The 132,193-nt window shown below is 38.7% G+C and overlaps 6 protein-coding genes and 1 pseudogene across 6 annotated transcripts; 2 read left to right on the top strand and 5 right to left on the bottom strand.

The window, feature by feature from the left end:
• The first annotated feature begins 1,339 nt into the window (after positions 1 to 1,339).
• Positions 1,340 to 23,984, top strand: LOC127455586 (cysteine-rich protein 2-like). The gene is made up of 7 exons (XM_051723608.1): positions 1,340 to 1,580; positions 11,503 to 11,597; positions 16,668 to 16,725; positions 20,334 to 20,474; positions 22,812 to 22,886; positions 23,416 to 23,510; positions 23,767 to 23,984. Exons 1-7 carry the CDS (start codon positions 1,538 to 1,540, stop codon positions 23,899 to 23,901), a joined length of 642 nt encoding a protein of 213 aa, XP_051579568.1. The 5' UTR covers positions 1,340 to 1,537; the 3' UTR covers positions 23,902 to 23,984.
• Positions 23,985 to 28,132: 4,148 nt separating this feature from the next.
• LOC127454968 (solute carrier family 22 member 7-like) lies at positions 28,133 to 30,426 on the bottom strand (annotated as a pseudogene).
• Positions 30,427 to 35,022: 4,596 nt separating this feature from the next.
• On the bottom strand, positions 35,023 to 44,585 carry LOC127455582 (solute carrier family 22 member 7-like). The gene is made up of 10 exons (XM_051723597.1): positions 44,205 to 44,585; positions 43,711 to 43,814; positions 43,177 to 43,331; positions 42,299 to 42,467; positions 41,954 to 42,077; positions 41,687 to 41,796; positions 41,301 to 41,515; positions 41,057 to 41,165; positions 40,654 to 40,860; positions 35,023 to 40,472 (listed from the first exon to the last, which is right to left on the bottom strand). Exons 1-10 carry the CDS (start codon positions 44,583 to 44,585, stop codon positions 40,409 to 40,411), a joined length of 1,638 nt encoding a protein of 545 aa, XP_051579557.1. The 3' UTR covers positions 35,023 to 40,408.
• A 640-nt stretch (positions 44,586 to 45,225) lies between these two features.
• LOC127455583 (solute carrier family 22 member 7-like) lies at positions 45,226 to 51,003 on the bottom strand. Its single transcript, XM_051723598.1, has 10 exons — positions 50,611 to 51,003; positions 49,859 to 49,962; positions 49,489 to 49,643; positions 48,591 to 48,759; positions 48,386 to 48,509; positions 47,766 to 47,878; positions 47,375 to 47,589; positions 46,705 to 46,813; positions 45,920 to 46,126; positions 45,226 to 45,340 (listed from the first exon to the last, which is right to left on the bottom strand). Exons 1-10 carry the CDS (start codon positions 50,989 to 50,991, stop codon positions 45,310 to 45,312), a joined length of 1,608 nt encoding a protein of 535 aa, XP_051579558.1. The 5' UTR covers positions 50,992 to 51,003; the 3' UTR covers positions 45,226 to 45,309.
• Positions 51,004 to 64,320: 13,317 nt separating this feature from the next.
• Positions 64,321 to 74,051, bottom strand: LOC127455581 (solute carrier family 22 member 7-like). Its single transcript, XM_051723596.1, has 11 exons — positions 73,965 to 74,051; positions 69,394 to 69,780; positions 69,212 to 69,315; positions 67,226 to 67,380; positions 66,811 to 66,979; positions 66,173 to 66,296; positions 65,921 to 66,030; positions 65,549 to 65,763; positions 65,109 to 65,217; positions 64,799 to 65,005; positions 64,321 to 64,706 (listed from the first exon to the last, which is right to left on the bottom strand). The coding sequence occupies exons 2-11, from the start codon at positions 69,772 to 69,774 to the stop codon at positions 64,625 to 64,627; spliced, it is 1,656 nt and encodes a 551-aa protein (XP_051579556.1). The 5' UTR covers positions 69,775 to 69,780; positions 73,965 to 74,051; the 3' UTR covers positions 64,321 to 64,624.
• A 1,847-nt stretch (positions 74,052 to 75,898) lies between these two features.
• LOC127455576 (tau-tubulin kinase 1-like) lies at positions 75,899 to 124,852 on the bottom strand. The gene is made up of 15 exons (XM_051723587.1): positions 124,715 to 124,852; positions 121,275 to 121,418; positions 119,428 to 119,575; positions 113,177 to 113,250; positions 112,955 to 113,095; positions 112,656 to 112,760; positions 110,595 to 110,660; positions 110,259 to 110,351; positions 109,973 to 110,098; positions 109,621 to 109,775; positions 104,879 to 105,086; positions 104,443 to 104,618; positions 101,706 to 102,222; positions 78,681 to 80,050; positions 75,899 to 78,373 (listed from the first exon to the last, which is right to left on the bottom strand). The coding sequence occupies exons 2-15, from the start codon at positions 121,380 to 121,382 to the stop codon at positions 77,950 to 77,952; spliced, it is 3,711 nt and encodes a 1,236-aa protein (XP_051579547.1). The 5' UTR covers positions 121,383 to 121,418; positions 124,715 to 124,852; the 3' UTR covers positions 75,899 to 77,949.
• A 3,885-nt stretch (positions 124,853 to 128,737) lies between these two features.
• On the top strand, positions 128,738 to 129,533 carry LOC127455590 (mitoregulin-like). The gene is made up of 2 exons (XM_051723611.1): positions 128,738 to 128,976; positions 129,233 to 129,533. Exon 1 carries the CDS (start codon positions 128,779 to 128,781, stop codon positions 128,947 to 128,949), a length of 171 nt encoding a protein of 56 aa, XP_051579571.1. The 5' UTR covers positions 128,738 to 128,778; the 3' UTR covers positions 128,950 to 128,976; positions 129,233 to 129,533.
• The last annotated feature ends 2,660 nt before the right edge of the window (positions 129,534 to 132,193 follow it).

The raw sequence follows: 132,193 nt of genomic DNA, 5'->3' as shown, positions 1-132,193 counted from the left end.
GTATACATTTATTTTAAATGTATACATATATATATATACATACATACATATATATATATGTATACATTTATATATATATATATATATATATATATATATATATATATATACATACATATATATGTATACATTTAAAATAAATGCATACATCCTGTATATCTTGGAAGTATAAATCCTTCTGTTTAACCTTTAAGGGGGGTGCTGTGGTTGCCGTGTTTGTGGTCTAGCTGTCTCTGCAAAAAGATCTTTTTTTATGACAACAGATTTCCACACCAGCAGGTGGCAGTATTTGAGCATGAGTCCCGAAAGAATAAAAGACAAGATCAAAATCATATTCCTCCACAATAACAGTTTGCATATTTTGTATTTAGATAGATAGATAGATAGATAGATAGATTGATTGACTCGCCTCTCCTTTTCTTTAAAAAAAAATAGAAAAAGTTCGAAGCTACAGTGAGGCACTACAATGGTAGTGAATGGGGCCAATTTTTGGAGGGTTTAAAGGCAGAAATGTGAAGCTTATAATTTTATAAAAGCACTTACATTAATTCTTCTGTTAAAGCTTGTGTATTATTTGAGCTAAAATGGTCGTTTTTACAGTCATTTTAGGGTTTGTTGACATTACATCCAACAAAGTGATAAAATTGGCTATAACTTTACACAGAAAAAGGTTAGTAACCGATTTTATTACACTAAAATCATGTTTAACACATATTGTTTACGTCTTGTGGCTATACATTTGAAACGTTGGGTAGGCTATTTAACGTTTATGCTATGGCACCATTCACTTAAAGTGTAAGTGCCTCGCGGTAACCATTATTTCTGCTTTTTTAAAGAAAACGATGGACGAGTCAAAATATTTTTGTTGTAATCAACATTATACCACAAATGCTGTCTATTAAGCTTAACTTGTATTGAATCCGGAATATTCCTTTAAGGTGCAGAGGTACAATTGCAGACACGTGAACTCTTAAATCTTGCGTTTTAATAAGAATCTATCTACATTTGAAAAGGCTGGCCAGACAGTATTACAGAACATTTTTAAGTAGTATCTTTGGGAGCTGTTGTTTTTGATTGACGTATAAAGTAACATTCCTCATTGGTCAAGCCAAAAAGTCGTGGTGCAACTGTGCCACGCAGCTCAAAAGAAGGCGGGATGCTAAATTACGAATCCAACTATGGCGAAGGCGATGAATATTAAATAGTTCAATTTGGTGTTGCTTGGTACTTCTTGTGCATTCACGTTACCTGATTAATATTCACGAGCGAAGCCTTCATCATAGAAGGAAATTTCGCCAGCTTTCCACTCTAGCTCCTACTTAATAATGTATATCTTGTTTCAGCCAATCAGCTAGATTTACTGTTCGAACGTCTCGTAACGTATTTAATATACATGAGACAAGCACGGGCGCTCTTTAAAGTTAAATAAACGCTGTGGCGCGACTTGTGTTGCAAACAGTATGCAGCATCGTTGAGGGACCGGCAGAGAACTTGAGAGACGAACCGAACCTGCGTACGAGCGAGACTGTTCTAGAGAATGACGTCCATTTGTCCAAGATGCGACAAGACGGTGTATTTCGGTGAGACTTTTTCCACTAGAAATGATACTCATCTACTCAACAAATATGCACACCGAGTTCATTTAATTATTATTGTATAATTGGAAATAGACTCAACTTGCAGGGCATGTACAATACATAACGAAAGTTCGAAGGTAATTTGGGAATAAAGTACTGCAAAGCTTTACAGAGTGTGTTACATAATAAGTGTTTGAAAGGCATATTTGTTTAATTTATTTAGTTTTTTAATCTATATTTACATTAGATTATATATCGTTTGAATTGAACCCATATGTTTTCCTTGGGGTCTTAGAGACCCCAAATTAGTAAAAAAAAAAAAATATTTGTTTACTTTGCAGTATCAGGTTAACACTTAAAAATGTTTATAATTGTATGTAAAGTGTTTATATTCCTTGATCAAACCCCAGATATCACATTAATAAATGCATTAATTTTTACATGCTAAGATTCTGATTGCTATACACGCTGTATTCGTTTATCTGGATTAGATTTAAATGTACTTTTCAACTATGTGAACTTGCTATGGTCAAATTGAAGTACTGGATAGGCTGGATAATATGGTCTAATTACTTTTAACCTTGTCAGAGGGAAACAAATTAGGTACAAATAAGAGGGTATTATAAGAATTACTATTAATTATTACACGTACAGTATAGGGGTTTCAACGACCCCAAACTGTACATAACAACATTAGGTTTAGGTTGCAGCCTGTGCAGAACTAGGCATTGTTATTAATAGGTCAAGCAAAACCGACCCTGATGCTCCCACAACCGCATTAGAGGATGTTCTCCAGTCTGACCCTTTATTGTTGAATACTCATTAGTAGTTCTGCCCCGGCATCCACTAGTCGCAGGGTTAGTAAATGCTATAGCCTGTGAAAAGAGGACGTCTCGGTTACATATGTAACTTCGGTTCCCTGAGACGAAGGGAACGAGACATTGAGTTTATTAAAGCATATGGGGAGTGCCTTCTTACACAACCTAGTTGAAACCTCTCTACAATAATGCCAATATTCTAATATTGGTTATGGTGTTTGAGCCCCGCCTGTTTTGGCGCGAAACTGTCCGCTATAAGAACAGGTGCACAAACACAATTTCCTCAGAATTTTTGACTGAGAACAAGGAGCGCATTGCTCGTACCTCAGGAACTCTGAGTCTTGTAGTGCAGCTAGCGTTCGCAATGTCTCGTTCCCTTCGTCTCAGGGAACCGAGGTTATTTTCATAACCAAGATGCTCCCTTATGACTCAGTACACTTGACATTGCGTTTATTAATGCATATGGGGAACAGAATCCCATCACGCTGCACTACACGACATAACCTCCCAGAAAGGAAGCATGACGCCGCAGTCTTGTGGGACAGCGACCGACAAGAGTATGCCGCAGTGAGTGACCCTCGTGTTGGGCCAGGATGGGAGCACTCAGGACGAATATATGAACTATAGTCATATAGTATGAATTAACTCCTTCACGAACCCAGTTGGGAAGGGAGGTTTTTATAATGTAAGTGCTTGTGACTTACAGTAAATTACAACGGCTTAATGCAAGCGGTTGTGTAAACGATGTGGAGCTCATCCTAAAAGGGAGGAGCATAATTATATATATTTGGCCAATGGATAGCAAGCGCTCTAAACAGAGAGGACGTATGAAGAGAGGATGTATGAAGAGAGAATGAGAAGGTTACATCTAGGTTGTAAAACCTTACAAATGTGTTTTGAGAGGACCATCCTGCTGCAAAACATATGTCCTGTAAGGACACACCATTCGTCCATGCCCATGAGGAGGCCATACCTTTAGTTGAGTTTGCTTTAACACCAATTGGGCAAGTCTTACCCTGCGATTCATAAGCCAGGGCAATTGCATTGACAATCCAGTGAGAAAGTCTTTGCTTGGAGATGGACATTCCTTTTGTGCGTCCTCCAAAGCATAGAAAGAGCTGATCAGACAGTCTGAACTGGCGTGTACGCTCAATGCACACGTGTAGTGCCCACACAGGACATAACAAATGCAATTATTGTTCCTCATCCGAATTAATGGAGGAGGAAAGAAGGCCTTAAGGTGATCCACCTGCACTCTGAAGGACGTGGTTAGGACCTTAGGCACATAGCCTTTTCTTGATTTGACAGTGGCTTTTGAAAGACCGGGGCCAAATTCCAGACATGAATTGTCGATTGATAGTGCATGTAAGTCACCGACCCGTGTTACTGAGTCTAGAGCCAGCAGTAGTGTGGTCTTAACGGAGAGCATGCGCAAATCAACAGAGTCCAAAGGTTTGAAGGGGCGCCCTGCGAGAGCTTTTAAGACTAAAGTTAAGTCCCAAGTCGGGACTGTAGCCGGCCGAGGTGGGTTTAATTGTCTTGCTCCTTTAAGGAACTTTATGATTAAATCATGCTTGCCTATAGAGGTGCCAGCTTCATGTGCGTGATACGCAGATATAGTTGCCACATATACTTTGAGTGTCGACGGGGTGAGTCCTGCATCTAATCGCTCTTGAAGAAATATGAGAATTTCATGTATGGGGCAGTTTACTGGGTCTTTGCCATGTTAGAGACACCTATCAGTGAACACCTTCCATTTTAGCACATATAGGCATCTCGTGGAAGGTGCTCTGGCCTGTAAAATGGTGTTCATGACTGAACACGTCAGTTCTGGTGCGTCTAGCTTAAGGTCAGAAATACAGCGGTTGCCACTGCCATAAATCCCAATGCTTTCTGAAACAGCTTCAGTGGAAGTGTTCTCCCCAGTTTGAACTGAGACAGACACTGTAGAATGGCCTGAATGCGCTCGCTTGTTAAGTGGGTGCGCCCGCTCATGGAGTCGAAGCGAACTCCCAAAAAGGAGATTTTTTTGGCAGGGGGAGAGTGTGCTCTTCACCCAGTTCACACTGAGGCCCAAGCTGTTTAGATGCTGAAGCAGTAAGTCTCTGTGCTGGCATAACAGAGCCTCTGATTGCGCCAGTAACAGCCAAATGTCGAGGTAGTTCAAGATGAGAACGCCGCTCAGTTTCAGAGGGGCGAGAACCACATCGATGCACTTTGTGAATGTGCGAGGAGCCAGAGACAGTCCGAAGGGCAGGACTTTGAATTGATACGCTGTTTCCTCTAACGCAAATCTCAAAAATATCCTGTGATGTCATAAATTTTGGATACGAAAGTATGCATCCTTCAGATCTATCGACGCAAACCAATCATGTGGGCATACATGTGATAAGATCCATTTCTGAGTAATCATTTTGAATGGGCGCTTTGTGAGTGCACGATTTAAATGTCTCAGATCCAGGATCGGCCAAAGTCCACCGTCTTTCTTTGGAACAAGAAAATAATGGCTGTAAAACCCTTCTTGTGCTAGACATTTTGTTTTTCACGATGAGATTGTGTATTTCAGCTCGTAACACTGGCGTCTCTTTGGGTGAAACTGTGGAAGACAGAACGTCATTGAAATGGGGTGGCCGGCGTGCAAAATGGATCATATAACCAGGTTCAATCGTTTTTTTGCACCCATTCTGAAATACCCGTTAGGGCTCGCCACACGTCCACGTAACGGGACAGAGGGCAATTCGGTTTGTTACCGTATGATATAATGCGTCACTCATGATAGGGAATTGGTTGCGCATAATGTGTGTGCTTTGAAGAGAAAAAAGGGCTCTTTATTGAGAATTTGTGAGCATCTCATGAATTTGCAACAAATGCTGTATTCTTTTTTGCACTTATTGCATTTTTTATTGCATTTATTTGAGTGCAATACACAGAAACAACATTTTGAACAACAATATTTCTTTCCCGGCAAACAGTAGTGGGAAGATGGGGAACAATGTTTTGTGTCTCCAGCCGAGCCTTTTTTGGAGCAGACCCAGAGGGAACCGCGGACCGCTTCAAAGGGTTGAGCCCATCAGGAGCGCTTTTGCTGCGTGTGCTGATATGCAGGTGCCGGTGAGGCAGCGGGTATGGGGCTTTTAGTCGGGTGCTGTCTCGAAACAGAGCAAGGGTGATCCGGCTGTGATATACTCTGTTTGGGCATAAAGTGTCTCATAGCCTGTGACTGTTGCTGAATTGTGACATAACGCTCAGCAACTTTATTCACAGAGCTGCTAAAGAGGCCGGCTGGAGACACTGGAGCATCGAACAGAGTGGCTTTTTCCTTATCGCTCATTTCTGTGAGAGTCAGCCATATATGTCGATCCAGAACTGCCAGGTTGCCCTTGGACTTGCCGATGACCTGAACAGTGACTTTCGTGGTATGCAGCGCTAAGTCTGTAGCGGTGCAGAGCTGTTTGAATGCCTCTGGATCGAAACCATGCTCATCCATTTGCTTGAGGAGCTTGACTTGAAATACCTGGAGCGGCTTGAAATACCCGGAGCACCGCCATTGCATGGAGAGCTGATCCAGCTTGTCCTGCCGCTGAGTAAGCTTTTCCCACCAGTGTGGATGTTCGTTGACAAGGTTTGGAAGGATGTATGGGGCGTGATTTCCACGGCCTGTTACTCGCTGGGCAGAGGTGTGCCGCTACCGCCTCCTTCACAGGGGGTAATTGGGCATAACCGTTTTCTTCCCTGTAATCCACATTAAAGAGATGGCGTCACTCCACGAGCGTGCAGAGAAGGGTGCGCGCCAGGACTTAGTTCGTTATGAACTTTGGGGAAGAATGGGGCAGATTTGCGGGATGCTGCCGTTTGATGGCATCCGGACTGCCAGGAACCATTCATCGAGGCGAGACTGTTCAGGTTCCTCTGGGGGAGACCATTCAAAGTGAAGCTCTTCTTCACTTTCCTCTCCCTCGCTGGGGGGATGGGCCGCAGCATCATCAACTGACCACTTGCCTGATGCAGCGAGAGACATGACTTCGTCATTATCATCCCCAGCATCAGAACTGCTGCACGAGACGAGGCCGCCCGCTCTTTCAGAAGGTCGGAGCTCGTCTCGCACATAGCATATCGGAAAACATGTGCTTTGGGGAGACTGAGTGGCTCGCGGGGATGTGCCGCCACGAGGACCACCTCAAAGTCATCCTGTTCGACCTCGCGGCCCCGCTGTGCCTCCTCGTGTGAATCCTCGGGTATCACAGAAGTGGCGGTTGGGAGGGCACGTGAGGCTGAATCGTCCCTCAGAACGAGGGTCATTCACGAGCGAAGCGTCTTGAGACTCATACCCACACAGTGAGGACAGTCTGTCTCCATGAGAGCTGTCTCTGTGTGGGCAAAGCCCAGACAGTAAATGCAGCTCTCATGCTGATCTGACGGTGGAATGTGCCTCTCGCACAAGGAACACTTATGGAACAACATCTTTAAAAAGACGCAAATGCATAAGTGACTCTTTTAGATATATAAATGTATAAATTAATATATATTTATAGCACACAATATACAATACACAGTATACAATTGCTTTGTAAGGATACACAAACCCTGCCGAAGCGCTGCAGGGAATCAAGATACTGAGGCCAATTCACCAGTGACGCGTCAATCGGCGAGACGGTATGATGTTCGCCGGAGCACTTCAGGGGAGCGGAAAGTCTTCCCGTGAAGATTCCTCCCGCTGACTCGTGTATATTGATGGCGAAGGTAGAAGGCTTCTACACAAGGGATGATTGCTGTCTTGAAGGAAGAAATTCTGAGGAAATGGTGTTTGTGCACCTGTTTTTATAGGGGACAGTCAAGTGTCACACAATGTCAAGTGTACTTAGTCGTAAGGGAACTGGGCGATTGTGTTACGTAAGAATTTGGCAAGGGATACTTGGACAAAGTGAGAGGCACTGTTGTGCTACTGTTGCAGGTTAGCGGATGGAGTATCTGGCTGTGCTGAAGAGGAGATGTGTCAGCTTGATGATTTGATATCCCCGCTGAGCTTGCACTTCTGAATATGACCTGACTATTTGTGTGTGTGTGTGTGTGTGTGTGTGTGTGTGTGAGATGGAGAGTCAGACAGACCCTAGGAATATCGGTTGGTTAGTGTGTAAGGCATTTAGGGGAGGTGGGTTTAATCCCCCACATGCCCAAAGCACAATGTCAGTGTTTACACACCAATCTGCCTTTTATGTGTATCATATCTTAGCACATTTGTTGGGTATTTCAACATACACTCAGCATTCATATACAGAGAATATGCGGAAGGTTTTGATGGAGCTCCAAGCACACATTTTTTATGGGACTTCCAAAAAACTGAACCATTCATTTTTGTCTGAATTATACACATATTTCACTTGGTGTTCCAAAGTCCATGACTGTTTACTGTGTGTTTGCTTTGAACAATTGGAACTATTGATTTAGGAGCTGATAGAGCATGAGTGACAGAACACATACAAGCAAGTTTTTATGCAATGGAAGCTGTGCAACATAACCAAATATTTATATTATTATGCATTATAATGACTGAAGATTAACATATGTACAGGTGTGCTCAAAAGTTTGTATACCCTGGCAGAAATTGTGAAATTTTGGCATTGATTTTGAAAATATGACTGATCATGCAAAAAAAAAAATGTCTTTTATTTAAGGATAGTGATCAAATGAAGCCATTTATCATCGCATAGTTGTCTGGCTCCTTTTTAAATCATAATGATAACAAAAATCACCCAAATGGCCCTGATTAAAAGTTTAAATACCCTTGAATGTTTGGCCTTGTTACAGACACACAAGGTGACACACACAGGTTTAAATGGCAATTAAAGGTTAATTTCCCACACCTGTGGCTTTTTAAATTGCAATTAGTGTCTGTATAAATAGTCAATGAGTTTGTTAGCTCTCACATGGATGCACTGAGCAGGCTAGATACTGAGCCATGGGGAGCAGAAAAGAACTGTCAAAAGACCTGTGTAAGAAGGTAATGGAACTTTATAAAGATGGAAAAGGATATAAAAAGATATCCAAAGCCTTGAAAATGCCAGTCAGTACTGTTCAATCACTTATTAAGAAGTGGAAAATTCAGGGATCTCTTGATACCATGCCAAGGTCAGGTAGACCAAGAAAGATTTCAGCCACAACTGCCAGAAGAATTGTTCGGATACAAAGAAAAACCCACAGATAACCTCAGGAGAAATACAGGCTGCTGAAAAAGACAGTGTGGATGTTTCAAGGAGCACAATATGACGATACTTGAACAAATATGAGCTGCATGGTCGAGTTGCCAGAAAGAAGCCTTTACTGCGCCAATGCCACAAAAAAGCCCGGTTAAAATATGCCCGACAACACCTTGACACGCCTCACAGCAGTGACGATACCAAAATAGAGCTTTATGGTCACAACCATAAGCGCTATGTTTTGGGAGGGGTCAACAAGGCCTATAGTGAAAAGAATACCATCCCCACTGTTAAGCATGGTGGTGGCTCACTGATGTTTTGGGGGTGTGTGAGCTCTAAAGGCACAGGGAATCTTGTGAAAATTTATGGCAAGATGAATGCAGCATGTTATCAGAAAATACTGGCAGACAATATGCATTCTCCTGCACGAAAGCTGCGCATGGGATGCTCTTGGACTTTCCAGCATGACAGTGACCCTAAGCACAAGGCCAAGTTTACCCTCCAGTGGTTACAGCAGAAAAAGGTGAAGGTTCTGGAGTGGCCATCACAGTCTCCTGACCTTAATATCATCGAGCCACTCTGGGGAGATTTCAAACGTGCGATTCATACAAGACGACCAAAGACTTTGCATGACCTACAGGCATTTTGCTAAGACGAATGGGCAGCTATACTACCTGCAAGAATTTGGGGCCTCATAGACAACTATTACAAAAGACTGCACGCTGTCATCGATGCTAAAGGGGGCAATACACAGTTTTAAGAACTAAGGGTATGCAGACTTTTGAATAGGGGTCATTTCATTTTATTCTTTGTTGCCATGTTTTGTTTTATGATTGTGTCATTCTGTTATAACGTACAGTTGAATATGAATCCCCTAAGAAATAAAATAAATGTGTTTTGCCTGCTCACTCATGTTTTCTTTAAAAATGGTACATTTTTCTCCAAGGGTATGCAAACTTTTGAGCACAACTGTACTTTTTTATTGATTTAATTTCTGTTGAATATTAGTGAAGCTCTTTGTTTTATTTCACCCAAAAACTGCTTGTGAAAATCAGTGAAGGTCAGAGATAAGATGCTCATGTCAGCACCTGCTTGATAAGAGCAAATCTGACTGCAAAGATGAAATCATTTTTGATTCAGCAGGGTTTGCAGGGAAACAAGATGCAGAATTTGGAGCGTTTCTTCAGATACAGTCGTGTTTGATTTCCTCTGCTTTGAAGCTGCATTTCTTTTTAGCTCCAAACACACACAGTATTCTCCCTAAAGAATCAGTGTTTCATATGGATAGACTTTCACAAAGCTATTGTGACTCTTGCGAGTACTGTTTTCAAAAACATCTCTATTGGCATACACACAAAATTGTACTAAAGGGATAGTCCACCCAAAAATGAAAATTCTCTCATCATTTGCTCATCCTCATGCCATCCCAGATGTTGATGACTTTCTTTCTGCAACACAAACAAAGATTTTTAGAAGAATATCTCAGCTCTGTAGGTCTAAACAATGCAAGTGAATGGTGACCAAAACTTTCAAGCTCAAAAAAGCAGATAAAGGCATTATAAAAGTAATCCATACAACTTCAACATGGTTAAATCCATGTCTTCAGAAACAATATGATAGGTGTGGGTGAGAAACAGATCAATATTTAAGTCTTTTTTTTTTTTTTTACTATCAATCTCCACTGTCACTTTCTCATTCTTCTTCTTTTGTTTTTTTGGTGATTCACATTCTTTGTGCATATAGCCATCTACTGGGCAGGGAGGAGAATTTATAGTAAAAAAGGACTTAAATATTGATCTGTTTTTCACCCACACCTATCATTACGCTTCTGAAGATATGAATTTAACCACTGGATTCTTATGGATTACTTTTATGTTGCCTTTATGTGCTTTTTGGAGCTTCAAAGTTCTTGCCACCATTCACTGAGATATTCTGAGATATTCTTTTAAACATCTTTGTTTGTGTTCTGCGTTAGAAAGAAAGTCATACACATCTGGGATGGCATTAGGGTGAGTACATGATGAGATAATTTGTATTTTTGGGTGAACTATCCCTTTAAGCTACATTTTAACATTTGCTGAGTTGGACACCTGTAATGATCTCCAAATTTCCAGCAACAATAATTATAAAGGGACAAACCACAGTTTACGAGACATTATGGGCGGGTAAATCTGAAATTGATGATGCAGCTCTGACTGACGTGAGAGTGGTAGCTCACTTAAATAATAGCGTAACAGTTTCCAAGAAAAGTTTATAGACAGCACTGTTTGTAGACTTTTTGGATTGGATCCAGAATTAATTAGTCTGAATATCTCTCAATGTTTCAAAGCTATTAATCTTGCAGACATTAGCAAAATCAGCAACTATCTTCTGAAGTAATCATTTAGCAGCCTGGTAACATAAACATTAATTTGTTTCCTGAGGGACTGATTACAAATGATGAAAAACTATGAGAAGACAGCCAGTTAGATTGGCTCTGGCAATTTTTTTAGCCAGTTCTTGCCATTTTTGTGTTCAGTATGCATCCATTAACATGTTGATGCTCATTGACCCCACCCATGGGTTTGACTTTACTTTGCTTAAATTAGTTCACATTTACCATATAGTGTGCTGTTCAAAATTGTTCATAATGTTGACAAATTATACATCAATTATTCATTGCACATCAACAGGTTAATGGTCCCTGGGGGTGCCGTCTAAGGCTGAGAATAGTTCTGAGATCTCTCCATTCAGAAAATACTGTGTTGTAATGTTATTGTACTAACAAAGAAGGTTATTGCTATAGGAAATTTTGTTGTGTCTAATTTAGATATGCATTTCTTCAGCGAAAAATGTTAGCCTTAGCTTGACATATTCATCATTGGTCAGGGAATACATTACTTTCTCATCTCTCTGTCTTTCTTCCTGATTTAGCGGAGAAAGTAACCTCTCTGGGGAAAAATTGGCACCGTTTCTGTCTGAAATGTGAACGCTGTAGTAAGATTCTGTCTCCCGGAGGCCATGCAGAGGTAAGCAGGACTAAAATTGATATTGGATTCTGAGATAACATAAAAGAAAACTGTCATGTTTTCTGATTATTACAGTAATATTTCAAAATATGTATTGATGCCTCCAGTTATTCCAATGTTTATATATATATATATATATATATATATATATATATATATATACACTATATTGCCAAAAGTATTCGCTCACCCATCCAAATAATTGAATTCAGGTGTTCCAATCACTTCCATGGCCACAGGTGTATAAAATGAAGCACCTAGGCATGCAGACTGCTTCTACAAACATTTGTGAAAGAATGGGCGGCTCTCAGGAGCTCAGTGAATTCCAGCGTGGTACTGTGATAGGATGCCATCTGTGCAAAAAGTCCAGTCGTGAAATTTTCTCGCTACTAAATATTCCACAGTCAACTGTCAGTGGTATTATAACAAAGTGGATGCGATTGGGAATGACAGCAACTCAGCCACGAAGCGGTAGGCCACGTAAAATGACAGAGCGGGGTCAGCGGATGCTGAGGCGCATAGTGCGCAGAGGTCGCCAACTTTCTGCAGAGTCAATCGCTACAGACCTCCAAAGTTCATGTGGCCTTCAGATTAGCTCAAGAACAGTGCGTAGAGAGCTTCATGAAATGGGTTTCCATGGTCGAGCAGCTGCATCCAAGCCATACATCACCAAGTGCAATGCAAAGCGTCGGATGCAGTGGTGTAAAGCACGCCGCCACTGGACTCTAGAGCAGTGGAGACGCGTTCTCTGGAGTGACGAATCACACTTCTCCATCTGGCAATCTGATGGATGAGTCTGGGTTTGGCGGTTGCCAGGAGAATGGTACTTGTCTGACTGCATTGTGCCAGCTGTGAAGTTTGGTGGAGGGGGGATTATGGTGTGGGGTTGTTTTTCAGGAGCTGGGCTTGGCCCCTTAGTTCCAGTGAAAGGAACTCTGAATGCTGCAGCATACCAAGAGATTTTGGACAATTCCATGCTCCCAACTTTGTGGGAACAGTTTGGGGATGGCCCCTTCCTGTTCCAACATGACTGCGCACCAGTGCACAAAGCAAGGTCCATAAAGACATGGATGAGCGAGTTTGGTGTGGAAGAACTTGACTGGCCTGCACAGAGTCCTGACCTCAACCCGATAGAGCACCTTTGGGATGAATTAGAGCGAAGACTGCGAGCCAGGCCTTCTCGTCCAACATCAGTGTCTGACCTCACAAATGCGCTTCTGGAAGAATGGTCAAAAATTCCCATAAACACACTCCTAAACCTTGTGGAAAGCCTTCCCAGAAGAGTTGAAGCTGTTATAGCTGCAAAGGGTGGGCCGACGTCATATTAAACCCTATGGATTAAGAATGGGATGTCACTTAAGTTCATATGCGTCTAAAGGCAGATGAGCGAATACTTTTGGCAAAAAGTGTATATACACACTGATGAGCCAAAACATTATGACCACCTGCCTAATATGATGTTGGTCCTCCGCATGCCGCCAAAACAGCACCGACCCACCGAGGCATGGACTCTACAACACCCTTGAAGTTGTCATGTGGTATCTGGCACCAAGACATTAGCAGCAGATCCTTCAAATCCTGTAAGTTGCGAGGTGGACTTGTTAGTCCAGAACATCTGACAGATGCTCAATTGGACTTAGATCTGGGGAATTTGGAGGCTAGGGCAACACCATGAACTCTTCATCATGTCCTTCAAACCATTCCTGAACAATGTGTGCAGTGTGGCAGGACGCATTATACTGCTGAAAGAGGCCACTGCCATCAGGGAATACCATTGCCATGAAGAGGTGTACCTGGTGTGCAATGATGATTAGGTAGATGGCACGTGTCAAATTGACATCCACATGAATGGCCGGACCCAGAGGCTCATGGGCACTCTGATCGGTCTGTGGCTACACAACCCCATATGCAGCAGGGTGCGATGTACTGTGTGTTGTGACATATTCCTCCCATAACCATCATTACAATTTTCTGACATGTGCAACAATAGAACTTCTGTCAGTTCGAACCAGAAAGGATAGCTTTTGCACAGCAATGATCCTTGGGTGCCCAACACCCTGTCGCCGGTTTGTGGTTTGTCCCTCCTCAGACCAGGTACTGGGACTGGGTAGGTATTCACCACTGCTGACCGGGAGCACCCCACAAGCCTTGCTGTTTCAGAGATGCTCTGACCCAGTTGATTGATGGTACATAAAAATATGGCCCTTGTCAAAGTCGCTCATTGCCCATTTCTCCTGCATTCAACACGTTGACTACGAATCATCTAGTCTACCCAGACCTTGACATGTGGCCTTGTTAGGAGATGATCAACATTATTCGCTTCACCTGTGAGTGGTCATAATGTTTTGGCTCATCGGTGTATATATCAACATTACAGATTGTCTTTTTCTCGTGTACTTCACTGATCAATTGATTAGTTCTCAATTCAGTTTCTCAAAGCTGTTAGTTCATCGGCCAGTTTGACTATATATTTTATCAGTATGTGTGTTCCCTGGGAGTCAAACCCATGACCTTTCAGTTGTAAAGCACCTTGCTCTACCAGTTGAGATACAGAATTAAACCACACTGACATGATCACTAATGTCAGAGAAATTACAAATTGGGATTCTGGATGACCTACTTTTTGGTCTGTATGTACTATAACAGCAGAGTTTCTCAAAGTGAGGGCCAAACATCCTGAATGTTATGGTTTAGCACAAGATCGCACACCCTAAGTTGACACTGATTCTAGGTCATCAATGCTAAACGAGTGTCCACTCCTGTTTCTGCTTCCCTCATTGTGTTTTCTTCCTGCCTTGTTTTTTCTCTCTTGCACATTGTCTTGATATGTATGACGGTCCTGCCTAATATGTTAGGAGATGTTTTCTAGTTCAGTGCTCTGAGTTGTCTTGTGTCCCTCTTAATGTCTGGGGTAAATGATTATTCATGCATCCCTTTGAATGTCTACAGAGTGGAAGGGTAAAAGTTTATGGAAGAATTGAAAGGTGCAGACGCACCATAAACACAGATGCTAAGTATTTATAGCAACCTGATTGGTGCTGTCTGGAATGCTCTCTGACTGACAGGGAGAAATTGAAATTATGAAATTCTTTATTGGATGGGAAAATTTAGACTTGCTTATTTTCTTCAAATTGTTACATAAGAAGACATTCCCTTACTCCCATACATTGTATCACAAAAGCCAAAATGGCAAAAAATGAAGGACGGAGAATAAACATCCTTTTATTTACTCTAAGATTACTTTTTCAAAGTAATGTTTTAAAAATGTATACAAGAGATTGACAGACAACAATAGCCATGTACAGACTGACTGGGTGAAACCAGACAAGAAACAGTTATTTCTAGTGCTGGGTCTTACTACAACTCGCCTCTTACAGGAAATGTAAATCATATTTTTAACCGCAGTGAAATTCCTGGAGAAATAGCACAATCTGTCATTTTCAGACACATGTTCAGGCCAGTACAGCTGCTACAGTTGAAATCATTTTGCAGAACAAGTAGGTATCTATAAGCATATACACTTTCTCTCACATCCACACACACACATTCACTGTTCATTACCAGAATGATTACAAGGACAATGACGTGACAAAGATAGTGTTCATTCAAACCAGAAAACAATCCTCTGGCTTTCTGCCTCCCTCTCAGTCTTAATTTCTTTCTTCTCTCTTTCACAGTCCCTCACAAACACACTCACGCTTGAACAGTTAAACACAGAACACAAAAAGCTTTAGTTTAATTACAAGGTGAGATCTATCTTATAACAAGTTTCTTTTAAAGAGGGTCTATCTTTTCTATTGCTTTTTGATTGATGTAAACAAAATGGACTAACACAGCTTTTCATTATATCACTGAAGGATATTTTTAATCTTGTTACTCTTTTATTTCTGTCATTGTATTCCCTTTATTTTGAGAAGCCTCTGAACTCTTTTTCTCTTATTGTGTTCAAAACAGCAGGAGGTTGTTATGTTGTTGGTGTTGGCTCTTTGCAGGTGCCTTTTCAGACTAGAGTTCAGGGTGCCTGAACTATTCTTTGGGAGACGGCTCTTGGTGGGAACACAAACTGTATTTTTAGCTTGTGTCACAGCACAGTGAGGGCGTTTTCTGTAAGATAGTTTTTAATTGGTGTTAAAGGGCGAGTTCACCCAAAAATAGCAATTCTGTCATAATTTACCCTCAACTCTTGGCTTTCCTTTGAAATTTTTAAACATGTTCGCACAACAGATTTTTCTATACAATTGAAATTGAATGGTGACTGAGGCTGCCAATGCGCCTAACATAATACCTAACTTCTCCTTTTATGTTCCACGAAAGAAAGTTAATCAGTTTGGAACAACATGAGGGTGAGTAAATACATTTTTGGGTGAACTATCCCTGCACTATACTGTTCAGTCCCATTCAGTCAAATTAATATTTGATTATTTTAATATAACACTTGGTCTCACAATTTATGGCTTGATATTTGGCTTTAAATCTTACAGATAACTCTCTTGTGCGCATACATACACAAAAACACATACACAAACCGGTGTGTCTGTGTGTGTGTGTGTGTGTGTGTGTGTGTGTGTGTGTGTGTGTGTAAGGCTTGAATTTCAGTCTGAGTTGGGCCTGACTGGGTCTTTTTATGCACCCTGGGAGGGGCAGGAAGGAACAGAAGGATAAACAATGACTCCTGACAAATCCAGCCTGACACAGCTCTCTTTCTCTCATTTTGTCTCCCACATACATACACAGCTAAAAATCTTACCTTGATTGAAAAGTAGGAGTTGAGTGGCAGCCAATTTTTTTATATTTAAGAATGTACAGGATCTTATTGAAAGATAATTATTATTTGTAAGCTTTGAATATTTTGAGAGCATTTCTATTGGTTAAGTATCAGTGCTTCAAAATGAGTCAACCCACATGGAATCTGCATGTGCATAAAACTTTGTATTCCACAGAATTGGAATACATGTCATTCATAAAGATTTACACATCCCCCCACCCCATGCATGTTTAATTAAATATTTTAGCTAATTTGATTATTTATTTAGCTGCCAATAAGTTTGTTGTGCTCTCTATCTCAAACAGCATGATGGATTGCCATACTGTCATAAACCATGCTACGGGACCCTCTTTGGACCAAAAGGTATGTACAATAAATAATAATGGTTTATATAGCATGTTTGTGTTTGTAAGTGTATGAATGTGCATGCATGAGAGAGATACTTTGCATAGAAATATAGTGTATTTCCTACTTCAGAACTTGCCGAGTGATGCTGTTGGGGCTGACAGGCTTTCATGTGTGTCGCTAATGTGTATTTGGGTCTTTTGTGCAAGTGGATCAGTGTGCTTCGTGTGACCATATACAGGAAATGAGGGTTTGAATCGGGGCTCATTTAAAGACATCTGACTCTCAGTGACTTTTAGAACAACACTACAACTAAGGACAGTGCACTCGCCTCTGGAAACCCTATCCAGTGAGAGAGACAGGAAAAAATACAGAAAAGGGCTCTTAATTGTCAGTTTGTTAGCCGCAGACAGAAAGAACTTTGTAGTTCATCAGTTAAAACATGAAGTGTATAAAGAACTTAGGCTAGTTCTTTACTGTGTGCTTGTGTGCATGATTAAAAAAAAAAAAAAAAAAAAAAAGGTAAACTGTAACAAACTAAAAAATAAAATAAAAAAAATAAAAAGTTCTTTCACTCCCAATAACTGTCCAAGTTTTAAAGGGTTGGTTTACCCCAAAATGAAAATTCTGTCATCTGATACTCACCCTGTTAGCAGAGGGGAGGATTATCAGTTAAAAACAAATTAAATCTCAGTCAGTTCCTAATATTGACCACTTTTATATTATGTTTTCATAGCCTGGTCGCAATATGCTACTGTTGTGTAAAAAAGAGCATTCCAGAGATCCTTCAAAATATCATAAAGTTATATATTGAAGTTTGAAACATGAAGATGAGTAAATAATGACAGAACAGTCATTTTGGGTGAACTCTTCCTTTAATATCTGCTAGAATCTTGTTACAGTACTGTAAGTACTACAGGTTGAATCAGTCCAGATTAAGAGGTGTTTTCGACAGATCTTAAATGATATTTCATTCAGTACCTTATTTTAAAACTCTAATGGGATCTTTTTTCAGTTAAAGCAAATGACTAGGGTTCAGTGAAGTGGAGATGTATCTCACTTAACAGATTAAGCAAAGACAGGAGAGAAAAAGAATATGAAGTACACACATGCCAAACTGATGTGTATAGATGACAACACAGCCTTATGTCCACTTCGCAAGAACATAAACTTGCAACACCACAAATTCATGAAAATTTCAACATTCTTGTCTATTCAAATGAGAGAAGGTAAACATCATTACAGTGCAGTGCAATTAATGCCTTTCATCTGTGAAGATGCTGTCATTTTTCAAGGACCCGACATATAATTTAAAGAAGCATTTAAAGGTAAGACCCACACAAAGCTAGGTTGATTAACGGTGCACTCAGTAATTTTTTTCTCATCAAAGTTTAACTCCTAAAGACAAGAATTGTAATTTTGCAATATATGTAGAAAATCATGACCACGCACATTAAAATGAAAACTGCAGTCATATCAGTATCCTTATAAAAGCTGTTTTATTCTACATGTAGAGGGTCCACACATGGGTGCTGCCATGTTAGAATCACATGACCAGCCAAATACTACTCACTTAATCTCAGTAACCATCCTGTTATTTGACACTTTCACTAACTGATTAAAATAATCATGGCTGACTGTGAATACTAAATTTCTACAGTGGCATCTGAGACTGAAAACTATTGCTTTTAAATGATGCTGCATCCAAGCCGCTAGGTGTCAGTGTAAGTCCAAGATGACACAAAGACAAAAGTTACTGAGTGCACCTTTACATTTTTTATAAGTGTTCCATGATAGTTTCGCCATTTGAGTGTCTGTCAATCATTTCGCGGGAGCAGGAATATCTGTTAGTACTGTGGCATGAATTGCGTATCATTGATAGTACAGCAGAAAGGAACATGTTCCATATTGAAGCGAATAAATGATCACTCCTCCCATACATGGTATGCCTACTAGCGAAACTTCACTGTCACTTCACTTCTCATTTCCATCATAACTTAAGTTGTTCTCTGAAATGCTTTCATGATATAATGACAACAGCAGTAGAGACCGCATTTCTTTTTTTTTTTTCATTATTAAAAAATCCAAATTGTACACACAAATACCAAATTAATTCAAAATGTTATTAAGTTCTTATGGAAAAATTGCAATGGATAATTTATCTGATTTTGATACTTGTTGATTACAGTCTGGGTGAAGGAGAAATTCTGGCAAATTTAACATTTCAAAACTTGTAGAAAGTAGAAATAAGTAAAGACACACTAAAAAGGTTTAAATCTATTTCAATCTATTCTTTAAAACTAGAATTGTCAGTTACTGTTTTTTTGTTTTTTTATGTTTGTCATTAAAATCCTCTTTAAATGTTAACATTGAATCACCCATAAAAATTAGCTGGTGATGTTGGACTGTGGATCATGAGCAAGCAGAGGAAAGACACTGGACATATTGCATTAATAATAATGATGATGATTAAGATGATAAGCCTATGATCTACCTATTGCAGTCGTAAGTTAATGAATGGTGGCAGTTAGTCTACACCCTAACTGCATTCTATGCCAGAATTAAACTTGCAGTGTTTCTGGGGTATATCCTGTCCGATTTTGTTTAATGTTAACCAAGACAATTCAGTGCATCTGTTCTTACTATATTTGCTTGATGAGAAAATAAACCATTTTATATAGCAGATAGAGGACTTACCTGTTTTGTTTAAAAATGCAGAGTTCTACATTTAAACATATTCTGTTTTTCAATTAAGGAGGCAGTGTCCCTGTTTTTCATGTTTATATACAGTATGTGTGTGTGTGTGTGTGTGTGTGTGTGTGTGTGTGTGTGTGATATATATATATATATACACATTTTATATAATATATATATTTATATAGTATATAAAGTGTATATATAATTACATGACTCATAATATTATTCAAACATGTTTTCGAGATCATATTGCTTTTCTTTTGACTTTATCCACATATGTGAACTTAAGGTAATCCAAAAGTAAATGGAAGTAATTTCATTACATTACTTTCTTATTATAGTAATTGGATTGTTGCTAATTAAATTTTTTACTAAGTAGTCATACCAAGTATTTGTAATGGATTACATTTAAAAAGTAACCCTCACAACCCTGATTTAAACTGTAGTCCCAACAATGTTCCCCATTATTCCAAATGCATACACATGATCACATGCACCCACACATACAGTGTATTTATATTTTTAAAAGTCCCTCTGTCTTCCTAAACACTGCAGACACTAGAAGAGTTTAAGCAGACCCTATGATGACATAAGAGAGAGTGAGACAGACATGCATGGTTGGTAATTGAGGGGTGTGTGTGTGTTTAGCAGTAGGAAAATGTAATGTTTGATAAGATGCTTCAGTGTTTAGGTTATGTTAAACCACACTCAGAGGAGTGCTTATTTGAGCATATGTGATACTATCCAAGTGTGTGTCATTCTGCAGTAATACAATTTTATCAGGATCACAAGGAACAATTTATTTTTGGCTTTTACATAATGCTATCTACATTAAGAGAGTCTGACCATTTAGATATGAGCTTTATCGACCCCAAACACTCACATAAAGTAATGGAAGGGTACTCACTGTTCTGATCTCTCACTGGTAGGTGTAAATATTGGAGGGGCGGGGTCTTACATATATGACACGCCACCTCAAACACCTGTCGACAAATCATTTAGCAGTCCTTCAGAAGGATCACCCACTACACCTTGGACCAACACACAGATTACCTATCATCAACCTAAAGGTAATTTTAAGCACACTCTCACACACAGATTTGTATGAGATTTTCAGCACTTTTTAACTTTGGGTGTATTATATGAAAGAGGATATTAAACCCATAACTACATTTCCTGTTTAAGAACAACAAATTGCCTATGGGGTGCTCACACACATGTGCAGACAAACACTCAGCAACAGATACTCATTTTGCATTCTCTCAAACAATGTGAAAAGGACAAACACATCACACAAATATATATATATATATATATTTATATATATATATTTTTTTTTTTTTTTTTTTTTCAATATAAAAATATATACTACTGGTCAAAAATTTTGAAACACTCATTCTTTATTATAATTTTTTTCACATTTTAAAATAATAGGAAAGTCATCAAAACTATGGAATAACATAAATGGAAATATGGGAATTATGTTGTGACTAAACAAAATCCAAAATAAATCAAAACTGTGTTGTATTTTAGCATCTTCAAAGTGGCCACACTTTGCCTGGAATTTGCAGAAATGTACTCTTGGCATTTTCTCAACCAACTTCTTGAGGTATCACCCTGGGATGCTTTTTACACAGTATTGAAGGAGTTCCCATCTATGTTTGGCACTTATTGACTTATTTTTTTTATTTTTTATTAAATTTTAGTTTTATAATGAAATAAATTAATATGGTGGCACAATTATATTTTGGTCAACAAAACTCATTTCAAACATTTAAGCATACACCTTCAGATCAAAAGATTTTTAAGATCATGAGAAACATTTCAGTCAAGTGTTTCAAAACTTTTGACTGGTAGTGTATATAGACCCACTCTTCCAAGCTACATTGTTCCACACATTCCATAATACACAACACTTTCTGAGCACTTTTTAAAACACACACACACTGAGTGGGAGGGAGGCATGAAATGTGTGTGTAGTGATGGAGGGGTAGGGGGATGTTTTATTTTAAGTGTCCCCCTTGGGATTTTACACAGTGGAATTTTAATGGCCTTCGTTGATTGGCTCCCTTCCTGAAATATTTCCCCTTAATAGGTGTTTTCCGACAGGCGGGAATGTTAGAGGAATGTTAGGGGAGGGTTTTAAGGACATATTAAAAGACCATTGTGGAATCGTCTGGAGAAATTTCTCTGAACGTAATCTGTTTCCTAAACACGTGAATCTAGTGCCATGGGTTTGACTGAACCTCTGCAGAGGTCACGTAGATAAAATGAACCCAGGAGAAACAATTATGATCTAAAACTGTTAACGGCTAAAATTGCTGAGATGTGAGACAAAACTATTTTTTTATTCTGTAGTTACAAGAACGGAAGTGCCACACAGATCATTATCAGTGCTGGATTATACACAGCACAACTTCACTTTAATCACACCAGCCTGAGATTGACCTTCAATAAATTCCAAACATGAAGATATTTAGACAGTTTTGTCATAAATGTAGGGTACAGTCCACTTTGCATCAGAATCCTGATCAGTGTTTGAACGATGTATCGCAATGGCCGATAAATTAACCCATGCTGATTATTTAAAAATTCTGAATATCGGCCGATTTATTGTCCTCTATGATATAACGTTCAACCACTAATCAAGATCCTGATAAATTTTCCTGTTTGGCCGATTAGTTTCATTCTTCCTCTCACTCTCTCCTCAACAGTTCCCTATAACTTTTAACTGTCTTGTCTAATGATATAAAGGCAAATAGCAATAAAACTAACATTTTATACCGTTTGCAAATATGTGGTTGCCTCATTTAAACAGATGTAATTCAAGAACCTCACAAAGCAAATGTTGCATGACGGTCAGTCCGTGAAACTCCAAGCAGGCGATACGGGCCATGTAAACTGAAGACTGTCAGGAGATTGCTGCTCAAGAGATTGCTTTTTTCAATTGTTTTTACAAAGTTAAAGTTTTGTGTAAAATTGAGCAATTATAGTGCTAAATAAAAGTTAATAATCTTTTATAGAAAGTGCATGCATATGTTTTTTGCTATATTAAATTTTATGACATACTTGCATTATATCGGCCACCCTGCTCTCTGGATATCAGCATCGGCCATTAAAAAACCCATATCGGTCAAACACTAATCCTGATCACCCTGTTGGGATTTATTTTTTTTCGATAGTAACCACCTGACTGTACATTATCCTGCTAATTACATGGCTACTTACCAAAGCAATAAATAAATGTAATAATGATATTAAACTGACACATCTACTGATTTCTATCTACAGATATCGTAGACATACAATATTAGGAGTCACAAGTCAGAAATCTTTATAACAATTTATGAGATGGTTCAGATGCAAAGCTGAAACAGAAAGCTTAAAGGTTTTGTGTTTGTTTGTAGCTCTTACTGCTCCTACACGTATGTTTGCTGGAGAGACTTATCTGTGTCCTGGCTGTGGAAAAGCAGTTTATTTTGGTGAGTCCGAATAATCATAAATGTGATTTTGTTTTTTTTTTTGTTTTTTTTTTTGAGAACTTGAGAACTTTCAGGAATTTCTGTGGTGTGTGTGTGTGTGGATTTGTGCTGCTGTGGTCGATATATGCAGCATTCTGTCTGACCACTGTGAAACTGTTAGTTCATTTTTAAAAAGAACAAAGAATTCCAGTAAAAAAAAAAAAAAAAAAAATGCAAGGTTTTAAAATAGGTTTCAGGTGCAAGTCAGAGGTATATGACATTTACTTTAAATTTGTGCTTGAGTGCAAAATTAAAAATGTACATGTATTTGTGTGCTTCTAGCCATATTTTTGCCCCAAACACTGATTGACAGTTTAGATCCAAAATTCTATTTTACATTTTAAAATCTACCATTTAAAATAAAAAAAAAGTAACATTTATATTTTCATTTGTAATACTTTACCACCAAAAACAGCACTTTCACTATCAACAGTACTGATGTGATGTAATTTGTGATGTAATGTGATGATATCATGGTCTAATGCTGCAGCTGAGAAGGTGATGTCTTTGGGGCGCAACTGGCACAGGCCTTGCCTTCGCTGTGTGAGGTGCAAAAAAACACTGACCCCTGGTGGCCATGCAGAGGTACTCAACTATCAACGCTTAACATCTTTTTAATATCTCTGATAGATAGCTTAATTTTGCATTTTCATTTTCCATAATTGTAAAAAGTCTAAATATTATTTAAATTACACTATTTCAACTTAGGTTGGAACTTAAATTGAGGTTATGTAAGCAATACTGGATTAAATTATTGTAATGCAATATTGTGTAACATTTACCATAATGGTCACTTAATCAGTAATTCAGTCTCCCTAATAATGCTTTTTGTTTACTGCAGCACGAGGGCAAGCCCTACTGCCATGTGCCCTGCTATGGGTACCTTTTTGGACCAAAGGGTGTGAACATTGGAAAGGTGGGATGTTACATTTATGAGAAAGAAAATACAGAGAATGAAATGCCAAGTGAACATTAGGTCAAAAAGGAAAAGCTCTTTTTTATTTTTTACAGAAATGTTTTTTTTTTCTTTCTTTCTTTCTTTTTTTTTTTTTTTTTTTTACAGCACAGATCAAATATATGTAACTTTAATTGCATATTCATGTTTTCTAATTGATAATTAGAAATATTCACACAAAACCACAATCCCCACTTATACATACATACATACATACATACATATACAAAAAACACACTGACACATAGGCTCTCTCTCTCTTTCTTTCTTTCTTTCTGTTTACCCTCATACACACTTACAATTTCCATCTATGCATTCACACACCTCCATTTAGAATCTTATTATTAAAATGTTTGTAATTATTACATGACACTGTAGAGAGTTGTAAATCCTTTAGTTGTGTAACAAATAAAAATATTTTAAAAGAACTCCGGAATTACTGCCTTAAGTTGGAACAACATGGGTTGCATGTACACACAGTCTTTGAAATTCTCAGCAGACAATTCTTTCGTTTTCAATTTCTCCGCTTCCTCCAGCGTTTCAAGATGTTTTATGACATTTTGCCTATTCATTTAATACATACACAAGACTCAGTTAAATAACATACCACATCAACTTCTACTTTGGTTTCCTTCTGTCAAATATTGTTACTAATAGTTTAGCCCAGTATTTCTATATTCAAGCAAATGTTCTCATCATAATCTCGAAAAACACGTGGGATCATACTAAATAAACTTTGTGATTTGTACGTTACACCACTGATTTTCTTACTGGTTATCCTGCCTTTAACCTCCTGAGACCCGAGCGTGGCTGTTGTGTGAATTTTCCATTCCCCTTTTTGATTTGTAACTAGCCCCTAAGAAACATACAGAAAAAAATTAAAATGAATGTCTACATACTGTATGTGGACAGTGGGACTTTAAATAATACCAAGCTATAGAAAGTCAGAGTTTTTTTTTTAATCAAATTGTTTATTATGTTTCCATGAGAGTTGGTTATTCATGTTTTTGAGATGTTACAGACATTACATTACAAATTAGCATAAACAGTTCTGATTCAAAGTAATGGCCAGCATCATCCAATCACTGCTAACCATGTTAAAATAAAATTTTGCAGAAAACATTGTGAATATATATACTGATTACAATTGTCCAATGTCTCTCAAACATGTTGAGTGGTCCAAACATCATCTGCAGCCTGAAACTGAACTTTTTACCAGATGTTTGGAGTGAATGCACTTGGCTGCATAGGAAAGTTATAGGATTCTCCCTTGCTCCCTAATTAGGGAATGACTTAACGTCCAGTGTGTTGTCTGTCTGCACTGGTCTCATAATAGTTTGAAATGCACTTATTTTCAACCAAACTCCATATACAGCCTCTGAAAGCAACATTTTCCAGCTTTTGGATGCATCCATTGATTCTCAGTGTGATAATGCACAGTGAATATAGGCAATTTTAAGTAAAATTAGCTTATAGTCCACGTATGTAGTCATTGTGTTTAACAGCATACCGTTTCGTGATAAATATTTTAAATGGCATTTATCCGATGAAACTAGAAACTCTACTCTTGTTGTTTTGTCACATGACTCGGTGAATCGAAAGTTGATGAAAGTTAAAAACAGCCTAGAGCAGGAGTCGGCAACCTTTTTGACATGGAGTGCCATTTTTTTTTTTTTTTTTTTTCTGGTCAATGGCTGTGCTGTGCAAAACCCACATGTGAAAAATCTTGCATCTTTTGAAAGTGCTTTAATAAAAAGAAAACCTGTCCTTTTGTATAAAATGAGTTGACAGTTAATGTCACAGATTTTATTATTTGATTACTGATCACAAAATTGTGTGGAATCTTAAATATTTCTTATTTTATGTCATACATTTTTCAAAATCATGCAGAGGGGTAATCATAGCACACAAGCAACAGCGAGAGAGGAGCAGTTTATTTTATATGACATTTTTTGCACCTGCATTCCAAATCTACATCTTGATGTAATCCTTCCTCATGATCACGCAGCGTGTTTTCATCAGCTGAATGGGAGTCTAAACACTCTTAAAGCGTGACGAGACTCATTTGCGCATTACAAGCCTATCAACTATTTAGCCCTTTTCGGTGAATCACACCTGCAAAATCCTAAAACTTTATTTCCAGGTTTAATTTATATTTTGAATAGACAGGTTTTTGAACCCCAAGATGTGGGTTTATGTTTTCTTTTTAAAGCGTTTAATGTAATTTTGAGTGTCTAGCAGAGTCCCTACTGCTATGGTTTAAGGACAGTGTACCTGTATGCTGGGTTGGAAATCTCAAGGATTAATAGTGGTGTTTTCCTTAATACATGACACGTTGTTCTGAAAGCAAAAAGAAACAAATGAAACACAGAATGTAGGCTGTCATTTGTGCAGCCTGGCCGAAGCAAAGCGGGCACGTTTACTCGTGATGCGCTGCCGGCTCGCGATGCACGAATGGCTTGCACATACTGCATGAGTCTGTTGGGTATACTGCAGTCTCGTCACATTTTAACTTATTGTTTAACCTCTCATTCAGCTGATGAAAACAAGCTGTGTGATCACGAGGAAGAATTACATCAAGATGTAGACTGGAATGCATGTGCAGAATTTCATATGAATAAAATAGTCTACTCCTCTCTCGCAGTTGCTGGTGTGCCAGTGATTACCCCTCCGCAGGGCCGTGCACAGACATTTTGGAGGGCACGTGCTCAAGCTAAAAAAAAAAGGGCACCCCTCTCATAATTATTTATAAAAAAATAAAGTTACATACAGTAGCACATCTTTTACTTACATATTTTTTTATTTCAATACCCATACACTCATGCAAATGTTTACTCAGCAGATTTCTACAAAATTCTCAATTTACACAGAGACGATGGTCTTTAGCGCTCATTATTCTCTACATTTATCACAAGAACAGGCAACAACAAAGAAAACAATGCCACATTGTGCATGCTTTAGTGGTCTACAAAATAAATAACCATTCAAAATCAACTAATCTTTACACAAAATTGAAAAAAGCTGTTCTCTGAATAAATAAAATAATATACCATCCAATCTACCCTCCAAACTACAAAGTAGGCCTATGTTCAGTTGCAGCAATTAGACTAAGTGCGTTCTGTGTTCTGAGGTGAAGGGAGCAGGATCATTCTCCTGCTTTTAAAATTAAAATTAGATGAACAGTTAAACTTTCAAATCTGAGCTTTTAAAGGCCCTGGACTATTGTATTGAAATGACAGTCAGTTGGCTTGCCTAAAATTACAAGTACATTTTATGTCATAGGATTAAGAATCGATAATTTACTAGGCTATATCTTAAAGCTTTTGCTAATCAGTATGAACATGTAAACAGTGGACAAATCATATATTTGCATATTTTCTTGTGACGGGTGACAAGCCAGCTAACATTTCTGATATCCAAATATGATTGATTATTAACCATGCAATGCATATTTATTTGTTTCAGTTGCCTGACAAAGGAACTAGCCTACCGGAGTTCACTCGGTTTTTATTGACGACGTTGTCACGACGCTATTTTACGCCAACGCCAGACTAGCTTGCTTGTTGTTAAGCTTAATGGAGGGCAATTGCCTGTAGTCTGGCTGTATTGAGATGTTTTAATAGTGGTTTAATTTCACAACAGTGACAAACAATGCCGAAGCTTAGGGCAAACACTGTCGTTACCTGGCTGTGACCAATGAAAACAGGTCAGGGAGAGATGGATGCTGCTCCGCAGGGCACTCAATTTGCGTGTGTTAACTGTGGTGGCTGTGACAAGGGAAGTCGGAGGGGCAGGGGCTTGTGCGGTCTCGCAGAATTAGAACTCATGCAGTTGTCGGGCATTACAACACGCTTTTAATTGAGAACTGATGCCACTGGCCAAATGTAAAAACTAAAATATAAAATTAGAAAAAGAAATAGAAAAAAACAAATTCTTGCAAAAAGGGCACTTATCTAGTCAGAGGCCAAAATGGCAGGTGCTTGAGCACCACCTGGGGTCTATCTGTGTGTGCCCCTCTATTGGCACACGTGCCATAGGTTGCCGACCCCTGGCCTAGAGTCTCCTGAACTGAAATTATGCATAGCCTATAGCAAAGCCAAAACGTAATGTCTATGCATGTGGACGCGGGGTCTCAGGAGGTTAAAGAACACCTCCATTCCATAATCTCCCCTAAACTGTTTGAATGCAATGAGCCCAATTATGCTGTTGTCAAATAATTTCCTTATAGGTTATGACTTACCTAATGCCCACGATATCCTCTATCATCTCAGGTAGTCACCTGTCTCGGGTAACTGACTGACCACCAGACTAGTGAGTAAGGCAACAGATCACAGGGTGACCTGAGAGAGGTAACCTCAGATACTGTCAGATAGTAGGATTTGAGGATCCACAGCCACACCCAAATGGCCTAGAAAGGAGTTATAGCCCATCCCATTTTGCCTATAGGACCCACACCAATGCATTACATGTTTATATATTGCACATTAATATACTTGTATATAATGATCAGGCATATCAAGCTTCAGTATAACTCTATCAAATAATCTAAATCCAACAACATTACAGTCCATGATAAATAAGATATTTAATCTGATATATATATATATATATATATATATATATATATATATATATATATATATATAATTTTTTTATTTTTTTTATTTGAGGATATAGTATAATGTTGGCAGTTATGTTACCTGAGAACAGTGGAGAAAAGCTCAGAGCTGTATAATATAATTGTTGCAAAAGAAGCAAAAGAGAGACCTTTACCCAGTATTGCTACCACAGTAGCACCAACCCACTGATCTGAATGAGAGAGAGAGTGAGAGCATACTGAACAAACCCTGTGCATGACTGAATAAAGAAATTAAAGGCACCCTCTAGTGGCTAATCTGGTGTTTAGAAAAGCAGTTTCCCTCATGACTTTGAAGGTGCAAAAAGTTTTACTCCTAAATAAATTAATAGTAATTTTAAAACATAGGTATAAAATCATGAGCAATTACATGAGATGAAGACTCCAGTCATGTCAGTGACCTTATAAAAGCTGGTTTATTCTACATGGAGAGGGTCCACACATGGGGGCTGCCATGTTAGAATCACATGACCAGCCAAAAACTACTGGCTTAATCTCAGTAACTGCCTTGATATTGGACACTTTCACTATTGGATTAAATTAATCATGGCTGACTGTGTATACTGAATTTGTACAATGGCATCTGTAACTAAAAACTTTTGATTTTGAATGATGCTGCGTCCACGCCACTAGGTGTCAATGTAGGTCCAAGATGACACAAACGCAAAAGTTATTGAGTGCACCTTTAAGTTTTGCAGTGCTTAACCCATTCTCTGTAATGTCCCTGGGCTCACCTCTGGGTATGAATGTGTTAATCATGAGACTGATTCCAGCCAATAGCAGAGCTCCAGCCTCAGTTCTGCGTCTGCCAATCTTATCCAGCAGGTAATAGATGCTCAGTTTAGCTGGAACCTCAGTGGCCCCATACACAAACTGAGTGAGGTACAGATTTAATCCGAAGTCAGTGATGTTAACGCAAAACCTGTTAGAGGTGAAAAGCCATATCCATACAATAAAGTTGGTATTCCACATTCTTTAATGTGGTAACACTTAAGACTAATAAAGTTAGCACATGCCAGTTAGGCAGCTCAGTTACACACCAAGTGGTTCTTGTGAGCAAAGCCAGTCACTTCTTTTTAGGAGTTCTGACCAGATACAGGTAAGAATACTTTCTCTTTTCTCTATTAGTAACAATGATGCTAGAGAGTCTAGGAGAAAGAAAAATATAAAGGTAGCCTACTGAGAGAGGTTGATAAAAATGTGACCATCTGTCAACCCTGCTTTTAAGTGAGAATATATGTCTCACTTCACCTCAGTTGAGATGCTGGTGGTGACCTCCTACCTGCGGTTCATAACAGCACATTTATGAAGATAATAACAAGCTTTTTCCATGTTTCCATTGGCTATTAGCCACCGAGCTGTCTCTGGAACCCACCTATAACAAACATTTGCTCTGTGAAACATTCCTATAGTCTGAGATACAACAAGAGCAATAAATAGGACCCTTGAAAGAGTTTGAGAATATTTGCGCAAAATGAATTTTTTATTATGCTGGGCTTTTAATTTGACAGGATTTGCTTGCTCCATTACCATCAGAGAATTGTGAAAGTAAAGGTGAAGTGACAGCCACTGTCAGCCATCTCCAGTCTCTCACACAGAATGCAATCAGAGACAATTAGTTACTGCCACAAGCCCATGCCAGACTGTCAATCACACACACTAGTCTCCTGTGCTGAATGTCCACCCACTCCACATCTGAAAAATGCCAACATCATGCAAACATTGGAGCGAGAAGAGTAATAGATCGAGTTAAAAACAACTGAGGGCTTCTCACTAAGTACAGTAGAGATAATGATGATGCCAGTGATGGTGAATCCAGTGCAGAATCTCAGCACTGCAAACATGATGGAGGAGGAAAAACTGCTGGCCACTGCAAAACCCATTCCTGATACGTATGACACCAGCAACATAGTTATTTTCAGTTATACAGAAACTTTTGTCTTCAGGGCTGTCTTCACATGTTAAGTAAACACCGTCAAAAGCATGTTAAAGCTGAAGTGTGCCATTCTGCACCATTAGCACCACCAAACAGAATCACAAAAATAAATGCTGTTTTCAAACACATTCCACTCATCACATCTCTATTGGTTGTACAAACAGATAGCCCCGCCCCAAACTCACGTCATTGGTTGAGCCAGTGTTGCTGTGTCTGGCTTGTCAGCACTTATTCAGCATTCTATTATCACATCCCACTTTGAAAAAGAGAGAGTTATAAAAGCAGCTTTTGCAAGCAGGTGTGATTATGTGGTTAAGAGAATTTGTTAAGAGTGTTTTTTAGAGAACAGAGTGAAATGAATGGTGATCTTTTGAAGTACATAATCATATTTTTCACAGGGACATCATAGAAACATAGGGTCAACAGCTTACAAGTAATATCCCAGGTATATAACAGGAATTGTTCCCATAACTTTGGCTGAAATAAGTATAAAGGTTAAGAACGTATGTTATTACAATAACGTTACTTGAACATCCTTAACATTAGTATTCAATAAAATTTCTCAATGTTAGGTACACTCTTGGAAAAAAAGGTTCTTTGGGGTTCTAAATAGAACTCTAGGGTTCTTTACTCAGTTCCAAAGAACCATTTATGCCAAAAGGTTCTATCTACACAGTGCATTATAGCCGCGCACTCGCAGATACTGTCCTTTTCTGCATATGGTGGCCCCCTTCATCATATGGCGGTGCCGTTTTGCGGCCCATTCGGCATAACGCAGCAGCCCGTTTCAGCTTATCGTCGCCTGTTTGGCCCCGTTTCGCGGCCGGCCCACTGGGAAAAGTCTTGGTTCTCCCTATGGCCAGTCCGCCCCTGATGGAAGTGTTTAAATTTTTCAGCTTGTGAGTATTTGGTGTTTGTAGTTTTATTGTAATGTAGCCTACAAAAATATGATAATTATGTATTTATTTTTATTGAAGATGCCATATTAATTTAACATAGGTTTAGGTTTTCTTTGTTTTTAATAACTCTGCATACTGACAGCAGGTCTATTAAATGTTTCACATACTTTTTAGGGATTAGCACACCCATCCTCAACCTAATCTTTCACAGGGTGTCAAGACCCCTCAGTGCAGAGAGCAGGGTTGGGAAGGTTACTTTTTTAAAAGTGTTCCACTACAGATTACAGAATACATGCTGTAAAATGTAATCTGTAATGTATTCCATTAGATTACTCAAAGTCAGTAACATAATCTAAATACTTTGGATTACTTCTTCAGTACTGGCAAATTTTTCACTTGTTTTGACTATAAACAAGTAAATAAAGTACAAAAATGCACTTAAATTTATCTTGCTTCAAGGATTTTTTAATATTTTTACAGAAAAACAATATTTAAATTCTCATTAAGAATAAGATTTTTGCAGTACATCTTTGCTCTAATATCATGTCTTATTAGAGAAAAAAAGTTATGCTCCAACGTGCATTTTCATCATAGATATATTGGTTGTAGCTTTCTATACAATGTTAAAGGCTACATTGGTTAGCATTTCTTGTAAAAATACCCTAACCTCATAAAAAACATTGACATGGCGTGTAATCGTGTATTTATTGGATTTATGTTTCATCTGTCAAAGCATTTCTAACTGTTTTATTGTTAAGCTGTAGAAACATGATGTAGCTCCTCTATGAAGCTCCCAAGGGAAAATTCCTCAATGACATCATATCCACCTTTTCACTCACAACAGTATGAACTTGTATGAATGTAACACATCTTAAGAAAATGTTTCACTGCTGTTTGAAAGCTCTTCAGATTGCATCATTTATATGGATAAATGTTTTCCAACTGAATAGTCTAAATATTAAATGAAACAAATGACAATAAAATGCAAAATAATCTCTTCAGTAATCAAAATACTTTTTAAATGTAACTGTATTCTGATTACCAATAATTTAAACTGTAACTGTAGTGAAATACAGTTACTAATATTTTGTATTTTAAATGCGTAATCCCGTTACATGTATTCTGTTACTCCCCAACCCTGGCAGAGAGTTGGCATCAAATTGATGACATTGAGATGGCTGAAGTTGAAGTGAAGTTTTGTTTAATTTGTTGTATCTAAAAGACCTCACTCAGTTTGTCAGACCAGTGGCAACAAAATTATTCTGTATCTGCCCCAGTGCTAAAATTGTTTAACAGCTTTTCATAGGTCATTTGTTTTAATTTATTTTTACTTAGTTTTTTACTTGTTTATTAATCTTACTTATGGTTATAATGTTAACTTATAATTAATGTTAAATGATTTAATGTTTATGATTTTTATATAAATAATATTACTACTAATGAACTTTTAGCTTATTATTACAAACCTGTGGATTTATTAAGTCTATTCTCATAACTATTGCATTAAGAATTTAATTTTAACATTAATTGTGTTAATTATTGCTTTTGAGTTGTTGCAAATACTAACTATTAAAAATGCTTTACTAAATAATACTTAAATGTCTTTTATATGGTTATTTCACTTTCTTAGTGATATAGTAAATTAACTATTCAATTAGCATATCCATTAAATGTTCTTCTGGTAATAAAACAAAACAATTAATTTAAAAACTAAACAAACACCAAACGTTATGGTTGCATTTTGGGAACTCCTAAAAGGTTCTATATAGAACCTTTACACCTTACACCCAAAGAACCCTTAAAATGGATTCTATATAGAACCTTTTAGGGGTTCCAAATATCAAGCGAGCGATAAAACCATTTAGGGTTCTATATGGAACCTTTTCTTCTAAGAGTGTATAAATGTTTTTAGTACAACATATTTTAAACTAGATTTATTTACATTTTTCTGAGAGTGAAATCTGATATATAAGTTGGTAAATTATGTTTTCAAGACGTTTTTTTTGACATTTTTGCATTTCCACAACCACAATGTAATGTTTGGATGTTTTAAAGAGCATTAAAGATGTTTTAAGAGCATTAATTAGTTTGCTGGGATGCAGTACTCTTCAAATCTAAATCTCACCTGTTTGGCCAGAGTGCTGATGAATGTGCTGTTGTCATATTGCCAACCATTTTGACACTCCACTACAGAAAGCTCTGTGGCATTTGTACTGTTTTTTAGCAGGTAGAACTGAGGATGGGAGAACATGTGACAGGAAGCAGAGGTCTCATCTACCTGTTCTGGAATACTGACAGTCGGTCTCTCCTCTCGAGTCAGATTTCCAAAGATTCCATCACCTTCTAGAGAGCTGATGCCACAGTGATGAGATGGAATGGCAGCAATGAAGCTGCTTAACAGGAAGTGACATTGAACAGTGAATCATCCTAAAAAATGTATGCAAAGAATCATCTTATGGAACCTGCCAAAGCCATTGATCTCTGTAAGTAGATCTTCAAACTTCATCCTTTGTTGATGAACAGATTTTCCCTTTATGTGTCTACTTAATAAAACCCTTGGCTTCTGCAGTGTGTTTGACATTTCAAAGGTTGGAAACTATAAGCCAGACGCAGTTTGTACTTTGGCCATTAAAAAACTGTGTGTGTGTGTGTGTGTGTGTGTGTGTGTGTGTGTGTGTTTTTGTGTGTTACTTATTTACATGTGTTATACTTAGCTATACTGTAAGTGAGTTAAATCTGACAAAATGTTCTTTTGTGGACATTAGGGGACGTCCTCAACATTGTTGGGAGTAATCTGATAACAGTGTAATTAGTTATGGAAAAGTAGTGTAAAACATTTCATTTTAAATTCTTGTAATCAGATTACTGACTTTCAATTAAGTTACTTTTAAGTACATTACTTGAGTTACACATTTCTAAATTAGTATAATTTATGCAGAATTAAAAACATAAATTCGGTTTATATGTGTGTCTGTTTGTGTTTTTGCGACAGCCGAAGGGCATACGCCCCCTAACAAGTCATTGTAAGGGAGAAACATGTGGTGCAGAGTGTATGACTTGTATACGACAATGAGGAAATATAGACATTATTTTGAATACGTAGAGCAAAACACCACAAACTTTTCTATGAAAAGTGTTTTGGAAAGTAACTTAAAACTAAATTATTCAGTAATGTGATTACTTGTTCAATAAAGGAACCATTAAAGTAATCTGATTACATATCACAAAGAAGTCATTAGTAATTTGTAGTGGAATACTTTAAGGAACTTACCAAGCACTTGTTCTCAGTTGGAAAATCAATACATAAATAAAGCAAATACAGTTTGCATATCTGTATATGAATGAACTGTTGTCCACAAAAGCTTACAGAACTCACACTTGTCAAAACGAGTGAATGATTTGATAATGCTTGTGCAACAGCATGCTTCTCCATGTGTGCATTCCACATGGGTCATGTAGCATCATGACACTTTTCCAATAATATCTTGTCAGAAATTGGCTGTACACTAAAACTCATTGCCCAATATACTTTTGAGTCTGCTGTCTACATGCTGCCTGTATTTTGAGTGATGAAACAACATATTGATACTAAATATTTGATAAAAAAACATACATATTCATCCTAAATACATATTTTTTATATATATTTTCAGGGTTGGGGAGTAATGGAATACATGTAATGGGTTTATGTTTTTAAAATAAAAAGTATTAGTTACTGTATTCCACTTCTGTTACAATTTAAATCATTTGTAATCAGAGTACAGTTACATTCAAAAAGTATGTTGATTACTAAAGAGATTACTTTGAATTTATTGTTACTTGTTCCATTTAATATTGAGTCTATTCAGTTGGAAAACATTTATTCATATAAAATGATGCAATCCAAAGAGCATTTGAAAAGCAGTGAAACACTTTCTTAAGATGTGTAACATTTATACGAGCAGACAGAGAAATATGTTTAAAGTAAGTTTGGAGCAGCAGAAATAGAAATAAACCTTGTGTGAACTGGCATGTGAACATTTAGCTTTATGCTAACCCTTACAAGAAATCTAGAGTTCTGGCAAATTTGCCGCTCATTATTTTCACATAAAAATGAGCTTGAGATTTGTCGCAAATGTTTGCCAGAAGATTGCAGCTCTTATATACAGTAGCATAGTATAGTATAGTACAGAAGATACATACAAAGAAATGTATTCCCCCATATACAGTAGACTAGCACAAAAAATGCCAATAGCATTATTGAATCAGAGCAAGAAGAGTAGAAATATTTATAAAATTTACAGACATTGGGTTTTTGTTTCCAGTGAATCATTAAATTCAGCACTGATCTGGGATTAGAATTCTTTTCAGAAATGTGCTATCGAACACTTTATTGTGCACAAATCAGTGTTTCTCACAACTTCTGTTTCAAAAGGATTTAATCAGTTAAGAGGTTTTTTTTTTTTTATGTGTCAAAATAAAGTTGTCAAATAGCAATTAACAAAGTGTGTGTTTTTGATAAATTAGGCCCAAAGGACTAAATTCAGTTTGTCAATGTCCTTCTCCTAAGGTCCATATTCTGTAGCTACTACATTTTACATTTTGTATCACATTGAGAAGCACTTGGGCATTATTCCAGATTATTGGTTAATAAACAGCAAACTGAAGCACCTTGAAATCACTGCATGACATATTTTCCCAACTTATCCCATGGGAATCTATTGTGCAGATAAAGTAGTAATCAGTGCCAAATGTGGTTATGATTTTATGGGCAACTTCCCAGACTAATAAATGCAATATCACAATAGAATAACTCTGCAAACCTCATAACAGCATATTGTCTGACAAAATTAAAAGTGCCTTTTTTATTTGAGGTGAAATCATGTTTGAACATTTAGACATTCTGACAAACCTGATTTATGTTGGGTTAGACGCAGAAATATTCACTGTTTATTCTTTGATTTGATTACTGTGTTCGGAACAGAAATTTGCTACAGTACAAACGGGGCTCTTCACTGTAAACCTTAAGCATTTCCTGGCACAAATGATTCCTTTTCATGTAGAACATCATACATATAATTTCCATCCTGGGAATTGATCTCAGGTGTGAGACATTTTAAATGGAATAGAAGTGAAATATATTAACTAATACAGGGTTTCTCAACCACTGAGTCGCGCCCACTGGCGTACAATTGGGGGAGACGGGGGGCAAACATACCCCCCAATGCTGAATCTGTCCTTGTTTATATATATTTTTATCAACGTTGAAAATCATTTCGTTTGAGATACTTTGCAGTTGCATGGCTGCGAGTCTGTCATATTGAGACAAAAAAAACTGAAATCCCCCCTCCGTTGAATGAATTGGTATTGCCCAACTATACGGAGGAGTCATGTAGTACCTGTTACTTTTCTCAGTGCTGACCAGGATGCATGAACTCAGGTTGTGTCTCGTTTCAAAGGCTGCGTCCTCTGGAGGTCACATTTGTCGGCCGCATACGTCATCGACGATGTCTCATTTCAGAAAAGCGAGTAGGACACTCCAAATGCAGCCTTCGAATGCAACCTTCTTTCACAGGAATTCGGAGGATGCATGAGGTGTATCCTTCGTGGGCACTCACAACCCACAATTCTTTGCTTTAACGGAAATGTCTAAAAAAATGACGCCAATTTGCCCGAAAATATGACGTTCAAACGCAAGTAATGTTAATTCCCAAGTTGACATACCTTAGTAAATGGATGCAGAGTAAATAATATGTATAATTATAGTAATATATCATTAAAATAAAATCTATTTTCTTTTCTCTCTTCATCATTATAACTCTACTAAAATTTACCTCATACATTCCCTTCCAGATGGACTTTGTTCCCTTCTCACTCAAAGCGTTCGCGCTTGTTAAAGAGTGGCATGCTGTCATAGCAAACATGATAAGTTTTGTTTCTGTTTGTACTATGAAGGCCATCTCGTTTAAACTAGGCTTGTTTAAAGGAGGACACTCGGTATACCGCTGCCTTCAAAGGACGCATCCTACCTAGCGAGCAGTCTTCGAAGTGAGACACAGCTTCACAGTCATGAATTATTACTGGATGATGATTTTTTAAAAATGCTTTAATAGATAATGCTGAGGTGGATTTTCATTCACAGGTATGAATCCTTGCAATTATCAGTTTTTATTAAAAAATAACTATCCTGTGTAAAATGTCTCCAAATGAATATATAGCGTTCTTAGATTTAAATGTGGATGAATGGAGGATTCTGATTTGAAGGGTTAAGCGCCCCCTGCAGGGATAAACATTCACAAGACAGTCTGTGGCTGACAACGTGCTATTTCGGTCTGTAGGCCTGTTACCCACACAAAACTTTTGTATGAATTTAGAAAACATGAAATATATCACATGAGTCATATGTGGAGTCAGTGAAGATGTTAAAGGTGTCCATAGAAATTATCAGTTGTTTTTCATGGTGAGGAATGCAGACAGGCATTTCAAATGAGCAGGTAATAATTGTAATTTTCTGAAAGGGTACATTTTTTATGAAACATTAACCCTAATACTTTTTCTGAATGTTTGATATGATACAGTGTATAAACATTTAAGCGTATGCATTGAATTAGGGATGACGTGATTATACAGTTAATTTAACTGTAAGAATTTAGAGTCCACGGTTAAAAACCGTGAAATGCTTTATTTACACATAGCAAAAATTTAGATATATTGTGTAAATATATAATTTCAAAGAGTTTTTCGTAAAAGTTTGTAAGCCTAAATGGGAAAACTCTGTGTGAGTACTGGAGCTGTTGCTATGTTTATGGACGGTGGCTGCATGGTGCTTTAATTGCCAGGTGTCGCAAACTGAACGTGGACTTTCAATTCAGGTGAAACTGAAGCTTAAACACACAAATTCCAAAATATAACAGAGGAATTCGATCTACCAGATTCATATCCACCAAAAAAGTGACTTAAATTGGCTGTTTGGCAGCATTTAAATGACTGACTGAAGAAGACAGATGTAAACAAGCAGACAGAAGTCATAGAAAGACACACATACTTGGGACAGGATCCTCCACTAGTCGTCTAACAACAAACTAGTAAGTTTAATATTTTTAGCTGTGGTGATTTTAAAGTGATGAATTAAAGATGCCACTTTTGTTATATTTAAGTGTGCAGTTGTGTGTAGTTACTATCAGCAAGAAAATTTGAAAAGATGCATCTTAAATCATCCTCATTATTTAAAGCATTGCTTTTGTACAAATTAATTCAACAATAAATGTCCATTTTAGTCAAGATTAGACTTTAAATTGCCTGCTGTAAGCAACGTTCCCATTATCATGCATAGTATAAAGGTTTATTTGTAAGGTGTTGTGGACAGTATTTTTATGGAGACTGTTGCCGATTCTTTATGTTGGGGTTGCTTTAATAAACTGATGCAGAAGAAAAAACTGTTTAATGCCGTGAACTACATGTTGTGCACCCACAATAATCTTACATTTACACACTTTTAAAGCACTCAGGTTGCACTTAAGCACATCGCTGAGCTTTGGATGCGCATAAGCTGTGTTGTGCCCTATATTGGAGCGTCTCTTATTACCTCTTATTTTTATGATTTTGTGTGTGTGTATTTATCAGTTTTCTTATTTTAGGGCTTCCCTTAGCATCCACATATCCCCCAGAATTATGTCCACTTAGACGTTTAGACAATTGTTATGTGATATGCATTTTTTGCATCAGTGCTGTTGCATAATAAGCAAATATGCAAATAATTGTAAAATCAGTTATCCAATTGAAAGAAAGTTATTAACTGTCAAAAACACACCGCGGCATCGTTACATTGAATATATTTTATTTATTAATCTTATTTCCCCTCTCCTGACTGCTGGACCCACATTTGGTCCCCCTCAGTGTTCAAACCAAATCTACGCCATTGGTCGCGACCTACTGGATCATTGTTTGCTGGGTCATGAGATCTTTTCTGTCATGAGTACAAATTACCAATTAGAAGGACAGAACTGTACATTTGCAGTGTTTTGGGCAACAGTGATCTCTATTGTCGAATCATGTTAATATCTCCAGGTTTGCGTAAAGGACCGTAAATCAGAGGCTGCATTATTCTAATGTTAATTATTAGCTGTCCAATCACAATAATCCATTTTATTCACATAGTGTGTTTGATGTTTTAGAATGTTTGTGTATATGAAATTACTTGGGCTACAAATATTGGGCTATAAATATTAGGCCGCTATATTATAAGCATATAAACATAACTAGATTAATTAAGTACCTATTAATTTACTCTATAATTTACTTACACAATTGGGCCAAATGAGGGCATGGTAGTGTGTGCCAGGGCAAGTTGCATTTCCTCTGTCACTTCCGGGACTTCATCGTGCCTCTTTAGGGCCATTGGCCTTTGGCCCGCGATTACCCTTGGGCCAAACAAGGTCAGCTGGGAGTTAAGGTGGGGTCAAATTCAAAGGCAGAGTTTAGCTGAGTCAGGCCAGAGGGTCAGTACTAAGATACTCATTTCCCAATTTTTCATATCTAGCTACCAGCTTACCTCAGTAGATCAATGGAAAAATGGAGAATAGTCAGTACTGGTCAGTGGAAGAAATCAGGGCTCTTCTGAATATTTGGGCTGATGAAAATGTGCTACGTCAGATTGATGGCATCTGCCGAAATGCAGATGTGATTAAGTATATTGTCGCCGAAATTGCCAAGTTGTGTATCCAGCGCACAATAGTACTCAATCAGATTTGGGAAAAATTAAAAAGGGCACAGCTCTGCCACTATGTTAGCCAAACAGTAGATACATACAAAGAAATGAATTCCTGCATATACATTAGACCTGTGAAAACGGTCTGCTTTTGGTTTAGTGGGCCTGTACATTTCTGATTAAAACATCAACAACACAGTGAGCAAAATGTCAGTTGTTACACTTAAATGTGGAGTTGGGGTTATATTGTAGATCAACACAGCTCTACTATTGTTACTTATCCTACAAAATCAAATTACATAACACTCAAATGTTTAAAGTTGTAAATCAATGTGGTACAGCATAAAAAACATTTTATTTTTGTACCCATATCATCCCACTTCCACATTTTCCTCTGTTTTTAGATGTTGAAGTAATGAGCCATTAGGGTCCTTCCTGTAATTAAGTAATGACAAAATGATCATTCTTAGAGAGCCAAATGATGACGTTTAAGGGTCAAAGTAAGACTAAGATGGGCCTATCACAAAGAAACAGTGGTTTGGTCCAAGATTAAACTTGATCAGGGAACCTGCCATAAAATCTCAGACATTTAGGAGAACCTAAGCTGCATAGTTACCTGATTCCCTCGATATCTTCTATAGTCTCAGGTAGACACCTGCCTCGTGTCTCGGGTAGCTGATAAGCCACAAGAGCAGCACAGAGTGCAATAGAAGACAGGATGACTTGAGAGAGATGACTCCATATATCGTCCAAAAGCAGGATCAGAGGAGCCAGAGACACACCCAGACGTGCCAGGAAAGAGTTGTAACCCATCCCATTTTGCCTGCAGGCAGCACAACAGTTGTGAGGAGCCATAATAAGTACTGTACATGTGCCAAAACTGATTAATTTGTCATCGATCAGTGATGATAAAAAAACAACATCCAAGAATGGGATAAAATAATTGCATATTTGGCCCCATTTAATGAAATTTGATGGAGTTAACAAAGACTACAGGAGCATGAAGCTAGTTTACAAACCTGAGAACAGTGGGGTAAAGCTCAGAGCTGTACAAAATGATTGTGCCAAAACATGTGGCTGAAAAGCCCTTTCCCAGCACTGCTATCACAGTACGAACCACCGTCATATCTGAATGGCAAAAAGAAAGGACTGTTGCATTATTTTGTCATAAATCAGAACATTTTAGACAATTTGGCAAAGGTAAACTAACCATATTGTTCAATTACTCATGTTAAATGATCGCTAAAGTTGTAAGTCTCTCACCTCTGGGTATGAATATGTTAATCGTGAGGGCAATTCCAACCAATAGCATGAATACAGCCTGAGTTTTGCGTCTTCCAAACATATCCAGCAGATAATAGATGAGCAGTTTAGCTGGAACTTCAATGGCCGCATACACAAACTGAGTGAGGTGCATATTTAGTCCAAATCCTGAGATGTTGAAGCCAATTCCATAGGCAACAATGGCAACAGAAAACCTGGCAGTGAAAAACCAGTGGCAAATTCCATATTTAAATATAAAAAGGAATATAAATGGAAATGTGTTTTTCTGTTCTTTATGTTGATGCTTGCAACTTTATCTGAACATCTTTTAATGAACCCTTACTGATGGGTCTGTGGAGGGTTATATTAGACAGTACACTACACACCAGGTGATTCCTGTGAGCAGAGCCAGTCTCCTCATCTTAGGAGTTCTGACCAGGTCCAGGTATGAATACTTTCTGTTTCCTCTGTCTGTGACTATGATTTTAGCTAAATCCTAGAGAAAGAGAGAAATAAAGATGTTCAGCCCTATATTTGTAAAGCATTTTAACTAGGCTAAACCATGCTGAAAAGACCAGCATACCATGTTGTTGTTGGGAAACAAAAATAGAAAAATAAGTAGATACAGTATTTAATAAGTAGGATTCTCTCACCTCAGGTTTGAGCCTTAAAGTAACTTCCTTTCTGCGGTTCATAATTGCACATTTATGAAGATAATAATGAGCTTTATCCACCTTTCCATTGGCTATCAGCCATCGAGCTGACTCTGGAACCCACCTATAGGAAAATCAAAATCAGGTAAATTATTTCATATTATTTGCATAGAATGTGCTATATTCACTCTGCAACTGACTTTGTGATCAAGGCATTTTACATTTACCTGGTTTTAGTATTTGCTTGGAAGATGGTATCTTTTACCAGATGACTGACTTATAGAATGTGGTTATTGTCTGTTTTTGTGACTTTTTTGTGCTTGAGATTGGTTTATTTATACTCACCACCAAGTTATAATGGCAATTATGTTGGGCAATGAGATGGCAACTGTCAGCCATCGCCAGTCTCGAATGCAGTATGCAATCAATGACAAGCACATGATGGCAAATGTCCAGGACAGGCTGTCAATCACCCCTACCAGCTTCCTTTGCTCGATGCTCACCCACTCCACATCTGATAAAAATGCACATACAAACTCATCCCTTTGGCACTGATTGAGATACTTCTTTCAGAAATCTTTGTCTGTCATTTTAGACCAACAATAACTAGAGAAAATCTTGAGAGAAAAATAACTTCGAGAATCTACACTCACTGAGCACTTTATTAGGAACACTATGTGGTCTTCTGCTTTTGTAGCCCAGTGCTATTATACAGAGTGTTTATCTGAGTTACCGTATCCTTTCTGTCAGCTCAAACCAGTCTGGCCATTCTCCGTTGACCTCTGTCATCAACAAGGTGTTTTCGTCTGCAGAACTGCCGCTCACTAGATGTTTTTTGTTTTTGGCACCTGTCTGAGTAAACTCTAGAGACTGTTGTGCGTGAATATCCCAGGGGATCAGCAGTTACAGAAATACTCAAACCAACCCATCTGGCACCAAAAATCATACCATGGTCAAAATCACTGAGATCACATTTTTCCCCATTCTGATGGTTGATGTGAACATTATCTTAAGCTTCTGACCTGTATCTGCATAATTTTATGCATTGCACTGCTGCCACACGATTGGCTGATTAGAAAATCGCATGAATACATAGGTGTACAGGTGTTCCTAATAAAGTGCTCAGTGAGTATTGCACAAAGATGCTGCACAAAGATAAGACACTGACTGAGACAGGCAAAGAAAGATCAATTTAATTATAAATAACAGAGAGGGCTTCTCACTGAGAACACTAGCGATGATGACGATGCCAGTGATGGTGAATCCAGTGAAGAATCTCAGCACTGCAAACATGATGAAGGAGGATGAAAAAGCGCTGACCAATCCAAAACCCGTTCCTGTTAAATATGACACCAGCAGCATCGGCTTACGGCCAAATCTGTGTAGAAACAGACATGTTCCCATTTCAGAAAACCAATCTAATGTAGGAAGTTAGAAGACTATCTTGTGAACCCCAGAAAACTTCTTTCTGTACTTTCTATCCACCTAAATTTGACTGCAACCTACAGATGCCCAATTGAAAAAGGTCACCATATTGAAATTAGATAACTCCTCTTGGCTTCCCATATTTAACCAGCTAAACTTGACTAATGGCCAATGTGTTTCTAATGTCACTTGTACTGTATCATAGAGATGAAAAAGAATTACAGCAATGGCCCATGATGATTCTTAGATATTTACAAAGCCAAAGGTTTACATTACTTTTTAAGCCTTAAAGGCCATATTGGACCAATGTATTTAGTTTGCAAGTGACCAACATTGCACTCAGACTTCCGAAAGTAGCTGCTCCAAACATCACCCCAATGAAAAAGATGGTGGTTGTCAATTTGTTCATTGCTCTCTTCTCACAAACCAGATCCCACTGAAAGAAAGACACAAAGAGAGATATATAGAGTTGGAGATGCTGAGGTGTGTCAGTATAAGTTCCATGCTGAAAAGACTAGATTGTGCTGGTTTTGGCTGGTTTGGTGCTGGTTTAGCTGTTTAACCAGCATAGCCATGCTGTTCAGCAGTAAAAATGCTGGACAACCAGCAGTGTCTTTCTGAAGAAGTCTTGCTGGTTAAGCTACTTAAGAAGCCTGATGTGGAGAGCAGTACACTAGCATCCCATGCCAGGGACCAGCATCAAAAACACAACATATGCTATATGTTGTATATGACTTTTCAACAGGGTTGTAATTGAATCTCACAAAATCTCAAAAGTATATTAACATATGAGTTTAATAGAGTAGACGAAGGAAGACCTTCTCACCTGTGTGGCCAGAGTGCTGATGAATGTGCTGTTATCATACTTCCATCCATTCTGGCACTGAACTACAGCAACTTCTGGATGGCTGGAAGAGTTTGACAGCAGGTGAAACTGAGGATAGGAGAACATGTGACAGGAAGCAGGAGTCCCGTCTTCCTGTGCTGGAATACTGACAGTCAGTCTCTGCTCCCTACTCAGATTCCCAAAGATTCCCTCAGCATCCAGATAGCTGATGTCACAGTGGTGAGTGGGGATGACAGCGATAAAGTTGCCTAACAGGAAATGACATGCAAGACTGAATCGACCAAGGAAATTGATGATCAGAACCATCTTCTGGAACCTTCCGAATCCATCAATCTCAGAGAGAAGTTCTTCAAACTTCATCTTTGCAAAATATTCTGCGAGCTGGCTGATGCACACCACATACAGGCCTGGTGGTGATTCTGTTTTACTTGGCAGTTTAGTTCTAAACTCACATAACAATCCCAAGGTAGAAAATGGTTAACAAGGGGGGATGTCTAAACCTTTGTAAAATGTCTGGAAAAAATTAAACCCTTTGGTTGAAACTTTACACTGTAGTATAGATTTTACGTCAGCACTGGTTATGTTTATTCTTGCTTTGTCATTGTTAGAAGCATTTTGTAACTTTTTCCCAAAGAAATATGGGGGAAAGTCTTTGGGAATAACCTTTGTAGACCTCACTGTAGACCTCAGGCACTGACAGTACCTCAGTCCTATGACTGCATCGTCAAATTCTGAGGCACCCATATCAATGGCTTTCTAATGCCTTTATAATGAGATATCAGTGCCAACCTTCTCATTAAAAAACATATGAATTTAGTTAAGACTTAAAAATTTTTCTTGAACATCTTTGATTTCCTCAGTAAATTTTAAATAATTTATCAATACATTTTTCTTATTTTTAAAATGTACCTTCAAACAGAAAATACAGGAACTAACCTGCATAATTTCAGTACATAGCTCCTCACAATAGTATGTTATTAAATAAAGAATAAGAACAAGAAACAATTCAACAATTTTTTATTAGGTTCATACGCTGCAGATTAGATTTATTTTCTCTCCTTTTAGGGATCTTCCAAGCTGGGATTCAGTCAAGTGGTGAACATATGGATCTTTTCCTGAATAAAAAAAAAATATATAAGTCTAAATAAAATACATTCTTTTATTTAACATATGTGCAAAAATATTGCTATATATATATATAATTTATTTATTTATTTTTTAAGTTCCTTTGAAACACTGTGAGATGTGTTAAAGGTGCACTCAATCATTTTTTACTTAATAAAAAAAAAGTTTACTCAAAAAAACAAAAAAATAAAATGGCAATTTTGAAACATACATAAAATCGAGAGCACTCACATGAGATGAAGACTCATATCAGTAACCCTATACAAGCTGTTTTACTCTACATGGAGAGTACAGCAACTGACTGTGAATAGTGTATTTCTGGAATGGCATCGGTAACTGAAAATGATTGCATTTGTATGATGCTGCATCCACACCCGTTGGTGTCAGTCAAGTCAAAGACGACATAAACAAAAAAATTATTGAATGCACCTTTAAGGGCTAATCATCATAATAATATTATGACATAATTATAAAGTTTAGTATCTTAAATATTAAATAATTAATAGTATAATACATAAGGGACACTTTTTTATTATCATCATCATCATCCTTATTAAATGGTCATTCACCGAGTTTGCTCAACATCCTCAATAGTTTCTGGAAGCCGCACATTGTGGGTCTCAGGCAGGAGCAGCGCGAGGAGGCCTGCAGTGAGGGCTACAGTGCAGAACAGGACCTCTGGCAGAGGGTGCCAGACCTCACCCAGGAGGCTCACAAGAGGTGCAAAAGACACACCAACACGGGCAAAAAATGAGCTATAGCCTAATCCGTTCTGCCTATGATCAGAAGAGAGAATGATTGTAACCTGTTGCTATGATGTGTCAATTTTAGTTATGTAATGATTTAGTTTTATTAACAAAATAAAAAGATTTGCAACTTGGTACTGTAAGTGATTTTGTTCATGGAAAGGTACGCAAAAAAATGTTCCTACTCCTTGAGAGGTATTACTGAAATAAGAGTTGTAAGATATCTCACATGTCTCTGTGACAGCCCTAGGCTCTGTAAACAGCAAACTAAAATATGTCCGTGGACCGTGGACAGTGACAATTTCGACATGTTAATCATTTTGCACATGTCCATAGTTTTGTAGCTGCAGCAAATTATTGAGACTTGCTGCCATTTTTAAGCCATCTTGTTCTTAACAGCTGTCATGTGAGGGCGCTATTGCTGCTGTTATTTTTAACAACCTTTTATACACTATGTCAGTCTCAATAAAGCTAATTTGGTATCTTTAGAGTGCAGGGTTTTGGAAAGAGGGGGTGTGGCTAATCCAACATCTCAGTCTTGTGGAAATAGAACAGCTAAAATCGCTTACAGCACCTTTAATAGAGGAAAAAAAGAGTAAACAACTGACCGTAGCACGGTTGGGTACAGCTCAGTTGTATATAGGAAAAGACATGTGAAGGTGGCTTCTGAGAACCCTTTACCCAGCACAGCCACAATTGTACGAGAGAGCCACAAATCTAGAGACGGGCATAGAGATACCTGGAGAATTTGACTCAGAAGAAGGTTAAATGTGCAATTTCTTTGCCACTAGCATCACCAAACGGAATTGCAAAAATAATGATTTTCAAATATACAGTATTTCTTAAATACTATCCCTGTCTTCCATTGGCCAGGCATAACTTTTCAGAATACTCAAACAGAATTAAAATTTTTTGTGGGAATAAACTATGCTCTATGATCCTGTGTGCTTGACTGTGACATGAATCTTTTGCTACAACCAAACATTCTCCCTTTCAAAATGACTTGATGCTAGTTACATGATTTTGATATCATAATGAATGATTGTCCTGTAACTATAAAACATTAATATTTTACACTGACTTAAAAGCCAGATGCATGACTTTGACCTCATAATGAATGACTACTTTTAAAGTTTAAATGCTAGACACATCATTGTGACATAATGAATGATTGTTCTGAAAGACATACTTTTTAATTGACAGCAAATTTGAAAGTCAGATATGTGTTTTTCTTTTAATATGGTACCAAACATGTAGAAGGTGTACTCTTTCCTTTACCTCTAGGAATGAGGACGGTGATGCCAATGCATGCCCCTGTTGCAATCAGTGTAGCCACCTGGCTGTATCTGCGGCCCAGTTTATCTAGGCACAGATAGGCCACCAGTTTTGCTGGCATCTCTATGGCACCATAAATAAACTGGGTCAGGTACAGATTCAGTCCAAAGTCAGATATGTTCAAACTGATACCGTAGTAAGTGAATGCTACTCCACACCTGCAAAAATAAAAAATAAAAATCAGATTTTTTAGATAGGTCAAATCTGAACAGAATATTAAACAAGGGAAGTAAATGAGTAAATGTTTTTAAGCAACCAATCTCTGTTGATTGAGACCAATATATATGTTTAAGGGTTTAATAATGAGTTTATTCTCTAGACAAAACATTCATACCAGGTTAATCCTGTGAGCAGAGCCAGTTTCCTCATCTTGGGAGATCTTACCAGATCCAGATATGAGTACTTCCTGTCTGCTTTGTTCTCAGCAATTATAACATTGGCAAGGGTCTGAAAAATAGTTGAGTGAAAATATGTCTTTACCACAGCTATACAATATTTGATCACTTCCTCAGTGATCTCTTTTAGACCCCTAATTTGCATGCACAGTTGTTTATTTATTATTTATTTTCCCTTATCACACATATTAACCCCAGAATGCATATGTGCTGCTTTTGCTGTATTTTTCACAGGATGTGGTCCTATCATTTGAAACACCACGAATTTCTGAATTAAGGTGTCTTTGATCATGTAAACAAGTGTTTTTAACATTTAGTTTGCTATTTTTATTATTATTATTATTATTATTATTATTATTATTATTATAAGGGAGTTTGAGTCATCATTACCAAAATGTTCATCATTAATCACTTATTGCACCGGTGGTCCTAAACTTATACTCTTCATGATAAAGTATAAAATATATATTATGGTATCAACCAATCAAAACAATACAAAAAATACAAAAAAATATTTTTTATTGCATGTCAGCTATGCAGTATTCAGCAGTTAAGTTACCTGTGGTATGATAGCTTTGAAGCTGTTTTCTCTGTTATTTGTTGAGGCACATTTGCTCAGATAAAGATGAGCCTCTTCCAATCTCCCATTGGCTATAAGCCATCGTGCTGACTCTGGTATCCACCTACAAGAAAACAGTGTATGTCACTACATAAAACTGGACATCTGAATCACATTCACATTTCACTGTAACATTGTATCTTACCTCCATGTGATTACAGCCAGTCCTAGGGGAGCTGTTACCGTGACAATCAAAGACCTCCAGTCATTGACGAAGTAAGCAATGCCAGGCAATATCATAGTGCTGACAGACCAATCGAGACTGATCATCACTCCGGCCATCGTCCTGTGTGCAATATCAGCCCATTCTACATCTAATGGTACAGAACCAGCTCTTAATGGTGAACCAAAGGTAAGTGCGATTGTGAGTAAATTAACAGAAATAGGTGCACTACTAATCAAAAGTTTGAACACATCTACTCCATAAAAAAATATAAAAAGCACATAAAGCCAGCATAAAAGTAATCCATGCAACTCCAGTGGTTAAACCCATATCTTCAGAAGTGATATGATAGGTGTGGTTGAGAAACAGATAAATATTTAAGCCATTTTCTTACTATAAATCTCCACTTTCACTTCCACATTCTTCTTCTTTTGTTTTTGCCGATTGGCATTCTTTGTGCATATTGCCACCTACTGGGCAGGGAGGAGAATTTATAGTACAAAAAGAGCTTAAATATTGATCTGTTTCTCACACACCTATCATATCGCTTCTGAATGTATTTATTGAACCACTGGAGTGGTATGGATTACTTTTGTGCTTCATACACATCTGGGATGGCATGAGGGTAAGTAAATTATGAAATAAATTGTATTTCTATCCCTTTAAAGTAAGAGAATTATGTAGTCTGTATGTTTGGCTCTTTTGTAAAGAAATTCATATGTAGGCTATTTATATTTTTATACAAAACTAATTTCAAGCATTTTAACCTATGCCTTTAGATCCATTTATTTTTTCAGATCATGACAAACTTAAATTCAGTCCATTGTGTCCAAACTTGTGCCCACCAGGTCCATGCCCAACCCTGTCAGAGAGCACTCACAAAGGACAATGGAGATGATGCTGATTCCTGTAATGCCCATTCCAGTAAAAAATCTCATTATAGCAAACATAATGAAGGACTGAGAGAGTGCACTGGCTATAGCAAAGACACTGGTTGACAGGTAAGACACCATAAGCATGCGTTTCCTACCATACCTGAAATAAAGAGAGATAAATACAAACAATGGAGATACCTAAATACTGACATGATGTACAGCTAACATACAATAGTAAAAATTGCAAAAGTCTGTTGAATTCCATTTTTGTGAAGAGCACCTGGTCAAGGCACAGATCTAAGCCTTTTATGCATCAAAATACTCATCCTGCAATACAGGATGCTTTATAGGAATGTCAAACCATAATGATCTCACCTGTCACTTAGCCAGCCAAAAATGGCCGCTCCAACCATCACACCAATAAAGAAGATGGTGGCTGTGGCTTTACTGAGACCTCTCCTGTCACACACCAAATCAAACTGAAAGAGGGATACAGTGAGAGTGATCAATTATGTACATCTGAATATCAAACTAAGTAAAATTACATTTATTCCAAAAATTCTGCCTTCCAACATTAGCCTGGCCGAGTCAAACTGACAGCACATATTCTTAATATTTTTTATATACAATGGGTCTCAAAAGAATCCACACTGTAAATCTGGGATTCAAAATCTTATTTAAACCTGCAAAGAAATAGTCTCTATTTTATGTTTTTTTATTTTTATTTAACAAATACAAAAATTATGATGTGAAATTAATTGAAGTTATGGAAAAGCATTTAATTGAAAGGTATTTGCATATTAAATCACATTTACTGTACATGCTAAATAAAGTGCTAAATCAACACTACAGAGCAAAATTTGGTTCAGTTTAACTCAACTTGCAGAAGGTATACAAAAAATAGCCAAGACATACACATTCCCCACATTTGGGCTCAGATTTATTTTATTTAACTTAGTAAGTTTAATGAAACCATTTAATAACAATTTTTGAATGATTAAGATTGATTTAACTAAAAAGAGGGTGCTAGAGTCAGATAGAGCGAGTTTAAAAATTCAGAGAAGAGATATAGGAGTACAATTTATTTTGTTTTGTTTCAAACTTTGATACTTTAATTACTTAATTACCTCAGTAGCCAAAGCTGATTTGAATGTGCTGTTGTCATATTCCCATCCATTCTGACACTCCACTACAGGAAGCTCTGAGGTGTTTGTGTTGTTTGTCAGCAGGTGAAACTGAGGATAGGAGAACATGTGACAGGAAGCAGGAGTCCCATCTTTCTGCACTGGAATACTGATAGTCAGTTTCTCCTTCCCACTCAGATTCCCAAAGATTCCTTCAGTATCCAGAGAGCTGATGTCACAGTGGTGAGATGGTATGGCACCAATAAAGTTGTTTAACAGGAAGTGAAATGGCAGCGTGACTCGCGGAATCACCAAAAGCACAAGGAGAATGATCTGGTATTTTCCGAAACCCCCAACCTCAGCCAACAGGTTCTCAAACTTCATCTTCACAGATTTCTGCTGATGAGCCTTGAAACAAGTAATGAGGGAAACTTGAGTTAGTCTAACTATAGGTCTACTTACACATTCACTGCTCTGATGTAGAACATTAACATCACATACTGACACACACAAAACAGTCATTTTTCTAGATTGTACATTAGTGCTTTCCTTGAGTAAATCAACATCTAACACAAAGAGTCTTTAAATCGTTGTGGAAAGGCCTCACCTCAAATTAACCATTTAAGTGGAGTTCTTCCTACTGAATAAATGAATTACATGAGTGGGTAACACTTTATAATAATGGTCTGTCATTAATAGGTAACAATGCAGGAATTGATGCAGGATAAATGAGTAGTACTACATTAACACTTTAGTTACTACAATTAACTAGTAGCGAACTGATGACTGACGTAGTTCACTGTTAAGTATTCAATAATTACTGAATTTGATTTTCCTCATTGAGAACTATCAACTAACTATGGCTAATTTAAAATAACTACTAATTAATTACTAATCAAAACATTAACATATGTCTAAAATGTGAATGATTGTTATTTTTGTGAACATGATCATGAAATATGCCTTCAGAGAAACATGCGCCTCACGTGTGTTCTTTGTTGGAATTAATTTATGAAAATAACAGCTCTCTAAATCATGGCTACAGTGTCTGGTAGAGTATCATAGTCAGCTTACAGATGTATGTGCCCAATATGTGTATTCCTTGGGATATCTCTTCTGTTCATTACAAATTATTAGGCAGGTTTGATATTGCTGGGGGTCTTTTTAAAATAATTTTGGTAACCCATAAGTAATGAGTCAAGTGTTACCACATAAACATGAAGGAATTACTAATTATTTTAAAGTGAGGGTCATGGTAATGCATTATTAATTAATGAATACACACTTGAATATACACAACTTTTTTTTTTCATATATACTGTAGGTTAATCTTATAAGAAGTGTTTAATTTTATGTGAAGTGTTTTTTTTTTTTTTCTTCTTCTGAGTAACAGTGGATCCAATGAATAAAATGTAGGAACAAACACTTGAGTATTCATTACTAACTATTAATGGTTTATAATGTGTTTTCACTTTAGAATAATGGTCCAGATATCCTTTAACTCCCAAGGAAGGAAACAGTAAGATCTCATTAATTAATCATGTGTTACCATGTCCCTCACTTTAAAATAATGGTCCAGATCATTAGTAATTCCTTCATACTTATGTGGTAACACTTGACTCATTACTTATGTGTTACCAGAATTATAAAAAAAAAAAAAAAAAAAAAAAAAAGACCTCCAGGATTATCAGACATGCAGAAGTTAATACTTTTTTAATGAACAGAAGAGATATCCCAAGGAATACACAGGTTGGGCACACACATACCTATATTTCTGTAAGGTAACCACCATAGACATAATATTTTATTGGTCTACTGGTATGGGTTTTTCCATGGTTAATTATTACATTATTAAATTTGGTCCCCATCAATCCTGAATATGTGGTTACATCCTTGACTATGATACTCTACCAGACAATGCAGCCTTGATTTAGCACCCTGTTACATTCATACTTTAATTCCCACAAAGAACCCATGCATGATCATGTTCACAATAAATACATAATCATTCACATTTTAGACACATGCTAATGTTTTGATTAGTTATTAATTAGTAGTTATTTTAAATTAGCCATAGTTAGTTAAGAGTTCTCAGTGAGGCAGATCAAATTCAGTCATTATTGATTACCTAACAGTGAACTACCTCAGTCATCAGTTCGCTATTACTTACTGATTGGTTAATCATGTTTCCATATTAGTTAATAGTAGTAACTAAAGTGTTCATGTAGTACTACTCATTTGTCCTGTTATGCATTCCTGCATAATTACCTATTAATGATGGACCATTATTATAAATGTTACCCATGAGTGAACATTATACAGTACATTATCTGATGGTGGTCAATGGCAGATCTCCAAGATATTCTGTGGAGGTTCAGACTCTCTGTGGTCAATAAAAATACCTGGGAATTTCTCATAAAGAGTACGGGTGTAACTTTCGTGTCCTGGTCAAATTCCCCCATTGGCCCCTATCAATCATGCCCTCCTAATAATCCCCAGGGGCGGATTTAGGCACGGGCGACATGGGCAGCAAAAAAGTGGGTGCCCTGAAGTCCACCAGCCATCTCATCTCCAGCCACCCACAACCCCCAGCACCCCCCGTCAACAACTTTGAAGGGGGTTTCGCCCAGGGCGTCATACAAGATAGAACCGCTACTGATAATCCCTATCCATAAATTGGCTCCATCACTCTACACTCTCCTGTCCACCAACAGCTGGTGTGTGGTGAGTTTACGGGTGCACTATGGCTGTTGTGCATTATCCGGGTGGATGCTCACACTGGTGGTGGTTGAGGAGAGTCCTCTGATCCTCAGCATGTGGTGTTTCTGCAGAGTTCAAACTGTCAAACTGCATGACACCTGCCTGAATCCTGCATTACAGTACAACTATTCTTTCTCCAAGGTCTGTCAATGCTGCCATCTTGAGTTTTTGTAATGTAATACGATAATTAGAAGCACTGAAGATTTAGCAACAGAATCATGTGTCCATTCTGTCCATTAGAAAGATGTACATGCAAAAGTAAGCTTTAACTGTGTCTCTAACTGCATTGGAATCACTAATTTAATACAGCCTAATTAAAAACATTTCATAAATATCAACTGCATAAATTGTATAATTGTGTATTTAGGTCATACAAAAGACATTAATTGGTGTAGCCAAGTCTTTCATTCAGGGACAGGCCTTGCTCAAGGTCAAAATGGTGAAGGCTCATGGATCACTTGTTATAAAGTTTAGATAATGACCAAAATGTTTTATAAAACGTGTCAGTTTTTTCTCCATTTCAATTTAGGTTCCAAACTATGTGCGATTTTATTTTGTAATGAAGTCTTCAAAAATATCTTGCAGAATATAAGATGTATTATATAAGATCCAATACAAAATATAGGATGTTGTTTAATACAGTAATAGATTTGTAATCTTTAAAGAGTAATGTCTATAATTTTAGATTAATCTGGCAATTTTATGGAGATGTTATCTTTTTATAATTATTATTATTTTATCAAAATGTTTTTATTTGCAAAGGGTGGGGAAAAAGAAAAATAATAATGATAGGCCTATTAATAAATAAAAATAAAAAAACTGTGAAAAGGTAACAAACCAATGTACTTTATAGAGATGTTTATAAATGATGCTGCCAATAAATGTAATCATTTATTAAAAAGAATATACACTGGCCAAAAGTTTGGAATAATGTACAGATTTTGCTCTTATGGAAAGAAATTGGTACTTTTATTCACCAAAGTGACATTCAACTGATCACAATGTATAGTCAGGACATTAATAATGTGAAAGATTACTATTACAATTAGAAAAAAATGCTACTTCAAAGAGTTCTCCTCAAAAAATCCTCCACGTACAGCAATGACAGCTTTGCAGATCCTTGGCATTCTAATTGTCAGTTTGTCCAGATACTCAGGAGACATTTCACCCCACGCTTCCTGTAGCACTTGCCATAGATGTGGCTGTCTTGTCGGGCACTTTTCACGCACCTTACAGTCTAGCTGATCCCACAAAAGCTCAATGGGGTTAAGATCCATAACACTCTTTTCCAGTTATCTGTTGTCCGATGTCTGTGTTTCTTTGCCCACTCTAACCTTTGCTTTTTGTATTTCTGTTTCACATGTGGCTTTTTCTTTGCAATTCTTCCCATAAGGCCTGCACCCCTGAGTCTTCTCTTTACTGTTGTACATGAAACTGGTGTTGAGTGGGTAGAATTCAATGAAGTTGTCAGCTGAGGACATGTGAGGCATCTATTTCTCAAACTAGAGACTCTGATGTATTTTATCCTCTTGTTTATTTGTACATCTGGCCTTCCACATCTCTTCCTGTCCTTGTTAGAGCCAGTTGTCCTTTGTCTTTGAAAACTGTAGTGTACACCTTTGTATGAAATCTTCAGTTTTTTGGCAATTTCGAGCATTGTATAGCCTTCATTCCCCAACACAATGATTGACTGATGTGTTTCTAGAGAAAGTTGTTTCTTTTTTGCCATTTTTGTCCTAATATTAACTTTAAGAAATGCCAGTCTATTGCATACTGTGGAAACTCGAAAACAAACACAAAGAGAGTGTTAAGCTTAATTTAACGAACCAAATAGCTTTCAGCAGTGTTTGATATAATGGCAAGTATACCAAATTAGCAGTTTGTTCACTCAAGGATAAGGTGTTGGAGTGATGGCTGCTGGAAATGGGGCCTGTCTAGATTTGATCAGAAATGACTTTTTTTTCAAATAGTGATGGTGCTGTTTTTTACATCAGTAATTTCCTGACTATATTTTGTGATCAGCTGAATGCCACTTTGGGGAATTAAAGTACCAATGTCCTTCTGAAACAGCAAAATCTGTACATTATTCCAAACTTTTGGTCGCCAGTGTACGTTGACAGCTACAAATAAATGGAGAAATATTGAGTGCACAGCTAGCCCTTTCACACATGCTACCTGGTAAATTGCAGTAAAACCGCTGGATTGCCTTTACTTGTACAGTAAATGTACGACATCTGCTATTCACAAATGCAAAACGGTTTCTGTCTTTTTTCCGTTTTGCAACCATTCACACATCAGCACCAAAATGCTGTAAAACTCTGAGATGTAGTTATTTATCAGTAAACAAATTTCTTTGGATTTTAAGACAGGTTTTCACTACACCACTTCTAAAATCTGATTACAATGTTAAAATACTTAAATTATGTAAATGACTACTCACAAAAATTGGGTATCACACACTAAACGACTGTGGATCACTCCGGTTGTCAAGTCAATCCGATCACAAACTCGCGTGGAAACACCTGCCCCCATTTTTAGGAGACACATTACAGATGTAAACAAACATGGATGTACAGGAGCTCTGTTGTTTATGTGGCTGGTTCTCTTTTCCGAGTCTCAGAAGACACGGGCCGAGGGCATTTGGGTGCAGTCTTGGGTGAAGAGTGGAGAGCCGTAGATGACATAAAATACATTTATTCACAACAAATTTACATTTTCCCTGTTACTTAACTGATTATATGTGTTACTGAAAAAAAGACTTTCTTCTTTAAAGGTGCACTTAGTATTTTTATTTTTTTTTTTCATTAAAAAAGTGTAACTCCTAAAGACATGAATTGTAATTTTGCAGTATATGTAGGAAATCATGTCCACTCACATTAACATGAAGACTCCAGTCATATCAGTAACCTTATAAAAGCTGTTTTTTTCTACATGGAGAGAGTCCGCACATTGGGGCACATGTTAGAATCACATGACCAGCCGAAAACTACTTGCTTAATCTTAGTAACCGTCCTGTTATTTGACACTTTCACTCATTGATTGAAGTATCATTTAAAATCATGGCTGACTATGAATACTAAATTTCTACAATGGCATCTGAGACTAAAAACTATCGATTTTAAATGATGCTGCATCTAAGCCGCTAGGTGTCAGTGTAAGTCCAAGATGACACAAAGACAAAAGTTAATGAGTGCCAGCGGCGTAGCTAGACCCTGGCTGATAGGGCTGAAGCCCCAGATCTTTTGTTAATAGCCCCAAATGATTTTTGTGATGAAAAAAAGAAGACTCATTGGTCATTACATCAGGGCCCAAAAGCAACAAGGCAGGCTGCAGTTCTGGCTTCAAATGTAAATTAATTCTGATCAGTGATCCCAACTTGCAGTAATTGAAAGTTTGCACTTTGACTTTTACCTGCTGTTCATGCTCAAGTTCATCAGACGAATCTTTACGAGCCTTGTGTGGGAGCTTTCTGTTTTCTCTCACAGTGGTGCAGCTTTTCTGCATCAGAGGCACTGAGGTTTTATTATGCAAGCCTTATTTTTAAATATATAATCTATAAGCCTCATTTCTATATTCATTTGTTTTTAACAATCCACACAAAGTAGATTTTAATGCATGCACCAGTCAGCCTGTTCTGTTATTCAGGTTTAGTCGGGAGACGGTATGTGGGAATAAAGAATGCTTATTGCAATGGAATTTCCTCAAACGCAACTCAAATGATAAATCTCACATTAAAGTCAAACAAAAATGATCAAACTGTCACTGCCTGTATATGCGCTCTGCCCGTGCTGGTTCACAATTCCATGTCATGTGTGTGGAGTTAAACTGCTGCTTTTAAATAGCTTCTTTGGGGTGCCTTGATTTTTAAATAGTTTAAAATCAAATGACATTGAAATTTGTTAAAAACAACCTGGAATCATGAAACCCAGTGCAGGTGTTTTGAGATGCGTTTTTTAAAAATAAAGTTTTTTAACTTTACTCGGTGATCCCACAATGGCGTTTTATTGCCACGTAAAAAACAAACAAAACATTTTTTGACAATAAAGTCATAATATTTAGTGAATAAAGTACAAATTACAAGAATTAAATTGAAGCATTATGAGAATAAAATCATAATAGTTGAGAATAAAATCGTAGCATTATGATATTAAATTCCATATGAGAATAAAGTAAAACTTATTAGAATAAAGTAATTGCATTGTGAGAATAAAGTAGTATATAAGAGAAAAAAATCTCAATATTAGGCTAAACAGAGCGTCATTATCACAACGATAAAACGGACGCCGAGCCAGCAGCTTCGTTATTGCAAGAGATGGATATGGAGGATATAGTTAAATCATAGGCCTACTTTGATTTAGGATTTAGCAATAAGGAAATCCTTGGTCTTTTGGCTGATCAGCACAGAGTTATTAGTATCTGGACATTGCAGTGGTTACGTAGGGAATTTAATTTATTCAGGAGAAAGAACCAGACAGATTCGCACAGTCTCGCTCAGCATAGTTATTGGGTTTTCCTCTTTAAACAGTACTGTAACTGAGGAGATGTTACCACATACAATATCTTGATATGGACCTATTTTGCTTCACTTGAGTGTGAACCTATATTTCACGCCTCCCTTAACAGGCGCCCACATGTTGAAAACTCCTGTACTAATGCACACCTTATTCATGAACTTGCTTGCAAAAACTTCCCACAAATTCAGCTCGGTTGTATAGCCAAGTTATCTCCCTGGTTAGTGGTGTTGTATGTAAAGACCCAGATGCTCCACTTGGCTGTTGTCCACCACATCACTTTCCTTTCAATTTATTCTCAAAATGTTACGACTTTAATCTCATACTGCTTCGAATATCTTCTCGTAATTTATACTTTATTCTCAAAATATTATGATAAATGACAATTGCAAATTTAAATGGTTAAATTACTTTGATTTTATTGTTAGCGTTAGTTTTTGCACAATGAACAAATGAGCCGACAAGTTGTAATTTTTGCTTTGATCTGCAATTTAAATTAAAAACATGTTTGATCCATTTATTGTGTGCCTGACCTTTGCTCATTTAAAGTTCTGAACAGGTGTCATTGTTGTGCGCTTAATATAGGCCCTAATTGTTATTTGACAGGTAGGGTGGTCATTTTTAAGTAATGGAAGTAAGGATTCTTCTTATTTTATATTTTAATATGCCCTGTGGGCTAAGCCCCGGATGCCACTGCAACACCCCTGGTAAGTGCACCTTTAAATGAATGTAAACGTCATATTTTTTACACGTGAAAATTAAATTTTAACCTGACATGTCTGTAAAAATATGTGTAACAGAAAAAATTATTTCACATGTATTATTCTCATATTTCACCTTTACTCTAGTTTCACTCTAGTTTCTAGCTTCTTTTATCTGTGTTGTTGCAATACTGTGTCTTAGATGTAGGACGTCTAAGAAATACTGCACTAATTGTACCAGACATAGCCATCTCCAATTTTAATTGATATTCTCAGTTTAGGAAAACATTTACGAGTGAGATGGCATAGGCCAGAGAATGAGTTAGCTTTTGGGTCAACCTGACAGTGATATAATGTGTTTATGCAGGAGAAAGTAACCGATCAGAGTTTTAGTTGAACGTGGTATAAGATCTTCATTGTTTGATATGGAATAAAACATGTGTAACGAGATGACTGTTGGGAGACTTCTTTTGAATGAAAGACGTCTTCCCGGCCGAATAAACATTCTTCTGATGGTGAAAAGAATTCAAAGACTTCATTGTGTTATTTCTGTTTATTGGAAAATTCCCTGACATATGATTTGTTCTAGTGTAAAAAAAAAAAGGAAAAAAAAAAGAAAAAACACAACATAGTTCTACAGAGAACTACAGATAATTTTTATTTTTTATAAAAGTGTTAAATTCCCCTGAAATACATTTATTCACACCGAATTTACATTTTTCAGCAAATATTGCTAATTGAAATTAACAGATTTTACTTATAAAGTTGTGTTTTGTGCATATTTTCTTAATTTGACGCTACCTTTGTGACACAAGATATTACGTTTATGCTGTACTCATAATTTTGAGTTTCAAAATTAATCTGGAGTTTAGTAAACTCCAAAGTAAAACTGATTTTTGCTCATTCAGTTAACTTCATTAAAATGAAAGCAATGCAATATCCCTCACAAAATACACTTAGATTTGTAAAATGAAAGTTTACTTAATCCACTTGTGCTGGGAAAATACAAATATTTTTTTTATTTTTTGCATTACTGAAATTGCGTGGGGGATTTTTATAACTGTAAAAACAAATCTGTACAACTGTTCAACAGAAAAACAATGTAAAAGTGCAACAGTAAAAAAAAAAAAAAATTAAATGGGTAAACAGGTAAGTTACCTTAACATATACAGTACAAATTATAATATATTTAATAAGACAAGACGTAATTTTACAGTAAAATATTGTAAAAAAATAAATAATAAAAATAGTTTTTTAGATATAACAGTATGATTTTACCGAATAATTAATGGTAAAAATGTATATTATGTCTAACAAGAGAATACATGTACTTTTACTGTAAACTATTGTTAAAATTATGGTGAAAAACAAGTCTCTGCATGACCCTTCACATTTTATTATATTTTATGGAAAAATTTTATATTTCTTCTTATTTTTTTAAATCAGTTATGTACATTAGGGTGTTCTTTGTTATATTTTATGTAGTTTAGTTAATGCATCATTTTAGTGTCACATGTGTTACCCTGATGGTGTTTTGTGTTTGTGTGAGTACAGTAACACTGTGCACTGTCTCTACATGTGTATTAATTATTGCTCCAGGAAGGGCCACTCTTGATGAACTTTTAAGTCATCACATGGCCTTCTGTTGTTACTATGGTGTTTACATTAACATCTACATTTAGTCATTTAGCAGAAGCTTTTATCTAAAGTGACTTACAAATGAGGAACATAGCAAGCAATTTGTCATACGAAATTCAACAACATCTACAGTGTTGTACTGCCAAGCTCTCAAGATGGCTGGAGTATTATAGGTGCTAGCGCTGAAGAAAGAGACAGAGAAGGGTTAGTTTGTGTGTGTGTGTGTGTGTGTGTGTGTACAGTAAAAAAAAAAAAAAAAAAAATGTAAATCCTTCTCTGTATTGTTTAACAATACAGATTAGAAGAAAAATCAGATGAAGTGAACAACAGATTTTTGTAGTTCCAGAAGGCTCATATATTAAGTTTATAACATTGAATAATATATAGTTGAAGTCAGAAGTTTACATACACCTTAGCCAAATACATTTAAACTCAGTTTTTCACAATTCCTGACATTTAATCATAGAAAACATTCCCTGTCTTAGGTCAGTTAGGATCACTATTTTAAGAATGTGAAATGTCAGAATAATAGTAGAGAGAATTATTTATTTCAGGTTTTATTTCTTTCATCACATTCCCAGTGGGTCAGAAGTTTACATACAATTTGTTAGTATTTGGTAGCATTGCCTTTATATTGTTTATCTTGGGTCATATGTTTTGGGTAGCCTTCCACAAGCTTCTCACAATAAGTTGCTGAAATTTTGACCCATTCCTCCAGACAGAACTGGTGTAACTGAGTCAGGATTGTAGGCCTCCTTGCTCACACACACTTTTTCAGTTCTGCCCACAAATTTTCTATCGGACTGAGGTCAGGTCTTTGTGATGGCCACTCCAATCCCTTGACTTTGTTGTCCTTAAGCCATTTTGCCACAACTTTAGAAGTATGCTTGTGGTCATTGTCCATTTGGAAGACCCATTTGCGACCGAGCTTTAACTTCCTGGCTGATGTCTTGAGATGTTGCTTCAATATATCCACATAATTTTCCTTCCTCATGATGCCATCTATTTTGCGAAGTGCACCAGTCCCTTCTGCAGCAAAGCACCCCCACAACATGATGCTGCCACCCCCATGCTTCACAGTTGAGATGGTGTTCTTCGGCTTGCAAGCCTCACCCTTTTTCCTCCAAACATAATGATGGTCATTATGGCCAAACAGTTCGAATTTTGTTTCATCAGACCAGAGGACATTTCTCCAAAAAGTAAGATCTTTGTCCCCATGTGCACTTGCAAATGTAGTCTGGCTTTTTTATGGTGGTTTTGGAGCAGTGGCTTCTTCCTTGCTGAGCAGCCTTTCAGTTGATGTCAATATAAGACTCATTTTACTGTGGATATATATACTTGTCTACCTGTTTCCTCCAGCATCTTCCCAAGGTCCTTTGCTGTTATTTTGGGATTGATTTGCACTTTTCACACCAAACTATGTTCATCTCTAGGAGATAGAATACGTCTCGTTCCTGAGCGGCATGATGGCTGTGTGGTCCCATGGTGTTTACACTTGTGTACTATTGTTTGTATAGATGAACGTGGTACCTTCAGGAGTTTGGAAATTGCTCCCAAGGATGAACCAGACTTGTGGAGGTCCACAATTTTTTTTTTTTTTTTCTGAGGTCTTGGCTGATTTCTTTTGATTTTCCCATGATGTCAAGCAAAGAGGCACTGAGTTTGAAGGTAGGCCTTAAAATACATCCAAAGGTACACCTCCAATTGACTCCAATTAGCCTATCAGAAGCAAACTGCCTAAAGGCTTGACATCATTTTCTGGAATTTTCCAGGCTGCTTAAAGGCACAGATAACTTAAGCCCTATTCAGATGATAACTGTGTCTCAGGGTGACATCTGTAAAAGTACATTTTCATGGCTCCACTGTGATAAAACTCATGCGTTCGGATGACAATTAAATCAATGGGGATGAGCGAGAATTTTTGTCAATCACATGATTGCAGTTGCGCTTGTTATATGGAAAATTCTTCATCAATCCACACACTGTGTCCTCTGTATTTGCGTTTAAATATGTTTGGAATTACGATAAAGTGTAAATAAAATGTTTAAAGCATGAGCCATTACTTCCAATGACATAGCTATGTCATTATATAACACATTTGCATAATGCCTGCCTAAGGGCTACTTAGCCTCAGGAGCTTAAACTAGGTTATGGTAAGGGGCGTTACATTTCACAATCACAACAGACTGGGCCAGCTGACCAATCAGAGCACACTGGGCTTTTCGGAAAGTGGGGCTTTAAAGAGACCGGAGCTAAAACAGAGCATTTTAGACAGAGGCTGAAAAGAGGTGCTGCAGCAATGTACAGTATGAGAAAAATAATGTTTTTTGTACATTTAAGCATGTAAACCTATTCTAGTAGACCCCCCAAATAAAATTATGAACCTGTAAATGAGCATAATATGGGCTCTTTAAGATAAGAGTAAGGCGGAGTTGACCTGTTGCTATGGATGACGTCACGTTTTATTAACGGGCTCTCTTAAATCACCCACTGTGATTGGTAGACAGGGAACCGCTATTTGTCAGCTCAGACAACGAGAGAGCTATATATATAGGCCTATATACGTGTATATATATATATATATATATATATATATATATATATATATACACACACACATAGATAGATAGATAGATAGATTTGTTTTTCGGTTGATGAACATTTCTTCATCCTGTGCTGATGTAATGAAACGTGCGTTCATCCCGTCAACAGCATAATAAAACCGGTTAGCCCCGCAATTGCCGTGATTCCCCATGAATGCCCCCTTTTTTCAGCAGCAAGCGCATCCACAGGTAAAAAAATAAGCTGGATTGACGACAGTCATGCGTTTGTGAGTAACACTTAGGGAGCTGAGCTGTCGTTGATTTAGGAGCTACTTTTAGCTTTAAAATGCTTCATGAATTGCTCTTAGATGAAAATTTTACGAGTCCTAAAATTAGAAGTGTCACGCCCCTAATTTTTTAGATTTGCACCTAAATTTTCCGCATTAGGAGCTACTTTTAGCTTTAAGATTTTTTTTTGTGAATACTGGCCCCGAAATGTATTTGTTGGCAAGGCACAGTAATTGCAGTAAAAACATGTTTGTTTGTTTATCTGTCTGTTTTGTTTGTTTTTTAATCAATGGTCTTAACATATAATTTCATTGTATAGCTGAAACATGTCATTTCAACTTTCAGTGTTAACATGGTATTTGAAATATCAATTTAAATATGTTATTTCAGTTTATGGTTGAAACACCTAAAATCATGACCAATCACTTGAGATGAGGAATCCAGTCATATCAGTATCCTTATAAAAAGCTGTTTTATTCTACATGGAGAGAGTCTGCACATGGGGGCTGCCATGTTAGAATCACATGACCAGCCAAATACTACTCACTTAATCTCAGTAACCACTTAATCTCAAACACTTTCACTCATTGATTAAAGTATTCATGGCTGACTGTGAATAGTAAATGTCTACAATGGCATCTGTAACTGAAAACTACTGCGTTTGAATAATGCAGCATCCACACCCCTGGGTGTTAGTGTAAGCCCTAGATGACCAATTCAGAAAATTTCTGAGAGCACCTTTAATTCACTTAATGGTCTAAAACTGTTTTTTTCAAGTTATTGTAAAGGTTTGGCACCCTGTGCTGCCTTGCATTTACCAATATTTTACATAGGTTTCTCTCTCTCTCTCTCTCTCTCTCTCTCTCTTTCCTATATCCTCTGACTTAATGGAATAATTTCACTATATGTTTTACTCCAGAGTAACTGAATCCTCTCCATCTTACATCAGCACATCCTGACCTAGTACGTGCTCAAACAGTTCATCTTACGACTCACGACTTTTCAGGTAATGTTACAACTTTTCGTTCAGGGAAATAGCTTGTGCAAAATTGACCAGTATTTTCGAATGGGGCATGTTCACACATGACCTATAAACTGAAAATTGCAGGTAATTTTCTGGAAAAGGCTGTATGTGTGAAAGCAACTAACAGAGGTCACAGCCAGGTGAATGTGGAGCTGTCCAGGGTGCTGTCATATTGTGCAGAGATACTAATACTAGTGTGAGTGGGTGCTGTGTCTTGGGAAAGAGATACTCAAAACTCAATAGTTTATTGTTTATTTACATAAGGCAATATTTGTTTTCAAGTACATCTTGTCACCAACTTGTCACTTGTGACTATGACAGCTTACTAAAGTGATGACAACTTACTGCACTACCCATGTGTATGTGTGTATGTATGTATGTGTGTCTGTACGTATGTGTAAACTGTTTTTTATTTTTCATTATTATCTATGTCTTGCTGCTGTTTTTGTATTGTTGTACACTGGAAGCTCCTGTCACCAAGACAAATTCCTTGTATGTGGAAGCATACTTGGCAATAAAGCTCATTCTGATTCTAATGTGTCTGTGTTTGTCTCATTGAGTTGTGTCTGCAGTGCTAGGCTTCTTTTGAGGGACTCCGCTGTGATCATCCGATGTGATATAGACAGATCTCTTTCTGTAAAGGATAAATAAATAATGAAACATGCACAATGGCACTGGAAGCTCATATTTAAAATAAAAATAATTTTCTGCCAATTGTTCTTATACCTCATCTCTTCAATATCTTCGATGGTTTCTGGCAATCTTATGTTGTTGGTTTCAGGGAGAAGCCAAGCAATGAGACCAGAGGAGATGGCAACTGCACAGAAGACCACCTGTGGGAGTAGTGTCCATACTTCTTCTAAAAGCATGATAAGGGGAGCAATAGATGCTCCCAGTCGAGCTATGAAATTGGTGTATCCAAGCCCATTCTGCCTGTAGCCATGAAAGAGAAAATAGGAGGCATTTTCAAAATCTAAAATGATTTGAAAAGTGGTCTAATTGTGCTATTTATTAAGGTAAGATGGTAGAAACTAACCTCAATACCGTAGGATAGAGCTCTGTGGTGTATAGAATAATGGTTGTAAATGAAGCCTCTGAAAGCCCTTTACCCAATACTGCGATTACAGTTCGGAACATCCAGTATTCTAAATTCACAGACACATTGACACAAAATACTGTAGATCAGAGAATCATACAGGAGAGGAAATTATCACAGATTACCTTAAGGGATGTACTGTTCCACCATCTCTTAGGTCCATGGCTATGTTTGGAATAGCCAACTACTACAATATTCACTATCGATTCAATTCATGTTTTACGCTGGTCAATAATCCCATAGGCAAACATAATTCATATAATTACTGAGTCAGCTAAAGTTACATGGGTGACAGTGACAGACTATGTCAGTCACAAAACATGGACACAGCTGTGCTCTTGAGACTATAGGCCTACTTTATTTAGAAGGGGATAGAAAACCTGTAGGTGTGATGATGTTGATGAGTATGCAGAATCCTGTGAGTACCAGTGTCCCTGTTTGACAGAGTCTACGACCAACCTTGTTGAGACAGAAGTAGGTGAGGATTTTTGCGGGCACCTCTATGGATGCATAAATGAAGTGTGTCAGATAAAGATCAAGTCCAAAGCCAGTGATGTTTAAGCTGATGCCATAGTATGTAGATGCAACTCCATACCTGAATGAGGGGAGGAAGAGTATGGGCTCAAATTAATGACTGCATGTTTTTAATGAAAAATTCTCTGCTCTTTACAATGTGTTTCTTTTTAATTCCACACACACTGAATAGAAGGACTTTACAGGAGTACAAAATAATGTTCCTTAGACAAACATACCACACTATGCCTGTGAAGAGTGCAAGTCTCCTGAGGTGAGGGGTTTTGAATAGGTCTAAGTAGGTGTAACTGTGACCCTGATTATCCACAGACACTATAGTGGATAGAGTCTAAGACAAAGACAGAAATAATGTTTTTTTTCTTTTACCAAAGGTTGAAAATTAAGGTATACGTAAATATTTATATGATAGCGCCAACCCCCCCCCCAAAAAAAAGAAAGAAAAAAAAGATGACAGGTAGGAACCGGAATACCTCTGGCTTGACTCTGGACATGAAGTGTCGTCTCTCATTAAAGTTAGCACATTTTTGCAAATACTTATATGCCATGTCAGGTTTTCCGTTGGCTATGAGCCACCGTGCTGATTCAGGGATCCACCTATAAAAATATCGACCGATCATTCTTTCCACACAGTACATTCAGCACATCAGTCAATAATCAACCCATAAAATTGATTATTGGAAACTGATTATATGAATAGTTACATCAGAGAAACATTAGCAAAATACATCAAAACAGAATAAGGGTGAATCTACTTTGTTTATTTATTTAAATAAATAAAACTAAATTTAAAAGCTATTTTAACAGGCTATGTGCCAAAAAAATAAAAAATAAAAGTATATAATTTCTTAGAGACTGTGAGAGGATGGACATTTAGGACAAAGGACATTTTCTGTGCTCATGGTGGCAAGCAGTGGTACACAGGAGTTTTTTTAGTTGTTTGAATATGTATTTATTATTGTTGTGTGTGAGAGGACGGTAGAGAAAAAAGAAGACTTAGATCTTTCCAGCTGAGAGAAAACATGACCTCCCAAACAGGCTCTGACTGAAATTCATCAGGGGTCTCAGACTCACAAAGTTTTTTGTAAAAACATGCATGCTATTCCCCTACCACCAGGTGGCAGCAGCAAGAAGAAGAGGAGAAGTGACTGTAATAATAAGCATCCTCCAATCCGTGACCAGATAGGCAAAGCCTGCCAGCAGCATGTTGCCTACAGCCCAGGAAATACTGCCAAACACCCCAATACATGTGCGATGCTTAGTGTCCACCCACTCAATACCTGCAGAATAGATATGTGCTTTAATCAACATAAGAATCTTAATGAAAAGTAAAAAAAAAAAAAACTTTCTACAAACACTGACAAAGGAATACATGAGCATAATGTGTTCCTTTTATGGAGGTAAAGGCCATGAAAATGACAGTTCGCTTAGCTTCTGTGTGGAGTTGAGGTGAGATTAACAGAAGAGCAAAAGAGAGGAAAAAGATGGATAAAAACAGCTTTATTTTAGAGGAGGGAAAGACTTACTGAGCACAAATGATATGTTGCTAATACCCGTCAGTGCAAATCCGGTTAGGAACCGGAAGGCAGCAAACATAATGAAGGTACTGGAGAAGGCACTGGCCACACTGAATACTATGGATGAGACATAGGACATCAGCAGCATGTTTCTCCGGCCATACCTTAAAAAAACAACACATAGCTAAACACAAATTTATTACACTGCTTAGTCTGAAAGGCTTACAGGAATAGTTTACCCCAAAATTAAGAACAATATGCCATTATTTAATCACCCTTATGTTGTTACGTGTGTCATGCGGTATCTTTCCATACAACAACAGTTTATAGCGACTATGTCTATTACGCACAGTGTTGTGTAAGTAAATCAAAAATAGTAATCCATTATGAGTTACTAATTACCTTTCTAAAATTGTAATTACATTACTTTGCTGAATACTTCGCAGGAAAAGTAATCACATTACAAGTTACTTTCCAAAACAGTTTTCACAGAAAAGTTTTTTATTCCTGCTCTGAAAACAACAGAAAATACAGACATTGTTTTGAATATGTTTTGTTGTCTCTTCAGCTGCCACAGAGACACAAACAGTACATATGAGCATTATACACTGATCAGCCACAACATTAAAACCACCTGCTTAATATTGTGTAGGGTCCTACACAATATTAGGCAGGTGGTTTTAATGCTGTGGCTGATCAGTGTAGGTTTTAAATATATTTTACATAAATAATATTACTATAGGAATGTGTAACCCATATTATGTACTTAAATGTTATTAACTTGATTTAAAGTTAGTAACTAATTTGATTACAAGAATTTAATTTGTAATGCATTACACTATTTTTTTGATTAAAGAGTAATTAGATTACAGTAACTAATTACTTTGTAAGCCGATTACACCCAACACAAGAAATTGTACAAAAGTTCTCCACTGAACATTTTAATTAAAAGCTAAAGATTTATGCATAATGAAAAGCAATTTGAGCTAGTATACACCTGGCCTTTTGGGCTAGTGCTCTTCTTCTTCTGCACCATAAATCTTAACAAAGGTCATCTCTGGTGCAGACTCCTCCCAGTCTGCTTCTTATCAATGGACCATTCCAGTTGGGTGGAAGCAAAGTCATAAAATTCCCTTCTAAGACCACTTTTTAAGAAAAGTATTTATGTACGTCCTTGAATTTCCATCTGTGTTGTTAGGTTTAACCTAACCCTTTTCTCGCATAGCCAGACCTGTGATATATATAGAGCCCAGACCTGTATTGTAGTCACAGGTCTGGGCTCTATATAGCAGCTTCAATTGGCCAAGAACCGCCCATTTAGACAGGAATTGCCATCTAACTGACATTTTAATCGACCAATTACAGTCGTTTTTGTCATTACGGGATGTTTAGGGGTGGAGTTATTGGAGCTGTATCATACCATATTAAAATACCGACATGGGGGAAGAAACCATTTTTATCATGGTGCATGAGTCTCAACAAGTAGTTGCATATAATCATATTAAGATATACTGGTGGTGGCTGAGGAGAGTCCCTTGTTCTCTGTTTAAAAGTGCTTTGAATGTAGTGTCAGAAAAGTGATTTAAGTGTAAAATTAATTCAAATATGTAAATAAGAGTGTTGTTTGTCTTCATCAAAGCAAGTAATATTTCCGTTTCAAATGTTTAATCGTATAACATATCAACATGAAAAAGCACGTTATGACTCTGGCTCCAGTCATGATCACACACAGGCGATGTCCAGGTAAGCTCAAATTGGGAGATTCATCCGCCAGAAGAGCAGTGCCAGAACACGACTGACATAATTGATTCTTCTGCAAATTGCTTGCAGTTTTAAGTTACAACCACAGATGTCGCTAGAGAGCACAAAATTACGTAGTGCAGCTTTAAAATTAAAAGCATAAGCGTCTGAAATGAAGGTGAGTAAATAATGACAGAATTTGTTTTTTGGAAAAACTTAAGGTTTCTTAAAAGAGGTGATTGTTGTCTGTCTCACTTGTCACAGAGCAATCCGAAGAACACTGATCCAGCCATGACACCCACAAAAAATATGGTGGCGGATGCTTTGGCCAGTCCCCTTTTCTCACAAACTAAATCAAACTGACAGAGAGAAAAACTGTGAGTGGTAAGAGGGATATGAAGGAACTACAGGTGGCATTGGCAGTCATGAGACTTTACCTCTGTGGCCAGAGTGCTGATAAATGTGCTGTTGTCATACACCCATCCATTCTGGCACTGAACTACAGCAACATCTGGGGAGCTGGAGAAGTTTGACAGCAGGTGGAACTGAGGATGGGAGAACATGTGACAAGAAGAAGGAGTCCTGTCTTCCTGTGCTGGAATACTGACAGTCAGTCTTTGTTCCCTACTCAGATTTCCAAAAAATCCTTTTGCTTCCACGTGGCTGATGTCGCAGTGGTGAGATGGAATGGCAGCGATAAAGTTGTTTAACAGGAAGTGACATGGGATAGTGATGCGAGGTATTACCAGCAGCATGACCAGTGTAATCTGATATGGCCCAAACCCATCTGTCTCTGCCAGAATACTCTCAAATTTCATCCTGACCTGGAAAATCAATCAATCAATCAATCAATCAAACATTTCTCTGTGCCTACCTACAATATGTGCCTCACATACAGCTATATATTTTACATCACTTAGGCCTCGTCCACACTAGTTTTCAGCTGAAAATTCAGTTTTCTTTTCCCTAAAGTCTTCACTTTCCAAAGAATGCAGTTTCAAAAGAATGCCATTCCAGTGAGGTGAGACAGATATAAAAGGACAGATTTGACTGTTCAGTTAAATTTCCTAACACTAAAATAAACACAAACATAACCTATTTGGCCAACACTATCTGAAACCTACTAGGAATTCAAGTGACATGATAAACTTTTGATTTTACAAAATAATTTGTATCAAGGACTAATAAAAATAACTAAAACTTCTTTAAATTATTATTATGTTGAATTAACATTGACTTAGATACATTTGTACATTGGAAAAAAGTTCTGGAACTTTCATCTTATATAACCATCATCTATATATACAACTTAATCTAATATAATCTAATCTAAATAAATGGCTAAGGCCATGTATAAAACACCATTGACTGTTTTCATTAAAAATGGGCCTTGGATTAAAATCCAGTTATTGTGCTGTTGGACTGTACCTCAGTGAACTCTGAAAACATTACCAGCATGAACTCTTTTCAAGTCCATTCCTTCACCCTGTATTAGCCTCATAGCAGGCATTAGACCACAGGGTGTACAGAACTCTGTTTGTACCTTGTACACAGCTGTGGAGACATACAACAGCTGAACTTCACAGGACCAGTCTTATTTGGAATATTGCTTATTGTTTGGAATAGTATATGGTGAATGTCTGGTCTGAACTCTAAGCAGGAATAATGAACAGCAAGTAAAAGCACGGTCTTCAGCAGTGTTAATATCGTCAACGAAATCACTGACAAAAACAAAAAAGTTTTTTTTTATTTCGTCAACAATAATGAAGACGAGACGAAGAAAGGCGCATCATGGCGATAATTAAACGATTTTATTAAAGCATACTATTGACGAAAATATGAAGAGATAAAAATGATACTGCTAGATGTTAACAGTGCAAGATATGAAAAGGAGAAAACAACTATAGAATCTATATATATATAAGATATTAGATATAGATTCATCTAACCCATTAATAACTGGGGATTTCTCCGCTTGAGCTGCGTGAGTTGAACACAGGCAAAACGAGCCGCTTCAAAACAGGGTAAATACCTCATTCAAACGCATCCTATTTATACATGATTTTAAACACTATAGTAGCCTATATACACAACATATATGCAATATTACAACTTACACCGATCAGCCACGACATCCCCTCGTGCCACCAAAATAGCGCCAACCCGCATCTCAGAATAGCATTCGGAGATGCTATACTGCTCACTACAATTGTACAGAGCGGTTATCTGAGTTACCATAGACTTTGTCAGTTCGAACCAGTCTGGCCATTCTCTGTCGACCTCTCTCATCAACAAGGCATTTCCATCTGCAGAACTGCCCCTCACTGGATGTTTAACCGCTCTTTACAATTCTGGTGAGAAGAATATCATCTCAGAAAGCTAATCTGAGATGCGGGTTGGCACTGTTTTGGCATCAGAGAGGGGGACCTACACAATATTAGGCAGGTGATTTTAATGTTGTGGCTGATCGATCTACATCTGCACAGTGAAGCGAATCAACAGGTGAACTTGAACTAAATGACGCGCTAGTTAGAATATTCGTAATTTGCATTGTGTAACTTGCGTTGTGAATACACTGTTTCCGTAAGAAACATGCAACACGCAATGTAATATCCTTTCACAGAAAATTAATAAGTCTCAAAAGCATAAAGAATGCAGAGTACAGTAGGCTAACTTCTAAAAAGTAGCTAATACGTCAGTCTATTCATTATTATTTTAGGAGATCAGTTATTTTTCACAACAAGGATCGTAGGCTATGTATAGTTGTTTGTTACATTTTTAAATTAGAAAATGTTTATAAAATTTTCCCCTAAATGTTTGAATATTTTATTAAAGTTTGGTCTGTTACAGTTTTACACTTTTTTTTTTTATCCATTTTGCACATCATCGTCAGCTAAAAGATTTTATTTTCGTTGACTAAAATTAAATGTCATTTTCGTAAGACTAAAACTGACTAAAACTAATGAATATGAGGCGATGAATATTGACTCATTTTAAAGGGCATTTTCATCAAAAGAATAAAACTATGACTAAAACATAAACATTTACACTGTTCTTAAGAGAGATTACACGCAAGCTTACTGCATCAAGTGGCTTGAACAGGGAACCTGTAAGTCCCTAGCAACCGGGCCAATTGGTTGCTTCAGAAACCTGGCTAAATTTTTTGAGTAGCTTACCCAACACTGCACAATACATTGCAATGCACAATATCAAACACGGAAGTTTTAAAAGAATACGCTGTTCATTGGCGCACAAGTAAGAAGGTAGAAATAATCCACTCGCTGTTAAGGTGTGCAGTTTAAAATACGAAGCAAAGATTCGGCCATCAAGAGAGCAAGAGATGAAGTCATGACCTTGAGAGAAAAATTCAGATGAAATGGCGCTGTGCTCCAGTTTATATGCTCGCAATGACATGAGCATCAGGGGTGGAGCGTTAATCGCCATCTGCCAACAGATTCGGGTGATTTCAAAGGGCTTCAGGGATCGTCACTTGTGGAAGGAGTTTCCCATAGCGTCAACTACTGACGCAGCATCACTTACCTGAAACGGAACCCCATATTATTGAGTTGACTATTAAATTGATTTTGGATAAATTGTCAATTAATTTTTCTTCTTGATACATCCCCTTGTTGTATGATTTATGTCCTTTTTTAATGTCCTTGGTGTGAACTGTAGACATAGACCCAAATCAAGAATCACTTACAGAATTTACCTTTGAAGTTCTCTTAAAATCATTTACTGTCTTTAATGAGATATTCCAATATGAACGAATTAATAAATGGCTGAGATCATGTGAACCAAAAGTCAAAAAAAAATTTTTTTGGTCCTTGTCAAGTTTAGTAACTGAAAATTAGCTAATGTAGCACAATTCTTAAACATTTTTGGCACAACTTAATTTCATTAAATCATGGTCAGATTAACATGTTTTGTCAGGTTCCCTGCATGCACCGTAACCTGAGTAAAAACTGTGAATTAATGTCTTAATATTTGTCTTTCTTTGCGGTATTGCACTGGTAATGTTGTGTTTTTGTTGTCCCTTTGAGTTATGCATCTCTTTCCATAAATATGTGATTGTTAAGTGTCATCGTCATTGTGTGTTGTATGTTAATAGACCTTCCATGCCTATAGACCTCATTAAAAAAAGTTTAACTCCTAGAGACATGAATTGTAATTTTGCAATATATGTAGGAAATCATGACCACTCACATTAAAATGAAGACTCCAGTCATTTCAGTGACCTTACAAAAGGCATTTTATTGTACATGGAGAGGGCCCGCACATGGAGGCTGCCATGTTAGAATCACATGACCAGCCGAATACTACTCTCTTAATCTCAGTAACCGCCCTGTTATTTGACACTTTCACTGACTGATTAAAGCAATCATGGCTGACTGAATACTAAATTTCTACTCTAAACTGAAAACTATTGCTTTTAAATGGTGCTGCATCCAACCCGCTAGGTGTCAGTGTAAGTCCAAGATGACACAAAGACAAAAGATACTGAGTGCACCTTTAAGTTGTCCTTAAAAAGATGACTTGTCACATTTTTATCCAGTAGATGTGACAAAATTTATTAAAGTTCACACAGCAAGACTAAATCAAATCCATACATTTTTTTTGTCTTTTATTTATGTACAAAAGTTTTTCTCCAGTCTGTTCGGTTAATTTAATGTGCTTTGTTAACGTAAAGGTTTTAGAATGGAGCATTAGAATTCAACATTATACCACAGTCCAAACATTATTTCAGTCAATTCACAAAAAAATAACAAATATATATATATATATATATATATATATATATATATATATATATATATATATATATATATATATATATATATATATATATATATATATATCAGCTTTTGCAATCACACTAATAAAAATAGAGAGCTATTTGATCTGTGATTGTCTTCTTGTATTCGCTCTTCAAAAGCACTGTTATACATTTTAAAATTTTTTGTAAAATTTTCAAGAATGAAAAGAGAGACCAGAAAAAGACACTCACATTAGCTTGAAGATTCCAGTGTGCAGATGTTCTTCATTGAGTGCCGTGATGGTGGAGAGATTTGGCAAGCACAGCGTCTAAAAGTCAGAGGGTTGGAGGATATGAACCAACAGTACTTCACAAATTAAGGCTAAATGAAGCCCCTCCCCAAAACTCAATAGAGCAGAGAAGGGTCAAAAATCCTTCCTCTTCTCTTTCTTTATCAGTCACAGAAATAGATGCTGTTTTGGCTGAGTTACTTTTCGCTAGTCAAAGCATTTCTCCTCTATCCATCTGTCTCTAAAACATATAATGTCTTTCTAGCTGTTATACTGTCAGGCCATATTTAAAAACATCAACTAAAATCAGAGTTTGGAATCCTTTCTTCCCTACAATTTCCAGAGCAAATGGAGAGGAACATTTCAAAATGGGGTTTCACTCTAGAACTTAAATTCCAATCAAACCAATCAGATTGGTGTATGTTGACGAGCAGTTAATTTGTAGCATCACTGCAATGCTCAATGACAGGTATTCTCAACACCCCCCCCCCCAACCCACACACACACACACACTTCTCAATTGGTCCAAATCATGTAAAAAGAACCAAATCTGTCAAGATTTTTTTTTTTAGTACCAATCTCAGTGCTAGAATGAAATGTTCTATCTAGTGTTTGAACTTTAAAATGACCTTTTTAGTGGATGAGTGTTCTAACAGTTTAACTTATTGGAATTAGATAAAAGATAACACATACAAATCATTTTTGCCCTTTATCCCTGAACCAGTTCAAGGGACAGTACGATCAGAATATTGTGATCATGTAGTGTTCTAGTTTTTGTAATATTGCCAGTTGGCCCAAAATCAGTTGATACATTTCTAGCTGGTTTTCAGTGAATTATAAATTGATCTGCCATACAGTATAACATATAAAAGTATCATCCCACAGAACTTTCATGACCTGCTGGTGTTCTTTATTAATGGACTTTAGTATAAGGGGAATAATGCTAAATAATTGTAACATTTATACTGAATTGTTCTAGAGGACACTAAAATCTAAGCTGTTGTGATCACATAGTGTTCTACTTTTTCTGTGATCGATCCAAAATCAGATGATACATGGAAAATTATCCAGGATCAGCATCAAGATAATTGAGGATAAATAATATTGATTATATGTTGTCATTTATACATTTTTATAAATGTATAAATGATATTAACTTGGCCCATATTTGGGTCAATTGTATATAATTGTCCCTAAAAGGTGTCATTAGCTCAATCAACAGCATCTGTTGCATAATATTTATATCCACAAAAGTTAGTTTTGACTTGCCCCTCCTTTTCTTAATAAAAAAAAAAAAAAAAAAAAAAAAAAGCAAAAATCTGGGTTCCAGTGAGGAACTTGGAAGTAAATGGGGCAAATCCGTAAACATTAAAATACTATTTCAAAAGTAAAGAAACAAGAAATAAACAATGTGTGTTAACATGATTTTAATGTGATAAAATCACATACGTTTCTGTTTAAAATTTTAATAAATTTTTAAACTTTGTTGCCATAATGATGTAATGTCAACAAACCCCAAAAAGACTGTAAAAATGACTATTTAAACAACTTTACTCAAATAATACATGACTTTAAAAGAAGGATGTATGTAAGTGCTTTTATAAAATTATAAGATTTACATTTCTGTCTTCAAACCCTCCAAAAATTGGCCCCATTCACTTCCATTGTAAGTGCCTCACTGTAATCTCGATTTTTGCTTTTTTTAAAGAGTCGAATAATAGTCGAATAAATTTTTTGTGATCTACATTATGCCAGAAATGCTGAGCTTAATTTGTTATGAACCCAGAATACTCCATTAAAATGCCCATTGTTGGTGCCAGTTTTGTCTGGCAGCCTCTGATAATATCCAGACTGAGAAAGAAAGACAAAAAACTAAACAAAAAACAGTGATGGATCTTCTGTTTATTGAATGTATCATTGATATTTGTAATAACTTTTTATTGTATAACTCAGAAAGGTTGCTCTTTATTAGTCAGTCATGATCATGAAACACATTCATGCAAATTCTCTGTCTCAATGGGCCCAAAGAAACGCACTGAAAAGATATGACCAAAAAGCTGTCTCAGTCTTGACCTTATATTGTTGGTATTAAGAGCAGAAATAGTCTTTTTCCTGTTATTTTTATCCAAACAACAGCATGCAGTGATTCCGTAGTAGGAATGGTCCAAAACAAAGCACTCCCTTTTAGTTCATGTGCACACAAGTATGTAGAACTCACAAATAACACTGGCTAGTGTGCACAAATTAAATTTTTTCTCAGCATGTGTCTATGAAACGTCCTACATTTTTGACAGTTTTCAGGGATGTTCAGGTTCTAATCCAAGCACAGGACGAAAAAACACACCAATGACTAGAGCAGGCATGTAGAAAGATTCTGTGATAGCACCTTAGTCATTTAAACTTCACATCAGATGGCTGGCCTACATCCCTTTGAATACATGCTTTGAACACTTATTTTAATAGGAGTAGCAGTGCTTTCTACAAACAACATCCTATAGAGCATTGCTGAACACTGCAAATCCCAGACATGCTGCCTTTACACACGTTATTGATTCCTGCTGATTTATTTTCAAATTGTTGCAGCTCCTTTGTGTGTCTGTGCAAAATGTCTAATTTCTGAGACTCTTTAATGTTCTCTTTGACCTTCATTCAGTTATCGCAAGCGTTCTTTGAACTGTAAAAGTTGCATACAGATCCGAATGGTGCATTTTCATCTTAGACTGAGAAAATGCAATTAAGTAGTACTATTTTCATCCATTAATCTTTTTTGCAACCTTTGTTGTTTTCGAACAAAAATATTAATTTGTTTTCAAAAGTACTGCTTATATTATCTACAGTTCTGCAAAAGACCAACAGAAATAGACAACCAATCCAAACACATGCCATTTGAGCAGTACTGGTCTGGGATTCGTTAACAAATAAATTTTGCAGACAAGTGTCACAGATGGATTGACCCAATCAGAGAGAAGAATCATAGACAGTGGGAGGGGCCAATATGATTAAACGATTGACATCAAATTGTAGCAGCAGAGGTAGTCATCTTTGTTCTGTGCAGAGGTTAAATTTATTTAGGCCTATTTCAGACTTGTGTTAACCACATTTTGACTGCATATTCTGCACAGAAACGCCAAGTTGTAAGTGCATTTGACTATTATTATTATTATTTTTTTAGATAAATAAAAACTTGAGTACACAGTAATTGAATGCAGAAGCTGATATAAAAGGCTGTCCCAAACAATGACTAGTTGAATAATAAGTACATCTGGGACTTTCAAAATGTCTTAAATTTCTGCAAGTGTCCGTAAAGCTAAATTTTTCCAGATTCTGACATTGTGATATAGGTCAAAACATTTTTGGAAATTATTTTAAATTAAATTAATTGTATGTGTATTTATCTGCAGTCATTTACTTAAACTAGATCGGAACATGAACGGAAAGTGTTTTTAAGCTACAATAGAACCGGAAGTTTAACATATGTGATGTTATTGGTAGTTATATATTTGACATGAGAGTAGTTTTTGCACTGTGTAGAGGAGGGTATAGCCTGTGGAAGCTTTTTTGTGACAGCAGCAATTGTTTCCTTTGCAGGTTTAAGGCATATGAGGTGTGTTCATCAGTCCAACACACTTCATTAATGAAAACTTCCCCACACACACAAATTTATACACTCACTGTGCACGTATGTGTGTAAATGTCAGAGGTTCTCCTCATCAGAGGTATTGAAGAAGCTGCTGCAGTCACTTGGCTGAAAACAGAACATTTCCATCGACATTGTTTGGTTGAGTTTGCTATGGTTCATGAGAGTTCTCAGTCCAACACTGATGATGTTGAGAGTGATTATTATAACCTAGCAGGTCGCAAATGATGATGCCTATGATAATGGAAGGTCAAGAAGAACGATAGAACAATCATTTGGAGGAATAATGTCCTTGTTCCACAAACTGTAATTATCTTATTTTAGTCTTTGATTCTAGTGGATCTTTCTTCCCTTTTTGGGGTGCAGTTCCTGAGTGGAACTTGTTCTTTTTGAGGATGGGGTCCTGAGGTTTGGATTTGGACTGTGATGGGCATGGAGGTCTTGGCTGCTGTGGTTGTCGTTGCATTTCATTGGCTGCAGGTTGTCGGCGGATGCGCTGGGGTGAGGGGCTATCTGTGCGAGAGGTGGTGAAACTCCGAGGGACAGTAGAAGCTGAGGTACGAGATACAGTAGGTGTGGCGGTCCAACTTCCTTGTGAGCGGGAGGGGCCTAAAGAAGGAGGGTGGGGTGGAAGTTTTTTAGAGGGGTGGAGCTGAGGTTTGGATGGTTGCTGATGGATATTTGTGTGCAAACTTGCAGACTTTTGTATCCTGGTTTTGACAGAACTGTTGGTCCTGTTGGAGAGAGAAAATAATGAGTGGTATTAGGGGAGAGTGAATCAATGTGAATCAATGCAAATGAAACCATGCAACAGAAAGCCAACTGAGCGAATGAACAGAAAAACTTAAAAAGAACCACTCTGATATATGTCTGAATTTTATTGGTAGACATCATGATTGGGTTGCTGATTCCAAGAATGACTAACATGACCTCTCTGAACTGGTTATGCTTGATTTATTTTTAAAGAAATGCATTCTTATGCACAAGTGGTAGTGTAGATTCAAAGGAAAAACATGTAAGTTAGTATGCTGCGCCACCTACCTGTATTGAATAAAAGAGACAGATCTCTGGGTTTGCGGGAGAGTCGTGCTCCATGATTGGTCAGAAAACCCTCTTATGGGCGTGACTGGCCGAGGGATCCTGCTCCTAATTCGCCCTTCTGCTCCTCTCTCTCCTTTAGCGGAGTCATCTGATTGGTGTGTTTCATCCTCAGATGCTGTCGTCGAGGGGGACGGGGAGTGGGAAGAGGCTGAGCGAGAACGAATAAGATGTGTCTGTTTGTGCTCCAGAACGAGACGGGCCAGTTGGTGGTGTCGGCTTTTACGAGTGCGTTGCAACTGCTCTTGACTTGCCTGAGATGATTTGTCCGAGCCGGTTTCCTCCTCAGACACAAGCATGGGAATGCGGCTCCGCCTTATTGGAGTTACAACTTTCTCATCTTTTACTTCAGAATCTCTCTTTTGTTCCGGGGTCAGAGGAGGACACTCTTCCTGTTCCAGCTGGTCTACTTCTGGTTTGACGCTGACTGGTTTGACTTCCATTTTGGTTTCCGTGGAGTGGGCTTCCTTAGGGACAATAGCTGTAGTGTTGAGCTGGTTATGTGACTGGGCTACAAACAGAGAATCTGCTTCCTCTTTACCACTCTTACTTGATTTTTCTTTCTCCGATTCTTCAGCCTCTCTGTCATTCTCTCTTTCACTTTCTTCCTTTTCCTTATCATTTCCTTCCTTTTCCTCCTCAGCTTCACATACTTTCCTGCTCTTATCTTCCCTTTCTACTGTAACCTGCCCACTATTGCTCTCTTTGTCCTCTCCTTCACTGACCCCTTTTCGTTCCTCCTCCTCCTCTTTCCCTCCACCAGACTCTTCACGCTCTGTAGATGCCACCTCATCCAGACCAGATGGACGGTGTTTGGCTGTCATGACATTGAGATGCGTCGTCTCAGCAATGTGGATGAAAGTTTGTTCTACCTTGGTGAACGGCGGCGAGGAAGAACCACTAGTGATCACAGCTGCAGCTGTCATGATGATAGGCCTGGGTTCTGATTTAATGATGGAGCAGATAGTACCAGGATTTGATTCATCCGGTATGGGTCGCTCTCCCTGAGGAGTTAATGCGGCAAGAGTACCCTGTCCATCTCCAGGTGAAACCTGCCCATTGCCAGTGGAGACGAGAACTAGGGTGCGCGAGCCCTCTTCCTGGTCGTGATCCCGGTGTGCAGGGGCGAGCAAGGTGGACGCAGCACCCTCTGGGCTTCCCTCACTACTGCGAGGGCTTCCATCACTGCCTGATCCTCCCGTCTTTGTGCCTTCCTCTCTAAGATCGTTAAACATCAACACACCAGACATGAAGTCCACTCGCTTCAGGCGTGTTTGTGAGCAGGATGGCAAACATTCAGCCACTGCGGCCTCCTGCAGAAATTAGACAAAAAAAATCAGTGGAATAATGCTAAAAGACGTTGGGCTCTATTGTCGTGACCACGCTAGGCTACATCTGTGCGCAATGTCTTTTCCAATTTTTATGAGAGCGCTAATTCTAAGCCCAATTTTCGTGCCAGCGCAAAGTGCAAGTAGCCATGGGTGGGAATGTTTGCTCTATCTGTGCAAAGCACAATTTCCTGTTTTCCTGAGAAATAGGTAATTGCGCTAAGACTAGGGGTGTAAAACAATATTGTATCGTATTGTATCGTGTGATACACCGCTCACTATACAATACCATATGTATTGTACGATACATAAACAAACACATTGTAGTGTAATTTATACCAGGCAACGCAACATCGAGAGCTGCGGAACAGTGTCCTCCCATGAGAGGCGGCGCTGAACAACAGAGGAAAATAGAACAACACACTCACAGTACATACAGTAAGCGAGAAGTTCGATGGCAAACGGCAAGTAGATTGTACTGTAGCGGTACAGCTTGTTGAATTTGCCAAACAATAGTGTCATGTCCTGGTGCTGCAGTACATCATGTCGTTTTATTTACGGCGACATCACTGCGCAAATCGGTGGATTTGTGAGGCAGAAACAGCAATTTAACAGCTGCCTCTCCCAACCAACACTGAGCGTGACATGCACAGCAAGATGCACATAAGTTATGAGTCATGACTATCAAAAAACAGCTTATTAAAAAAAAGACAAGGTAAGAAACCCGCAATTACATGAGACTTATAATTATTTGCTTTTGACTTGACAAAATGTAAACAGTTTTGAGAACAACACTTGCACACATATTATAAGCCAGTAATAATGGCAGTAAAGTTTACATGCAAAGTGAAACGGGGAAGAGGGCAAAAAATTACATGTGTTTTCTCTAACTCTCTCTGAAGGAGGAAGCAGGAGCCAGATAACAATCCACGTAAGTGTCTTTATTTTCACAATACTTTGCAGTATCACACACTGTTTGCTTTTCAGCAACACACACCCCAGACTCTGCTGCGTGCATCTCTCTCTCTCTCCTCCGGTGGTTCAAACAGCCTTTTTATCCCTCCCAGCTCTCAATACAAACACAAACAGCTGTCAGAGATAATATCCCACAGGTGTCAATCCTTACCGTTCTTCATCTCTCGGCCTCGCTCTCCACAGATGTCGCTCGGCCACGCCCACATCACCAAAGTGTGCCAATCAGTTTTTGTTCAAGCTAAATAATATTGGATTATGTACATATATCGTAGAACCAGAGGTCACGTTCCTCTCAATTTCTTTTTCCACCACTAAATTACATTGAACGTCATGGTTACTGGTGTAACCTCCGTTCCCTGATGGAGGGAACGAGACGTTGGTGTCGATGTAGTGACACTAGAGGACACTAGGGGTCACTCTTGGGAGCCCGAGACACCTCTAGTCTTTGATAAAAGGCCAATGAAAATTGGCGAGTGGTATTTGCATGCCACTCCCCCGAACATACGGGTATAAAAGGAGCTGGTATGCAACCACTCATTCAGGTTTTACGCTGAGGAGCCGATATAAGGTCCGGCCATTTCAGCGGGTAGTTTGGCGTTGTGGCAGGAGGGACCAACGTCTCGTTCCCTCCATCAGGGAACGGAGGTTACACCAGTAACCATGACGTTCCCTATCTGTCACTCACTCGACGTTGGTGTCGATGTAGTGACACTAGGGGTCCCTATACAAAACGCCACAAGGCTGAACTGTGTTACGTGAACTGGCGGTGTGTGGTGGGCAGACTTGCTGTGTGCCTCATAGCCAGCACACCAGGTCGACACGTAACCTCCCCCAACACAGTTATGAGTGTCGAACGGCCCTTTTTGGGGACAAGTCGACTACCCAGAGATAGAGACAGGCTTAACCCAGTCGTGGCCTCTTTCCCCTTCTCTTTTTCCACTCCCTAAAAAAGAAGGGGGATTATCCGACTGGGCCGCCAGGTCTAGTCGGGGGGTGTCCCTCCCAAGGGGAGGACACCGCGGAGACCACACCTCGCCCCAAGAGAGGGGGGGATATTTAAGTGGAAGAATACATCACATGGTCTTTCCAACCATGTGGAGAGCCTTCAAGGTAGATCCTACCCAATGGGGGAGGAGTTACTACAACATGGAGACTGAGGGGCTCTGCCCAAGGAAGACGCAGTTTGCCAGTAGGGAAACGAACTAGCGGAAGATATAGATCGCATGGGGTTAGCCTTACAGGGAACCGCCACATGCGGAGCACCTACCCCAGAACAGGGCTCTTAGTTAGCACGTGTACTGGGCCGGCAGTGAGTCTCTCCGAAAACTCGACTGCCACAGGGCTCGGAGGAAGTCAACCAGGGAACAACTTTTGTGAACACTACTGGGAATTAACAGCACACGTCTTCAGCTCAAAAGGAGGTGGAAGGCGCTATGTGCAAGCGATACACCCAGCCGGCTATCCCGGGCTTATCCGCTTGTGTTGCGTGCCACTACCTGGGACCAAACCGGTTCCACCCGGAGGTTGTAGAACCTTGCAAAGGTGTTGGGTGTTGCCCAGCCCGCTGCTCTGCAATGTCTGTTAGAGAGGCACCTCTGGCCAGGGCCCAAGAAGCCGCTACACCACGGGTAGAATGGGCTCGTAGCCCTACCGGGGGCGGCATGTTTTGGGCGAGACATGCCATAGTTATGGCGTCAATGAGCCAGTGGGCGATCCTCTGCTTGGAGACAGCACTTCCTTTCCGCTGTGCACCAAAGCAGACAAAGAGCTGCTCAGAGATTCTAAAGCTCTGGGTGCGATCCAAATAGATGCGTAAAGCGCGCACCGGACACAGCAACGACAGGGCTAGGTCTGCCTCCTCCTGGGGCAGCGCTTGCAGGTTCACCACCTGGTCTCTAAAAGGAGTGGTGGGAACCTTGGGCACATAGCCCGGTCGGGGGTCTCAGGATCACGTGAGAATAGCCCGGACTGAACTCCAGGCATGTTTCACTGACAGAGAACGCTTGCAGGTCACCTACCCTCTTGATGGAAGTGAGCGCAGTCAGGAGGGCAGTCTTCAAGGAGAGTGCCTTAAGCCCGGCTGACTGCAAAACTCAAAGGGGGCTCTCTGTAGACCCTGAAAAACTACAGAGGTCCGATGAGGGAACAAGGCGTGGCCTGGAGGGATTCAGCCTCCTGGCGCCTCTTAGGAACCTGATGATCAGATCATGCTTCCCTAAGGACTTACTGTCGACTGCGTCATGGTGTGCTGCTATGGCAGCAACGTACACCTTCAAGGTGGAAGGGGACAGCCTCCCTTCCAACCTCTCTTGCAGGAAGGAAAGCACTGATCTGACTGTGCACCTCTGGGGGTCTTCCTGATGGGAAGAACACCACTTAGCGAACAGACACCACTTAAAGGCATACAGGCGCCTCGTAGAGGGAGCCCTAGCCTGAGTGAACGTGTCTACCACCGCAGGTGGGAGACAGCTTAGGTCTTCCGCGTCCCGTCCAGGGGCCAGACATGGAGATTCCAGAGGTCTGGGCGCGGGTGCCGGATGGTGCCCCTTCCCTGAGAAAGAAGGGCCTTTCTCAGGGGAATTTGCCCGGGGGAGCTGTCACGAGGAGCGTGAGGTCCAAGCACCACGTCTGGGCGGGCCAGTAGGGTGCTTACCAGGACGACCTTCTCCTCGTCCTCCCTGACCTTGCACAGGGTCTGTGCGAGCAGGCTCACTGGGGAAAACGCATATTTGCGAATGCCAGGGGACCAGCTGTGTGCCAGCGCGTCTATGCCGAGGAAGGCCTCGGTGAGGGCGTACCAGAGCGGGCAGTGGGAGGATTCTTGGGAGGCGAACAGGTGCACCTGTGCCTGACTGAATCGACTCCAAATCAGCTGGACCACCTGAAGGTGGAGTCTCCACTCTCCCTTGAGGGTAACCTGTTGTTACGGCGCGTCCGCCGAAGTGTTGAGGTTGCCCGGGACGTGAGTGGCTTGCAGTGACTTGGTGCTGCTAACTCCGTTGGAGGAGACGGCGGGCGAGTTATGACATACAGCGGGAGCGCAGACCGCCTTGGCGGTTGACATATGCTACCGCTGCCTTGCTGTCTGTCCGAACTAGCAGGTGCTTGCCCTGGATCAACGGCCGGAACCTCTGCAGGGCGAGCAGAATTGCCAGTAACTCGAGGCAGTTGATGTGCCAACGCAGCTGCGGACCCGTCTAGAGGCCGGCGGCTGCGTGCCCGTTGCCAACAGCGCCCCAGCCCATTTTGGAGGCGTCTGTCGTGACCACGACGCGCCTGGAGACCAGTTCTAGCGGAACACCTGCTCGTGGAAACGAGAGGTCGGTCCATGGGCTGAAAAGACGGTGACAGACCGACGTAATGGCCACGCGGTGTGCCCCGTGGCGCCATGCCCGTCTCGGGACTCGAGTCTGGAGCCAGTGCTGAAGCGGCCTCATATGCATCAACCCGAGCGGGGTGGCCACCGCCGAGAACGCCATATGCCCCAGGAGCCTCTGAAAATGTTTCAGTGGAACCGCTGTTTTCTGTTTGAACGCCTTCAAACAGGCCAGCACCGACTGGGCGCGCTCGTTCGTAAGGTGCGCCGTCAAGGAGACTGAGTCCAACTCCAAACCGAGAAAAGAGATGCTCTGAACCGGGAGGAGCTTGCTCTTTTCCCAGCTGACCCGAAGCCCTAGTCGGCTGAGGTGTGAGAGCACCAGGTCCCTGTGTGCGTATAACCCGTCTCGAGAGTGAGCTAGGATTAGCCAGTCGTCGAGATAGTTGAGAATGCGAATGCCCACCTCCCTTAACGGGGCAAGGGCAGCCTCTGCGATCTTCGTAAAGATGCGAGAAGACAGGGACAGGCCGAAAGGGAGGACTTGTACCGATACGCCTGACCCTCGAATGCAAACCGCAGGAAGGGTCTGTGTCGAGGAAGGATCGAGACGTGAAAGTACGCATCCTTCGGGTCTACCGCCGCGAACCAATCTTGATGCCGGACGCTCGCTAGAATGCGTCTTTGCGTCAGCATCTTGAACGGGAGTCTGTGTAAGGCCCGGTTCAGTACTCGCAGGTCCAAGATTGGCCGCAACCCACCGCCTTTTTTCGGTACAATGAAGTAGGGGCTGTAAAACCCCTTCTTCATCTCGGCTGGAGGGACAGGTTCTATCGCGTCCTTCCGTAGGAGGGTAGCGATCTCCGCGCAAGGTAGCAGCGTTTCCATCTTTCACCAAGGTGAAGTGGACACCGCTGGACCTGGGCGGATGCCCAGCGAAGTGAATCGTGCAGCCAAGTCGGACGGTCCGGACCAGCCCTCGCGACGGACTGGAAAGCGCAAGCCATGCGTCTGAGTTCCGCGCAAGGGGGACCAAAGGGACAATGTCATCGGATGTACCGGCGGGTGGGGCCTCGCGGCGGGGCGGAGCTTGAGGTGCCACACCACATCGTGGCCGTGCTAAGTCCGAGGACATCGAAGCACTTACCTGGCTCCTTGTGACCACCCCCGGAACAGCCTGGGACGGGGGAGGAAGAGGCCTGTCCTCATGACCCGTGGAGACTGTCACATCGGGGGCGGATTTGTGCCACAGCTGGGCGCTCAGAGCGGGAAACCGCCGCTGGAGCACCAACCTGCCAAATGGAGTGGTGGACGGTGGTCGTGATGCCAGCCGTACACACCGAATATGTGACCCAGGGAACAAGGAAACCACTCTTGCGGAGCTCTCGAGTACTGCAGCCACTTGGGCATGCAGCGCAATTAAATGCAAAAGGTAACAAAAAGAAGATCTGCTTACCAGCTCCAGAGCAGCGGGTTTCGTTGTCCCTGGGTCGCCCGTCTCAGGGGCGCTTCGAAGACCTCCGTGGGTTCTTCGGTGCCGGCTGTGAGACGGGTGGCGTCGGCTTCCTGCGGTGGGCTCCATGCCGGGGCCGGGCCAGAGGAGCGGGCTGCGGCGGAGCCGGTGCAGTCACCGCAGGGGGACGCCCTCGGCGATGAGTAGATGGGGGGATCTTGAGCCATGCCGGGGCAGGACAAGCCGGCTAGCATCCATCTACTGCTCTACCATCGAGAACTGCTGGGCAAAGTCCTCGACGGTGTCGCCGAATAGGCCCGCCTGGAAAATGGGGGCAGCAAGGAATCGTGTCCTGTCGGCCTCACCCATCTCGACCAGGTTGAGCCAAAGGTGGCGCTCCTGGACCACTAGTGTGGCCATCGTCCGCCCGAGAGACCGCGCCGTGACCTCCGTCGCTTGGAGAGCGAGGTCGGTCGCCGAGCGCAGTTCCTGCATCAATCCCGGGGTGGAACTACCCTCGTGCAGTTCCTTTAGCGCCTTGGCGGACTTGCAGGAGAGCCATGGCGTGCAGGGCGGAGGCGGCTTGTCCAGCAGCGCCGTAGGCTTTGACCGTCAGAGACAACGTAAACCTACAGGCCTTGGACGGGGGCTTTGGGCACCCACGCGGGCATAGGTGCACCGCGAGCGCCTTTATTTACCGGGGGATTGCCGAATAACCCTTGGCCGCCCCACCATCGAGGGTAGTGAGAGCGGGGAAGCTGAAAAGATCGGGACCGGGCAGTAAAAGGTGCCTCCCGCGACCTTGTCAGCTCTTCATGCACTTCCGGGAAGAAAGGAACGGGGCGGGGCGTGGCTTTGAGCAGCGCCGCGAGCCCAGGAACCAATCACAGAGCCGCGAGGGTTCAGGGAAGAGCGGTGAAATCCACTCTAACCGACGCTCACGGCTGTCCGGGAAAGCATGTCGTCATCTCCGCATCAGCCTGTGACTGGGCGATCGACCCCGAAGGGAGGAGCCCAGCCGAGGCTTCCGACTGGACGAGCCCGCTCTCCGATGCTGCGCTCGAGAGCTCATCACTTTCGCGGGCTCCGAATAAGAGGTCGAACTCGCCGTGAGACGAGCCGGCGGACTCACCCGGAAGCCCGATCGGGGCAGACGAGTGTGCTGGGGAATGGGAGGTCCGCGGGGGGATACCCGGCGGAGGCGGTCCCATTGGGGTCCCCAAATCGCCCCCAGTGCTAGCCGCGCTGGCCTCAAACCCGTGGGTAAAAGGACCGAGGCGGGAGCCTCTGGGGTGGCTCGCTTCCTTACGAAGGCGAGCCGCAACCGCAACGTTGCCATGGACACATTCTCGCAATGAGAATGTGACCATCCACGAACGCTGTCTCCGCGTGAGCAGTGCCCAGACACGAAAGACAGTGATCGTGACCGTTAGAAGGCGAGAGATAACGAGCACAACCAGGAATAACACACAATCGGAAAAGCATCTTTAAAAAGACGCGTCTTTAAAAAGACGTTCCGTGTGTGCGCTCTTTTAGAGAAATATATACTCTTTTAGAGGGGAAAAATGCTCTTTCAGAAAATATACTCTCTAGTTTTTCTGCCGAAGCGCCCAGGGGCATTCTCTGCAGTGCACCAGTGCAGAGGAGGGAGAAGCCGCTGAAATGCGCCGTCAGATCCAGCAGGTGAATGAACAGTAGTATTCAGCTCAATGAGCAAGACCGTTCGGCTCCGAAGAGAAAATCTGAATGAGTGGTTGCATACCAGCTCCTTTTATACCCGTATGTTCGGGGGAGTGGCATGCAAATACCACTCGCCAATTTTCATTGGCCTTTTATCAAAGACCAGAGGTGTCTCGGGCTCCCAAGAGTGAACCCTAGTGTCCTCTAGTGTCACTACATCGACACCAACGTCGAGTGAGTGACAGATAGGGAAAGGAGTTTTTTTCCTTGCTACAGTCACTTCAGCTTGTTTACAGGGGGCTTTCAGACAGCAAGGCATGATTTTCTAGAACGCTGCTTTGAAACTATGTATATTGTGAAAGTGCTATAGAAATATAAATGACAAGAGTGTAGACAAACTTATTTTCTCAAGAATAACATGAAAACTGTGATATTATATTAGTCATATTATTATTTTTTCAACAATCAAACAAAATAAATGTAGTGCTGTTGTTTAAGTTACTTAGAGCTCTGCTTTTTGTTGCCAATGTCAGACACTTTTGTGGCATTTATGAGGCTATGCATTGTATCGTGAAATTTGTGTATCGTTGTATAAAGTCAATGTCCAAACTCTGAAAATACAGTGGAACATCAAATTATGTCCATGACGATCACTACTGTAGCCATTTTATTAAACAAATATTTATGAGATTTGTGTTAATCTATCTTTAGGTCATGTTCTTTTTTTTTTTCAATTATTATAATTATTATGTTAATATTAACAATTGTATTTATTATCTCATTTGTATTGGTATTTTCCCTCCTGTTGTCCTAGAGTGATTTTTAAGTCTGCAAAAGGGGTCAGTGGAAGAAGTTGGAGAGAGTAAAATGTTTGGATTTGGTATGATTTTTTTGACCACTTTGTTATTTTGATTATATTTTCATTTCGTTTTAAGTGTAACTTGAATTTAGAATTTTTTTGTGTTTCAATAAATAAATTAAATAGTTTTTAAGTCAAAATCGAGCAGTAGAAGTGAACTGCATTCTGATACAATCACTGTTAATACTAGCCATGATTTGTCTGTCAGTAGATGAAAATTATCAATAATACTTACATTCTCTTTAATGTAATGGAGCGTAAATCCAAATCCTGACGAGAACCACATTTTCCATGCGCATAAAAGGAGCGTGTCACTGTTGTAGAAATATGCCTGACATTCAACAAGGATGCAGTTAATGCACAAAAGAATGCAAGTCCATATTTCTGTTCTTCTTATTCATTGCGGACAGTACATTTACACTACCAACTTCTTATGATCGTGCTGTCTTTGTTTATATTGCACTTGACCCAGCCCATTAGCGCTTTGCATGTGCAATTTGGCCAAAAGCACTTGCGCCTAGACTTAGCGCGTGCTTGCACGAAAATCTCAAAACTTCCTGGCCATGCCCATAGACTTTGCAGTTATGACTTATGGCATAGCACTGCGCTTAGTGCTAGAGCTCTTAAAATAGGACCTGTTGAGTTAAAGGTGAAGTGGGTTTCGTATCCCAGCTTAATATGCCGAGACAACTATAAGTAAGGGGGCTTTTACACTGGCAGTTTAGTCCAAAACAGAGCACGGTTCGCATGAAAAAAATGGTAATATGAAAGCTGTTTTACGAACCGAAGAGCAGACCATGGTACCGCACCCAAGACTACATGTAGGATGTGGTATGAGCTCGGTTGCAATGGAACTGTGGCATGGTTCGCATGAGTGAGAACGCAACATGTACTAGGGTCTGCACTTATTCAAAAAGTAAATAACTACAGCATGTGTTTTTGCCGATTTACAGTAAGCATGATGAGATAATCAGTTGCGCGACAAACAAAGGCGCAAGTGTCATTCACTCTGGTGCACATAATGGAACCAAATGAATAAAAAACACAAATATAGCGACTGGCGTTGTGTTCTCCATCATGTGTTCATTTGTGATGAGTTGATGATGGAAAAGCGAAAAAATCATAAGTGAGTCTGAAACTAGACCAATTCTGCGGGAGTGCCAGGAACAATAGCACTCAGATTCTGACCGCAGAAAACGTGCCCAGTACGAAAACCACCTAAGCCATTCACAGGTTGATGTCCCTGAAAAGTGTAAACACTATAGCTCTGTGGTGTTATCTAAACATTCCTTGTTTTGTTTGAGAATCCCAACAAATAAATGAGTTTGGGGCTGTACTATATGTTTGCTGGATCAATAGAAAACAGGGAAGTGTTCAGAAATCCTGTTTGAAAAGTGACATTTTTGCATTTAGTGGTGCAGAAAGTACACATTTTACCAACAATTTATATTTACAACAAACTTAGTTAATGGCAACAAACAACCCCATTAAAAACAGTTCTTCTCATGCACAGCTGACAGTGAGAAAAAAAAGAACTCTTCAGTCATTTTCCAGATCATTTACTTGTGATTTGGTTGTATACAAGCTTTGAAGGATTGTCTTTTTAGAATGACATACATGGTTAAAAAGGCACAAACGTCCATTGTACAGTGTTATATTTTCTCTCTCTCTCTCTCTCTCTTTTCTTTTAAGATTTAGCCCATTTGTGATTTCAAGTGTAGACTCAAAAACATTATTTACAGCACAGACACAGAAACAGTGAATGAGGAATGTGTTAGTAGAGCAGCCTGTTTAAATGCTGTATTTGTCCAAAGAGTTACGATTTACAAAAGCCTAAAATACATGCTTGTACATATTACAAGTCTACTATTCAGTCTATATAATGTTTATTGCAATAAAAAGCTATTTTGTGAAAGACTCTTGCTGTTGAAGGTTGACCTTGATTCACACAAATAATACGTCTATGAGTGAACTGCGATCAACTGATGGTTAACATTAAAAGCATTAAAAAGTCCATTGCATGATATAAATTTTGACTCCGAAAATTGCTTAAAACTGATTAACAATACTGATCTTTGAGCTGCCACCCACACATTTCTGTTTTTAGGCTTTTCTCAATATGCTTTTAAATAAAGTAAAAATAATTGTTTATCTTATTGTTTATGTAATTATTTACCTATTTACCTTTGTATTTTAAATTGACAATGCTAAACAGTTTATGGGGATAAACATCCTTGTTAGAGGTCTGCAACCCGCCCCGGGCCCGACGGGACCCGAGAACCTCGGGTTCGGGTCAGGTTTGTAATTTATGAAAAAATAAACAGGCTTACTGAACTTGTTTCGAGCACTCGCTCTCACTCATAGACACGCACGAACTGACGAGTTAGGGGCCGGTCATACCAAATGTATTTTTGCGCGCGTCTGTTCTGTTTTCTCATTGTTTAAACACACACTGGACGAATGTCTTTGACTGTTGCACTGCATCTCGCTTTTTCTTCAGCATCTCGTGCATGACCGTCATTTTTTTTAATACCATGTCAAGTTAAAAGAACTTTAAAAGAATGTTAAAAGAATGCTTTTTTCCCCTTCTCCTCTAGTGAATTAAGGGGCTGCCGTGCCTTGTTAAAACTGTGTGTGTTTACTGTTTCAGTACTGTATGCTTACATAAAATATAGCCTATAGCAACAGTACTTGCTAGAAGAAGAAAATAGATAGTAAGCAATTTTGGGTTCGGGTTAACATTCTGTCTAATATCTCCTTTTGTGTTCCACAGAAGAAAGAATGCCATTTTAGTTTGGAACAACATGGTGGTAAGTTTTGTTGACAGAATTTTCATTATTCCTGTCAACACGCACTAAATCTATCCCAGTGTGGAAATGTAATAATAACAATTTCCTTAATTAGAAAATGTACTGAATTTAATTTGATAGATAAAAAAGATCTTGTCTTTTTTAGATTAAAATGTGGTCTTACCACAGTAATAAACACTCTTTGGACCAACAATCCCACTTACTATTATGCTGCATACTGAATAAAAACTACATGTTTGGTTACTACTGAGATACTGTGTCTCTATTTACAGCCATTCAGTCTGCGTTCATCCTCTTGGTTAGGAAGACACTTGGATCAGCTGTCTCACACTGTTCAGACTACACAGACTCTTCAGAACATACAAGTTACAATACATTGGTGACTCCAGATAAATAGTGATTTGTGTAAATTGCATTAAAACACTGAAAGAAGCACAGACAACTGGAGCCAACTGCAAGGAACACTGAAAAGTTTTTTGGATCTGATTGGGTGATTTGGGTCTCAAAGCCAAAATTAAAGAGGCCCTATTATGCTTTTTGGGATTTTACCTTTCCTTTATTGTGTAATATAGCTGTTTGTGCATGTAAAAGGTCTGCAAAGTTACAAAGCACAAAGTCCACAACTCCACGCCAAAGGGAGTTACCCTCTCCCACAGAAAACACTGCTTCTGAACTGCCTGAACTGCCTGGTTTGCAATCCAGCCATTACTTTCGTAACATAGCTACATCACTATGTAACACATTTGCATAATGCCCGCCTAAGGGCTACTTAGCCTCTGGAGCTGAAACTCAGTTATGGTAAGGGGCGTTACATTTCCGACACACACTCTAAGCAGTTGACCAATCACAACAGACTAGGCCAGCTGACCAATCTGAGCAGACTGGGCTTTTCGGAAAGTGGGGCATTAAAGAAACAGGAGCTAAAACAGAGCATTTCAGACAGAGGGTGAAAAGAGGTGCTGCAGCAATGTACAGTATGAGAAAAATAATGTGATTTTTAAACATTAAAGCATGTAAACCTATTCTAGTAGACCTCCAAAATAAAATTATGAACCTGTACATGAGCATAATATGGGCTCTTTAAAATAATCAAGTTTCGTATTAGTGTATTTCGTTTTCATATGCATGTATTTTGTATGTATGTTTTTCGACCCTCAGGGTTTGTTGCAGTTGGCCCCAATGAGGCAAGAAAAGTTCAAGCTGAAGTGTATCATTTTGTCTGTTAAAGTACTTTCTCCTATCCCAGCTTAATGTTCAGAGACAACTACAAATATGCCATTTGTAGGCTGACTTCCCAAAAGGTGTAAACACTCTTGCTCGGTGGTGCTATCAAAACATTGCCCTGTTTGTTTGAGCATTTTCTCAACCAATGGCTGTAAAGCAGTCATTATATTTCCAATTCTGTTTGGTGACACTAGTGGCCTCTACAAATTGGTTCACATATGCATTGATATCCAGCATTGAGTAATAGCAGTTTAATACCAGAGGCATGAATTTTAAGTGAAGCATTATTATACCGACAATTCATAATCAATCAAACTTTTCAAGCGTTTCTCTCATAGATATGTATATATATCCTTACATTTGAACTCAGTGGCTGCGGCTGAATGATCCTACAGTACATATACAGCAATGATTCCCATGTTAATGCTACTTCAAGTTTCCTGTGTGTCACAGGAAATATCTTAGGTGTGACCTTTCTCTATGTCCTTACAATGCACTGATGCTGCCTGGCTGCATTCAATAGCTTGTTTATGCATTGATTTATGTGACACAGCTATTATAACTTTAAATACTGAAGTAGCATGTCAAGTCAATTGCCAGAAGAGAACAGAAAGGCAACATTCATTTGCTGAATGATAAAATTCAGTCAAGTTCAAATCCCTGCAAATGAGTTTCGAACCTCACATGCATGTGTTATAAAAAGAGGCTCAGTCTTTCTAACACACAACTATTGCCTGGAGCTCTATTGCACTTTGATACATGGTATATTTCCATTCCAGAATTTAATTAGTTACCAACATCACTTCATCAGCTAGGAGCAAGTGTCTCCACACAGAGGATATCTTTCTAGCCCTCAGATACAACCCAATTCCGAAAAAGGACAGAATGAGAAACGCTAATAAAAACAAAAAGGAGTGATTTGTAAATTATATTCACCCTTTGCTATATTGAAAGCACTACAACAACATATTATATGATGTTTTACCTTGTGAATTTCATTGTTTTTTTGTTGAAAATGTACAGTAATTTCAAATCAGATGATTGCAACATGCTCCAAAAAAGTTGGGACAGTCGAGTGTTTACCACTGTGAAACATCAACATTTCTTCTAAAAACACTTATTAAGAATTTGGTCACTGAAGACACAAGTTTGTTAAGTTTAGAAAGTGGAATTTTCCCCCATTTACAATTGTACGGGGTCTTCGTTGCCGTATGGTGTGCTTCATAATGCGCCACATATGCTCAATTGGGAACAGGTCAGGACTGCAGGCAGGCCAATCCAGCACCCACACTCTCTGCACAGCCATGCACTTGTAATCCGAGCAGTATGTGTTTGAAGTTGTCCTGCTGTAAAGTGCAGGGATGTCCCTGGAAAAGACAGTGCTGGATGGCAGTATATGTTGCTCCAAAATTTGTAATTTGCAATGGGTACTGACAGACCCCTGGTCCACACAGACACTGGCTTTTGGACCTGACGCTGATACAGCTTGGATGGTCCTTTTCCTCTTTGGCCCGGAGAACATGACGACTGTGTTTTTCAAAAACTATTTGAAATGTGGACTTTTCGGATGAAAAAACAGGGTTCCACTGTTATACTTTCCATCTAAGATGAGACCGAGCCCAGAGAAGTCGGCAGCGCTTTTGGACAGTGTTGATATATGGCTTCTGCTTTGCATAGTAAAGTCTTAACTTGCATCTGTGGATGCAGCAGCGAGTGGTGTTGACTAACAAAGGTTTACTGAAGCATTCCAAAGCTCATGTCATGATATCCATTACAGATTAATGAAATTTTTTAAGACGTCTGAGGGATCGGAAATCACGCACATTCAGAAGTGGTTTTCGATTCCTTGAATCTTTTAACTATATTGTGCACTGTAGAGGGTGAAATGCCCAAAATCCTTCCAATTTGTCTTTGGGGAACATTGTTCTCAAAGTGCTAGATTATCTGCTGATGCATCTGTTGGCAAATTGACAAGTCTTGAACGATCCTTGCTCTTGAAAGTCTAGGCTGTTTTTGGAGGCTCCTTATATACTATGACATGATTGCTTCACCTGTTTAACATCTCCTGTTTCACATCACCTTGTTATTTCAACTCATCAAATTGTTATTAGTCTTAAATTGCCCGTCTCAAATGTTTTGGAGCATGTTGCAATCATCTGATTTGAAATTGCTGTACATTTTCAAAAAAACAATGAAATTCACAAGGTAAAACATCATATAATGTGTTGTTATAGTGCTTTCAATATAGCAAAGGGTGAATGTATTTACAAATCACTCCTTTTTGGTTTTATTAGCATTTTCCATACTGTCCCAACTTTTCGGAATTGGGGTTGTATTTACATAAACCTAATAAATATTCCAGACACTCACCAAATATCTCTCTATTTTGATAGAAATATGCATATGTCTCTGTAATACTGACAGACAACAATTATGACTGACAAAATAATCTTTAAATATCTTTATATAGCTAACATGGAAGACAAATGTGCTATCACAATTATTACATACAGAATATGATTAACGCCACTGTCTGTCCTACTTTGTCTCGGCTTTAAGAATCTATATGGCGAGACCTATCAATTCACATTCTGTCATGCTTGCTTACGAAAGCCAATCATCCTGCCTAGAGGTGTGTTGTGGCGTTTGACAGTTTATATTTGTATAATAACTACTGAGATCATATTGATGTGAATGGACTGTGCAAAAAAAGTTGCTCAGCAAGCACTCTCTCTCCTTCTGTTGTCCTCTATGAACACACACAACACACAGCAGGCAAGCACACACACACACACACACACACACACACACACACACACACACACACACTTTTAAGTTTGGTTATATATGCTTTTGGTCAACATTCAATATAACTCAATGACAATCACACCATCCAGCCTACATCACATCGGTCCTCTTACAGAGAAGATGATGGTGTTCATGAGAATCTAAGAGGCCTACGGGACAGGAAGATATACTACTTCGAATTGTAGTCAGTGTGTATGTCCCCCTGGACACCAGCAGCTCTGCATTAACCTGTTGATGTGCATGTGAACTGATGTCACTTTGCTTAAATTAGTTCACATTTACTATATAGTCTAGTCAACAAAATGTTAATAATGTTGACAAATTGTACAGATGTACTGTATAATTTGTCAACATTATGAACAATTTTGAACAGCACACTCTATAGTAAATGTGAACTCATTTAAGCAAAGTAAAGTCAGGCCCATGGAGTCAATGAGCAGCAACAGATTCACATCCTCCAATTCACAAGGAGGTAAAAAAGTGTTGTTTGTATTCATGTTTGTTTTGTTTTTTTAAATGCAGTGTACAGTGTCACTTTACAGCATTGTACAGAATTGCTTTGTTGTGTAGGATACAATATAATTTTTCTCTCTCTCCATTTGTCTTAATTGCTTAAAAGGATAATTCACCCAAATATGACAATTCTATCATCCTTTACTCACACTCTGGTTGTTCTAAAGCCATATTACTTTCTATCACGGAAAAAAAGGAGATGTTAGGCAGAATGCGTAAGGACTGACAGTCTCACGCAACATTCACTTTCATTGTATGGAAACAAATATGCAAAGAAAGTGAGTGGTTGCTGAGGCTGTCAAATCCTAGCATCTCTCTTCCACAGATGGAAGACAGAATATGTTTGGAACATGAGGGTAAGTAAATGATGACAAAACTTTCATTTTTGGCTGTCCCTTTAATTTCAAATATCAAATGACAGATACATTTCTGTCAGCATCTTATATCTCACTTACATTCACGCATGCACACATACACACACGTGTGTGTCTCCCAATCACAGACCAAGTTCATTGCCCAAGCTTCCATATTGAATTTGTTTCATCTATGGGCACAATGTGATGTGCTCCCCCTCTATTAAACACATCACAAGTGCTTTTCTGTGTGTGATGAGGCTGGGGGATCATGTCTTGTTCATAAGTTTGGCCAGCATTTGCTGAATGTGTAGGCGTGGTAGGTTGAGTACAGAATGCCGTGCTCTGGGGTTGCCTGGCAACAGGGGCATGTGTCTGCGTTGGGCGTGTCGGTGGGCGGGGCTGCTTTCAGCCGAGCGGCTGCGCTGAATGGCCGCTCCCCCGAGGGCGGGGTCGTGGGGGAAGTGCTCCGTGTCCATGGTAGCAGAGGAAAACACATACGACGCCAGTCTTCTCAAATGGGCGGGCCTCGGGAATGAGTGATGTGGGTGTGGCCTGTCCTCCTCCAACTGAAAAAGACCAATAAGAGCGGAGGAAAAGAGGAATCAGGCTGAGGAAAAACTAAAACGCGAAGTATTGAGAAAAAATGCTACCATAAGCGTGTTTTTGTCTAAGTTTGTGTGTGATACTACCCCACAGCACACAAAAAAAACAATGAAAAACAAGAGAAAACGAAATATTATATTAAATGGGTGGTACAAACACATAGATGTGCTGTAACTCTTAGAGAACAAGACCAGCCCACATCTGTCTGAACGCTAAAGACAGTCTTGTTTAAGCTTTATCTTACATGTGAGTTTAAGTTCTACACGTTGTGAAGGAGCCAAAGTGTGCACATAGACCCCTTTATGACCAATGAGCAAACTTAGCTTGGCTGTGATTTGCTGAGCGTGAAGAAACACACGCGTGCACACAAATATATACACACATCCATACAACCCAAAGACAAGCACACACAAACACAGCACATATGCACAAGATTACACAAATACATCAAGGGTGCGCACAAACACTCAAGTACAAACCATGCATATTTTCAAATCTCTTGAAATACTGGTTAAAAAAAGTTTAAAAGAGACTCTCTGTTACCCTGATGTGTTTAAACATACAATAAGCAAAAACATTCTTAAGCAAGGCAGCAAAAAGTAACTCAAAATCAAAACAATCTTTTCCCAATATAAACCATTTATCCCAATCTAAATTGACTAAACAGCACAGAGATATTACAGCACCCAGTTAGAGATGATGAGTCCTGTAAACTTAAGCCTAGTGTACGCTACATGACTCAAGCTCGTCTCTTTTGTTTTGAGTCGGTGACTGGTCTGCGACGAGAAGTCTCGGATTTCACGACAAACGGTCTTGTTGTGTGCACACTCCAGCGACAGGCTCTATGACGCTACGACAGTTTTCAAAACTGCTTGATATCTAGACGTCTTGTCATCAGGTGTGCGCACTGTCCCGACGAGCGAGAGACCGACAATGAGCCACAGCCAATGAAATATAGAGAAAGCGCAAGAGGAGGCACAAAAATACTATTAGGAGGCAGAAGACAAAAAATTATTAAAATATAATAAAATAAAACTTCACCCACATCTCCCTACCCTCTGTCTTTATTATTTTCAACTGTTTTTCTTAAATGTTTCCTTTTGCAAATGGGCACAGGCCATTCTTTCATGTTTGTTGAAAGAGGAGAGCAAGATTTGGGTAGCAGCAGACAAAAATAATTAGAAAATACAATTTTAAAAATCATCCACATCTCCCAACCCCACTGTCTTTTTTATATAAAAAAAATTTCTTTGCAAATTAGCGCAAATACACACGGGCACAAGCCGTTCTTTAAGGTTTGTTGAAAGAGGAGAGTAAGGTATTGGGTAGCAGGAGACAAAAATAACAAGAAAATAAAATAAGATCGCAAAATTAAAAAATAAACTGACACATCAAATGCATGCACATTAGAAGTTCAATTACTGATACTGCAATAAAATAACTCAGAATTCTGCTCTAACTGTCATGTTTGGGAATATTAAGAGAAACTGTGTGCCGGTTTTTAGCGCTTACTTTCTCGTCTTTTACTTTTTTGCGCTTTTCATTCAGTAAAACACAGACGTAATGACTGATGTACAGTATGTCCTCATGAAATCAGAGACTCTCTCCTCGAAATCCGAACACAAATGGTCAAAAGAGATGACCAGATGTAACGGTGATGTCTAGCTTGTACATTGTGATCGGATCACTAAAAACTCATCTTATTATCAGGTGTACAAATGGCCTCGGTCAGGGATGAATGGTTGTGCAAATTTCTCTCCAATTTGGAATGCCCAATACCCAATGAGTCCTCGTGGTGGCGTAGTAACATGCCTCAATCCGGGTGGAGGAGGATGAATCTCAGTTGTCTCCGCGTCTGAGACCGTCAATCCGCGCATCTTATCACGTGGCTTTTTGAGCACGTTACCACGGAGACGTAGTGTGTAAATGGTTGTGTAATTGATACACTACAGTCCTGAAGTGTTCACACCAGCACAATGAAAAACCAGACTGTGAGTCATGTAGTGTACACTTGGCTTAATGCCACGTCCATACTAATACGTTTTCGATAAAATGAAAAACACATTTATTTCACTACGGTTACGCTTCTGATCCGCACTGATCAGAGTGTTTTCCTCCAACGCATATTGTGGAAAACAATAACATTAGGAAATAGTTTTTAACAGAAAACATATCAGTTAGGACCAGGGTAGGGTTGCACCAGCTGTGCGTAAGGTCTCACATAAGTTGGGATGTAAAATTCACACTAAGGGGTTAGTAACTACTAGTTAGTTTGTTACTAAGTCAGTGCTTAATTTGGTTGCACCACCTGTTCTTAAGGCAAGACTGAGCTAGCTCTCTGTAAAGTAATACGTAGTCACATTATATGATGTTTACCCGTATTTATCCAATAAGCAGCCTTCAAATTTGTACACAGAAGTGATAAAAAGCCGTGCATTTCAGTTTTATTTGTTTACGGTTAATGTTCAAACCTTGTTTGCTTACATAACTGTCAGCTTTAATGAATTATATCCCCATTAAAATACGATATGTAATAAAAGTACATTTGATAAATAGTATATTTAGCCTACTTAAATAATGTTACTCAGGAGCTGTCTCTTATTAAGGAGCAAAAAATAAATAAATACTAATACAACATGCTGGAAAATTTTTTAATGCATTCTTTTATTAATTTTAATATCCTATATATTTTTAATGTGTTGAAACTTGACACCGGGCGACGCACCCCGCAAAGTGCACCGTTAGATCGGTTTCATGATGAACAGCCGTTAAGAAGTACGTTTTTTACATAACGTTCTCTTTCGTAAATGTAAACGATTGCAAATATTGACATCATCAAATATGTCCTACCTAAGTTAAATGGTGTAATGCTCAAATGAATAGTGCGTAACTTGTGACTTAGGCCCCATTGCTTCCACAACTAGGCTAAGTTGTAACTTACGGATAGCTGTTGCAATGGCCCCATGGTCAGACCAAGGGGTGCTTGGGGCAAAAATGTCACCAAAAATGACCCGAAATTTAAAATGTGGGTGCAAAAAAAACAACAACAAAAAAGCCCTTGTAAAGATTTCTTCTGTTTTTTATTTGACTGATATAGTTCTTAATATTCGATTATAATCCTGGTTATACACTCACTTAGCACTTTATTAGGAACAACTGTACAACTACTTATTCATGCAATTATCTAATCAGCCAATCATGTGGCAGCAGTGTAATTCATAAAATCATGCAGATACAGGTCAGGAGCTTCAGTTAATGTTCATATCAACCATCAGAATTGGGGGAAAATATGATCTCAGTGATTTTGACCGTGGCATTATTTTTGATGCCAGATGGTCTGGTTTGAGTATTTCTGTAACTGCTGATCTCCTGGGATTTTCACACACAACAGTCTCTAGAGTTTACTCAGAATGGTGCCAAAAACAAAAAAACATCCAGTGAGCGGCAGTTCTGCAGACAGAAACACCTTGTTGATAACAGACGTCAACGGAGAATTGTCAGACTTGTTCGAGCTGACAGAAAGGCTACGATAACTCAGACAACCACTCTGTAGTGAGCAGAATATCATCTCAGAATGCACAACATGTCAAACTTTGAGGTGAATGGGCTATAAAAGCAGAAGACCACACCGGGCACTTTATTAGGACCATAGTGTTCCTAATAAAGAGCTTAGTGATTGTACATATTATGGCATAATATATTAGTTGATGTTAATTTAATTTTTAAGGTAAGAAGTAATAAATTCTCAATCTTATAAATTGTTATTAATTAATTGATTACATTGACGTATTTGACATACACGGATGAGACAAAATATGCCCTCATAAAAGTAGAAATGCCCCTGAAAATAAAATCTGGGGGGAAATATTGCATCCTTAATGTGAAAGTTAATTTCTAGCACTGGTGTGGATGTAGCCTTAGTGACTTCTAAAAAAACAGGATCATTTAATAATGTCTTTATTTATTATCCGAACTGGCTATTTGTGCCTGTAAACTCTATAACATTTTGGGCATCCTTCTATATTGTTAAATCAAGCTGAGGCAGAACATGTCATCTATGTGTTTATTCACATAGAGAAAACCACATAAACAAGAATTCAGTCATGAAAATATAACAACTTCACACAACAGGTAAATCTATGCAAGTGAAAAGCATAGATTTGACAGGGTTTTATGTACTTAGAAGCATGAAGTTTCTCAAAAGAGCTTTTAAAGATAACAAGGATTAATTCACATTGCTGCCACTTGAATGTCATGATGAAATAATTAAGGACCAAAAAAAAAGAAAAATGTGGTAAATTATTTTTTCAATTTGAATCAATCTTTCTGCAGGAGTCTTAGATCAAAAAAATCATGGCATTAGCATTTCATAATCTGGCCTTATTCATGTTAATTTTGGCATCACGAGTATGTTAAAAGAATAGTTCACCCAAAAATGAAAATTCTGTAGTCATTTAATCACCCTAAAGTTGTTCCAAACCTGTATAACTTTCTTTCTTATGTGGAACACCTTCAATAAATATCCCGTTCTATCTATTCAATACAATGGCAGTTGATAGTGACTCACTTTAAAGCTTAAAAAGGACTCAAAATTGATATAAAAGTAGTCAGTGTGTCTCATGTATAATATTACAAGTCTTTTAAATGCACACAATTCTGAAAAATTCTGAAAATAACTTACATTTTGCATTGCTTCTCACCAAACCTATCATATGCCTTTAGAAGACTTGAAATATGATGCATGGATGACTTTTATGATACTTTTGGTTTTTTTATTAGCTTTGAAGTGAGTCAATATCAAATACCATTGTATTGACAAGACAGAACAGGATTTTCATAAAAATGTCTCCTTTTATGTTCTGTATAAGATCATACGGGTACAAGTGATGTGGGTTTGGAATGACATGAGGGTGAATAAATTATGAGAGAATCTTCATTTTTGGGGGTGAACTATTTCTTTAATGACTGAAGTAAAGATCACAAACATGCTGAGTGTGATCCATTCACACATGCTCACATACATACACCAAGGTCTGCCCTTACCGGTCCATCAGGTCCAAACGGCTCCGACTCCCTTCTCCGTGGACAGGTATGAGGCAATGAGTGGCAAGGTAAATGGGTGGGGCTTGGTACTGGCCCCTCCTCCTGTGCTACAATCATCATCCCGCGTTGCGTTTTGGGTCGTACCACAGCCTCAGCTCCGCCCACCCCATGCCCACCTCCCCTCCTTCTCCTCTCCTCAAGGTCCTCCAGGGGGCGAAGTTCCTCCGGTTCCTCATCCGTAGTGCCTGAGGTGGTTGGCTCTGCCCCAGGATGGAAGTCTTTCAGCTCCGTTTCTTTATCAATCATCACCCATTCTCTGCTGTCAAAGTCCTCCTCCTCTGCCAGCGGGACTGAGCGGATGAAGGCGTTGCTGTGGGCCTCCTGGTCCCCATCTACAGAGACATCATGGCGACCACCAGCCAGGCGGTCTCCTTGTCCAGCCTCTAAAGAGAGCATCTGAGCAGGCTGGGAAGAGTAGACATGTCTAGATGGAGAACCCAGCATGTCCATACGAGAGCTGCCACAAAACACACAAAGACTAAACCACAGAATCAACCAGAAAGCAATATCTTTAAAATTGTCCCTAGGAGTAAATTACAGACTTATTTTTAGGTAATGCTGGGAAGTAATGGATTACATGTAATATGGATTACTTATCAAGTACTTGTAATTAGACTAGTGGGGTGTTAGGAACTGATTAATAGCAAATTGTTGTTTGATTTCATGTTTACAATTTTTTTTTAAATGTAAGTAATGAGTGCAAATTGGTACTTAATACACTTCAAATATGATTGCAATAAAAACACATGCAATAAGTACCCAAAAGTAATCAGATTTGATTATATAAAATTAGATTTTATAAAACATGTACATCAAAATAAAACATAATCCTTTGTGTATACACAGCTGTTTCTAACTCTGCTTGAATCTCTTGCTTTAATTCGCAACATCCCCAAAACATGAAGACTTCTACAGTATTTGTCTGCTTACAATTGTTTTGCTGTAATTGCCATAATTAGCTGGAATGTGTAATTATAAATACATGGGTCCAAAAATATAAGCATTTTTTTTGGAGCAAATCAGTTTGACATGTCTTTCCAAACCATTATTAATAAATGTAGAAATAATCAGACTGATTATCTAATCCGATAATAATAATAAAGCCTAATAATAAACAAAATAGGTATCGTATGAAAGCTTAGCAGCTCTAATTTCCAATGCATGTAGGCATTATGACCAAAACTGAACAAGTGCTTTGAAATTGGCAGACAAATCAGAAGTGTTCCATTTTGATAATTTATCAAAACAATTGCACTGTACATATTATTGCAATCAGTAAAAACATCAAACTGATCAAACAGCCATGTGTCATTTATTGCTCACGAAGAGTAGAATACAACCAGCCTATTTGTTTTACTCACAGACAAAAATATGGTGAGTAATAGCTCGCTATATTTCATAAGTATATTTCTTTGACAATTATGTTGGTGTTGCTTATATGCCACATTTTCGCTTATAACTTCAAGAAAATAAACAGAACATAAAAAATCTTTACTTAGAGAGGAGGTGATTATCATTTAAACGAGCCCACACACAAGGCTATCGGACGCATAGATCATTAGATAATCCATACGAAGCACAATGTTACATATGGCCACCGGGAAATGGCTCCATGTAAATGACACAGACTCAATGAGCTTAAAGGCACTCATTCTGTGAAATATCATTACTAAAATAATGTCTCCATGCTATGCATACCTTTAGTCATTGTTAGGTTTGCATGTGTAATTAGTTCTTATGTATAATTATTTTGTTTTATTTGTTTGGAGAGGCATTTGGATACATGGAGACGTTTTTGGGCACTATGATAAATTATTTGTTGTAATGCTATAACTTTTGATTGCTTTGTCGTATCGACAAAACATTTTGTTCAGATACAGTTGACATGATTGGGAACAAAAAAAAAGCAGTTTTTGTGAGCCACCTTATTTACACTTAGAGATATATAATGTCAAATAAGAAAAAAGTACATATTTGGCTTATTTGTTTTGTAATTTTTCTGCAGTTTCTTAGGCTGAGAGTCTCAGAATGTATCATAATCTATACCATAAAAAAAATAAAAATTTTTTTTAGAATGATACAAAACACTTGACCCTCCTTGTTTTTGAATTTTTGTTTTTGTTTTTTTTTTGTCGAGTTATTGAAAATATGTATTATCTCTATTCAAAGAAGACTAAAGTAGTCTTTAATCTTAATTTAGTCAAGATGTGATGATCCTATAAATGACATATGTTACATAATAAGATGAGTATGCACAGAAAACATCTCTTTTAGTTCTTTTTATAATATATGCAACATTATCTCCATTCAAAGAAAACTGTAGAATTTTTAATCTTAATCTAGTCCTATTATTATGTAAATTATATAAAAGACCTGTTCTTACTTCAGCAGGCCAAGGTGTCATGATCCTAAAAATGCCATATGTTACCATAATAAGTTGAATATTCACAGAGAATGCACTCCTCTTTTATTAAATTCACAGATGCAGTCCTAAATATCAGAGCAGTATGTACTGTATAGCACAAAACAAAACTTCCCATGTTTTAACCTCAGAAAGTAGTTTATATGTTTTTCTCACTAATTAAATGCATGTGGTCTGTTGGGTGACCTTTAGAAAGTAAAATGTCAGCCACAGGGACAGGGTGATACATTTTATAGAATAACACACTCTCCTCACCGTTTATCTACGCCATCTCCTCTATCCTCTGCAGCAGAGAGACGGTCTGATTCTGGGCTGTTAACTCTCCGGTACCTCGGAGGGCGGGCCTGAGCATTTGCTTCTCCAACCCTTGCTGGGGAAACGGACTGAACCCCTCCAGCAGGCTCCTCTCCCTCCTCTGCCACTACCTGTGTCTGAGAAAAAAAGCATTATTACACTAATTATTCATATTTACAATATTGTTAAGGGTCTGTTTGGTTGGACATGATAGTGTTTTTCAAGACACAACAAAATCAAATTCAGCACCTTTCTTTTTATTAGGAGATCTTGCAACTATTCCGGATAGAGCAGACTCACTACACTTTTTTAATTGTCTTTTGAGGACACAATCAATGAGACTAATTATCTTTTAGTTTAATCTTAATGCCTTAAAATAAAAACATAAAAATAGTACCTTGCTGATGCTGATCCGGAGTTTGTTACGGTTGAAGTCAGTTTCGTCCCAACCTTCACCAGCAGGTGGGGCTGGTCCGGGTTCGCTAGGCCTGCTAGGTATCAGACAAGGTGGGGCATTCTCCTGGTCACTTAAGTGTTCATCTTGCAGAACATCGTCAGTGTTTTCCCTCGGTAATTCCCCAGGTACTGGTGTTACATTCACCACCCTGAGAGACAATCCAGAGCCATCAAAGACAAGTCAGAGTCACATCTGAGTCAATTTAGACACAGCAGTCAATCCAGTAACATCAGAGTCAATTCAGTCACAGCAGTCAATCCAGAGTCACAGCAGAATCTATTCAAGGTCACATCAGAGTCAATCCAAAGGAACATTAGAATAAATTCAGAGTCACAGCAGAATCTATTCAGTCACATCAGAATAAATTCAAAGTCACATAAGTGTCAATTCAGAATCACAGCAGTTAATCCAAAGTCACATCATTGTCAGTTCAGTCAGAGCAGTCAATCAAGAGTCACGGCAGAATCTATTCAAAGTCACAAACAAAACAATTCAGAATCACAGTAGTCAATCCAGAGCACCAGCAGAATCTATTTAAAATCACATCAGAATCAATTCAAAGTGACATCAGAGTCGATCCAGAGTCACATTAGCATCAAGTCAGTCACAGTAGTCAATCCAGAGTCACAGCAGAATCAATTCAAAGTGAAATCAGTGTCAATCCATAACCATCTCTTCCAATTATCTGTTGTCCAATGTCTGTTTCTTTGCCCACTTTAAATATTTTATTTTTATTTTTCTGTTTTAAAAGTGGCTTTTTCTTTGCAATTCTTCCCATAAGGCATGCACCCCTGAGTCTTCTCTTTACTGTTGGACATGAAACTGGTATTGAGCGGGTAGAATTCAATGAAGCTGTCAGCTGAGGACATGTGAGGTGTCTAACTAAGAGACTCTGATGTACTTATCCTCTTGTTTAGTTGTACATCTGGGCCTTCCACATCTCTTTCTGTCCTTGTTAGAGCCAGTTGTTCTTTGCCTTTGAAGACTGTTGTGTACACCTTTGTATGAAATCTTCAGGTTTTTTTGGCAATTTTAAGCATTGTATAGCCTTCATTCCTCAAAACAATGATTGACTGACGAGTTTCTAGAGAAAGCTGTTTCTTTTTTGCCATTTTTGACCTAATATTGACCTAAAGACATGCCAGTCTACTGCATACTGTGGCAAATAAAAAAAAAAAAATACTAAAAAAATACAAAAATAAAAACACAAAGACAATGTTAATCTTCATTTAACAAACCAAATAGCTTTCAGCAGTGTTTGATATAATGGCAAGTGATTTTCTAGTACAAAATTTGCAATTTAGCATGATTACTCAAGGATAAGGTGTTCGAGTGATGGCTGCTGGAAATAGGACCTGTCTAGATTTGATAAAAAATGACTTTTTTCAAATAGTGATGGTGCTGTTTTTTACATCAGTAATGTCCTGACGATATTTTGTGATCAGTTGAATGCCACTTTGGTGAATTAAAGTGTCATTTTCCTTCTGAAACAGCTAAATCTGTACATTATTCCAAACTTTTGGCCACCAGTTTAGCTAAATCTTGAAAATAGAACAAAGAATGCCAAACATAAGCAAAGCAGCCTATTTAAAATGTAAATTTTTCATATAGGTGGAGGCACATTACTCGGTCTCTAATCTGTCACATCTCTAGATCTCACACACAAGTGAGGGAGTGTTACTGCGGCGTGTAGCGTTTATGTCGGAGCTGACATTAGCTAACGTTGATGTAACATAACTTTATATACATTAGCTACATTGCTTTATGTAGCCTGTCTCATCATTGCTTATCACAAGCAAAAACGTAACTTGGGAACAACAATTTGTCACTACATGCCCTGTCCCCTCAATCTCTCACAAAGTTAACACTGCATTAGCTACATCCCTTAATATATGTTAACTAAATTAGGTAGCTTGCACACCTAGCTAGGTGGCAAATAGCTGGCAAGCAACTGAAACTAGCGCCCTAAAAAACAGTAAATACATAGGTAGCTAATATGTATAGCTAAAACTCGCTAAACCTCTTTGGGTGAGGGGTGAAGATGAGTTTAGGTACAGATGCTGCATTCCATTCAAATCGGATGTGGGATATTCCACTTGATATCTCCGATCTCCGACCATAAATGCATTCCAATGCCAGATGCTCGGAAGATGACGTTAAAGGAAACAAAAGTGCAATGCTCCCGTTAGCTGTTTGACTGTCACCAGAGATGTCTCCTTGCAACCCAATTCATAAACAATCTGCAACGCTAATATTGTGTATGATTATCAAAAGAGAGTATAATTTACCATGTTTCGAACACCTGCTACTCTGCTAACGTTTGTTAAACAAGCTTTAATATCATGTAATGTAGGAACTTCGACTAATTTATCAATATTATTTAATAAAAGTAAATGTTCATCACTTATTTTGCTGGGTGCCGACAAGATTGTGTGACGTCACGCACCTGCATCTCGGTGAAATCGGAGTTTAAAATTTCCACACGACTTTCCAAGTTGTAATTATGACTTCAAGTGACGTTCCGTTGCACTTGTCCCTGTAGGAAGTTGGAAAATCCAACTTTCTGAGTTGAATGGAATACAGCAAGAGGCAGATTGCTAACGTTAGCTAGCTAGCTTTGCTAGCATCACTTACGCTTATCTTATTTTTCTTTATGCTTCCTTTCTAAGTGCCGATTAAAGTTTGACGGTGTCCCAGCCATCTCGGTAAGCATTGCAGAATTTGCTGTGTGTTTTCTTTTGGATGCTTTTTTGCAGATGAACTCTTTGTGGTTTAGGTCAGTGTTACCCAACCCTTTTTGTGCCATGGCACACTTTTTACGTTTAAAAAATACCATGGCACACCACTATCCCGCATAACCATCGTCGATGGTTTTCCTTTTCAAGAACTTGTCTATGTATTCTGTCTGTCTTAGTAGCGTGAACTCATAATGTTTGAAATTCGGCTATGCAAAAAACGCAAGTAACATAGGTACGCTGTATAATGAGGTCACAGATGCCAAGAGCGCTAATTGGATAATGAAAAACCAACAAATTTGTCTTTTCCAATTTGTAGATTTGTTCTTGCAAATGAATTCTTGCAACGGCACAGCAAATAATTTTTTTTATTTTTCATTTATTTACTGTATTTTCCGGAAATAAAGTCGCACCTGACTATAAGACACACCGGGTCAAAATCGCGTTGTTGATAGAGAGAAAAAAAAACCCATATAAGTCGCACTGACAGAGGTTGAATCAGGCAGGCACTAGGACCCGGGAGCAGCCGCTCGGCCTCCATTCACTGATTCAGATGTCAAATGCAGATGTCAATGCAGAATCTATTCAAAGTCACACCAGAGTCAGTCCAGAGTCATATCAGAGTCTATTTACAGTGGCTCCAGAGTCACACTACAGTCAATCCACATCAGATTCTATTCAGTCACCTAAGTGTCAATCCAGATTTACATTAGATTCTATTCAGTCCATCAGAGTCAACACAAAGTCAAATCCGAGTCAATTCAGTCACATAAGAGTCAATCCAGAGTAAAATCAGATTATATTCAAAGTCACATCAGTCAATTCAGTCACATCAGAGCCAATTCATTCACATATGAATCAATCCAGAGTCACAGAGTCCGAGTCCAGACCCAGGATTGATTTCATCCAGACAGCAAGACATCATGATGACGGTTGCACCCTCTCATAGACTCTAGTGAGTAGCACGACAAAACAACAGTGCTGTGTACACCAGCTCTGATCTTTCTGTGCTATATTCTTGAATATGTTTTTCTATAACCAAACTCGCATCATTTATGCCCTGTACAGCTCTGCACGTGTTGCCTCTTTTCACCGCATGTGAGTAGACATGAGGCGGCGTATAAGTTAACGTGGTTCCAGAGCGCCTTTGGACCATAATGTTTTTTCCTTCTAAATTTTGCTTTATTAATCAGGATGTTATGAGTCTTTAATAATAAACAAACAGAATTCTGTTCTAATTTTGTGAAATTAGTCATTAGTCTCTAGTCTTTCTCACTTCAATTAAAATATAAAAATGGTCCATTCAGACTTTTACATTTTCTTAATTTTCTCTCAGTGGGTACCCCTGAACCCCCATACAGTATCATTCCTCAGTCACAAAGGCTTCTATGCCCCCATACTTGCTATCTGAATGTAACAAAATATAAAAATAATTTGAATGTAAAAATTATATGCTGATCTGTGATGCTGATCAAGTTCAATTAAGTTGTCATGCAGCTGCAGGTATGATAGGATTTTAACATTCATATCCAACTGCACTTGATTGGTAAACTCTATAAAATACTTAAAAATTCTGGTAGAAGATCCCTCAGACACCACTGCTTTGGCTGTCTCTGGGTGCCCAATGCAGTTTTGTAAAGACTGTTTTGACTGTTTAGGAATTTTTTTTTTTTCCGTCAGTCAACGTGGAAATTCAAAAACATTTGCATGAATGTATATCATGATAAATATCAATATCGAACTATATGAAAAAGAATATTGTGATAATATTTTTGGCCATATTGCCCAGCCCTAGTCACATCAGTCTATTCAGTCACTCCAGAGTCACACAACAGTCAATCCAGAGTAACATAAAAGTCAATCCAGAGTCACATCAGAGTCTATTTAAAGTCAGTGGTCTGACATGGTCTTTTGTCGAAATTTGTGTAAACATCTATATATTCTCACCCCACAATGGCAGCAGTTTGCCGTGTGTTTTGTTGCGGTGGTGTATGTGTGCTGCTTGGGAGGGCTGTATCTGTTCCAGCTTTTTCCCAATCGTATGGCTCATTCTCAGTTATGACCCTCTCTTTCATGCTGTTCTCAAATACTGACATTAGCAACTACAGACACAAGAGAAAAGCAATAAAGTAAGAAAGAGCGCAAGTATGAGAGAAATTTATGCTTTAAAGGGAGGTCATGAAATTACTGCATGAAACTACACACCAAAGAGCCAAAAATCAAGTCCACAACTTTGGAATTTTTTCTGGTGTCTTTCCCACAGCAGCTGGTGGACTAGCGGTGCGTGTGAATGATTTACCTGATAATCAGGTTTGGTGTAGTATTCTAAATCCAGCACATGGTCATAGAAGATATGAAACTCAGCAGGCATGTGTTTCAACAGCATCCTGTGCTCATAACGTTCTTTAATCTGCCCCACCTGCTCCTGTTTATCAGATACACATTCCAAAAACATTTTATAGAAAACAACTTTAAATATTTTAAGACAAAGCATTTAAGACTGAGTAGAGTGAGGGTTAAATCACTCAATTCAATCCCAATATGTTCATAGTTACTGGCTAATGTGAGTGTAATATGTGTCTTGCCTTATCTTTTATCTTTCGCCAGGGTAACTGTCCAACCGTAAACTCTACCAGCATATAAAACAACGACCACAAATCATCGTGACGACCCATTTCCTGTTAAGAAGAATAACATTTTTAAAACAGGTATTGAAAACTATTTGCCGATGACATCGTTAGGAAAAAAAATCAATTATGATGCAAAAGTGTTACATTTTTACGAGGTCACAGGATTTGTATAAGAGCGCAGTGAGTAAATTCAGTTAAAATGAGGAATTTAGTCACAGTCTGTTAGTTTGAAACTTTTAAAGGAACAATTAGTTTTCGTTTAGCATAAATAAGTGATATGAATAGACTCACCTTATTTTTATGCGCATTAATAGAAGCGTAGCGAACTGTTCCTCGGAATCCTGCTACTGTCCTCGGCTAGAATAGAACATTTAAAAGAGCTTCACAATAGGGATTCATGCAACTTTAATATTACACTTTAAGTTACTTTAGAATATGTAAATATAAAATCAAAACCAAACAATCATGAGAAGAAAAGTATGGAAGCCTATAGCAACAAAAATTATGTCCTGTATGTTTTAGTTGCTTATTTTTGGCTTTTTATTGGGGATCCCTATCTAAATTGTATAAATTTGTTAAAGGGGTCATGAAATGGAGAATACAATTTTCCTTGCTATATAAACATATAAGAGGTAACTGTACTATAAAAACATACTGTAAATTTCAGAACTCAAAACTTCCTCCCCAGTCTAAAAAAAGCATTTATAGTTGCCACCATGCTGAAACATCTAGTTTTGAAATCTGTGTTAATGACGTCACAACACATTGCTCGTTTGTATTTACACATCCCACAACATGCATCATCGCACCCTTCGCCCCACCCACTGGAACGCAGGTCAGAAAAGCAGGCCTTGTGTTGCTACCTATTCCAAACATAACACTTAAGGGGACCAGTATGGACTATTTTGAATTATTTTGTATATTGACATGAACTACACAGACTATTTAACCGCTGCCATGTATCTCGCCACTTTTTAAAGATGCGGTGTCAAGTTACAACTCTGAAGAGAGAAGCAATTCTCTCATTCAGCTGCTGCCTCTTTCATGGACACTTTCTTTTGCCCATCTGTGCTATTTTTAATTGTTGGTGTATGTCTTTGATGATGGATGTCTTTGACAATGGACAATGGACGTCTTTGACCATTTCGGTGTGTTTCCGGCAATGTGCACCTCAGTGCGCCTTCAGTGTGTGTGCTAATTTCACCATTCTTTGGACTATGATGATGTGTTCATTTTTTTCGTCTCATGTCAGCATGGATTGCTTGTGAACAGTCAAAATACGATTCAAGATTTGCAAAGGAACTGTTATTGAAGGATGGGGCAGTTAAAAACACTTCAAAAATGAATGTAAACCATTTCATTCATGAATATTTCAAATGTCATGACTGTTTTATAATTTATGGTGCTGAGTTTTAACAGTTGTGCTTGAGATGAACAGTTTAATATACTGTATTCAGATGCCATGTGTTATGTGTAAAAAAAGTTATTTGTTGTATAATGTCAAGGTTCGTTCTCTTTCGATTGAGTTTGCTGAATTTGAGGGGCTGCATGATGTTAGCCAACCATAACAGTGGGCATTTATGCTGAAGTTTTAAGGAGGCACTTAGACTAAAACAGAGCATTTCAGACAGAGGGCCAAAAACAGGGTGGAAAAGGATTATATATTAATAAATTGTGACTTTTATAAACTTTTCATTGGACCTCAGAGAAGATAATACAATTATTTTAAAAAAGCACTTCATGACCCCTTTAAGCACATGTATGGGGAGTTTATAACATATACAGGGACCTTATATATAAAGGTGTACAATGCAGGTATGAGATGGTATAGCAGGGGTGTGGATATGTCCAAAAGGCAAGTGCAGGGGCAAAGTGATGTCAGGTTTTAGAATTTAAGGATGCACGCATTAGATACGAGTGTCTATTAGCCTTCAGATGAAGGAGGCTAATTTTGGACAACTCACAATGTGATTGTTGCTATGGTAACAGGGACAAACATCTTTGGCGGGGGTGCATGCGATTCAACATGAGAGCCAAAAACAGAACTGCAAAACAAAACTGAAACATAAAAATAAATTCAAAACACAAATAATAAGATTTATTAGTGAAAGTAAAATACAACAAAATAACTTATGAAACATAAAACATTGCAACAATATATATATATATATATATATATATATAAAACAAAACTGCACAAAAAGGAACATAAATGTGAAAAATGTTGCTTATATTAAAAAAAAATTCTGCCTTTGCACTCAAAGAAATAGGAATAAAAACAGTTGAGAAAATATAAAGAAGGTAGGAGGAGGATTTAAAATTACCATAAAATAAAGCTAAAGTAATACTCACCGGCCGTACCTCCCCATTTGTATTTGTGTATTGACGTGCTAATCCAAAGTCCAGCATGTAACATTTCCTACAGGTGGATGGCAACCGGCCCATGGCAAAGTTAGACTACAGATAGGAAAGACACCAGCATCAGCTGTCAGAACCACTGTTGTCCTGTGTATGTGTGTGTAGTTGGGTACAGCCAGGCAAACGGATTGTAAAAACAAATGCCAGTTTGACCATCCTGGCTTAACAGACTGTCTAACAGGCACAGATAGGAAAGGAGAGAAGAGGAGAGGAGAGAGAAGGTTAAGACGTACAGGTTTAATGTCTCGGTGCAGGAAGCCCACAGAGTGAATGGCTTCAATGGACTCCAGGATCTGTTTCCCCAACCGCAGAGTCGTACTCAAACTGAACGTCCCTCTTGGTTGACTCCGCCTCAGATCAGCCAGATTTCTTCCCTACAGAGAGAGAGAAAGAAAGAGTGAATCATTTGCTGTTTCTCACACACACATAAAAAATTAATTAAAATCCTATCATACCTGCAGTTGCATGACAACGTAATTGAACTTGTCATTTCTCCCACATCCAATGAATTTGCAAACATGATCCTTTCCTGCACAAAGAAATTAATAGTACCTATTAAATTTTTTTATTCATTCTAAAATTCTGTTAACTACATACAAAGCTTTGAATGGTCTAGCACCACAGTACTTCAGTGACATTCTACCATGCTATATTCCATCACGTTCATTACGATCACAAAATTCTGGCCTGTTAATAGTTCCTAGAATATGAAAATTCACAAAAGGGGGGGGTGGGGGTGGTGCTCAGCATGTAAAGACGCTGACTACCACTCCGGTTTTTCCTTCGTTAGAGGGAAAGACCACCCCAGCGGCCCCCCGCCTCGGTCCTTCTACCTACGGATTTGAGGCCGCGCCGGTAGCACTGGGGGCGATTTGGGGACCCCAATGGGAGCCACTCCGCCGGGTAACTCCCCACGGACCTCCCATTCCCCAGTACGCTCGTTTGCCCCGCTGGGATAATCAGGGTGAGTTCACGATCTCGTTTTGGCGCTCGCGAAGTGGATAAGCTCTCGATTGCAGCATCAGAGAGCGGGCTGTCCAGTCTGACGCTGAGGACTCGACTGGTGTCCCACCTTCGGGTGTGGATGTCCCGTCGCAGCCTGACGCGCAGTTGGCAGCCATGCTTGGCCGGGCGGCTGTGTGTGTCAGGCTGGAGTGGAAACCCTCCACCCCCCCAGAACCCTCGCAGCCTGACGATTCGTTCCTGGGCCCGGAGTGCCGCTCACGGCCGCGCCCCACCCCAGTCCCTTTCTTCCCGGAGGTGCATGAGGAGTTCACGAGGTACTGGCGGGCACCTTTCACTGCCAGGACCTGGTCTCTGAGCTCCTCTGCTCTCACTACCCTCGATGGTGGGGCTGCCAGGGGGTACTCGCCGATTTCCCAGGTGGATAAGGTGGTTGCGGTGCACCTGTGCCCACAAAACCCTGCCACCTGGTGGGGCCGCCTGAGACCCCCGTCCAGCTCCTGTAGGGTTACATCATCTTTGGCAACTATTATCACATTCAGAAATGGAGCAGTTTCCTCATTCCCTGGGTCACATATCCAGTGTGCACGGCCGTCGTCACGACCGTCGTCCACCGTCCCATCGGTTCGGCACTCCAGTTCGGCAGGTTCGCCGCTCCAGTAATGGGCCCCCCGCCCCTGCGCGCCCAGCTCTGGCACGAATACGCCCACACCGGGTTGGTTCTAATGGGATGATATTCCTCATCCCCCCTCCCCGGCCAATCTTATGGTGGGTATCAGGAGCCGGGTAAGTACTTTGATGTCCCTGGACTCAGCACAGCCATGGGGCTCGAGCCCCCTCGACGTGGCGCCTCAGGCTCCGCCCTGCCGTGAGGCCCCACCTGCCGGTACGTCTGACATGATTGTCCCCTTGGTCCCTCTCGCCCGGAGTTTGGACGCGTGGCTTGCGCTCTCCAACCAGTCGCGATGGCTGACCCGGACCATCCAACTCGGCTATGCAATTCAGTTCGCCAGGCACCCACTTTGGTGAAGGGCGAGAATGCCGCTACCTTGCATGCGGAGATCGCTACCCTTCTATGGAAGGGTGCGATAGAGCCTGTCCCTCCGGCCGAGATGAAGAAGGAGTTTTACAGCCCCTACTTCATCGTACCGAAGAAAGTTGGTGGGTTGTGGCCAATCTTGGACCTGTGAGTGCTGAACCGGGACTTTTTTGCACAGACTCCCGTTCAAGATGCTGACGCAAAAATGCATTCTAGTGAGTGTCCGGCATCAAGATTTGTTTGTGGCGGTAGACCTGAAGGACGCGTACTTCCACGTCTCGGTTTTACCTCAACACAGACCCTTCCTGCGGTTTGCTTGCGAGGGCTGGGCGTACCAGTACAAGGTCCTCCCCTTCGGCCTGTGCTTGTCCCCTCGCGTCTTCACAAAGGTCGCAGAGGCAGCCAAGTGGCCGTCAGCATCCTCAACTATCTCGACGACTGGATAATCCTAGCTCACTCTTGGGATGTGTTGTGTGTGCACAGGGACCTGGTATTCACGCACCTCAGCTGGCCGGGGCTTCGGGTCAACTGGAAAAGAGCAAGCTGTCCCCGGTTCAGAGCATCTCTTTTCTCGGTTTGGAGTTGGACTCAGTCTTGATGACGGCGTGCCTCACGAACGAGCGCGCACAGTCGGTGCTGTCTGAAGGTGTTCAGACGGAAAACCGTGGTCCCACTGAAACTTTTTCAGAGGCTCCTGGGGCAGCTCCTTTTATACCCGTATGTCCGGGTGAGTGGCATGCAAATTCCACCCGCCAATTCCCATTGGCCTTTTTTCAAAATCAGAGGTGTTTGGGGCTCCCAAGAGTAACCCCTAGCGTCATTACATCGACACAAAGTATCGTTCCCTTCATCAGGGAACGGAGGTTACGAAATTAACCAGGACGTTTCTTAATGGCATGAATCGCACTGAAGACCTTGACTTAAAATGCCCTGGTTGCCACTGCGAGCACTAGATGGCACTATAGGAAGAGTAATCAAACTTGAAATCATGATCACCAAGCAGACTGCTGATGTCAAGATTTATAGTGAAAAAGGAGTTACATTTTGGTCAGTTCTCACCCAAAACCAACTGGATCGCTTCAGAAGACATTGATTAAACCACTGGAGTCTGATGGATTATTTTTATGCTGACTTTATCTCCTTTTTGGAGCTTCAAAGGCCTGATCACCATTCACTTGCACTGTATGCACCTACAGAGCTGAGATTTTCTTCTAAAAATCTTTGTTTGTGTTCTGTACTGACGTCATGTAGTGGTAGTCATGAGGTTATGTGCAGATAATGTCAAATAATATTTTACTGATGTGATAATTACTCATTCTTGATGACCAGTTTAAGCACTCCAATAAATATTTAGCATGATTCATTTAACACTGTCAGTACTGGGATTTTGTTAGTCACTGGATAAAGACATGAATCAGTTAGTATTACCTAGAATCACTGATGGTATTTTGTAAAGTCTTTGCATCTACTATAAGGAGTTCTGGGTTCTAATCCATCCATATATATATATATATATATATATATATATATATATATATATATATATATATATATCCCCTTTTTCTCCCCAATTTGGAATGCCCAATTCCCACTACTTAGTAGGTCCTTGTGGTGGCACGGTTACTCACCTCAATCCGGGTGGCAGAGGACAAGTCTCAGTTGCTTCCACTTCCGAGACAGTCAATCCGCGCATCTTATCACATGGCTCAATGTGCATGACACCGTGGAAACTCACAGCATGTGGAGGCTCATGCTACTCTCCGTGATCCACGCACAACTTACCACACACCCCACTGAGAGCGAGAACCACTAATCGTGACCACGAGGGGGTTACCCCATGTGACTCTACCCTTGCTAGCAACCGGGCCAATTTGGTTGCTAAGGAGACGTGGCTGGAGTCACTCAGCACGCCCTGGATTCGAACTCATGACTCCAAGAGTGGTAGTCAGCGTCAATACTCGCTGAGCTACCCAGGCCCCTAATCCGTCCAGATATAACATTTTACTTTAATAAATAAAGATTGCATCTGCACGTGAGTGGATGTATATTATGAGCAGGGACCACAGGCACAGGGTGAACAAATTGCAGGTTAAAAGCAAAAGATTTTTCAGACTGCAGGTAACGTTCACAGATGCTATTACTCATACTGATTATTATTTTAAGGAAGGCTACAGCAAGCGTGTTCCTGATTTGTTTAGTTAAATTGGCATAATTGCAAACTTGAATCAAATGTAATAAGCTATGTCTTTTTTACAGCAGTAAAATGAAATTGAAACGGAACCGCTTGGACCTTTATATATGCTTATACAGCTCTGGAAAAATTAAGAGACCACTCCAGATTTTTCTTAAATCAGCATCTCAACATGTATGGCAGCCATTCCATTCCAGTGTCTGTTGAATTCCAACACAAGCACACCTCATTCTACTGATTAGGTGATCACCTGAACCAAATCTTATTTAACAAGGAAAAGTATAAAAAACCACTGCTGTGGTCATCACTATCCTCTTTCAATAGGACAAACTGGATGGCAAAAACAGTGCTAGTAGTACATCAAACGTAACTGGAATAAAAAAAGAACTACTGTCCATGCCAAAAGAGTTGAAAATAAATGTTTTCAGTAAGGAAAAGAAGGGTTCAATTTTGGCTTTACTGGCAGAGGGATACAGTGAGCATCAGGTTGCTTCCATCATAAAAATGTCAAAGACAGCAGTTCATAAGAACAAGGTCAAGCAGCAGACACTGGGGACAACAAAGCTACAGACCGGCAGAGGGCAAAAATGACTTTCCACCGACCTGGATGACTGCCAACTTATTCAAATGTCATTCAACAACCGTACGATGACATCAAGTGACCTACAAAAAGAATGGCAAATGGCAGCTGGGGTGAAGTGCACGGCGATCTTAGGGACACGGTTGAAGTCGTGCAAAGCTAGAAAAAAGCCCTTCATCAATGAGAAGCAAAGAAGAGCCAGGCTGAGGTTTGCAAAAGTCAATAAGGATTGGACCGTAGAGGACTGGAGTAAGGTCATCTTCTCTGAGTCCAATTTTCAGCTTTGCCCAAAACCTGGTCATCTAATTGTTAGACGGAGACCTGGAGAGGCCTACAAGCCACAGTGTCTCACACCCACTGTGAAATTTGGTGGCGGATCAATGATGATCTGGGGGTGCTACAGCAAGGCTGAAATCGGGCAGATTCGTCTTTGTGAAGGACGCATGAATCAAGCCACGTACAAGGTTATCCTGGAAAACTTGCTTCCTTCTGCTCTGACAATGTTCCCCAATCTGAGGATTGTTTTTTCAAGCAGGAGAATGCTCCATGCCACACAGCCATCAATCAAGGTGTGGATGGAGGACCACCGGATCAAGACCCTGTCATGGCCAGCCCAATCTCCAGACCTGAACCTTATTGAAAACCTCTGGAATGTGATCAAGAGGAAGGTGGATGGTCACAAGCCATCAAACAAAGCCGAACTGCTTGAATTTTTGTTCCAGGAGTGGCAAAGTCACCCAACAGCAATGTGAAAGACTGGTGGAGAGCATGCCAAGATGCATGAAAGCTGTGATTGGAAATCAGGGTTATTCCTCCAAATATTGATTTCTGAACTCTTCCTAAGTTAAAACATTATTATTGTGTTGATTAAAAATGAATATGAACTTGTTTCTTTGCAGTGTTTTCGGACGTTGAATAATGCATCTTTTTTTGTTATTTTGACCAGTTGTCATTTTCTGCCAATAAATGCTCTAAATGACAATATTTTTATTTGGGAGAAATGTTGTCAGTAGTTTATAGAATAAAACAAAAATGTTCATTTTACTCAAACACGTACCTATAAATAGTAAATCCATAGAAACTGATAATTTTGCAGTGGTCTGTATATAAGCGGTCCAGCAAAGACATGAATTTGTCATGAAATGATAACTTGAAAAGTTAAGAAAAAATCTAGAGGAGAGAGAGTCTTCTTCACAAGTTCAAGGAATGTGTATGATGAATTAATTTTCACCAAAGTCATTTCATTGTTGGCTTGTTTCGAGTTTGATTGGGATGCTTATCGATTTAAAAGAGAATTGATGTAAGATAATTTAAAAAAGAACGTTACAACTCATTTTTAGTTCAGAAACAAAGACATTCTCCTTGCACATGCACGCAGCAATCAGCCGCAGTCACTCAAGCAAAGTAAGATGAATTCGGAAGGGGAAGTAAATCCTAAGAACAGGAGTTACGAGCAGCGTCATCCCTCAGCGCCAATCAGAATTGTATTATTGTATACACATGCCCATGCCCCGTGGCCAGGGGGAGGCTAAGCATTATACACACTCTACCTATTGTGGAGACACATCTGTTTGCATTTTGCTTTTCGATTTAACTGGAAAGGAGCGCAAGTTTCTCCACAGTGAAGCGAGTAGAGCACGTGTCAGGGTGTACAAGAGATCATCGCAGCCTGCTATATCTCAATGCCACTGATAACAGCTGCAATGAGCACTCATAATAATAAACTCCTGTGCTTGATCACCACATATAATAACACACACAAATTAAATGGAAACTCCTGCTCAAGAACTGGAGATGTTTCTTCTGCATTAGACACTTACCAGACTAAAGCTATTTCAAAATGTGGTGGAGACATGCCCCACCCGTAAATTACGCCTTTGTCAGAATAGATAAAAGGACACACAATGTATATATATTTTCTCTGACTCCTCACCTTGCAGTTTCTTTAGTACAGCAACTTCCATCTTGAGCACCTGTTTGGGCTGTTGGGCCGATTCCACCTTTAGAGCTACATTCTCCCGTGTCAACAGGTCATAGGCCTCATATATCTCCCCAAACCCTCCACCCCCTATCTTCTTCAGCTGAAGACAAACACACAGAAACAACAGAGGGTCAGTCATAATAGTGCAATGATTTTAAGGTGCACTGAGTAATTTTTATGTATATGTTGTGCTGCCAGATCCGGTAGTCATTTTGGGCTTAAACTTACTCCTAGCGACACCCAAACTGGATGCAGCATCACACTAAAGTTTTTGGTTACGAAAGCCATTGAAGAAATGCTGTGTTCAGTCAGCCATGATTTATTCCATGGGCAAAAGTTTCCAATAACGGGGGGTTACTAATTACACAAAAAATGTCCTGAGTTTGAACTGTAAAAAACAACTGAAATTAGCTGAATTCAAAGGATAGATTTTATAGCTTATAACTGCCTAGACTTTTTGACATACAATAGGGTGAATTCAGGTTAATTGGGGCTCTATTTCCATTCATTTAAATCAATAATGTGGTCCAATTTACCTGAATTTACCTAACTGTAACTCAAATCAAAAAGAGTATGAAAAAAAATTAATGGCTGAAATTTGACCTACTGAATATATTACTAAAAAAATCTCCTGAACCCAACAAGTGGTGATCCTTGAGTTATCATCATTGTATCCATGAGCATCCACATGTTGTTTAAAGGGATTGTATATCCAAAAATGAAAATTCTCAAAGTTTTTTGAGGAATATCTCAGCTCTTTAGGTCCTTTAAATGCAAGTGTATGGTGGCCAGAACTTTGAAGGTCCAAAAAGTACATAAAGACAGCATAAAAGTAATCCACACAACTCCAATGGTTACTCCATATCTTCAGAAGTGATATGATTGGTCTGGGAGAGCAACATCAATATCAAGTCCTTCTTCAATATAAATTCTCCTCCCTGCCCAGTAGTTGGCAAAACAAAAGAAGAAATTGAAAGTGGAGATTTAAAGTAAAAGAGGACTTAAATAATGATCTGTTTCTTACCCACACCTATCATATCACTTCTGAATATATTAATTTAACCACTGGAGTCTAATGGATTACTTTTATGCTGCCTTTATGTGCTTTTTGGGCCTCCAAAGTTCTGGCCACCATTCACTGGCATTGTATGGACCTACAGAGCTGAGATATTTTTCTAAAAATCTTAATTTGTATTCTGCAGAAGAAAGAGTGTCATACACATCTGGGTTGGCATGAGGGTGAGTAAATGATGAGAGAATTTTCATTTTTAGGTGAATGATCCCTTTAAGCGAGACTGTCACTGTATCTCAACACAATAACACTGCATACATTTTGTGGAAAACTTTTCCACTGGCCACAGCCATGTAGTAATAAATAAACATTCTATTCAATTTAAAAAACATACACTAAACATATTAATTAATATTCACTTAAACATGCTTTGTCATGCTGATCATTTCAGCATGAGTTCTGACAGGATTAAATTTAAGCAGACATTGTGAGTCAGACTCTTTTTAAGAACTGGCTAAATACCCACCAAAGATACTATTACAGTAAAACAGCCGTGGCAATTTGCAGCTCTTTCTGCAAATCATTTTAAGGACATTTACTTGTTTCTGAAGGAGAAATTCTATGAACTGGCCTGCAACCAAATGGTTTGGTTGCTTTTGGAAAGAAGCCAGAGTGAGCTGATTTGAAAGCATCTGTTGTCAGATATGGACCATTTTGTCTTGTGTTATTAGGCTGATTAACCAATGGATACACTAGACACCATCCTATATTCCACACACACACTTACCACTTTCCAGCGCTCTTTCACCAAGCAGTTAGAGGGCAGGATGTCGACCTGCTCCTCTGCCCCGTTCATGTTTACGTCGCCTTGGACACTGGGCCCTACGCACTGCATCTGCTGGCCAGCACTTTACCAAACCCTGCCATTTACCTGCAACACAGTGTGAACACAAATACATTATCGAGTGCTAAAAGTGCTATCTATCTGTCTATCTGTCTATCTATCTATCTATCTTTTTCCTTAAACTGCAGTTAAATTTACATATTGTAACAAAGAACTAAAAAACAAGATGATGTGAAAGCTCTCCCCAACAATAATATTCAAACATTCTGTAAAAAAATAAAAAATAAAAATAAAATAAAATAAAATAAAAAAAAATTAAAACCCTTATAACTTTTTTCCCCCATGGAACACAAAAAGAGATGTTAGAATGAAAGCCTCAGTCAGCATTCACTTTCATTGTATAGAAAGATGATGCAATGAAAGCAAATGGTGGCTGAGGCTGACAATATGCCTAACATCTCTTTTTGTGTTCCGTGGTAGAAAGAAAGTCAGACGAGTTTGGGACAACATGAGAGTAAGTAAATGATAACAGAATTAAACTTTTTGGGTGAACTATCCCTTTAAGCTCCCAATGCAAAATAATGCACAAACCCAACACAACAGATAAAACAAAAATAACATAATGTTCATCAGAATGAGGAATACTATGAAGACACTTGAAGGAACGGACATATGTTGCTCTGGAGGTTAGTGTCTGGGTTTGACCTTTTATTCATTATCAGTGATCCCCTTTCAGGTCATACAAAAACATGCACCGCACAAACGTACCAACAATCCCTTCAATTACATTAATATCACCATTGTTGAATGGATCTTTTTCACATTTCCGGGTTTGGAATGCGGAAGTAAAATATTGCAAAGTAAACATCTATAGCAGTGAATGGGATACCACAACAAATTTTATTTTTGCTTAACCATTTGCTCCATGTTATAAATTTACAAAAATTTAAAATAAAAAATAAGTTAACTAGATTTATGCTGCTAAATGTGAAAAGGGTCCATAGCTTGATTAAGGTCTGACTACTGTACAAAGACTGAGAATTAAAAATAGAATCACAAATCACTATTTCCAATTGTCAACAGGAAATAGACCCTGGATTGTATACTACAGCCTCTCTGGCAAATAGTTTTCTGTAATGTCTGCAGAGTATCAGGTATCTACAACAGCCAGTCAGACACAGAAGCCTGGTCTGCCATAACTAGACTACATCCGTAAGCACATTCCCATAATGTTACATTCATTTAACCATTGTAAAATGGACACATCAGAGATTATTCTTCACTTAATTGTGTTCTCTACAATCACATTTACAGATACTGTGTGTTAAAAACCTTCAGACCAACTAGCAAAAGAAAATGTCTTTCTTTTACAATTAAACAGCTCACAATCACCCTTTTCTTCTAAAATGAATCTGCTCTCTGAGGAATGCAATGGGTTATAAATGGATCTATTTATGCAAAACTGATTACACAAATTAAACGACTCTCATCTTCACACTTCTGTTACCTTCATCTGAGACAGTCAATGCAGAACCACGCAGGCATTTTAGGAAAAAGCAGGGAATAGCTCCATTCACCACCTCTAAAAACGCAGCATCCATAATTATGACATAAATCATCATAACTTAAAGATCTTGGTAAAACTTTACAATAAGGTTCCATTTGTTAACATTAGTTAATATGAACTAACAATGAACAATACTTCTACAGCATGTATTAATCTTGGTTCATGTTAACATATAGAAGTACATTTTTTTAAATTAAAATTTGTATATGTTAACATTAATTAATGCACTATGAACTAACGTGAACTTACAATAAACAATTGTATATTTATTAACTAACATTAACAAAGATTAATAAATGCTGTAAAAAAAATGGTATTGTTCATTGCTTGTTCATGATACCAACCTTATTGTAAAGTGTTACCAAGATCTCTTTTCTTTAGCAGAAATTAATTCTCTAAAGTATAAATATGATTGCTAAATCATGCTTAAGGTTTCAGGAGAATACTTAACTACATAAATACTTATGTCAGATATATAATTAACATTTTTTTTTAAATGGTAACACTTTACAATAAGGTTCCATGTGTTAACATTAGTTAATGCATTAGGTATCAGGAACTAACAATGAACAATATTTTTTACACCATTTATTCATTATAAAAATACAATTGTTCATTGTTAGTTCATGTTATTTCATAGTGCATTAACTAATGCTAACATATACAACTTTTTGTTTTAAAAATGTATTACTATATGTTGAAATTAACATTAAACAAGATTTATACATGCTTTAAAAGTATTGTTCATTGTTAGTTTATGTTAACTAATGTTGTTGACAAATGTTAACAATTGGAACCTTATTGTAAAGTGATAAAAAAAATTTTTTTATTTTTTTATATATGAATGCATTGGCAATGTAAAGCTTTTTACCATGCCAATTGCTTCTTGAATCTATTTTGATATGTCATTGAGCATGTTTAAAACAAATATAAAAACTGATGGAATAATAAGCAATGTTTTAATGGAGCACTTTGTACTGTATGTGTATAGGCTACTGACAGGCAAATAACAATTTTCATTCTTCATTAGATCACGTGCACGGGACCAAAGGAAAATTCTCATCGTGCAGCAGGCTCTTCACCTGTTTGCAAGGAAATCCATACATACACTACTCAGAATTATGAAATTACACGCATTTACTGTATGCACTTCATTATTATCAATCAACTAAATGTCGTAAGCAACCGGCCTGCGTGGGTTCCACCTGACATGTTCAGCTTTCTCCGCAGTGAAGATCCGTCTGAACCGACCCCACCCAAACAAGCTCTTGTCCAATGGGCAGCCTTGAACACTGAGTCCCGCCCTGGCTTACAATCAGCAGAACGTTACCCCGCTTGAGCCTAAAGCGAAAGGCACTTTGGGCTATGTCGTTTATCAAAGAGACAATAGACATTCGCGTTATTGGACATACCAACATGTAAAAACTACAACTCCCATAGACAGGCCATGTAAGCTGTTGACGTATAGCCGCATTATGTGGCATGTAATGTAAATTATGTATAATCATCCTTAAGCATATATATATATATATATATATATATATATATATATATATATATATATAATATATATATATGGATGAGTTTCTATTTTTGATTTAGGCCCGAGCGCCTTAATAGTTTGTCATGACCGTGGCAGATTTTTTTTCGCGTGGCAGGTTGGGCACCTGCACACGCACCAGAGCCTGCAACTCGGTCCAGCGCAGCATCACTGTTGACAGAGTGTACACATACACGGGACAAGCTGATCGCTAAAAAGCGCTTTGTAAAATATTACATGGCAAACGAATGGAAAACAAAGCCTCATTCTACTAACCTGTTCTTCTGTCTTCGGAGTAAAATCTCAAAGTGAGTGTTTAGGAGAAGGCGCGTCATTCCGTCGGCACGACCGCTGCGCTTTTTTCCCTTGTTGATGCTGCACCATTTTCAGCCTCCTCTGCTCCTGCACTGATTCAGCATCGCACGGATACTCCCACTATGCACCGCGCACATGCGTGGCCGAAGATGGCTGTTGCGTAGCAACCTGACAGGCGTGAATACCCCCATCCGCAGACTCGCCATGCAGCCATTGAGGAAATTCCTTTTGAAACGAATAATAATGAAATAGCCTATATTTTATAATAATAGTAGCCTAATTCAATAATAATAACAACAATAACAATAAAAGAACAAATCCTTAAACTAAATTTCGTTGGTGTTTAAATGAGAGATTTCATAGTCTTTTATATATTTTACATTTCTCGAGCATGCTATTGAATGGTGACGATTAATCTTTAAAACTTTAAGAATATTTGGATGTCACAGAGGCCAGCGTAACTGAAAAATGTAGGATACCTTCAGCAGAAAGCTTTAGGAAATTCACACTTTCAAAATAATAGGTGAGAAGAAGTTTTCATGGTTTCTTGGAGATATAACTGGGTAATTCTCACCAAAATTGTCAAGAAAAGGCCCTGGACCTACTTTACTCCAAAATCAAAAATAACAGATAAGAAATTAAATTTTACTTATAGAAAATGAATTCTTATTTTAGCACATAAATTTTTTTTTACATTGTGATTATTTTCATAACAGTTACCCCCCAGTTCTCATTACCGCAATGCAAAAAAAAAAACAAAAAAAAAACAAAAAAAACAAAACAAAAAAAAAAAACATAAAAAAATAATATATATATATATATATATATATATATATATATATATATATATACAGTTGTGCTCAAAAGTTTGCATACCCTTGGAGAATTGGTAATATATGTACCATTTTTAAAGAAAACATGAGTGAGCAGGCAAAACACATTTCTTTTAATTCTGATGGGATTCATTTTCAACTGTAGGTTATAACAGAATGGCACAATCATAAGACAAAACATGGCAAAAAAGAAAAAAATGAAATGACCCCTGTTCAAATGTCTGCATACCCTTAGTTTTTAATACTTTGTATTGCCCCCTTTAGCATCAATGACTGCGTGCAGTCTTTTGTAATAGTTGTCTATGAGGCCCCAAATTCTTGCAGGTGGTATAGCTGCCCATTCGTCTTGGCAAAATGCCTCCAGGTCATGCAAAGTCTTTGGTCGTCTTGCATGAATCGCACATTTGAGATCTCCCCAGAGTGGCTCGATGATATTAAGGTCAGGAGACAGTGATGGCCACTCCAGAACCTTCACCTTTTTCTGCTGTAACCACTGGAGGGTCAACTTGGCCTTGTGCTTGGGGTCATTGTCGTGCTGGAAAGTCCAAGAGCATCCCATGCGCAGCTTTCGTCCAGAAGAATGCAAATTGTCTGGCAGTATTTTCTGATAACATGCTGCATTCATCTTGCCATCAATTTTCACAAGATTCCCCCGTGCCTTTAGAGCTCACACACACCCAAACCACCATGCTTCACAGTTGGGATGGTACTCTTTTCACTATAGGCCTTGTTGACCCCTCTCCAAGCATAGTGCTTATGGTTGTGACCATAAAGCTCTATTTTGGTCTCGTCACTCCAAATTACAGTGTGCCAGAAGCTGTGAGGCGTTTCAAGGTTTTGTCGGGCATATTGTAACCGGGCTTTTTTGTGGCATTGGCGCAGTAAAGGCTTCTTTCTGGCAACTCGACCATGCAGCTCATTTTTGTTCAAGTATCATCGTATTGTGCTCCTTGAAACAACTACACCGTCTTTTTCCAGAGCAGCCTGTATTTCTCCTGAAGTTACCTGTGGGTTTTTCTTTGTATCCCGAACAATTCTTCTGGCAGTGATGGCTGAAATCTTTCTTGGTCTACTTGACCTTGGCTTGGTATCAAGAGATCCCTGAATTTTCCACTTCTTAATAAGTGATTGAACAGTACTGACTGGCATTTTCAAGGCTTTGGATATCTTTTTATATCCTTTTCCATCTTTATAAAGTTCCATTACCTTGTTACACGGGTCTTTTGACAGTTCTTTTCTGCTCCCCATGGCTCAGTATCTAGCCTGCTCAGGGCATCCACGTGAGCGCTAACAAACTCATTGACTATTTATACACAGACACTAATTGCAATTTAAAAAGCCACAGGTGTGGGAAATTAACCTTTAATTGCCATTTAAACCTGTGTGTGTCACCTTGTGTGTCTGTAACAAGGCCAAACATTCAAGGGTATGTAAACTTTTGATCAGGGCCATTTGGGTGATTTCTGTTATCATTATGATTTAAAAAGGAGCCAAACAACTATGTGATAATAAATGGCTTCATATGATCACTATCCTTAAATAAAAGACATGATCAATCATATTTTCAAAATCAATGCCAAAATTTCACAATTTCTGCCAGGGTATGCAAATTTTTGAGCACAACTGTATACACACACACACATATATATATATATATATATATATATATATATATATATATATATATATATATATATACACACACACACACACACACATTACCGTTCAAAAGTTTAGGGTCACTTACTCTTATTTATTTTTTATTATTATTTTTTTTTTTCACATTTTAAAATAATAGTAAAGTCATCAAAACTATGGAATAATAGAAATGGAAACATGGGAATTATGTTGTGACTAAAAAAAATCCAAAATAAATCAAAACTATGTTATATTTTGGCATCTTCAGAGTGGCCACCCTTTGCCTAGATTTTGCAGAAATGTACTCTTGGCATTTTCTCAACCAACTTCTTGAGGTATCACCCTGGGATGCTTTTTAAACAGTATTGAAGGAGTTCCCATCTATATGTTGGGCGCTTAGTGACTGCTTTTCTTTATTATTCGGTCCAAGTCATCCATTTCAAAAACTTTTTTTAAAATAAAATTTTAGTTTTGTAATTAAATAAATTAATATGTTGGCACAATTATATTTTTGTCTACAAAGCTAATTTCAAACATTTAAGCATATGCCTTCAGTTCAGAAGGTTTTTAAGATCATGAGAAACTTTTCAGGCAAGTGACCCCAAACTTTTGAACGGTAGTGTATGTATATATATATATATATATATACTGTATAAATATTTAAATACAATAAATAATTTTAAATGAAACCTGTATCTAATTGGTGACTAATATTTTCATATATATATATATATATATATATATATATATATATATATATATATATATACATGTGTATGTATGTATGTATATGAAAATCACTCTGTCACCAATTAGATACAGGTTTCATTTAAAATTATTTATTGTATTTATCCAATAAACCAGCTCATAAGAAGATTTTAAAAAGATATTTGTCTTTTTTTTTTTTTTTTTTTTTTTTTTTTTACATGTGTGTGTATGCAACATATTTTTGCAAATTATTGTATTTGTGCAAAATTGTTTTGGTTTAGAAGATTAAAAAAAAATTGGAAAAAAATAATGTACTCAATTGATTTATTATTATTGGTAAATATGACATTTATAAATGTAGATAGTCAAAGAAGATATCAAATTTTCTATTGTGAATTTTACCAGTATCTCGAAACACTCTCTCAAAAGCGTCAGATTCATTTCTACCCATTTAAGAGACTTTTGTGTTGGAATTCATGACTTATCTTAACATTTTTTTTTAAATACATATAACAATATAGTTTATTTTTGTAATTAATTTTTTCTCCTGTCCTTTCTTACATTTGTTATATGAATTGTCTATGAAAATATAGCAAAATTCATGTGGCCATGACTCTTATCTCCGTCTCCTAGAAGAGGAAAAGGTAGAGATTAGAATAACTGAATAAAATGTGCCCTTTCTAACCGAACATATGCAACTAAATAGAGCAGTTTCATTCATCATACTTTATTGTGACAGTTGCCCTCGAGTTTCTCTGTACGTCCAAGTCACGTGACACGGGTTCCATTCAAACACGTGTTTCCACAAGCGATCCCAACCCGAGCAGAGACTGAACGGAGGTGAACATGGCTGATGTGTCGGAGAGGACGTTACAGGTCGCCATTCTCGCTTCTTTTGCGGTTGGCTTTGTAGCCGGCTGGCAGGCAAACAGAATGCGAAGAAGGTTCTTGGACTGGCGGAAGAAGCGGTTACAGGATAAACTCGCAGAAACACAAAAGAAGCTGGATCTGTCGTGACAGATGCAAAATAGCACAGCTGACCTGGTGAGACGTGCCTTTCATAATAAGAGCAATGACACCATCAGATTTACTTGTAAACAGACTCTAGATAAGAGATTTGTAAGAATGTTGCAAGTTTTCCTCGCTTGCAACGCGGTTTCTACAATGTGTCTAGTGTCAGAAGTGTCATTTGTAACTTTCAGAGTCATCTCAAGAGCCTTTCCTGCTTTTGCTTAGTGCAACTCAGTTTTGTTTGACGCATTAACTTTATGGTTTACATACCTGCTCTTCCACTTTCTAGTGTACGGTTAACAAGGTCACCCGAAGTGAGACAGTATTGACTGCACAACCAGAATGAGGAGTCTTTCTTGGATAACAGCACCTCTCCATTCAGCAGGATCAAGCTTTCAATCTTGGAGCAAAGACACACAATCTACAGACTGGAATACAGCAATATAGTTTTCAAAGACTTTAAACTGTCAGCAAAATGTTGTATTTGTAAGATTTTTTTGCGCAATGTCTGTTCAAGCCATAAATCACATTGTTACCATGTCTGTGCTTTGTGCCTGTTGCTGTGGAAATAAATGGAAATATTTTATTAACTCTTGACTCTGCCAGCACATTTCAAGGGCCGCGTTAACTCAATGGGCAACATGGGCTGCAGCTCCGGGCCCCGCCACTGGATCAAATATGAATTTTAATATGAATTGTGTAATTTCGGACCACCAAACTGTAAAAAATAATTCATATTTCTAAACAGTTTTTTGGAACACTCTTGCCACTCTTAGGTTGCTATTGTTTGCAAAAAACGAGTAAATTCACAGCTAAACAGTGTATTACAGGTACTCCCTCCCCAAAGTCACGCAATTGGTTGAGCCAGAAGTTGTCACTCAAACTAGGAACAAAGTTTTGAAAGTGCTACAGAACCAGTGTTTACATTTTTCGGGGGAAAACAACCTACAAATGGCTTACTTAATGTAGGCTATAATTGTCTCTGCGATAAGAGATAAGACAACAGACCGAACTGTACGATGACAATGTAAACAGCACGACGATCCCCTGCACCTTTTGGGTTTCAAAGATTTATTTGAGGGCTTGCTTTCAAGAAGACCATGAAGAAGGCAAGTATCGACATATGTGTCACTGGTAAGTCTTCTGTGATGAAATACTGTATGTTTGGTAGTTTGCGACTTTCAGTCATGAGCGAATGTTTAGGGGCGTGGCTCATGAATATTAATTAGTTTATTATGACGTTAGCCTGTGTAGAGCTATAGATCTCTTGATCTAATTAATATTCATGAGCTAGCTCCGGGCCCTGGGGAGGCTCAACCTGGCGCTGGTTGTGACCCAAGCATAAGTGGGTCATCAAAATATCGAGATGACACATGTCCCTTGACTTTAGTCATCATAAAGATTTTAAATAGTTAACCCAATTTAAAAGGCATAATTGTATAACCTAACCTTTTTATTAAATAATATGAAATGGTTTGAAACTATTGTTTTCTCAGGTCAAGCATTAGTGCAAGGCCTAACAAAGTGTGCAAATAAGCAAAAGAACATAAGTGATGATTTAAAAAGAATGTTTGTCCCATTTGTTTTTTTTTTTTTTTTTTTTCATGTCATTGGTGTCATCAATGGTAAAAATGTGTATTTTTAAAATCCAAAAGTTGTGGGAAAGAACTTTCAAGGTCAAAGTTCAGAGGAAGAAAAGGCTGCTCAAATGCATTTAATGGATGCGTTCTAATCAGAAGAGATTAGGGGTGTAACGGTTCTCGGTAAAAAACCGAACCGTACGGTTCGGGAAGCATCGGCACCGCGGTTCACCTCAAGTTTATTGACGCATCTGGAGCACAAGGTTTTGCGAAGAAAATGAAGCGTCAAATAGACACGCACAGTTACAAGTTCCACCAATGCACCTGAATGGATCTGTAGATGAATACGCTCAGCGTGTTTCACGTGGGTCAGCTTGATGACATCACTGTTCTGCAAGCGTTGTGTGTAGTTGATAATGTCAAGTGACATTTGACAGAGAAGCGCCCCCCGCCCCCTTCCTTATTCAGGTCTCCTGTTTGGAAGCATTTTGTTTTTGCAGTCAATTACAACAACGATGTTCGAAAAACGTTTACAAAACAGGCACTGTTTGCAGACATAGACACTCAGACACTCCCATTCGTTTTTACGCAGGCACTCAGTGCTGATTCGGACAGGTATAAAACAATAACTAAAGCGATTGGGGTGTTCATTGCCAAAGATACGTTTCCCTACTCCGCTGACGGAGATGTGTGATTTCCTCGTATGATTAAAACACTCGAGCCGCGTCACAACATCCCTCGTATCCATTTCATCTATCCTTAAAATGCAGTAGAGTTTGAAATGCATTTTAAGTCGATGCATGTATAGCGAAATAGAGCAGGTATTACGTTAAAATATTAATTTAGTATTTAGAGAAGTTTTTTTTTTTTTTTTTTTTTTTTTTTTTTTTGTTAAATGGTTTTACTATATAATATTGTAGTAACCATGACTTCTGTCATCATGATTTTCTATGCAGAAATCATGGTTTTGTTACAATTAACCATTGTTTTACAACAGTAATACTATAGGGGAGATTGGGGCACAAACTAATGCGGGGCTAGTTGACACGTGATTTAAACGTTTCCACACACGCTGGTAAGACGAAACTTCATTCGTTTACTTGTTGCCATATCAACACTGTGTAGATAAAAAAAGTAATAAATGGCATGAAAATTTAGTTTATCTTCTAGACTTTTTAATTAGATCAGATACAGTTGTTAGAGGGGGATTTTATGCTGTTATATATTCTTGTTATATGTTCTTGCCACCTATGGGGCACGTTGTAACATTTCACTTTATTTTTTTCGAGGTACAGTAGGCCTACTGTGCAAAAGTTTTAGGCACTTGTGAAACATGTTGCATAGTGAGGATGCCTTCAAAAATAATGCCATAAATAGTTGTCAATCATCAATTAATGTCATACAAAGTCCAGTAAACATAAAAAAAGCTAAATTAATATTAAATGTGACCACATTTGTCTCCAAAAGAGCACCAATTCTCCTAGGTAAACCTGGACACGTTTCTCTTGGTTGTTGACAGATAGGATGTTCCAAGCTTCTTGGAGAATTTAGCACAGTTCTTTTATTTATTTAGGCTGTCTCAATTACTCCTGTCTCTTCATGTAATCCAAGACTGGCTCGATGTTCAGTGGGGAGCCATGCCATCTGTTGCAGGGCTCCCTGTTCTTCTA

The sequence above is a fragment of the Myxocyprinus asiaticus genome, chromosome 17, assembly GCF_019703515.2.
Source record: "Myxocyprinus asiaticus isolate MX2 ecotype Aquarium Trade chromosome 17, UBuf_Myxa_2, whole genome shotgun sequence".
Taxonomy (NCBI): domain Eukaryota; kingdom Metazoa; phylum Chordata; class Actinopteri; order Cypriniformes; family Catostomidae; genus Myxocyprinus; species Myxocyprinus asiaticus.
This window is presented reverse-complemented; position numbering and strand designations above follow the sequence as displayed.

Bases quoted from the DNA above. Each gene is read 5' to 3' on its own strand.
- LOC127455586 (XM_051723608.1), top strand. From the start codon at position 1,538: ATGACGTCCATTTGTCCAAGATGCGACAAGACGGTGTATTTCG. The intron at 1,581-11,502 runs GTGAGACTTTTT...TTCCTGATTTAG, and splicing joins CGACAAGACGGTGTATTTCG to CGGAGAAAGTAACCTCTCTG. The intron at 22,887-23,415 runs GTGAGTCCGAAT...CTAATGCTGCAG, and splicing joins TGGAAAAGCAGTTTATTTTG to CTGAGAAGGTGATGTCTTTG.
- LOC127455582 (XM_051723597.1), bottom strand. From the start codon at position 44,585: ATGAAGTTTGAAGAACTTCTCTCTGAGATTGATGGATTCGGAAGGTTC. The intron at 42,468-43,176 runs GTGAGAAGCCCT...CATTTTTATCAG, and splicing joins CATCATCGCTAGTGTTCTCA to ATGTGGAGTGGGTGAGCATC. The intron at 40,861-41,056 runs GTTTGTAAACTA...TGCTGCCTGCAG, and splicing joins CTTTACCCCACTGTTCTCAG to GCAAAATGGGATGGGTTACA.
- LOC127455583 (XM_051723598.1), bottom strand. From the start codon at position 50,991: ATGAAGTTTGAGAACCTGTTGGCTGAGGTTGGGGGTTTCGGAAAATAC. The intron at 49,963-50,610 runs GTAATTAAGTAA...TCCCTCTTTCAG, and splicing joins AATCAGCTTTGGCTACTGAG to TTTGATTTGGTGTGTGACAG. The intron at 48,760-49,488 runs GTGAGTGCTCTC...CTGTACCATTAG, and splicing joins CATCATCTCCATTGTCCTTT to ATGTAGAATGGGCTGATATT.
- LOC127455581 (XM_051723596.1), bottom strand. From the start codon at position 69,774: ATGAAATTTGAGAGTATTCTGGCAGAGACAGATGGGTTTGGGCCATAT. The intron at 66,031-66,172 runs GTATTCCGGTTC...TCTTTGTCTTAG, and splicing joins TGTCCAGAGTCAAGCCAGAG to ACTCTATCCACTATAGTGTC. The intron at 64,707-64,798 runs GTATAAGAACAA...TATCCTTTACAG, and splicing joins GAAGATATTGAAGAGATGAG to AAAGAGATCTGTCTATATCA.
- LOC127455576 (XM_051723587.1), bottom strand. From the start codon at position 121,382: ATGCAGTGCGTAGGGCCCAGTGTCCAAGGCGACGTAAACATGAACGGG. The intron at 105,087-109,620 runs GTGAGAATATAT...ATTGTCTCTCAG, and splicing joins CAAACTGCTGCCATTGTGGG to GGTGGTGAATGTAACACCAG. The intron at 80,051-101,705 runs GTAAGGGCAGAC...TAATTTCTGCAG, and splicing joins CGTTTGGACCTGATGGACCG to GAGGCCGCAGTGGCTGAATG.
- LOC127455590 (XM_051723611.1), top strand. From the start codon at position 128,779: ATGGCTGATGTGTCGGAGAGGACGTTACAGGTCGCCATTCTCGCTTCT.